Source organism: Hirundo rustica, chromosome 9 (assembly GCF_015227805.2).
Source record: "Hirundo rustica isolate bHirRus1 chromosome 9, bHirRus1.pri.v3, whole genome shotgun sequence".
Lineage (NCBI taxonomy): Eukaryota > Metazoa > Chordata > Aves > Passeriformes > Hirundinidae > Hirundo > Hirundo rustica.
The window spans coordinates 22,008,126-22,152,304 of NC_053458.1; the positions used below are offsets into that span (position 1 = coordinate 22,008,126).

General features: G+C 40.3%; 2 protein-coding genes and 1 long non-coding RNA gene across 4 annotated transcripts; 1 reads left to right on the plus strand and 2 right to left on the minus strand.

The window, feature by feature from the left end:
- Positions 1–8,211: 8,211 nt before the first annotated feature.
- On the minus strand, positions 8,212–68,123 carry PTPRC (protein tyrosine phosphatase receptor type C). 2 transcript variants are annotated; one of them, XM_040073512.2, is made up of 28 exons: positions 68,006–68,123; positions 33,533–33,559; positions 30,695–30,727; positions 30,250–30,477; positions 29,583–29,711; positions 28,609–28,761; positions 27,846–27,980; positions 26,541–26,699; positions 24,290–24,486; positions 22,498–22,558; positions 21,721–21,829; positions 20,581–20,612; positions 19,272–19,387; positions 18,646–18,736; positions 18,473–18,549; positions 18,213–18,249; positions 17,691–17,788; positions 16,683–16,808; positions 15,121–15,278; positions 14,521–14,656; positions 13,838–13,987; positions 13,333–13,423; positions 12,894–13,027; positions 11,995–12,129; positions 11,549–11,671; positions 10,957–11,135; positions 10,147–10,282; positions 8,212–9,444 (listed from the first exon to the last, which is right to left on the minus strand). In XM_040073512.2, exons 1-28 carry the CDS (start codon positions 68,070–68,072, stop codon positions 9,172–9,174), a joined length of 3,390 nt encoding a protein of 1,129 aa, XP_039929446.1. In that variant the 5' UTR covers positions 68,073–68,123; the 3' UTR covers positions 8,212–9,171. The 2 variants fall into 2 exon arrangements, with proteins under 2 accessions (XP_039929446.1, XP_039929447.1); XM_040073513.2 differs by lacking the exon at positions 68,006–68,123 and adding an exon at positions 36,552–36,680.
- A 24,263-nt stretch (positions 68,124–92,386) lies between these two features.
- ATP6V1G3 (ATPase H+ transporting V1 subunit G3) lies at positions 92,387–105,074 on the plus strand. The gene is made up of 3 exons (XM_040073123.2): positions 92,387–92,632; positions 99,917–100,017; positions 103,270–105,074. The coding sequence occupies exons 1-3, from the start codon at positions 92,551–92,553 to the stop codon at positions 103,441–103,443; spliced, it is 357 nt and encodes a 118-aa protein (XP_039929057.1). The 5' UTR covers positions 92,387–92,550; the 3' UTR covers positions 103,444–105,074.
- Positions 98,253–119,460, minus strand: LOC120756589 (uncharacterized). The gene is made up of 3 exons (XR_005702172.2): positions 119,324–119,460; positions 118,777–119,027; positions 98,253–98,502 (listed from the first exon to the last, which is right to left on the minus strand). It is a non-coding gene; the product is annotated as an uncharacterized LOC120756589 (long non-coding RNA).
- Positions 119,461–144,179: the final 24,719 nt, after the last annotated feature.

Sequence of the window (144,179 nt, forward strand, 5' to 3'; positions counted from 1 at the left end):
TGCACAGCAAAATCGTTGGAAATGATCCCACTAATTTCAGTTGATATAGGACAGAGTCCTGGCTCAGAAGAATGCTGTGATCATATTGACATCACTGGACACTTCTAAGCAATATTGCAAAAGCAGTTTGCCCGTGGAACTGGTTTCCCCATGCTCACAATGTGCTTTATGAAGAAAAAACCCACACTGAGAAAACATAGAGAAGGCTATAACTCAGGGAATTGCTTACACATTATCTGGTTGGGCCAAAAATTTTGTTTTTCAAGAGAATCTAAAATGCATTGGGTTTAAAAAGCTCTCACTTATGTAACAGTTGCCAAAGGGCAGCCTATTCATTAACCAAGACATAAAAGTAAAAAGGCTGCTCCAAGGCCTTGAGGCAGCTAAGTTTCTTGAGCTGTGCTTCATAACAGCTGCCCTCCAAAGTCTGGTTAACGTCATCTAAAATGCTCTTTAACAGAGGACTAGGATGACACACTTACTGTCACAGCATCCCCTCTTTGGACAGAAAGAAATGTCTTCTGTTTCCAGAGCTCTCCTTTCCAGTGCTGAACTCTGACATACTGGGTTTGAACTTTACCTCAAAGTATTCACAGCAGGAAAATTTGCTCTTTTCTTCTTTAATATAACCTTCTGCTCTCCTTAGTCCTTGATAAACAATGGATGCTCAGATATTTATTGTAGCATGTACGGCTGGCCCTGCACAGTTCAGTCCTCTATGAAGAGGCTGCTTTGGTCTTTTGAGGATCAGGGGCAGCCTTACAGAGTATTTATGTTTCTGTTTTACAGGACAGCAAGTAGGGAACCAGCTTGAGTTTCTTCCCATCAGATGATTTTAATAATTTGCCATAGAAATAATTAGTGCATGCTGCAGTTTTTCCCTTAGATGCTGCTATAAAATTATATAATTGGCTAAAAAAGGAGAAGTCTTTCTCTCTAAAATCTGGTGTGTCTTTTTCCAGTCTAGAGGACCAGCAGAATAGCTGGACACCTGCATTTATTTCTTGCATACAGCCTGCTACCCTGCCACGGAGGCATATCCTGTTCTTGTTCCAGAGCTGGGTTACCCAGGCTACCTTCTAACTGCCCTTTGCATGTGATCTCAGCTTGTGAACCACTTCAGAGGAGCCATCAGCACACAGTTGTAGCTGTTCAGAGCAGTTACCATCACATGGTCACTCCGTTGTGTTTGTGATGTCTCTCAGCCAAGAGTGTCAGGTTGCAGGGGAAAACACTGGCTGGGATGTCTACTGTAGATCAAGGTCTTGCCAAGGAAATCTGAATAAACCTTATAAAAATATTCTCTCCTTCCTATTTATCTTAGATTTCTGAAGTTATAACTACTTAATTTATCAAACTTGATTTATTTAAGTATTTACCTTGGATGCTGTAATTGTTGATGGTTTTGAGCAAAGAAATAACCGATTCATAATGACAGTTGCATGCAAAAACCTGCAGCACCAGGAATTAAGCTAAACAAACTCCTGATTTATTTATATTTTTAGCTACTAGCAAAAGCTTAAATAGAGTGCTAGATGCAATTTTTTAAAAAATACAACACAGAAAAGAACTAAAACAAAACAAAAAGAATCCATAAACATACAGAAGACCATACCCACCTGCTCCATCCAAACACTCTGGAGGAGAAAAGAGTGGTTGACCTGGCTGCTAATGGCATTGAGCTGATAATGGCATTCAGCTGATGCCTCCTGAGCATTTTTTTGTGTGTGAGGCCCCTCAGTTCAAGCTGCCTTTCTCCTTCTCCCACAGTGCCTCCTGCCAGGAGCTCCCTGCCATGCAGCTGGCACCGCTGCTGCTCTGCTTCAGCTTAAGGAAGCTGCTCACTAGGAGGAGGTGCCTACAGCAAGGCTGGGGAATGTATGCACCAAAGATGACTTTTACAAGTACAAACAACCTTATAAATGGGTCCTGATGTCCTCAAAACCAATCTACGTTCACAGTGCTCAGCTGCTGAGAAGCAACTTGATTTTCAGAGCTATTGCCATGACAGCAGAACAGACTTTTCCGGTATGAACAGGGCTGAGGCCACGATTTCACACATGTTGTCAGTTCATAGTTGTGCCTCTCAGCTCTGTATTAGACAGGAACAGTGGCCGAGGCTTCCAGGCCTTTAAAACTCAAAACAGATTAAGACCAAAATTTACTGTAGCCCAAACTTAACCACCTGCTTGTTAGTGTAGGCTGTCATGTGTTGTGATGTTGTCTGGGTACATACATTTGTTGGGACAAGGAACCTTTTCCTCCCTCTTTGGGCCTAATAAGGAAAAAGAGAGAAGTAACTGGTATCCCAACTCTCTCACTCGTTAAAACCAAAAAAGAGGGAAACAGCTGTCTCACAAAATAGCAGCATTTATAAAGCACATTATATAGTTTTGTGCTTCAACAAAAGACCATAAAATGAGATAAGGCGCTTTTTAATGCATTTCTGTGAAGCAGTGTACAGTTCATGACTTCAGAAATACTGAATTAGGAATTCAAAATTAGCAAGCCTGAAGCTGTAGCTCTCACAAAACCCCACCAAGAAAGCTGTTCCTGCATGATGGAAATGTAGAGAATAAGGTGTCTACTTTGTGGCTATTTCTTTCCCATCTTGTCTAAGATGAACTTACAGAATAAAACCTCAGGTGACCAGATGACAGAGGCAGAAGATGCAGATGTAGCTCTGAATGGAAATGGGCCTTGAATGAAAATATCCACAAGCATCATATCTGTAAGCCAATAAATTCAGCCGAGTTGTTTCTTTCTCACCTCTACCTGCACAGATAATCCCAAACTAATACTTTTTCTCAATAAAATTTGGAGTTTTAGTCCAACTATTCAGTTGGTACCTGTGGCATTGATTTTACAGGAATCAGTAGTTTTTCTGTAATGTACACATACAAGACCTAAAATATCAGCGCTTTGTATAGCAGGGCCCATGGAATGGTGCCCTGGGACACAAGCGAGGCTGTCACTGCCACAGCCCTGCTCCGCTCCCCCTGCTTGTGCACAGCGAGGCTGTGTCCGTGCGGGACCATCCCTCCCCTGCTCTGCCCTCCAGCTGGGCTCTGCTCCCCTGGCAGGGCAGACAGCTCCGGCTGCTTCCCGGCACCCAGGAGGGGGAAAGGGCCAGGGAGCGTGGGCACAGCGCTGGGCTGGGAGATGGAAACAGAAGGCTGTTGAGGAAAACAGATAGCTCCTTCAAGTCACTGAAATGCCAGAGCTTCCAAATCAAAAGAAAACCTAAGAAGCTGATAAAATTACTCAGGTAGGAAGAGATCACAATTCAGTAACCGAGCAAAAGCTACAGAAGGAAGAGCCAGAGACTTCAACAAATTGGACTGTGAAGATGAGAGCGGAGCTGTCTGCGAGGAGGCTGTGAGCCTCGTCTGCCCTGCACTGCACAGAAAGAGTCTTTCCACTGTGAGTGGAGCAGAACAAGGTGTTATTTTATAGTGGAAATGCCTTGCTCTCTTTGAAAGAAGACATAACTCTTTATGGAATAATTTACTAATGCCATTTAAGAAATTGAATTCCTGTTCTGTGAGAATTTTATTTATGCTAAATCAATATATGAAGTCAGAATGTCATTTTATTGCTGAATAGAAATTATATTAAGAAAGCAGTCTAGAAAAAGGAAACACTTAACGATACTTTAGTCTTGAAGTGGTTTCGGTGACATATTGATATATTAAAAATAATATATTGAAGTATTTCAGAAAAGAGCAGGAGTAAAAGGAACTATAGTGCCAAATACAGAACAAGATATTGTTATTCTCAAAATGACATTAACATTACTAAAATAGGATTAAAATTATTAATTATTCTTTACTTCAAAAAAAAAAAAAATTCAAAATTGAAATTTCTTACCAAATGTCTGCATTTGGCAAGAACACCGTCTTCCAGCGGTAACTTTCTACTGTCATTTTTTTACCATTTTTCTCTGCAGTTGAAGAACATGCACACTGACTTCTATTCCAGCATCAGGAGAGCTGACAAATACATATTTGGTAGCCTCTGACACCAACGCTGATTTAGACTGTGACAACAGGAGCGCTCTGTAGCCACGCAGTCTCCTGCACCTCACCTGTAATTTACTTTTTGCAAATTCATCTCTGAAAATCACTGTTATAAAGACCACCAGCTTCACTGCCCCACAAAAAAAGTTAGTACAGGATGACCATATCATCCCTGTTTGTTTCTCCAATTTTCCTTCCTCTAAGCCAAGCAGCTGCCAAATCAGCAGCTCATGGTTTGCTGGCTGGGAGTGGAATCGCTCACTTGAGGCAGTGAGCGATGCATGCGCACACACGCACGGACACGCTCCGCGTCTGAACCGGAGCTCGGTCCTGGGGAGACACAACCTCTGCAGTGCTGCATAAAAAAATGCCATCTTCATTACCTCAAATGGCTCGGTGTTACTGAAATGGAGCGAGCTGGATGCACTGCGGGAGGCTCGGAAGCGAGCAAAAGGCCTGAAGAGTTTCAGCACAGCCTGCAGGGAAGCTCTGAAAATACACAAGGGCCTCCCCAAGGACTCTGTGGAGCACTGACATGTGCAAGCTCTGACTCCCAGCTGACTGCCAGGCAAGGTCAGGCTATCGGGAGGGTTCATCTCCAAAAGCAAAAATTCGATTCTGAATGCTGAAACTGATCCAAAATAAACTTCCTTTTATTTTTCCCTCTGTGTGTCAGACAGTCACACTTAGCACTGCTTGCCGTGGCACTACACAGATGTGGGATTGAAGAGACACCCAGCTGTAAATAGATCTATGCCCATTCCTCTGAAAAATATTTACTACCTTAATTTTGGAAAGTTTAGTAACATTATGCATTCCTAATGCTGGCGATTCTGAGTCTGAGGACATAACTATTTAAAGCTGTATTTTACCATGAATTGCATTAAGTATCCTTTCTAAATATTTTTTTATCATTAGAAAGGAGATCTTTGAGCATCAACTTGCACAGTACTTACGTAGTCATATTCCTGTCTTTTGCTTTGAAAAGACAGATTGACTTAGGCTTTTGTATAAAACTATTCCCTGTTGCTGTGCCTTTCAAATAATTGAATTATATTTACCAGAAGACTTGAGGTTTTTCTGAAGCCAAGCTGATGTATATAGAAACGTTCTGTATTCTCTAACTGAAACTTCCTTTTCTTCTGTTGTAGTTCTCCCTAGTCCAAAACCAGCACGTTGGTCCTTGGCAAACAGTTGTTTTACCTATGGAAAAATAGCTGTGGTACAGCTGTGTAGAGCCCTCAGGGAATTTCTGTTTTTCTTTTAGAGGCAATCTGTAGAATGTAGCACGTCAAAAAAACCCTGGGCATTTACAAAAGCAAGATGCCTTGTCAAAGAGATAAGCACTGGTGCCGGACAGGAATGTTAAATAAAAGATACAACTTCCTGCTTAATGAAACACCTGTCTGGAGCCACCTTTGCCATCTCACACAAACAAACAGCTCACAATGGTAGAATTTTTCTCCCCTTTGTAACTCTTAGCTTCAGCACTTTCTGCGGCTCAGACCCACTAGCCCGAGCAGTTTGTGCCTCTCCTACCAGACTGCACCCAGCTTTCCTGGCCTGCAGCAAAGGCCAGAGCTCAGCGCCTGCCTGGCTCCCCCAGCAGCCCCCCTGCACAGGTGTCCTCGGGGTAACAGCAGCAGAGGGCTGGGACAGGTGGGGACCCTCCAGGCCTGTCCACACCCTCAGCTCCTGTGTGTGGCCACCAGCTCTCCCCAGCCCAACTGCTGAGAGCAAGGGGCAGGATGCCCTCCCCTTCCCAGCGGGAGAGAGCCCAGTGCCACTGGAGCATGTGCTCTGGCAGCACCAGCAGGCTCTGAAGCGGAGAGGGTGAGTTCATGGACGCTGTTTGCACATGTCTGGGGGAAAGGAGCAGGCACAAACATTCCTGCAGGAGCACAATCCAGCACTGGTAGCTGGGGTGTGGGAGAGCAGCAGGGCTTCTGCCATCTCCCAGAACCCCGACCCCCAGGGCTCTGTGTGCTGGCCCCGTTTTGTGTTGCATTGTAATGCACAGACTCTGAAAAGGTTTTAATGTAACAGCCTTGTTCATTACAGAGCACGAGAAACAGAAAAAAAGGAAACAAAAGCAAACACAGTCCACTCCTCACTGCGGTTACCTGAGAAGAATCTTGTGTAGACTCTGGGGTCTTTTCTCTCCCCCATCTTCCCACACGGGATTCCGCTAACACAGCAGTGTAATTTTTTACGAACCCACCTTTATTTCAGCATCTACCCAGAACACTGTGGGAGAAATCAAATCACTCTGGTCACATAAGCACTTGATTACCTTAATTATTTGTTGCTCTAAGTCCTCTCTCAGCTTAGTTGTTGCTTAGTAGTTTTCATCCTGGATTCAGATTCTAAACCACTCTCCAAGAGTGGTTTGATCAGCTGGAGGCAGTGGTTACCACATTTTCGTTGTACTTGTGTGGTTTTGTTGTACTTGATGAGATAAACATTTTTCATCTTACTTTGAGACTGTTTCTCAACTCTCAGGCTGTGCAAACCAGTGTGCTACACCATTGTTCTTTCCCTGACAGAGCCAAAGCAGCTCCTAGCAAAGCTTTCTAGCTTGGGCTTCATGTCTCACCTGTAAAATATTTCACCATGAGATTAATCCCACAAGTGAATAAACCAAATTACTATGGAGCACCTAGCATAAGGACCACCTTCTACAAGCTCTGTGTCACCACCTCATGGACGTCTGAAAAACAAAGGACAACAGAAAGGGCAAGAAAGCATCCCTGGCACACACATGGGAGAGTTCCTGGAAGCAATCAGAACTCCTAAACTGTGTTAAAACAGGCTCCTTCAATCATTGTACTGGGATTTAATGAGGTTTAATTCTACAATATGTTCTTTCATTTGAAAATAATTAAAAGCCATGAGCTCAGTTTTCCTCCTTGTGACTACAAGGAACTTTACTGCAAAAGTGGTTCACAGTAGGCACATGAGGGCAGTTTCAGTGTAAAGTTCCATTTCTCTAATAATGAAGACATGCATGAAGGAAAATTTAACAGAGCTAAGGACTTCTCTTTCAAAATAGATGCACAAATCAAGAATTAAGTTGGCATTCTTCTCTTTTAAAAATACCAGCTAAAGAACATTGAAATTATTCTAGAAAGTAATTAAACAAATCAAAATCACACAAGATTTTTACAGCCTAGGTGCTACAGGAGCTTAAAAACCCTAGGAATCAAGGAATTGAAGTACATGATTGCCCTCAGATTTAAAACAAGAAAAGTTTGGTGTAATTTTTGATTTGGGAAACACTTTGAGTTATTTCTAAAAGTGTGACTAGACTCTGTCTCCACAGCCTTACATTAGAGAGCAGCACTCACCTCTTTGTTTTGCTACCTGAAAGAGAGCCTTTAGAGTTGGTAAATCTTACTCAAAGGAAAATAAATTATTTGTTCTCTGACATGCAACGAACACCAGTGAACTAATCTGCATCCGAGGGTCTTTATACTTTTGATCTTTAAGGCGTGCTAAATTTGCAATTTTGTTTTTAGTTCCTCTAAAACTAGCCAACAGATTTTGGGCCTACAACATCTTTTAGATTATCTTCCCCTGTAGTGCCTAGAGCTTTCCCTCCACACGTGACCCCTTCAGCTTTGTTAGTTATCACCTAACACAGCTCCTTGCTGAAAAGGAAGTTCAGCTGACAGCCAAAGGGAATCCCCCCGCCCTGTGTCTGCTCGCTGCCACTTTCTGAAGCAAGACTGCCAGCAAGCACTTGTCTGAGCTGATAATTGTGAATGATATATTTGATCTGGGCTAACAGCACAATTAAATTAGGGTTTTAACCAAGTGTGACTGTACATGTTGTTTAGACAGCTCTCTAAGTGTTTTCAATTATGTTTTGTAATGAGAAATTAGGAATAAGCAGTGATAAACGTGGAGCACTGAATCTGTTGTGCGACTGTTCCTTTGACTGCTTCAAGCAAAATAAAATGAAGCTTCTTTCCTCTGTTCTGAGAGAGTCATGACACTTACCTGGGTACACATACAGTTTGAGAAGAATTAAATGATGTGTTTTCCGGAATACTGACATTTGTAAATTTTATCCATGTATAGGACAGCACAAGTTTTTCTACATTAAGAGTAAATGATCCATTTTCATAGTACTAGAGAACAAAATAATTTTCATCTTGTCAACTAATAATTACCTCTTTTATTTATGTTATTTATGTTTTATTAATATTCTGAAAACAGTAGGCTAAAATCCAGCAAGAAATAGTAAAAATATCAAAATTGTAGCATACAAAATATCATTATGAAAAAAATATCCTGTACCAATTAAAATCTACAAGATTTGAGGAAAATTATGAAAGTATTTTCCACTTCTGAAAAGAGGTTGGAGGCATTCATGGAAGTAGTCCTTTAAATAAAAGTAAGCATAAGAAATAGGTGTGCAAGCACTCAGTATTTTAAGCTGAGAGTAAAGAGGATGTGTTTTCCAGAACTGTTACAATTATTCAAATGCCAATCTCCAAATTCCTATAGGAGTACCAGATTAATATATGTGGAGCAATAAGGACACCTTGAGGACACTTAGAAAAATGCAAAAATTTCTATTCTGCATTGATATGGGAGGATTTACATACCCTTTGTAAGTCTGAATTCCTTGGAATTGCCACATGATGTAATTTTTAAGCTCTTAAACTGTTTGGCAAAGTCCCACAAGTTCCAAGAATATTATTAATGCTCTCAATTAGTCCTGAAATACTAGAATATCTGCTTATCAATAGGTTCACTTACTTGCTAGTAGTTTTGAGGAGAGACCTGTTCTTGCCACTCAATAATCTTGTTCTGAGTTGCTTTTTTCCTTTTTATAGAAATAAAAAGAAATGCTTCACACTGCTCAGCATAGTATTACACTGTACATGGTTTTAAAAGGAAAAGTATAAAAATAGTGCAGGTTTCTGAAGAAGTATTAAATGCAAATCTACACAAAAATTAAAATTACACAGTTCTTTGTCACTTTCTACAAGTTTCAAGTATTCCTTTAAATCTGTACCTTTCAAAAACTGAAATAATTAAACATTTTCAAAAAAAAAAAAAAGTGGGAAGAGGAAGAAATCTTATACCTCTCATTTTGCTTAAGATATTTGCATTCAAAAAAGCACTTTTTTTAAATCTAGCTTTAAGTTAGAACTGCAGTTGTGGGGCCATTTGTAGAGCTTTCTGTTCCCTTAGTGGTATCTGCAGCCTTAGAATCATCACATATTTCAGGTGGCTCAATTTCCTCTGGCCGTGGTGGGCCAAGATCAGCTGTGATCAAATCAGTTTCCTGATCTGATTTTCCTATTTCACTGCAAAATTCAACTTTATCTTCCTGCTGGCTGTTCTTCTTTATTTGTCCATTCTGTGCAGGGTAGGTACTGGCAATGGTCTCATAGAGAAATTGGTATTGTTCCTTAAAAATAAAGAGAAGTTAGTGTTAATGGAATGCTCAGGGTCCAACAATTAATCCATTCTTTCTTTGTTCTCTTACCATATGAAGCAGCTTGCATAGCTTTTGGCGTATTGTTGCTCCTATGGTTTATTCTGACTTCATGTGTACATAACATTTCTGAAACTGTCTGCATCAGACATTCCAAGTTATCACTCAGTGCCCTTTTTGTTCATTAAGTACCAAAAATATGGTTTTTAGAGTACCTAAGTTCTTAACATGAGTCTGGAAAGTCATGTCGTGACCCGCCCATACCGATGACACCCAGGTCTGGTTTGCTGGTAACTGCACAGTGCATGCCACAGTTCCTCTGGAGCGACTGAAACAAAACAGTCAGTGGCTGCCAGCCTGCAAATGGAGTTCATCTCCCAGCTGCAGAAGGGACCCTGCATGTATGTCATGAACCAACTGCAGGAGCAGCAATCCACGCAATTTGTAATTTTATACTATACACCCTTGGCCAAAGGCAGTAGTGAATCGCAGCTCTGGACATCTCACACTCCTTCATTCCTATCAGCAAGGGCCAATGCTCAAACGGTAGTGAGTGTGAATGCTCTGATTAGAATCAGTCCTCCCTATACAGAAATTATGCCCAAGGTTATGGGGATATAGTGACTATGACAAGTTATCTCATTTATTTTCTGTTAATTCTTAAGATTTACTTACAAAGGTGGAGACCATTCCCAGCCTGGTGCGACGAAGAGATTTTACCACTTGGAAAACATCTATTACTTCTTCTATTTCTGCACTTTCCAAAAGGGTCATTAAAGCACAAAATACACCAGTGTGCTGTGATCCATCACTAGAAGATGATGCAAAAGGTACATGTATATTTACAAAGTAAAATCAGAAGTCTTCTGACTAAATGTTTCTGACTAGTATTTTAAAGTCTTTATACTGAATTATATTTCCAAAACATTTGTTACTGGACTGAAATTGTCACAATTAAGTATACGTGTAGGATTTGCACAGGGCATAGTTTATCTAGAGACTCCCTGGACCTGAAGTACCATTTAGGGAGAAAAAGGGAAATTCAAAATTTCAGACTTCAACTACTGTTAGCAGGATTATCTTCTGGTTTACATGGCACGCAAGGCTATTCCTGGAAATGGTCCTAGAAAAGTGCACTTGCATCCTGGAATGAGAGATGATCCTAAAAACTCTACTGAATGTTCACTAGTGCATCCTGCAAGTGCACTCTGACCTAGCATTTCCCCACAAAATAGATGCACCAGCCAAGAGCAGCTGCTCATAGCACCTGCTCTGTGCCCACACTTGCCCAAGAGAAGGGTGCTTGCTTTTCATCACTACAATCAAAAAGGCCAAGGTGAGCAATTCAAGGAATCTTAAAGGGAGAGCTGAATCTCCAGACACATGGAAGGGCCTGTGAGAAAAGGCAGGCATCCCAAAATTATGGTTACTGTGTATACCCGGAACTTCGAGCTAGGTGAATGTGTGTGCTGAATTCAGACCCACCAGCAGTGGACAAGGAGAGGGACACTGCGGGTTCTCCTGCTGTCCTCAGTGACTGGTCTGGCTGGAAGCTTTTGTTTAATGTTGAGAATCATGCTGACTAAATCTTTGGGGGTTTCTGGAACATCACAGCCACTCCACTTATGGTACTGATACTGAAACACCTTCTGAGTTTCTTTTGTCTGGAAAACAGCAGTGGAGATGTGGTTAATGTTCAGGATAAAACACAGATTCACACAATAACTCTACCGCTGCTGATTTACAAATTATATCCCTGAGGAACTGCAAGGTAATAGTTCTACCTCGTGAATATGAGGTAGGTAGACATCCACGCTTTTTTCAAAGTACAAAAGACAGCTGATCTCCTGAGACTCCCCCCCTACCAACTCACTAAATAGGAAACTTGAGATAATTTATAGTATTTCTCGTGATTGACTGCTGGTCTGGAAGAGAAAAATATTTCCATTTCTTACAGCAGGAGGTAACTGCAGTGGGAACTGTTTCTCGTCTTTCTTGAGGCTAAGTTTATAAATTTGGCTTTAAATTTAAAATCTCCTTGAAAACTACCTTTTGGAATTTGCAAAGAAACTTTTACCTTCAGATGTGTAACATCAAATGCACGTATGGTATAGCTAGGACCAGAGCTGACTTCTGCCATTTGAACTTCTATGCCATCATACGTTTGCTTTCCTTCTCCCCAGTACTGTGCACAGAGTTCCTAAAATGAATAAAAGTACAAGTCAGTGATTACCACTCAAATCTCCTTTTATTTTACCTTCCACATGCACTTAGAGACTGTACTGACTTCAAAGTAGGAGAGGAGTTCCGTATTTTAAAATATAACATCCTACACTTTTCCCTCAAAAATTCATTAGAAAGTAAATTAAGTATGTAAATGATAGAGCAAAATATATTGTAAATGCAAATTCCTCATCCTATGGAAAACAGTTAAGTGGAGCAAGGGAATGAGAGAGTGCAGTGCACTGTTTTGTTTGCATGTAGACGATATTCAATGTGTTAGTGTGCAGAAAGTGCCCCCACCTGATCTCCCTCCTTCAGCTCCGTCAGCATAACGATGACTTTGACTTTTCTTTGGAACACCATTTGCCAGAAGTCAGAGATAGTTTCCTGCAGCGGTCCCTGTGTTGCAATCATGGCTTTTGGACCCCAGTAACCCTATAAAAGAATTTTTTTTTTCTTCAATTAATTTGAAATATGATTGTCAAACCATAGAACTCATCATTTAAGGGAAACCCTGTGAAATAAATCAATTAATCCATTTCTTTATAGGGAAAACATGCCTATCACAGGAGGCATGTGTCTTAAGGAATTCTACTACCCAAATGACATTAATCTCAATCCTCCTAAGAAGAATATCACTTCAGACTGACAACAAGATATATTGAGGCTGCAGTGGGTGAGACCTCATCCTGCCATTTTGTGAAGAGCATATTTTTAAGGGGTAAAACATTCAGTTTTACACAGCCATTTAATTTTATCACTAAGAAATTGTGTTTATACCACAAAAAGTCCGTGGACCAGTCCATTCTAAGCTTCCTAAAAATAAAGATAGATTTACCCCAAATAGGTATCCTAACTATGCAGCATTTCAAAGGATTCAGACAAATGGAACTTAGCTAGTAATTCCATTAAAATCAGATACTTCATTCACGACCAATAACTGTTCTTCTTCTTTGGATATATAATGATACCAAAAAAATTGCTGGCTCCAATCCAAGGCAGATGCTCACTAAAGGAAATACATGTTATCATGAAGCCAGTCTGAAGGCTAATGGTTTTAAACATAGATGGATTTACCAATCAGCCATCAGATCTTTCTCCCTTATTCACAATTCTTTTATATAGCGATGCCAACAAGAGAGTGAGAATTTTAGCTAAAAGCTTGTGAAATGCCTATTGTGGATCCTCTAAACACATACAGTTATGAAGGAAGCATTGATGTATTTGCTGGATTCCTCAGAGTCGCTGTCTTCATCTGAGGACTCATCTGAATCATGCTCACCCTCCTTACTGCAATCTTCTTCGTGCCTGATGGGCACTCGGTTAAAGTCATCTGTGTGAGACAAAGTGTCAGCGTCACAGCACATGGCCCCCTGGGTAGGGCATTTGTGGAGGGGAGGGAATAGAAAAGGGCACTCCTTTCACAACAGACTGCAGAACCAAGGCCACCTTGTTTAAAATAAACACGTTGGTAAAAACTCATCTCTTCTTTTTTAATCACTATAAGAAGTTTAGAATTTTACAGTTGAGAACACTAATCAAATATTACTCTGTAAGGTTTTTCTGATTTTTTCTAATAGAAGAAAACAGATAAAATAAGGCAAGGTGGGATAAAATAAGGCCATGGGAAATACTTACAAGGAATTATGTTGGCATTCCTATTTTTGCTTTTATTTTCCTCCCGATTCGCAGAGTTCTGTGTCCGCCACCCCTTATAGGAAGGTAATCGCTGAAGAAAGATGTTTGATACAATGTTTGATTAAAATGGTTCTTGAGATCATTGTCTCCTCAGGACTCTCACACCCAGACTTCATCTTGCAGTGCCTCACTCCTTACTTTACTTCTTTAAACTACCATTTAAAAACGCCTGCTATACCACGTGCAATGGCACAGGAAATCATGTACACAGACACAAATAATCATTCTGTGAGTGCCATCTTTCTTAAAAATATTAACACAAAAGCAGAAATAAACTTCATTAGTATACAGCTTTTTTAAATGAACGTAAAGAAACTTTCTGTGCTAGAGAAATAAAATAGCACGTAAATGATTACCTGTGGTATCTCTAGCTCATGACTATTCTGCAAGGTGTTTTTTAACATAAGTGGGAAGTAAGGGCAACTGGAATGCAAAGCTTATTTACCTGGAACTCTGCCTCCAGCAGAGAAGGCTCACTTGGGTGATCTTTTCTTTCCAGATTGTTAAGGGAGGAATGCAGTTCTGAGAGACTGACCTCTGTTTCTCCATACTGATTGTACTCGACCAGAGCTTGATGAATAAGGATGTACTGTGACTGGTGTTTCCCATTTGAAGAGTTTAAACATGAAGTTATTAAAGAGTACAAAAAAAAAAAAAATATATATATATAACTTTAAAAATCATTATAAAAAGCTACTACTCCTGTTATAATATCATTAGTATTACATTAAAGAGATATTAAATACAAATGTTAAAACTGTAAAATGCTGACATAAGTTAAAAACATGCAATGCATCAGTCCATAAGTTTTGTTGTACTCAACTCATTAAAATTACACTTAGGGAGATGCATTTTAGAATTTTTAAAGTCAAGTTTGACTCTGCAAGCTCAGTTTTGCATTTATGAGTTATATGCCAAAAAGCTGTTCTCCTTGGCTTCCTCTTCTAAAGCCTGAACTTAAAATTTGAAGTTTCTAAAACTGAAAAAATGTTGTAAGTTTTTTTCTCTCTTACTACTTTTCAGAGCTATATTTTTGATGAACAGCTTCCACTGAACTGGGCAATGCACTTGTGAGAAATCCTGAAGCCCTAGTACAGGAGAGTTGTGGCAGGAGTTTCAGGGAGATACCTCGACTTGGACCATGAGGCATCGCTGCCGGCGCAGTTTCACAATGTAGCCATAAACATCCACTCTGCCTTCCGTGTCCAGCCCCTCCAACATGGCGTCGATCCCTATGTACGTCCCAGTGCGCCCAACGCCGGCACTGCCGTGCACAAAGGGATTTGGTTATCCACAGCCAACGGCACCTCCCACTCCCTCTCTGAGGAGAGCAGGCCTCGAAACTGATAAAGTGTAACAACAGCATCCAAAGAAACTGAAAACACTTCTTGCTGTAAATTAATTAGCAATGCAAACAATAATGAGTTTGCATTTTCAGTATATTTTAGTGAAAGCAGGGCAAACATGGCCAAATATGCTGCTTATAGCCAGAGCAGCCCAACATTGATCTGGCTGTTTTTCAAAAGTCTGTGTATCATCAGGTTTTGTCAATACGATTTTCCTTTATATCCTTCAGAAAACAGACCTTGTGTATCTTTTGCTGCTTAATTTTCAAGTGTTCAAGTCACAAAATCTGGGATCAGACAAACACTTTTGCCCGTCACATTTCTGAATAGCTTTGTTTCAGTCATTTAACATTATCAAATTTTCTAAAGAATATATATTTACCTGCAGTGAACCACGATCGGACCACTAAAAAAGTTGCTGAGAGCGTTAACTCTGCGTCGGAGTTTGAGAAGGAGATGTGGATCCTCAGGGACTCCATGGTCTGGCCAGCTGGTGAACTGGATATGAGTGACATCTCTTCCAGCTGTCCTTTCTCTTCCCTAGAAAAAGTGAAGTGTGGTTTTTAATATATATTAATCTATATATACGTTAGTATATGTACACAGACGTATACATAAGTCTAAGTGGAGTCTTGAGTGGACTTTGGTATGTTGCTTCTAGACTAAAAAAGAGGACATAAATTTTGATAACCATAATTATAAAATCAAATGAGAAAAACCCCTCAACGACATTCTTTTAGTGGCCAAGATTTATATGTCTGCATAAGCATTTTTCCACTAATTAACCGCAAAATTTTACTCATAGTTGAATTATCCAATCACAGAAGAGTTATTCATACAGCTATTCGCCATTGTTTCAGTAATTATACATCGCTATTCTACCAGAACTCCAGAAGTCTCCACTTTCTTGCCATGGACCACTCTTCAATTCCACAACCAATATCCATTTTATCTTTATTGATATGATGTCAGCTGAACAAAAAGCAGACAGTTCTTAAAATATCAGCCCTCAACCTGCTGCAATCGCTCATTTCTAATGTCAGATTCCTCGACTGACAGAGCAATGTCTTTGTAGATAGTTAATTCTTAACATCCTGATCTGGTCACTGACCACACGAAGTTACAACTTTCTTTTAATCAGATCACTTCCTGAGTAAATTTGAATGCAATATGAGACAGCAGAATAGGAATTTCCAGCTGTAATCACAAATCAAGATGGGCAGATTCTGTCGCTTTGCTGAAGATTTGCCAGCAGATTTACGCTTTGAGTCTGAATGCTTTTAGCTTTTATTTAGGCTCCATTTATCATCATTGAAATATTTTTGCATAGGGTCAGAGCTGAGCATTTAGCTTTCGATGGCAATTTTTTTTCTCAATTACACTTAGGGCAACTAATGTGACTTCAGATGTGTAAAAGAAAGCAATTAACCAGCCCTAATGACCTTACAAATATTTAAATGGTGATTTTAAAACAGTTATATTTCTAAACACACTGAGATTACCAGAATTTGTAATTGTCCCACTGTACAATTATCAGAAGGGTAGATAATGGTTATCTATGAGTCACACTGATTTTAGGGGCAGTGGGTTATGCTGATATACTCACAAAGCAGCAAGTTTTTTGTGTTAAAGAACAAACTAAATATATAAGGAAACCACAATGTATATATTAATTTTTTACCATTTAGCAGCATAGTAACTGTTTAATCTTAAATGTAAGTTCCAGACGATTAGGGAAAAATACCTTTTGAAGTTTGAAGTATATATCAAAGTCATATTTCTTGCAAGGAATTACACCTACATCTAAGTTTTCCCTTAAGCTATGTGATGCTTAGGAAAGACAACAGAGCATCTTCCACTGAGAAATGACTCCTCTCTCTTTAAATACAGACTCCAAATAGACACTCCAGTTCCAGTCAGTCTCACACTTTTGAATCCACTTACATTTGTGATGTGCAGTTTCTGAATGATGTAGTCTGGACACGTTTTACTTTCATAGATCTTCACAATGATGTCCCCGTACGTTGCAGTTCCGTTCTCCATTGATGGCCAGTACTGGGCACATTTGTTCTGCGAAGGGATGAAGTTAAGTAAGGAGCCCAACAGTGACGTGGCAGAGAACTGAGAGCTAGAAAAAAGCCTAATTTAAAGTAGATGGCAACTCAGTAAAGCTTTTCCAACTTTTCAATTGCAAATATCCAACAACTCAGGTCTCTGACCTGAAATTTATGGCCATGGAATTTAACTTCAGATGTATAGTGGGAAAAAAAAATCCTGTACAGTATTTGAAACAACCAAGAGTGACTGCTGCTGTTGCCTGGCGGCTGGAGAAATGTTTGCAGCTACTTCCATGCCTTCTTTTTCAGTCTTCAATGAGGGTTGCTGCTCCTGCCTGCCTATAATATCAGTTTGGGTGTGCTGTAAATCTGCAGGCTGCCAACATCTTTAACTGCAGCTAAAACAGCAGTTCTTCGTCTTCCTGCTGTACCTGAGTAAGGAACAAAAGCAGGCCAGACGCATCCAACCCTCCACTTAGGTAAAGGCAACAGAGGAAAAATATTCTTTCTAGGATCTGCTGAGGATATTGCCAGGATATCAGAACAGACAGGAGAAAAATAGAAACCATACCTTTTCTGACAGGTGTATGAGCTAAAGTTCTATCTTGAGCCTTTTTCTGGATTAATTAGCTGTAATTTGGAAGCTCACCCTCTTCTACTTATTGCTGTGACTCAAGTGATATTTTCTGATAAGACTGGTAATTCATAAGGCAACACTATTTTGGCATGCTTTCCAACACGGGTTTTGCCACAATAAGAGAACAGCAACGAATGAAAAAAAAATACTTAAGAAGAATATGTAATTCAGCACAGCACAGCAATCCACTCAGTTTTCAGGAAAAAAAAAAAAAAAAGGATGGAAATATAGAAGGAGGGAAGGACAGATATTTCTCACCCTCTTTCCTTCCTCACAGCGAGTCACCATGACAATAATCGTTGCCTTCTGTTCCCAGATCATTCTCCAGAAATCATCTGTGGTTTCATCTTTGGGGCCTAGAAGGAGAAAATTTAAGGGACTTTTCCAGAATGCAACCACATGATAAAACACTTGCCTGCTTGATGTGCTTAGCCATGCAATCTGAAGAGCTAACCAGAAATCATGCAAGTAACAGCACAACACTTGATTTCATTATGGCTGCTGCCATTAGGCTACAGCATTTTAAAACTCCCACCTGTATTCTTAGTGCAGATTCTTGAAATCTGAAAACTTTTGTTGTAAAATTATACAGCATGAGAAATCTGCCTAATTTATTAATTGTTACAAAATTCCCTAAGCAAAAACTCATTGACAACTTTGTCATATTAAATATCAAAATGTCAGACTTTAATTTTTCCTTTAAGCTTGCTAATAGGATTTTACTACTCTAATAAAAATGGGTGAAAAAAGAAAGCATCTGCTTTTAAGATTATAAATTACCTTGTGCAGCAATGTATTTTCTCGGTTCTTTGAAGCCCTGTAAAAATTACATTGTTATAAACTTTTAGAAAGAAAGCATGAACAATTGAAAAGATTTGCAACTTTAAAAATAAATTCAATATGAAACAATTCAATAATATCAAGTACATTACAAAGGTGAAAGCAACCACAGTGGAAATCCTCCAAGGTGTTGATGCTTTAAATGCACAGACTAGAGGATTCTTCCATAGTGTCTAAGACTTTAAGTAAAAGTCACTCACATCAATGTAACTTGCATTGATATAGTCTGATCCTGGATCTCCTGGCATCTCTGAGAGCTCAACACGGTTATGGTCATCTGTTTAAATAATTTAAACCAAAATAATTATATTATCTCAAGGCAGTGAGAAATCAAGCATTTGTAAAACATGTCAAAATTACTACAAATACTCACATGGAAGAATATCAATGTAACGGTTTTTGTTTTGATTATGGCTCTTTTTGGCCTCCTTTATAGAAAATTTACTGAAAACTCTAGGAATACTCTGTAAAATACAAAATTTTATTTTATTAGTTAGGCCTAGATTTAAAATAGCTTTTACTTATAGTCAAATAAATATGGAACTAAAGTGGCATTACTGAATCTGGAAAGTAACATTATACTACATATTACTTCATATATTTCTTATATCTAAAGTAAAGAAAAAATTATTCTTCTTCTTAATATAGTTAGTATATATCTGCACAATTACATGTTATTTATATCCCCATGGCTATATAGTAAGACAAAGTTTAAAAATATTAATAAAAGGTACTTTAGGATGAGAGGTATTTAGACTGCATAGTTTATAGTTTCACTGAAGAACACTTTCAGGAAAAAGAAGCATTTTCATCTTACAACGGGAAGAGATTGGTAGGAAAATTAACTGAGGACTATTTGACCTCAGGTGAGAATTAATCCAATTTTCTGGATTATTTATTTATTTCTAACTAGTACATATACTTCAAACATGCTCCCGGATGGAATTCTTCCAACCACCTGGATAAAAACCTGTGGTATATTTTGAGTAAAGGACAAACCTGAAATTCTTCCAAAAAGAGCCTTCCTTCATCTGCAATCTTCCTCTTGTATGTGTCCAGCAGTAGCTCTGAGGGTATTGGCTCTATGTTGAGAAGTTGCTTGTCATCATCTTTAACTGTATAAATAAGTCAAATGTTTATTGGTACTGATGTTGCAAATGTGCATTACAGTTCAGTAAATGTGATTCTAAAACTGCCAGATAAATTAACAAAAGAACTAAACTCTCGCTTTTAACTTAGTGTATTTATTTTTATAACGCTGATGTTGCCCGAGCCAGCTGTGAGCTGTGGGAACGAGAGAACTTTTCCAGCTCTGCTGCCTGATGGAGACACATCTGCAGGAGGCCACATGCAGGGACACCACATTAATACTTCTGCACAGCGTGGTGACTCATTTTGAGGGCACAGCAACTGCCTCAACACCCACAACAGTTACACAGCCCTGTCTTCTGCTTCAGTTCTGGTCAGTGATTGTCAGTGATTAAAATATAAAATATAGTTAGTATCACCTAACTTTCCACATTTTCTCCAATTTGCAATAATCTGCAATATCATCTTGAATGATAAAATAACAACTGAACAAGTTTTAACACCTCTTACTAGGCATATATTAAATTTTCATTTACATGAAAAGTTGTATTTCTTAATAACTGTGTATCTAAGCAAATGGATTTCAGTTTTAACACCGACCTACTTCCCATTTAATGAAGTTAGTTTCTACATATTTTAGTGTTCTAAATAATTTTTTTGTTGAAGCTTTCTGTCTTTCTTCACTGGCTTCGAAATCTTAGGCACAAGGGTACACAAAATTTTCAGTCTTTGGGATTTGAAAGCCTTCAAAATTTTTCAGTCAAAAAAACCACTGGCAAATATTCAGTCTCTTGTTTTGGAAAAAGGTGGACAGAAAAGGGAAAATTAGTTTTAGGCTGAATTTTATTCTGGACTTATTCTCAGTGTTAAACATATCACTAACATTGGGACAACTATAACTGTTTTTTTAATTGAGTTATAAATAAGAACTTTTCAAACACTAATGAACTTTCAGTTCATTGAAGCATAAATACTTCTATGTATTTGCTGAAATATTTTTGCCCTCCAAATAAGGTGTTATTAGGTGTTATTATGTTGATATCTGTAATCTGTGCATGCAATCTAGAATGCAAATAACCCAAAGCTAGTAGTCAAGATCCAAGACTGATTTTGCTTTCGCTTGCTAAATAGAAATAAAATTGCTAAATATATAAAGATAAATTATATAAAGATAAATATATAACGATAAATAAATTGCTAAATATATAAAGATACTCACCTGCAACGAGGTTCACGCCTTCAGAAGAATTGCTGTAAGAATCAGAAGCACCTGTAAATGCTTTGACTAGTAAAATATATACAACAGTAAGTTAAATAAACTCAGTTTTGTATGAGAACACCAGCAGCCTGCATTACAGGCAGTCTGTGAGAGTGCTACCCCTGGGATTATGCAGAGGCGATTGGGATCCTCCTCCTTCTGCCCCGAGGCAGAGAAACAAGGTGGCCACATCAAAAAGCTGTAGTGCCTGCCTGATTTTGCCCATCTCACCTACAACAAATGTGAATTTAATTTCTTCACCGGAGTGACCACTCACACCATCTTCTCTTCTCTTGCTAGTGACAGAAAACTAACACAAACATAAAATATAAGAAGTTTAAATGCTAAGTAGCCAAGAACAAGCCGGGCTCTCTGGAGCTGTACAAGCAAAAATTAGTTTGGCTTCCCTAAACAAAAAAGTTTGTGTCTGAGCAAGAGCAGCTCCCTGTCCCCCTAAGGGGAAGAGCAGGGAAGGGAAAGGGGCTGGAAGAGTCACGGAGCTCTGCTGTTGCCAGAGGGCTGAGAGGTTGCCGAGGAAATTGCCCCAGCTCCTGTGTCTGCTGCAGCCAGTGGCCCCGCAGGAGAGCGGCAGTCAGCCTGCCTCTGCAGGGCTGCGGCACGGGCATCAGGGAGGGCAATGCCATCCTTCATCGCCATCCTCGGTCCTACAGAGACATTACTGTAATAAGGAACACCTCCCTGAGATACTGTCAAGGGTGAACAACCATTTACAAGGGTTCCAAGAAAGTGTGGATTATTTTCATTACTTTTGATTTTAATCACGAAGGAAATGTTTTCCAGGTATTTATGATCAACCACCCCCCAAACTAGGGACAGGTCATTTTGTTCTGGGCCTTGAACAACGGCAGAGCAGAAAGATTTTAAATCAATTTCATTATATTTGTTTTGTTAAACAAACACACAAAAAAAATTAGTTTCTTTTCAAATGATTTAGAGGTAAAAGGATATCTTTTCCCAGTATTAATGAAACATCAAACTTGTGACATTTTGCCACTCCCCACTCTGAAATCTTGTAGAAAAACCAAAAGCCACCCCCACCCCGCCATTTATGTAAGAGAGGGAAACAAACATAAAGCTTACCTAAGCTTTTTTTTGTGAAGATCATAGATTTTGTACAGAACCAGTAGTAAAGCAATTACAGTCACAATGATCAAGAATGCCAGGAATATAATCAAGGCTCTAGAATTATCTACCAACAGAAAAAGAATACATTTATTATTTTAAAATTATTTTTAAAAAAGAAACATTTATACTCCCTGGAACCAGGGCTCATCAATTTTTGGTTTGGGGTCTGTTTTGAGAAAAAAAACTAAACAGGTTTGAGTTTGCTATGCCAAAGTAGAGGAGGAAATTTTATGTTTTCATTAAATAAACTTTCTCTTAAATTCTCCATGTCCACCTGTCAAAATGCTACAAATCAATGGTTCAGCATTACTGTGCCTGTCTCCTGCTCTCTGTGACCTGCACAGTGCAGCTCTCAGTTGCTCCTGATCTGGGAATTGGGAACCTCTGCCAAGTCACAGATGTTTAGCTCCTGAAATGCAGGATCTGAAGACAGGAAAATAACCCTAAAGTGAAAAATGTCAGTTGGAGAAATTAATTTCTAGTTGCATTTGAATGTTTCCTGAAGAAAGCACAGCTGTGTAATAATTCTGAGTCATGATTAATGAACTTGTAATGTAACATGATCTGTTACATTAATACTGAATGGATGTATTTTTCAAATGCAGATCAAATTTTAACTATAAAACAGGAAGTTTGGATTTTTAATTAGAAGCAATTTAACTGACTTCGCAATTTACATTATTTATATTATGCTAAAATCTAAAGGTAAAGATGCTGTACATATTTACTTACATCTGGTTTTTATACTCTCCACTACTGCTGGTCCATCATGTACTCCATTAAACACGAAGATCTGCATGCAGTGGGTGACAGGAATAGAAATGCTCAGATATGACAAGTAAAAATTTCTGCACACAATTCTTAGAAAACAAAGCACCATGAATTTTTGAAATTCATCCATCCATTTACATCATTGACAGCAGTGTCTGCTGTCAATTTCTGTATTGACATTTATAGTGCAGCTCAGGTTTCTACCCAAGTTACAGCAAGATCTGGATTCAAAAATATGGAGATGACAGGAAAAAGATTTTAGAAAAATAGGAAATGCACTTTACAAAATAAAAACCAAATGCATCTAAAGTAAAATCAATTTTATCCTTCATTAAGACTCTCAAATCTGAAAAATAACCATGCAATATATAAAAACCTCATTTGCTGCAATAGTAAATACTACTTCACTGAATTTGATGGTTTTAGTACGAATTTATGTATGGGTAAGTAATTCAGAGAAGTTTAATTAAATAAGGTGTTTTCTTGCATCATTAACTTTTGGGTACTTTAAATGGTGTTAAAACACTAATTTTGTTTTGATGTGTTTATGTTTTGCCATATATTTAATATTTATTCAATCTTTTAAATTTCAATAGAACTTCCTACCAGATCTAAAAAACAGCTTGCACTCATTTCACACTGGGTTTTTTTTCCTCTTGAGTCTTCCAGAACTTGACCAGAGTCCTTTCATTACCAGCTAAGACCATAAGGCTTTCTCTGGGTTTTGTGTAAGAATTAAGCAAAATAAGTGCAAAGCAGGAGCCAGGATTTAGAGGTGCAGAAGCAAATTCCTTCTGTATGGAAAACTGCTCCCTGAAAGTGGTGGATAAAAACCTTAAATGGCAAAGAGGACCTTTGCTACTGGGACAATGCAAGGATCTTTTGCTCCTACAGGACCCCATGTTTGTTTTCCAAACATAAAGCTCTCTGAGCAGAGTCTGTTGGGAAAGTACTGACAAAATATTGAAATTAAATTGAGACGACTCAAGTTCTCTGATATTGCACTTCTGCACATAAAAACAGAGAAGGAGGAAAAGATTGTGGGGAATAAGCAAAATTGCTTCCTAAAAGTAGTAAAACTCCATCACTCTTACAGGTTACTTTCTTGCCTAAACTTTACTGAGAGGAGCTATCAGGATATAAGAAATATTCCTACTGGCCATATTAAGGGAATCACACAAGACCATTGGTTTTGCAGGCAACCCCAAAAGGGTGAAATGCCTGACAGAAGAGAAAACTGCAGGAAGCCTTCAGGAAAGTTTAGTGTGTTAACAGAGGATGATGCATTTTGTGTAGACACAAGGACTGGCTTGTGAGAGCCTGATGTAAGGGCATGCAAAAAGGATCTCAACTGCTTTACACTAATTAGACCCTGAAAAACCAAACATCTTCATTCATTAAATGGAATATGTTTTAAAAACTAAAATATTAGTCATACTCAAGAAATTATTTTAATCTTATAGAAACCCCAAACTTCTCTCTGAGCCAAGTACAAATAGTCTATTCTGCTTGCATTTTTCTTGCTGCTAGAACCTATATGGAATAGCACACCAGGGATTGCTTGACAGGCTAGGCACATATGGATTTCAGTTCCAAAATAATAATTACTTTTTTACACCTGAGACCTAGACATTATAAATTGACTCCTCTGCCACCATATTTGCCTTTTTTTTCCCTAAAATTAAGCATAATATGCTTAAACAATGAAAATGAAGCAGTATTTTATATATTTTAATAAGATAAGCACACTTACTTTGAAGGTATAGTTTGTCAAGTAGAAGAGATTTTCTCTTTTAAATTCACATTTGTCTTTGCTTTCAGTTTTTCCATCATTCTCCCAAATCAACTTAAATTCTGCATGTGGTCCAAACTCTTTTTGCTTTCTGCACGTAATCTGGACAGCATTATCAGCTATTAATGTTTTTTTAACCTCAGTCACTTTTTGTGGTACTGTAGACAAGAAAAAGGGTTACTTGCTCTATTCTCATCATTTCAAACCCAACATTTCAAGCTGCGTGTACTCATGTCTGTTTCCTGTCTTCTCTCAATAACTTCATATATTTTCTTCCTGAAAAATTTCAGTCCCAATTTAACAAGACAAGTAAAATCAATTTTGACTTAATCACAGGCTTATCTAAGTTGGAAAAGATGTGAAGTGGAACTGAAAAGGCTCTACTGACAGTCTGACTACAAATACCGCATGATGGCAAATCTCTCTTACATCTGACATCACTTTCTCATTTGAGGAACACAGAGCAACAGTCAAGACAGGAGAAAAAAGAGTTCTCCATGTGAATATTCATTTCAAAACCATTGTAAATTAACTTTTCTACCAGGAGTCACTAGTATATTATAATATTTGGAGCAGTGTCCTTACACTTAAGTCTGGCCTAAAGCCACAAAAAGTTTTTAATGATACAGAACCTGTTAAGTCTAATCTGTGGTTTCAAACTCTAGTTTTGTATGTTGCAGCAAATGTTGCAGGTTTCAGACTGAGGGGCACAGCCACAAGACCTTTCACTGAGAGCTGATAAAACCTTTCAGAAAGTAAATGGAGCAGCCTGTGTAAGGCAGCCTCATTTCAGTAGCCACATTTCAGCAGAACACCACCATGGAAATTTTCTGCAAAATCATGTCAACTTGCAAAACAGCATATTGAAAAAAAATTAAAAAAAAAAAAAAACCAGCAGCTGCTTTTTTCATCATATGAAGAGCTAAGACCTGTAAGGAGATCAAATATCCCATGTGAGGAGTGGTGGGACATTTTGCTTGGCTGACTGTGAGATTACATCATAGTCGATCATTTTTATCCACAGGGCAGATCAGTTAGATTCCCATTCCGCATGCTGCTGAAAGGGCTGTTACAAGGAGAAAGTGCACATTTCTGGAGGCAATGTGTTTGTTGAAGATGAAAACATCTTTTATAAAATGTAGGGGTTTTCCTACTTCCCAGGACTTGTGTTCTACTGACACATTCTTCAGTTCAAGAAGCCATAAAACTCTTCCACTTCCTGCTTGACTCATTACCAACTGCTGTGACAGTTGGAGAAGGTCTAATTAATTCATGATGCAATTCATTATTTTCTCAAAAAATAAGGGAAATGGGGTTGTTTGCACATCTATAAACTTATACTGTAGACTTTAATCTTCACCTGAGTTATAAAAATGAGTGGAACCCAGAAAGTGGGGGCTTCAAAAGATAATATGCTCAAACTAGATTTTCGTAGGGAAAACAGCCATGATCATTTTAGGACTGCCTAAAAATTAAAGCCCTATTTAAACTTGTATTACAGTTAAGTCCCAGATCAACTTGTTGATATTTATCAGTAAATTAATCTATCAGCTCTTTTATTTTTTGTGGGGCTCCAGGTGACAATTCTGATCCCTGGATACCTCAAACTATACATTTCAAAGGATAGCCCCAAAAAAGATGCACAGACCTTTCTGTCAGCAGAAGAATCGGCACACATTTTTTCATCTTTAACCTTGCTGTAAACCTAATATTGGAAGCTGTGTACAGGCACATCCAAACTGACATCCATTACAGATGGACAGTGTTGGTGTAGCCTGGGTCTGCTTCCAGCGAACACGTAACTGCACAACAGAAGGTACAGGCTGCACCGCTTTGTAGCTTTCATGCCACAAAGAAAAAACCAAACTTTTTAATTCTCTTTTTGTTTAATTCAATTTTTTTCTTTATATTGGGACATAATGCTTCCTAAAAACTTCACAAGAATTTCAAATTACTGAAATCTTCTTAAGTTATATATATATATATATATGAAAAATACTAATACAAAGCGCAAAATTAAAAAAATAGATCAACATTAAGTAATTTTAAAAGGGATGCTAATGATATGAATGTCAGTACAATTATTTGATTGTTAATCGGTTTCTTGGCTAGTATTAATACCACGTAGAAAATATAATTAACTACACTAGGAAAGTACAAATTCTTTATGTTAGTATCAGCCTAGATCATAACAGTTAGCAAACAGATTTACCTCCTTCTTTTGTTTGAAATTTATAGCTTTTACTTCCACCTTCAATTGTCTTATTATGCTTGCTGATGGTATATGGAGTCACATCTATAGAAACTGTGGAATAAGGTTCAAAACCCTCGAAGGTATATGGACTTCTGTTGCTTTTTGTGTCATAAACACCTGAAAAATGAAATCAACAAAATTAATGAAATTTATGTTAGGAGCACAGGAACTCTTACACTTTATCAGAGCTACCTGAAACCACTGTCATGTGTATTTCTATTTTAATTACCTTAATCTGGTTGCTTTGCTTACTAACGCTAAGTGAAGGCTCAGGAAGGGCAGGAAATACATAAATACAGAGAGTATTTACATATAAAGAGTCCATTCAGCCTGGGAAGCAGAAAGTAGGAAGGCGTCACTGCGCACTGAGCACATCTGTCCTGCTGTGACACCAGAGATGCTGTGAAAGTCCTGCTTTCAGGAGTGGCAAACAGCAGAAGGAAGGAATTGCACGAGAAGCAACATGAGCAAAGCTACTGCCCACCCTGCAGCTGGGCTTTGGCGGCCTGGGGAGCTGGGGAGCCACGGCCTTTCCATTCTTCCTTCTGCCTGCTTGCCATGTGAGCTCCCTGCACCCACACAATCCTGCCTCCGTCTCCTACACTGGCCAAGCCAAACCAGCCACAGAAAGTGGCTCATGGGGCTGCCACCCTTTTGGGTTGTGGTCAAATTTGGGGCATGGAGAATGGGAGAGATTATTTGTATCAGAGGAGCACAGGAGCAGGACAGCCACTGGTTCCAGTGGCAACCCAGGTTTACATAACCTGCAGTATGTGAACAGAAAGGCTGAATTAAGTACTAGCTTAAACCTGATACATATTAATTATTATCAGGCTCCTCATATTATAAACCTCATTTTCCAGTTCTTGTTTTGAAGAGAAGCTTGCATCAGGAGAACACGATCCCAGTACAATGGATACAAATTTATTCATTTAAATGTAAGGTGGCCTAGACCAGCATATCTGAAAGGAGTGGCCATTTAGCAGAAGACAATCCCCTGGCTATACCTATCTAAACGTGCTTATGTCTAACTGCCATATGTTTATGCCAACTGAAGGGTGACAGGGTCATGTCCTGACATGGTAAACAGAATAATCTCAACTGAAAGTTCAACTGGAACAACCTTAAAGGAAGAGAATTTTAACATTTGTCAAAAAAAAAATTGCAGTGTGAAGAGATTCCAGTAGGATTTCACAGGGCATTATGCTTGGTGCTCTGTAATTATGTACATGCAATGAATTATTTAACTGTGAATACACTTACTTTTGCCTTCCACAGAGAATTTCATGAAGTAGCCACATATGGGACCCTTTGAATTCTGCTCAGGTTCTGTCCATGTAATTGTTACACTTGTGGTACTTATATCTGTCTCTTGAAGGGTTTGTGGTGCTTCTGGAACTTTTGTAAAAGAAAAATATCAATAATTAGCAAAAAAAGGAGGAATAAAAGTATTCCTCCTTTTTCCTACTTCGATTAATTAGATTAAATTTCATCTGACACTAAAGAAAGATACCAACAACATGTAATATTTTTTGTACTCTATTTCAAGAAAGTATACATTAGTATAAACTGAGCATATATAAAAGCATCATATTACAGTAATTCCATACATTTAATTAATTCAGGACAAGGTGAAAACAGCAACATTACATTTTACTAAAACTGTTCAGTGTCTTCAAATCAAGAATTTAAGACTTGTTTTAGACTAGGTCTGCTCTTTCTTTGTGTGTGCATCTTCATTCAAAATTCCATATAGTTGACCATGTTCTCAGTCTCCAAAACAATAACAGCAAATAATCACAGTCTCTGATTGAAGGAAATAAAGGCAAGACTGAGAGGGTGACAGCAATCAAAGAACAACCACAAGGGCAGGAGACCAAGAAAGAGGAGTTGAAGGAGAAGCTGAGTTTGGCAGAGAATGCTGCTCAAAGTGTATCCTTAACCCAGGAAACCCAGAAACTGGGTTTCATAGTAGGGGTTCCCAAAAATATGTGGAATCTAAAGCAAAAGTAAGCATTACACTTACCACCACAGTCTGTATCTATGGTGAAGGTTTGGTTGGCAACATTTCTTTCATTAAAATATGTGGATCCAGTGCAGTGGTACTCAAGGTTTGGTGATAAATCTCCCAGCACTACACAAATTGAATTTTCATATCCAAATTGTGCAGACTGTGAATCTGTCGACATAAGAAGAGCTTTATCAATATTTTTCACAACTCCAAAAATATGTGGCACCATTTTAACAGAGATTTTCTCTACCATATCTATTCAATATAATTAGTAATAAACTATCATAATACTCCAAACAGAAAAATGTACAACCTGATCCAATGACTAGATTTTAGGTTCTTACATACTAACTTAGTTTGCATAGATCTTTACTTTTCATCAGTAAAGGCCATGATTTGACTTTCTAAGGAAACAGCTTCCTACAAAAATCAGAACACGTCATGGGGAGTATGGCAGAATCCTGGAATGGCTTCCTAGCTCTTCAGCTCCCTGAAGCAGGAAATCTCAGCCCCAGACATCCATCACCCATTCTTCTGGGACACACGAGGCCATTCAGCACCCGTATCTGCCCTGTCACACTAGGTGCCACGTCCTCAGGCTGGCTGGCTCCGAGAGCAGAGAGCCTGGCCTCGCACTATGCAGGAGCCTGCGTGGCCAGCGGCCAAGGCAGCCTGAGGGGCCAGCTCACAGCACACCCACAGACTGCAGCATTTCCAAACTGCTCAGCTCCCCACCAGAAAAACAAACAGGACCTCAAAATCTGCAGCATTTGTGCAACTCACGAAGCTGGTAAACTCAGCCAAAGAGGTCTCTGGGTTTGAACTTTCCCAGATCGGCACTGTGTGGAGATGGTAGTCATCCACCTGGCGATCCCAGGAATCCTGAGCTACCCTTCCCTCAGACTGGCACAATTCATTTAAATCTGCCAGTCTCTCACCAGCTAACAACATCAACAATGCTTTTAAAGATAAATAAATAAATAACCCACTTTTAGAATAGTTTTGAGGGGATATCCCATTGCAGGTAACAGTCATACTAGCACAGGCAAGTGAGCTACTCCAACATAACGTGGCAGATGTGTCGGTTGTGTCCTTGACTTCAAGAGGACTTTCCTTGACTGGAAAGGAAGAATATTACACATCATTGTGACACTGGCTATATTGAGGAGTCTTTAAATAACAGTTCATTTGTTTTTTGACTTGTTCTCAATATAAAGATACAATCATATAGAATAATATACAAAGAATTTAATAAGAAATGTGAAACAAAAAATTGAAAAAGTTTTCATGAGATAAAGACACACAGATATTCAAATAATAAATTAAAGTTTTAATCCAAATATTCAGCGTAAACTCCAGCTTTGAAGTGGTGGCTGGTCTTGTTATTGTTTACCACACTGCATATGGCCAGTAAGTTTTCTTTTTCTTTAGAATGGAAAAGCTATGGTTTGTTTACATTATTCTTTAAGAAAATACTGAGAAGTTTTAATGTACAACTTTAAAATAGCTTGCAAACCATGGACAAAATATGAAGACTTTCTGTCTGATTCTCTGAAAAGTGACAAGAATAGACAAAGAATCCTACAGAAGCTGAATTACTGCATGTAAAAAGTAAAAAAAAGAAAAAAGAAACTACTAAAACCCTTTTACACCTACCAGCTGGAACAGGAAAATAAGAAGAAGTACCATCTGAACACCTGCCATTTTTAACTTCAACAGTGTATATCTGGCATTTTGGAAGCTCTACTGAACGGTTGCTGGAACTCACAGTGATCTTTGTGCCACCCCCCAAAATAAAATATTCTCTGTCTTTTGTGGGTATTTTCAGTAAAACTTCCGCCATTTCAGACTTGTTCTCACAATCTTTTATCTCATCAATAATACCTAAAAGAAAAGACAACGGAGGTGAACAGACCAGAATCATTAAATAACTTTAATCTGACTTTTCCAGAACTGGAAGACATTTTATAAAATAACCCAAGATTCTAATTGATCAGTTTTACTTTTTTACTGCTTTATCAGCTGTACCAATTTTCTGTATTTGAGTTTACAATTTGGTCACATTTCAAGAATGAAGGAGATTAAGGGGTTTGGTTCTTACCACAATTTGCTTCAGGTATCACTGTGGTAGTTTCTATAAGAAAAGAAAACAATATGAAGGTCTGTCTTTAACAAGTTGGGTATTTTTTCCACAGAAAATTGGAGAAGGGTGACCAGCACTGCCCCAGACTCTTGGTTCAATATATTCAATACAAATAAATATATTTAGCACTCCTCTCTCATTAGAAAGAGGAAAGAAAACACCAGCTACACATAACTCCGTTCTTTAACTAGTTATTTTAGGGATCATGCGCCTCTCACAATTTTCCAATGACATCAATGAACTAGAAATCAAACTGGTTATTAGTAACATATCTGAGTACAAAGTTACACACAAATATTACAAAAGCACACATTCTCATAGCAGTATAAATAAACTACAGCAGTTTTCCAGGATTTATATGCTGTGGAATGGGTAACTGAGCAGCATAAAATGTCACCAAAGAAACAAAATTTACTTGCTTTTTGCACTGCCATTCTAGCTTTTGGAAAGAGATTTATACAACAGTACAGATCGTTTAATGACTACTTTTACACTGGGATACCCATAACAAATTTCTGATGGTATTTTCTGTACAGAAGCTTGAGCGAAGAACTTATCCTGAAAACAGTTACTTAATATATCCCAAGGTAAAGGTGTCACTAAAACACACTGATATCTAATTTTTTTCATAGAATGTAGGCCCTAGATTTGCCTGCCACCAGGCTGGGAGTCACCTGACTGGACAGTGGCCCTAAGGGACCACTGGAGAGTTACCAAGATTGTTAGGGGCGGAACACCCACAAGTAAAAGCTAAGATCAGTTTGTCAAAGAGCAGACAGCAGCCTACAGCTCCACAAAGGACAGTTCAAATAGATGGAAGGTGTCCAGCTCCTGGATGTACTTTGCACAAGCACATACATATATTTTACTGACCTGAGTAATTCCTTACAGCCCAATGGCAACTAAAATCACTGTAAGTGCTTGGACTACTAGATCCCAAGAAAGTATTACTGCTGTATGAAACCAAAGGGAAGACACCAGAAGACAGAGAGTCACACAGATCTTGGATGTATTCACACCTTTTTGCTGCTTGGACAGATTTCTGTGATAACAAGAGGAGTACTGACACAATAATTGACAGATTTACCCTCCTACTATGTGCCAATGTGTGGAAATAATTTCGATTTTGCACTTGCTTGACCGGTAACAAATCTGGTATCTTTAATATTATTCATAAAACAGTAAGGTTCCTAAAAACACTCAAGTTTAATGCAGTTGTATGCCTAATTTGTATGCTTAGGTTTGATATATTCTACATGAATTGCCTGATTCAAACCCATTTTCTGTGCCTGATGTATCAGAACTGTGGTAACTGTGTGCAAGTTTGTCACCTATTGTGTGAGTGGAGCTGAGAGTGGGGATGATCCCAGTGCTTGCTGGCATGCTGTCTGAAGAGGTGTTGTGCAAGGATGTTGAATTGTAATCATCTGTAAGAAAATAAACAACATATCAGCATTAAAAAGTGAAATTCATTTTTTCACATGGCTCTATTGTCAGAAATGTCTTACACTACAGAACTTCTCTGGTTTTGTGGGTTTTGTTTTTTTTTTTCTTAGGGGACTTTTGTAATTTAGAGAAGACTGCTGAAAGAAAAATCATGCTAATGTAGAAAATAAACAAAGAAATGAGTATTCAAATAGGAGACAAATTTTTAGGAGTATACCACTCACAAATCAATTTTGTGATGTACAATTACAATTTTTTTGGTCATTTAGTCATAATTCCAGATGAAGTCAAAATAAAAATAATGTTACAATTTGTGAACTGGGAAAAACCAGAACATTTTGCTATATTCTTACAGTAAAGCACAATTACGAATAATGCTTGTGCCGTTTCACAAACAACTCTAAGTACTGCTCGTTTGCCAGGTCACGTATCCTGCTCACTATATTTTTTACAATATCTCATTATTTATCTCCCTCTTCATAAGCCACTGACAGGTTCCTATATTCTCCTTTAGGCTCATTCCTATTGCTCTTGCTTTGGGGACAGCCTTGTTGGCAGCAGCTGGCATTTTGATGCTACTGTGGCGACTGCGGGACCTGGCCCTCCTATACCAGATCCCGCACGTAATCCCGGCAGCGCCGCTGTGCCCAAGACACCTCTTCAGTTCGCTGAACACGAGCTGAAAAAGGCTACCCTGGTGCTGAATGACTTCGTTTTCCCCTAGAGTTTTGAGGGCAGAGCGTGGCTTCTAAAGGAGGATGGCGAACCTTCTGCAGCGTTCCCGGAGGCAGAGGGAGTGCGTGCAGTGAGGGCAGCAGCGGTGCTGGTGCGTGCTGGGCTGCTCTGTGCCGTGCCAGGGCTGGGCTCGGTGTGCGTGGAGAAGTGCGTGCTGTTTGCAAGGGGGGTACCTGCGGTGAGAGGGACAGCAGGGTCGGTAATGCTTCATCAACGTGCGCCACGAGCCGCAGAGCGGGCCACAACGCCAGGGATGGAGCACTCTCATACTGACACGCTGGGAGATTTCAACGAAGCAAAGGCACAGCAAACATTTAAAGTGCAGGGGATCAACAGGTGTCAGATAAAAAAGCAGTGAGTATATTCTTTTTTGGTTATGATTGTGCCTTTCATACTAAATGCGGTGTTTTAAAATATACCTAAATACATTACTCAAACCCAGACTTGTCTGATATTCCTGCCTATTAAGACAGCATATTTCTTTTTGTTGGGTGAATGAAAAAGCATTATACACTCTGTGAGGTCACTGTGTGTGAGAAAAATAAAGAAAAAATTGTCAGGAGGGAAAAAAAAAAAAAAAATGAATGCAGTTCTGCCATGTAAATTGTTTCTTACCAGGTGTGGTCATTGTTGTCTCCTGCCCTGAAAAAGAGAAAGAAAGAAAAAGTGTAACTTAAACTTTCAAGGAATTTGCCAAAAATATTAAAAGACACATTCCTTCCTCCCAAAGACCAGGTGAGCTTTCCCCAGGAAATTACACATTTTTAAGTTACATTTAGTAGACATAGCCACAACCAGACCCCAAAATATCAAGTATACAGTCAAAAATCACAGAATCACAGAATAGTCTGGGTTAGAGAGGATCTGAAAGATCATCTAGTTCAAACACCCCCGCATGGGCAGGGATGCCACCCAATATATCAGGCTGCTCAGGGCCCCATCCAATAAAATTCCATCCACCTGTTTGGCTCTTCCTTCCTCCTTCTTTTGCACTTTTTCTACTAGATCTTTACCACCACGTTTGTTTCTTGGAATATATTTATCTTTTTATGCCATGTGTTTTTCAGACAGTACTTCCCTCTTTATAATCTCTCTGTTACCTCAGCTTCCCTACATGGCACATCACAACTGCTTTACTCTTTTGAAAATAAAAAATAAACTCCTTCAATCCTCAAAGCAAAAAGCCAGGTTTATGTGAGAAACTGCAATACTTGTGAGGGATACATAAGTATCCTGCTCACGGGTCAGCCTCAAACCCAGCTCCCTCATCTCTGACGCAAAAGATCAACAGAAGCAGATATCCTGGGACTCCAGAAATTTTATTGACCTGACAAGCAACAGCACATGTGTTGGCTGTTCAGCGGCCACCATGGATTCTGCACCCCATATGGACAGTTCAGAAGGCTGACAACAGCCATTAAAAACATACAACCAGTGATGGCAATTCACCTGCAGGGAGTGAGAATTTCTTGGTGCTTGGAACTGTCATGGTGTGTCTAAGCCATGATATGAATTTGAATGTACACAAAAGCTAAAGTCTTGCAAATACTTTTCTAGTGAGCAACTGAATTTGTTGTGGACTGTACATTATGTAAGATCTCTTACTACAAATTACAGTTTGGAAGAAGACAGTAGCCTGATACCTTAAAGAAAAAGTATCAACAGAAGTCAAATGAAGTTTGGCTAAAAACAGCAATGCAGCATTTATTTCTTACAGAAATGGGGAAGGCTGTTGCCTAAAATCTGGTCCATGAGATGAGGATATGGATCTATGAGGTTCAGCTGAAATCACACAAAACTGTCAAAATAACATGGCTCTTAACTGTAAGAATATAATCTCTAAAATGTAGCAGACTGACAACAGATTGAATAACATGGGTGTAGAAACCACTATATTAACAGGTTAATTCATGTAGATCTATATATCTTCATTGAAACACAGACCATGCATTCTTTTCAAAGCTATAGAACCTTAGCACATGAAGCTTCCTAACCTAAGAGAAGTTACAGATAAACAAAAATATAGGTGATCTTTTGAACTATCAATGAACCTTCAGCATCTGAAACGTCCTGTATGCAATCTTTACAAAAAATGCACGATCTATAACTGTATGCATTAAACTGCCAAGGAACGCTGTAAAAGCTAACATTCATATCCATTCATATTTGCCATAAGCAATAAATTTTCAGTGCATTTTCATGGTTTTCAATTCAGTGTTTGAAAGCTGGAAGGTAGTCATTCTAAATTCCATAATGTGATTTTTTCATTTTTTCAAATGTCTTATTAGCTGAAGAATCAATTATTCCCCCTCCTTTCCCAAATCTTACTTCGGTTTAGCACATAAAAAATACCTCAAACCAAATATTAACTTCCCATGAGCATCGACACAGATTAACTTTCACTTAGAAACTTTTCCAAGAACAAAATAAAAGAAGTTGCAGAAAAAATCCATAAATTAAACTCTGCTCAGATTAGTGAAACGTTCAGAAATACTTTTCAAGCTATTTACTGATCTTTGATGCAGACACAATAGAGACAAAAATACATACATCGAGATTGTCCCTTCCAAATAGAGTGAGATAATAAGAGATAAGGGGGATCATAATCTTGTCACTGTTGTGTTTCTGGTTGCCTCATTCACTTCCTTAAGATTCCTGTGAAAATAATTTTCCCCACACTCCCCTTTGTAAAGTTAGGAATAATGCTGGTAGCTTAGAGTTTATTGCTCACTCTCAGTGAGAGATGCTGAACACTACACATAATCATACAACTCCAGGTTAGAAGAGACCTCAAGAGATCACCTGGTCCACTGCCTTGCTCAGAGCTGTGTCTTAAAACATTATGGTAAATAATAGTCCGAGATTGCCCTTCCCCCCCCCCCAAAAAAAAAAACCTAAGAACTGTCATTTTAGCAGAACTTCATGGCAGTTTTATGCCCTTCTAGGGTCTCCTGCGACTCTATTCCCTGGTATGCTTTATTATAGCAATGGAATAGGATGCAGCTGAAAAGAATTCAATAGGTGGCACCAGAACACTAAAAAATCCTCTCAAAAAGAAAAGCAAATACATTTCCCCATGAAACCTATTTGAGAGATACTGAGTAAAATGAAGGAAAATCAGGAAGTATCTCAACACACCAGACTCTGTTACTCTGAGATTAATAGGTATATTGCTACTATTAATTTATTTTCCACAAAATGTCCCAGCACTAACAAATGTCTGAGCTAACCTGAGGCTAACCAAGTTAACCTCCAAGACAAAACTGTCTGCTCATGATTATATTCTAAAACATAACTCTAGAAACTTGAAAGCTGAAATCCAAAAATATCTTTAAAATGTAAGGAGGATGTCCAATCCCCCAAATGCATGCTGTGCAGTATGAAGGCTTGATGATTGCCCAACTAAGCAATTTGGTCTGAGTTTAAATGAAAACTACCCCAAAATTTTTCTCAAACCTTAAACTGGATCCATCCATAAGACATTCTTGAGATGATATGTGTAGGATAACAAGGATAAGATCAAATAACCCAAGTGGAAGAATTAGAGCATAGAAAAAGTTCCTTCTATTGCAGTAAGTTAAGTTTCTCTCTCCCTTCTCTTGATTTGGCTACCAGTTGGTTCCTGCTGACTTACCCAAAAGATTTCAAACTCCTCAGAAATGTTTGAGTTGATATGGCCTTAATCACATGCCCTGGAAAACGATATAACCAGCAGCTCATCTCACGGGCAGATGGGAGCCTGGCTAATTGCTTTCATTCTCTTTCCTACCAGTTGGCAGACGGAATGCAGCTGCTGCTTCAAAGAAAGGTTTGAGATGGAATGACAGGCTGCCAACAAAATACACCTGAAACAAATGAGTTGACCACTCTTCCTCCTGAAAGCCCAAAGATGTACTGGCCCTGTGAGCGAAACATGGGAGTACTGTGTTATGAAGTACTTTCAATGTTCAACAAGAACAAATGAAAAAATTGTGAAAGAATCCAGACCACCAAAAAAAAAAAGCCAGCCTCTCAAACCCCTAGGACAGCAGGCTGTCTGGGTCACATGTGGAGGTACAGGAGCTGCTGCATTGCCTCTGCAGTACTGACTCTGCACTCACTGTGCAGAGTGGTTGCACCTGTGTAAGAAGTGCAGTTGTATATGGAGACAGCTTTTTGCTGTTCTAGGAAAATGTTTTCACTTGACAGGACCAAACAACTCAACGGAAGACAACCGGGATGTATAATATGTTAAAAGATAAAAATGTGTTTCAAGGAAGTCTAGGGTGTGATCTTCTCGAGCAGCAGGAAGTGACAGCACACATTTCCTGTGTGCATGTGCTATTAATAACACAAACTACAGCTGATAAGATGGAGATCCTGTTGAATCAGCATTAAGAGCCTAAAAATGTTATCATATTTATAGGGGCAGAAATGCATTAGCTGATGACAAGGAACATGCCTTTTAATTCCATTCTGCTGCTTAATTTGCACAGTGAGTAAAATGGAGCTGGTTTTGTATTTCCTGCTGGACTGGCCAGGAGGCTACGCCTGCACGGCGGCAGCCCAGGCTGTCTGCTCTGAGCGCAGGATTGCAGCAGGACTGCACTCCTCCATACTCACAGCACGGAGCAATGTGGGAAGGAGGATGCCTCTTCCGCTAATAGTGCATTTGGTGTTTTATCTAGCGTGGTACCACACCAGCTGGCTCTTCACATCCAGCTGTACTCCTCGTGTCTTTGCCAGAGCTGGAGGGGGCAGAGGAAGTAATCCTTCCTCTCAGCCTCGTGTCTGTAAAACAGTTGGCGGCCAGGTTTTGCTGCCAGGAAAAATGCTTAGTGATTCTGCAGAGCTGCTGCCCTTTTCCCAGGATCTCTCCAGCCTTTAGTATATTGGACAGACCCCAGCAACCCCCACCAGACAGCATTTTACACCAAGCAACTAACGTAGGTCCAGATCCTGCTTTCCCTCTTTTCACAGCTGAACGGCACTGCTTCAGCAGGGTCAGGGCTCTTCACATCTGCACAGAAAGCAACAGGATGTGGTCTACTACTTCAGATGGAGTAAAGCTCTTTGAGGGGGTCTCCTAGCAAACAGCACAGACATTGCAGCTCCCCTGCAAGCCAACATTAAATTGCAAAAAAAAAGAGAACGGTTCCTGGTGGGAGGTGAAGGGTGAGTAAGGCAAGGAGCCTTACAAAATGCTGCCAGCCACCTTTTGATTTATTTTTAAACTTCAAGTGGGATAGGATGTAATTCACACCTACTTTAAGGCTCCCTTGTGCTGCCAGAACCAGCTAAAGAGACCTTAAAGTAAATGAGCATCAAGACCAGAGATGGTACTGTTACTTTTGCTGAAAACACAAAACAAAGGAATCCATTGCTACTTTATAAACAAATGTGGGCATACTAAGAATAGCCCAGCAAACACTTAAAAATCTGAGTAATTCTATACCACAAAGGACCCCTCAAATTTTATAGGTGGGGGTCACATGTGCTTAAGTGCTTTCATAATCAGAGATTACAGGGTTACACTTTATTCTTTATCACTAACTCTGGGGCAGAAAAAACTTAAGAAAGTTTCCAGTTTCTGGACAAACTGCTGCTTTTTGAAAATCGAATAAAAGAATGCCATAGAGAGTTCATATTAAAAATATGTGAATTTTTTCATTCTCTGAGTTAAAAAGTAAACTACTCATTTGAGTTTACAGTACAGAATTTTCTCAGGTGACAGAGACATTTCTGAGGATCCTAAAATGAAAACCTACTCTTGTGGTCATTGAAGATGAAGCCATCAAATCACTTCTAAGTTATTCATTGTCTAATTGATAAAAGTCCTATAGCCCTATAGCAATCATAGGAATTAGGAATAAATAAACATTATAATTTCTTTTCCACAGGCAATATTTACAATAGTTATATTCACCAGAAATTAGGGATAAAATGTTGAAACTGTAAATTTTAATTTAACAGAAATTCTAAAATGTTCTGATTGAGAAATGCCAATTGTTTGCTTTTGACATCTGGATTTAGTATCGATACCGACTTTTCAGAACAATAATTAAAATAGTTTCCATCTGATTTCTCAATATATTTCTTTTTGTACAAATTCATTAATAATTGCCTCCCATAGGAAATCCTTCACACAGTGCATCACTGCCAAGAGTTTGATCCTGGCACTCTTTCCTGCACCGTTAACCTTTGGTTAAAGCATTATCTGAGAGCCAAAGGCTTTTTTGTTCCCAAGCACCTGCCAGTGCTGAGACCTGACTTGCAGTGGGGAAGGCGTGGCCTTCCTGCAGAGCACAGCTCAGGAATGAGTGCTCGGGTAACTACGGCTAACGTGACAGGATGTGGTGTTCGCTTTCAGTGAAAATTAAAGCTTGTTCTAGATCCCTCTCCTTGCTGTCCGCCTCCCAAAGCTGGAGTTATCCCTATCCTCCTCAAGTTCAGCATCAACTATGAGCATTGATCACCTACAGAGAAGGCAAAAAATTCAAATTAGCCAGCAATCAAGTATAAGGGAAGCAACCAGAAGAAAGGGATGGAATTAAGAATTTATAACTGACAGATACAAAGAGAAACACAATGTTACAATATATGTTGAATATTTCTGACCAGTTTAATTCTTCCAGAAGAAAATAAAAACACAGAGCAAAGGAGAAATTCCCCTGAAGAAACATTGATTTAATGGAAGTAATACTTGTTACCAGTGTTATGTAGAATTTCTCAAAACCACAATCCTGAAGCAGAACAAAAACCAGGAGCAGCAAATCAAATGCTTTTTGCCAACACAGTTCCTGCAAACCTAAAATAAATACCCAGGAATATTGTGTGTTAGCAGTCAGAAGGAGGGGATTTCTATCAATCGTACCATACTTTAAATGACATTTTCAGTCTTCATGGGATGGTTTTGCAGTAACCTGCTTGTACAGCTACAGCTAACGATGCCTTTGCTGCTCTGTGGTTTCTCTCATGCTGTTTACTTCTGCCTTTCTTCTTCAGAGCCCTGCTCAAAAGGAAGAGGGTGCAGCATACTGTGGTTTTGAGCTTAAGTGCTTCCAAATGCAAACGGAGTTACCATAGCACCCACATGCCCAAGCAATCAGACTTATCTTAGTGCTAAACCACTTCTCTAGTGCACTCATAAAATGTCCCTGTTAAACTCCTTTTCATCACATTTGCATTTGTAATTATTTTCAGTCGTACAGGTTCATTAATATGATACAGTGAGGGGTGGCAATCTTTGGGATGAAGTCCAGACTGCTTTGCAGGGAGTCCTTGCCACCATGTGAACTGTCTGCAAGAGAGGAGAATATCAAACCCTGATGTAACAGATCCTTCAGCTGTGAAATGCTGAGTATTCTCCACAGTCATTAAGAAACACCTATCCATGAGGAATGAAAGACTGATTGGCTGTGATATTGGTTTGGCAATTTTGTGCTACATGCAAAAAAAAAAAATCTGTGTTAATATTTGCTTTGCCCTTTATGTATTTCTGCACAAAAAGTCTTGAGCCAGATTCATGTTGTTCCAGTGCTGCTCCCCAGGGCCAGTCCCTCCAACTTCAGTCATGACATTTCCAGCCCTTCTGTACCTTCCTTGATCTTCCTTTCCCACATCTACCTTGAAGAGAACCACTTGCTCCATATTGCTCTGCTCAATGGCACTGACAGGATGGTTCTGGATTTGCTGAATGGATATTGTTTATGTCAAGCAGAAGGAAGAAAGAACTTACACCTATTATATCATCCTCTCAATTCCTGCTCCTGGGGTTTTTGCAATTGCCGACTCTGCTGGTCACAGGGAGCTGAGGAGAACAGCAGAAGGCAGCTCAGTTCTCAAGAGTTTTGATCAGAAAAAGGCTACAGCTGAGAACTGATGAACTGACTGTTGGTGAGAGGGTGAGGCAGGGGCAAACTTCTTCACTTCAGGCCTTTCATTGGACCATGGCTTATTTAAATACCTGACTCGCTTCTCTGCTTCTAAGAGACAGATATCTTTGTGTTCCTTCAAGATTAAAGCATTATCAGATTTTGTAGATCTTCCTGACTGCATATAACTTTTTATGTAATTTTGCCAGCAATAGAAAATGGGTCCTTTGCTCTAAAAGCCAAAATCAGCTTGGAAATGCTTCACTAAACTGTCTTTAATTAGCTCAAGCTTCAAAACATAAACAGTTTAGTACCATATGAAGAGTAGGGAAGGCTGCAAGTAAATGATGTTTAAGGTCTAGTCCAACCCAAGTCTTTCTGTGAATCTGTGATTCTAAGATCAGCATTTTAGCCACTGATAACATAAAGCCTGTTGAAATCAGAAATATCTTGTTTCCCAGAGTTCTATTAGCATGGAACCCTTGGATCAATAGCTCTGTACTTACTGGGAGCATTATGTCAGTGAGGACTCTAATCAGTGATTTTCAAAAAGATTCAGCCAGTGATATTCAAAAAGAACATTTCTTTCAATAAATCACATCTGCCTATGAGTTATTCCTTTTCATAATAATATTTTTCTTTAGGCTATGTTAAACACCCTACCAACCCATTTGTTGGATTGCTATGCACTGAAGATTTTTTACTGAGAAAAGATATATAAATGTACCACAGGAGTGCCATGGCTTCACCTTGGCCAAGGGCTGAGGGCAGGGCAAGCGGACTCAAGCCAGCAGGATCAGAGTGTGACAAATGAAAGAGCAGCAGCCCACCACAGAGCAACACTGAATAACTGCTGCAAAGGTGTTGCAGCACTGACAGCACTTGAGTGGCGTGCTCGTCAGCAGCAGCAGGGGGGACAGAAAGAATCCAGAGCCCCCAAAGCTGCAGTCACGGAGTACCTCCGGCCTAGTGACACAGATGAATGTACAGCTGTAACTGCACCATTCCCAGAGTTTTTCCCTTCACCAAGGTAATTCAATGCTGCTGCAAAAATCACACTTTTCAGACAGTGCTGTGAAAAGCACGTTTCTGATACTTCAGAAATGCCCGTGGTTCAAATTCATTGGAGTCAGAGTGAAGATCTGAGTGAGGATCAGCCTTTATCTACTCACAAAATTAAACACTACATTTTAATTGAATTATTTGACGATTGTACAGTTCAGGTCTAAAGAAAACTAGCTGCTTTATTCCACAGCAGAGAATGCAACAGGCATTGCCAGTACCTCCAGTCAATGCTGGGTTTTATTGTGCCCAGTTACTCTGCCTGAACAGCCTCAGCCTTTGAAAGACTCACAAATCAGAATAAAGACGTGGCACAAAAATTTCCTTTTCCAGTGATCTGTCATTTGTATTTCTGTGACTTCTTGCTCCAAGCTTAACAGGACCCTCAGCAGTCCGCGTGCTGCATGAGCTGAAGTCCCAGCCTCACATCTCCAAGCAGCAATGCTCTAAACTATCCTGCTAGTCTCAGTCATCTCCTATGACCCAGATTTCTTCCAGCATGAAGAGAAGATCCTAACCAGCAGTGGCTGACAGACAACTAGCTTCTCTTTCTTGAAAGGATAGAGAGTACAGAGGGAAAAAAAATCATGCAGCTCAGCGGAGAACCGTTCCCATACCAACTCTGCCTGCTGGGGAGCTTCCTCACCCTCCCGGGGCTGCCAGATGCAGCCAGCAAACTCTCCTTGTTTCAAGGGACAGTGATTTTACTAGGCTATCTTCACTTTTTCTTTTTCCTCCAGACAGTCAGGCCAAATTTACTGAATATCCTTCATCAAATACGCTACTGAATAACATTTATACTGCTCATAAAATACTCTGACAGCCACTATTCACTGACCAACAGCTAAATCACCTGCATAATTGTTAGGGGGCAATTTAAAACACAGTAATCTATTCACACAAAATGTTGATAGGAAGCACCACGTGAGGGTCAGATTCTACCAGCAAAAATAATTTGAAAAGTAAATAATTCCATGATGCACATAATTTTCTTCCAGAAAACTGCCTGTTAAAATTTATCATTCATTTTTATAATTTTCCTGGAGGTGTTTAAGAAAAGGCTGGATATGGTACTTAATTCCATGGTCCAGTGGACAAGGTGGTGTTTGTTACATCATAGGTTGGACTCGATGATCTCAAAGGTCTTGTCCAGCCTAGTTAATTCTGCAATTCTGTGAAAAGCAGAACTTACACTATTTAAATTTATCAAAATGTCCCATATTTGATGTGTGACCTGAAATCCATCTTGTCTTCAGCTAGAAGGAGGAAAATTGGAACCGTGACCAAGTCCTACCCAGGAATTTCTTTTTACTCATTTAACTGCATGAGTGGTTGGAAGTACCCTTTATGTCCGTGCCTCTCTTAACATACCACACAAAGCGGAGATAGTGGCATATTGCAATTAGAAATTAATATAAAATTATGAAGTTCACAGACAAGGGATCTGAAAGCGCCATAAAAAATATGTTCACGTCCGTCTGATTGCATAAACAGGAACAGGCTGCAAAGAGAGAAACTCCTTGAACTCGAGCTCCCCAGAAAGCCATGCACACACTTTACAAAGCCTCTGACTATCTCAAAATCTGTATTGCAAAACCTGGGCTCTGTCCCTTCAGGGGAGCTGAGCAGCTGAGCAGGTCAGGAAGGGGCCCTTACTTCATGTCACGTCAGAAGCAATGATGAACGGATTTCAGAAGAGAGCAGAGCCCACACAACTCCTCTGGAATTCAATAAAAACGTTAAGTGAAAGTGATTTCCTTGATCCCCTCTCTTTCTTTGTTTTTCTCTTGAAATCAGATCAGTAATTTTAGTACCCAGCGCTGGGCCTTTCACTGCATTTTAAATGTGTTCTTTTTTTTTTCTTCTTTCTCAATTTGCTGTTTTCATTATAACAAACAGGAGATGTGAGATCCAACTTTAATGAACCGCCTGATAATCACAAGCAAAGAGAGGTAAAAACAGTTCACCAAATTTTGCTTAAAATCCTGTGCTGATCATCCTTTTCTAAAGGACTGTATGCTGAATGTTTCAGGAAATAAAAATAAGGGCTTAGAACGGAAGGACTCCACTCTGCTCACAGGGAATGTGGTGCCCCATATTCCAGCAAAAATCTAAAGCTCATGTTCCTCAGGATTTGAATAAGACTGATTTCAGTATCTCTTTAAATAATTCAAGGCAAAAAGAACATAAATAGTCTGGGCTCACATCCTTTGCCTGTGGCAAGCAATTTTCATTAGCATTTCAAGTTTCCTCTTTTTTATTATATTTTTTTTTATTTTCAAAGTATTAAATGAGTAGCCTGGGAAAGAAAAGAAAAATCAAAGATACTATATAAGGATGCGAGGACAAGAATTTATTTAGGAAAAGAATAGTATGGAACTTTCAATGTATAGGGACCCAGGGAAAGCCCTCAGGCCAAAGTTAATAGAACATCCAATTTCATGCTCCAAATAATTTTACACTATTTATATAGGCACAGCTATGCACAAGCCAGGAAATTCCACAGAACTGAAAATATTTCTTATGTCGAATAATAAGAAATGCGTAAATAGCAGCATTACACATCTCATGACAATAACAAGAACTCCCACTCGGAAGTGGGAGGTCAGAAACCCAATTTGATTTGTTACACAAGTATCAATTTGTATACATACATCCCCATAGATGGAGCAGTTTAGTGCGCACACTGTGATGACAGATGAAAAAGCCGAAGCAGAAAGACACAAGTATGTGCAAATGGCTAAGTCTATACTTTTATAGTATTGGGTTGAAATACTGGTGAATGTAGGGCCACATGAACTGGTAAAATTTACTGCTCTTTCATTTTTAATACAGAAATATATAAGGGGTTTCTTTCAGTTGTGTAGACTTGGGCACTTGAAGATATTATTCAGCACCTATTATTTTGCATTTCATATGTACGACCCACAAAACTGATAATACAAACAAGCTAAAAAAGACAAAACCTTCTGGTAGGTGTTCAAAGAAGAAATTTGTTATTTGTCATTTACTTCAGTAGGAATCAAGTATAGGTTGAAAAATCCTAGTTTGAAGAAAGATCATGTGAATCAAGACTTCTAGAGTCTGGCATGTAACAGATCTCTTAATAACCCTCCAGCAACACACACAAGCAGGAAGTGGGCACTGACAGTGCTTAATTCAGCACTCAGCTCTGCTGGCTCAGGAAAGCACATGAGCCCTCTCTGTACCTCCATCTGGTGCATGGAGACCAACTCAAGTGTGGGATCACCTGGACTTCCCATGGGATGCTCTGCACCAGAGTGTAAACTGAACTATGATCAAAGCCCTGTAAAATCTACAGCACTCACACCCAAACTCTTTGTCATTTTTTTCAGTTTTCATAATACTTGATGCTGAAACTGAAACTTTCCAGGCAGTTTAATTCATATTAAAATTATGAAAGACCATTTTTTATGGTGCCTAACATTAGCAAGGCAACTGAGAAAGACAGAGACTGCAGCATTTCAGGCGGGATTATTAAGAATATGTTCATGAGCAGAAACTTTGAAAAAATCTATAAAAACATAAAACTCTAGCTTCTGGATTTCCATTTTGCCACATAAGACACTTTTGTAGGAAATTCCACGGTCAAGGATGCATGATAGATGCTCTGCTCATCTGCTGCAAACCCCCCAAAATCTGCATTGTTAACACAATGTGATCTTTCTTTTCTTTTGGATGTAAAATATGTTCTTTATATACATTTTCATAACCAAGAAATTTAGGACAGACCAACATCATCTGCAGAGCCAACAGCATAAAGCAGTCTGAAATAGAGCAATGAAAGATATGTTAGGCTGTTTTTAAGGTTGACTGGGTCAAAAGAAAGCTTTACAAAGACCTTTAAACTTAAAAAAAAAATAAGGAACACAATGATCAGGGAATGGAACCCTGTGTATGTGATATAATGTCTTTCTGTTAGGGTATGAACAACCAGTCCTCCAGGGCCACAGCAGATGGTGTAAAAGAGAATTGAATTAAAGGCTGTCAATTCATTTTTGGCACATGTGTGGGGACAGACAGCTACCCAAAAGAGACAGGATTCTCTGATGAATGGAAATGGAACTTATTAAAAGAATTGTCCAATGAAAGCAAGAAATGGCACTGAGGTCCACAACATCTCCTGCACTGAGCTGAGATCCCCTCTGCTCAATCCCACACCATGAGTGACTGGGGAACTGGCAGTAGCAGAGGAGCTGGCTCTGGAGAGATGAGTGGCCGACGGCTCAGTAGGATCCCATGGCACTTGGTATCATGAGGAACTTCTAATTAGAACCATTGCAATCTATTTGACCACGGCATTGGTCTACATTACATGAGGAATGGCCTCTTGCCATAACACTGGCCCTCCAGCCAGGAGTGCAAGTGCTTTTACTTGTGCAAAGGTGCACAGTGCTAAAATGGCTCAACTGCCAAGCTTGTTTTGTCTTTCAGTTTTAAGTTACTGGCAGCTGCTAATGAAAGTCATCTTTGACCTCATCAAAGTTAATGAGCTTTTGGCACTACACTCCTGGATGCGGTTGTAAAAGTCCTGCTTCCGCCAGTCGTGTTACTGCTTGTTCAGGGGCCTCTCTGCCTGGCTTTGCTGTACCATGGATTCGTGTCCTTTTTGGCTATGAGTCATCACAGTCAGTCAGCCACATGGTCTAACTCTTTTCAGCTTAAATCACCTTCAGTTTAGATTTGAGTGGTTTAACCATGGGAGGGTTTTCATCATCTTGTTTCTACCTTCAGACCTTAGGGGACAAAGCTGACAGTCAATGTTGGTGTTTATGCATTAGTCAGGTCAAAGTTTTGCTTTGGCAGAGATATAGAGACATCACATAAAGCAGGTAAAAACTCACTGCAATCCACCACCTCAGCAGGAAGGGGCAGATGAATTATTTTAACACCTTAAAGTAATGAAAACCCTTGCTACATGTGCTTGGTCTGCAGTAGCAGGTTTGACAAAATGTCTGCCTCTGTTCCTTCCCAGGCTCTGCATTAATGCTGACACTCATGACGCGTGGCTGACACATGAACGGGCTCAGAGAGAGAGTTGGGGCAGGTGCTGCAGGGCTCCACTGCCTTCTGCATATCCACCCAACAACACTATTCTCTGTAGTGCAGCTTAAAATTGCAATGGCCATATGTGATTGGCTACCTTTCGCCCCTTTTTTTTTGCCTCCTGCCCTCCCTACCAGCCAGCATTTAGGAGCTCCTGATTCGATGCTCCTTCAGCAGCTGAAATGGTCCCACGGGGCTGGTCCCTACCTGCCTGGCTCCTCATTATCTTATCAATGTGCATCTGCTTATGACAAACTCCAGGAAACTGGCCCACAACTTTGATGATGTCTCCACAGCACAAACAGCCCCATGTGAAAGATGTGTTCAGTCTAACTCAGTAGACAGACTGACATGTTCTTGGACCAGAGTTTCACTAGGAACTAGAACTGCTTCAGACTTGCCACCTAGGTTGCAGTTTATGAAGCCTTGACAGTTTGCTATCTCTCTGACAACTTGATCAGAAATTCTGAAATTCAGAGGTGATAAGATCACAAGGATCAATCCAGTCTTCAACAGAGATAGTAGTTCAGATTTGCTTGCCCAGCAAGCCTGCGATGCACAGCCATGTCACTATGTTTATCTTCCTGGTCTTGACCAGTTTTTACTGGGATAATGCAGTTTGACTTCAGGTAAACTAAGAAGCCTAATTAAAATCTGTATTTCTTTTCAAATAACATACTGATTTCAGAAGAACTTCCAAAATAGACCCAGTCAGCCCCATTTAATAATTCATTGCTGAAGTTAAATTAAAGTTGCTATCATTATAGAGCAATAAAATAAGAATGCCTACGTCCCTAGTGAATAACTTCATCTGAAACATGTATGTATTTCAAAAATAAAACGCAGTTGAATTTTTCAATAATTTTAAGCTGAATATTCAACATCTTTGGTACAAGAGTAAGAACAGACACAGGAACTGGCAGCAAATTATGATTACAGATGTACAAGAAGAGCTGCATTAGCTGCCAGTTCTGTGAATTTACTCCTGTTCACCTGCAAACCTAATATGGCAGAAAAGCAGCCAGAGCTGGTTTTGCTCCTCCCCTGCCACCACCAGGAAGAGTTGCACAAGCAGAGAGTTAAGTTCACAAGGCACACTTTCAACTGTGCGCAGCATAAGGCAAATCAAGCAAAACTTTTTAAAGTCTTTGTTGTTTTTTAACAGTGTTTGGAGCTAATGGACTTCTTTCAATTTCCTGGTAAATGGCTGCCTGCAAAAACTAAATGGTGTGACAGGATGTGGGTGCCTGAATTTTATCTCCATTTAGCAGAGCACCTGTCTGTACTTTGCAAAGCAGCTCTCAGCTTGCATTGCCAGCAAGCACCTTCCCAATCCCAGGCAAGGCTGCCTGTGAACCCACAAAAGAGTAAAGCTCCTCACCGAGGTCAGGGGAATGGTGGCGATGTACAGAAGTATTAACACTTCAGCCTACATTGTCTGAAGACACTGAATTCTGCAAAACTAAAGAACCAGAAAGTGTAGTTGCCCTAATGACTCATTTTTAGCGTGCTTTTTTAGCTACAAGGCACTACATAGGCAGCCACCACAACGACACAAACTTCATGGTACACTATTACACCAAATGTCTAAGAAAAAAGACTGTAATTTACCTTCTGTGAGCATTGCACAGAATATCCAGAGACTGTCCTAAGCTAGGATGATCCAAGTTCCCCAGTACAAACATTCAAAGTACTTTTTTCTTTTATCCTTCTGCTATTACTATTTTAAATATTTTTTTAACTACTGAAGCTTCATTTATCTATCTGAAGTCCAAAGAGTAACCATTAAAATTATGATCCCCTGGCTATCTCTATCACAGCAGCTGATGCTCAGCAGCTGTTTTGTTATTGTTTGTTTGTTGTTTGTTTGTTTGTATTTTGTTTTGTTTTAATTGGAATTTCATATTCATAAGTCCTTCAAGAAATGGGTGAATTCCACAACATTCAGCTCTGAAACTTACTTCCTAAAGACAACATCCACAAGCTTTTTTTTCATAAGCTTTTCCTTTCCTAAAAGAAAATCTAGCATTAAAAAAAAAAAAAAAAAAAAAAAGAAAAAAAAAAGAAAGAAGAAGAAGAAGAAGAAAGGCAACAGGTTCCATTTCTGCTCTTCCCCAGAGCTCCCAGAATTAAACACCTTATACTGTTAAACTGTTGGGCCCCCTTCCCACACCACTAACAGACTGTAGCCAACCCTGCTTTCTACTGTTGCCTTACACTTTCCAGCACTGAACAGGAATCTCTCTGGGGCTGACTGCATGAAAACTTTGTAAAAAATCACTTTAGTCTTCTGTTTTATTGCTTCTAGTACTTTTTAGCAATCTAGCAGACCCATTGAGCTATTCACAGCTTTTCTCATACATTGGAATAATTTGTTAATTAATTATTGTTTATGTGATTTCATTAATTAATTTCTTCATTTTGGTAATAGTTACTTTGAATTTTACCTACAGTAGTAGGTATTATCTTTAGTTAGCATCACTTTAGATGGTTTTTCATCTTCAGAAAACCACTAGTACTTACACAAACACTCATAATCCAGCTTTTTTTTTTCTCTGGCTTTACTGCTCCCTCTTCCATTTAGGCTGAGGCACACACTTGCACAGTGTGTTGTCATAATTTCCTTACAGGTTCTAGGATTTCAGTTTATATTTGCACACTTTCTTTCCCATACATTCTAAAATGCTTTCTCCTAGAGCTAACTTTTAAACTCTTGTCCCAGAGAAGACTACAGCTCATATTCTACAGAAATAGCACTGGTGATTTCAAAGGAGATGTAACTTTTACCATTTAAATTACACCCAGAAGACAGCATATATACTTGCAATACATTGCATTTATGTAACATAATTACATCTCTCACTTTCTAATACTAAGTGTGCATATATGTCCAAATACTACACATAATACAGAAGCTCCTCATGGTATATCTCTGCCACTGTGCAAGGAGTCCTTTGGTTACTGGCATGCGGGGAGCTTGATAAAATGGAGTGAATTAACTGTGTTTCTTTGTGTGCCCAGTTTCCAGTCTAACTTAATGCTATTTGCAGTGATATTCTACAAATGTGTGCCTTGTCCTCACAAAGAAAAATGCAAACTCAATCAGTGTGCACTCCCAAGCACTGGGAATGGAGGATTTTTCAGATCATTAAAACAAATCACTGCATCTCCACATTGTTAGCTGTGCTTTTTTAAAGTAGAATATATTCTCTGTGAAAAAGCATCGATTAAAACATGACATTAAACAAAGTCATGGGGTTTTTCAGGTAAAAAGTGGAGACTTACAACAGCAAGAGCAAATCAATCACTGGAAAAATTACACACTGCCTAACAGTATGATGAAAGGGTCCAAATGGCCTCAAGTTCCATCCTTTATGCATCAGTAGAAACGGATGGATATTACTATACCAACAAACCTGAAAATGCTTCCAAGATTGCAGGTCCAGATCAAGCACCTGACACCAAAGGGGAAGCACTTCCATCTGCCACACTGGCTCTACATGGAGAAAGCCTATATCTGCAGGAGACACGGAAGCAGCAGCGTGTGTCAGGGTGACTTCCTGGACAGCCAGAGCGCTGACAGCCAGGCAAGGATGTTTACACCTGGGAGCGTCACACCATATTTTTCTTCTACCTTATAATTTGTATGCATTTTTAAATTTCACAGTTTGCATTATTAAGCTTTTCAAAAAGATCCTTATTAATAGTTTATCCAATTTAAATTTAAAAAAACCCAACAAATAATTCTGTCTGTGTAACAAAATTACAAATATTAAAAAACAGCAAAAATCAGTTGATTTCAATAAAGTTGCCCTGACAGACAGATCATAAATGCCAGTGGAAATAAATACAGAAAATTCATTCTGTTTAATAATTAATCTGCTGACAGCACAAAGGTAGTGCAATTGGGTGTGTCCTTGAAATGCCTCTGGCCTTTGTAAGCAGGAAAGTGGTCAGAATTTGTTTTGCAGAAGATGAACAGCCCCTGCATCTCCAGAGAATCCTTTGAATCTCCCAGATCTGGAAAATCCACCCGCTGTGATGTTTAAACCTCATTTTTGTTTCTGTAGCATGCAGACAACTCCTATCCGGATTGAGAAACCAAGGAATCTTTTTGACTTCCTCGGTTTTCCTCATAACAAGGCTTCACCTATGAAGAAGGCACAAGCTGGGACGGTGCTTGCCAACTTGATCATTACATTAATAAATCCATCAAAAACAATATTACAAAGACTCACCAGTAAAATTGCAAGCACTGGACACTGAAACAAGATTAAATCTAATTATTTTGAGCAAAGACTCATCAAAGAGCTGAAATTCAGAAAGAATTCTGGATATTAAAACAATATCAGGAATATGAAAAGCAAGTGTACTATAAAGATAATGAGTAGAGATACCAAGCTAGGATGTATTTGCAATCGAACTGGTTTCTTCTCCAGCAACTGCATTGTGAAGCATCTGGATGGAATCTGTGGTCAAGAAACATCTAACATTTCAAAAACTCAGCATCACACCCTGTAAGCCATTGCCAGGATTATTATGAGTGAAATCTCCTGTCTCTTTATGACAAGAAGTCATAGGGATTTGGGCTTGAGCTTGTTTTTGAGCTAAAAGCTTTGAAGCACTTTTTGTTCTGAAATGTGGCATCACAATGAATTTTGTGACAGATCATTTCCCTAATGATCACATTTCCTGTAGTGAGACTTTTCATCTTCCTCTGTGACTTTACCAACACTACAGCCACACACACTCTGCAACACCCTCCACCTCCAGTGAAAAGGCTCTAATAGTCCCATGGATTGAAAGAAGACTCAAAGAAATGTCTCACTCTTACTAAAGCCCTGGGTCAGGACTCTGCATCACCAGCAGAGCTGATCTGTATTGATTTGGGGGTTGGATTTATTTTACAAGAAAGGTAGATGGCAACTTCTATAACAATGTGCCTCACTAAGACCTATCATCATCCTGATCATGTTAATTCTCATTTGCATTTGCCTCCTGCAATGCCACAATAACTCCAGATCAGAAAATAAATGAAGCTGTTAAAATACTGAGCCCTACTATAAAATTACTGGGACATTACTGTTATTTCTCTGCTCTTGATTTACTCTTCCTCATGTTCATTAAAAAATGCCACCCTCTGATCTGTCCCAACTGCCCAAGCGACCCTTTTATTTGTGCTCAATTTGATGCCTCTGACTGGAATTAGGCAGAAATTTTCTGTTGAAGATGACAGCAATCCTCTGCCAGGAAGAACAATTAATGCCCTCAAGTCCTCCTGCAGCAGTCTTTGCTGAATATCAGATTACGTTCTAGCGTCCACCCTTACCTGGATGACAAGTACTTTATGCAGAAGGTTAACCCAGGATTGCTACAACTGGCTGAGGTGATGTACAGGCCTCCTATCATGCTGCTGATTGATCAACAGGGTTCATTAAATTAATGGTTCGTTTCATACATTAATCAGTGTCATACTCTTGGCTTGGGTAGTTACATATGGCTTTTTGCTTCAGATTGCTGCAAAGTATGTGACTTCCTTTATGAAATTGCAGTCACAAACAATCACCTTCAATGTTTGGATTAAAAAATGCTCTTTCTTTTGTCTCCATTTCTGATCCTCTTTTTTTTTTTTTTTTTGGCTTCTTACTCAGCAAAATGTCCAGAGTATTTCTTTTTGTTCAGCAGCTTTTCAATTGACCTTTTGGAAGTCAGATATCAGAATGTTTCCAATTAATGGAAATAATAACTTTTACTTGCTAAAGTGTTCTGAGCTCTGTGGAACAGTAAGATGTTTAGGAAGATGCACTGAGGTCCATTTATGAAGTAGAAATATTTTAAATCAGCTCTATGAGGTGAGAATTTACTATGATGAACAGGTGTCCCAAGGCTCTTTTCTTTTGCATTTCCTTTAATAAATAATGTTTACCAGCACTTACTGAAATAAATATGTGATCTGATTTCTGCAAATACATACTTTTCCCTCTAATGACAGAAATGTTTTGCAAGGTAATATTGTCATTGAAAATGGTTTATGGGTCTTTTAAGGAAATCACATTTCTTTGTCTCAGCTAAAAGATGAAAATGACCGTCACTAACATTATGTTTCACTCAAAACCACTCAGCTGTGTGTGAAATCATCAAGATTCAGGTACATTCCTGAAAGCAGAATCTATTCTAAGGCCTTTGGAAGAATCATTGTGTTTCTACTTGCATACAGAAATCCACACACTGTAAGAACTGGCAGCCCGTTCATGGTTTTTGAACCCATAGAATGGTATCTGTGGGGTGGCCAAGAGATCAAGCCTTGCATGTCTGGCCTGAGAAATTATGTTGTTTAAATTCTTGATAAGGAATTCCCAGGAATTTGACCAAATTTAAACAAGAGAATAACTCTGCTTTCTTAATGGCACAGATTTAAATAAACTGAAACCTTATTAACACTGATTTTAAAGACAAGCGATGTTGTCTTAGGCAAAATTCTCACAAACATACTTCAGAATCTTCTCCAGGTAAGAATCTTCTGAAGAGACACTATAATCCTTTCTCTGAGCAGAATTCCTCCCCTCACACCTCTAAGAATTGTCTACACTTTTTCTTAGACTGGAAGAATGAGAATGTTCTGCCTACACTTCCTGGAAACTGTGCCCAGACCTGTGTGTCTGCTTTTATCAAAATATCCATCAAAGGTCAGGTAATTTTCCATACTCATCTAGAGATAAAGATGCTACCTATTTTGATGAATCAGTTCAAGAGTGTTAGTGCACTTCCCTCAAAAGGGATCAGATATAATCACTAAGAAAATGAAGTGCATTGTTTCCATGACTGCTTCCAAGCATTCTCAGAATCACAATCGTAGCAGATTCCACAGCCTCTTCCACTGTGGCCCTCCAATCAGCTCTTCTCTGGCTTTGGAGCTGGTGGCAGGGGACAAGAGGCTGAGCAGGACATCAGTCAGGAAGAGCTAACTAGACTTCTGTACTAGTTCTGGCAGCTATAAGAAAGCATGAGCACAGGACACTGAGCACTAGTTTTAAAAAAGAAAAATTCCAAAAAAGAGAGAAGAGCAGAAAAAAAATGCTACCCCTGAAGAAATGCTGGAGATAAGCCAGTAAGTTTTCATCCACTTTAGACTAATGCCAAGAGGTGATTGTGCCTGCATTACTAATTGACTTCTTTCATGAGAAAAAAACTCCCTGATTTACTGGGAAAGAAAACTATGCCATTTGTTTTAGCATCAGGGCTGCAGTTGATACTACAAATTATCAGTAAGTCAGCACATCCATTGTAAGCCATCACAAATGTTGCAATTTCCAAAACAGATAAAGGATTTAGGAGCCTAAGTGACCCTCAAAATATGCACTAAAAAAACCCAAAACCAACCAACCAACCAACCAAACAAAAAAACACAAACAAACAAAAAAACCACAACCCAACAAAAAAGTCTGCCATTTTCCCCAGCAAAGAATACAAAGACACTTGATTGAAATCAGTTTGTGCTGCAGGGATCCTAACATAACCCAAAGAAACCAAAATATTTTCTTTTACTATTAAATTCTTATCTTGGTATTCTAGCAGTAACAAAATTGCCTTGACATCTTAGAAAGACCTGAAATAGTCAACAAATGAGTTTCTTTTTTCTTTCTTCACACTTTTCTTATACCTGGGCAAAAATTTTAAATACTTCTATACAATATTTTGCACTTATGTTCCTTACCAACATCCACTGTCCAAGTCTTGGAGCTGATTAGTGATATAAAATAAAGCCTACAGCTCAAAACAGATATAGTGCAGTGGTTTTTCAAAAGGATCTTTCTCCTACTTCCATTGCAATTCTATGCTCCATTAAATGGGAATTACTGCCCTTTGTCCAAACTGAAACTTAACATATTCTGAAAACTGTAGTTCCACATTTCCTGAAGAAATACAGATCTAGTGAAGACTGTTAAAAATATTCTCTATATTAATGTAATTTACTTTTAACATGGCAACTACTTTTAGATGTTTCACTGCTTTTTACAAGAATCAGGAGTATCTCATAAAGGAACACTAAAAGTCTTTCGCCAGGGCTTTGCAAATAAATAACATCAACAAATGCAATGTTAATTTTGACAGTACTAATTGAAAACAATATAAAAATAATGATAACACCAACAAAATACAAGTCATATTCATGGTCATAAAGACACCAGAAAGAACTGTCATCCTCAGAAATAAGTAGGAAAGACAGCTGCCAGTGGAATGTCCTCGGTCAAGTGGTACAGGGATGTGGTAGCTTTGGCACTAAGTTTCTGCAAGGAGATGAATATTTAACTAGATATTACTATGCATTTTAATAAAAACTAAACAAACAAATAAATCCACATCAACACACAAAAAACCCTCAGAATTTCATTATTGGTTTTCAAGTCTATTCCAAACATTGAAATAGCAGCTCCAAAATAACTTTCTTTACTTCATTTACAACTTTGGCAGAACTTCAGCAAGAATTTCAGCCTGGAAAGTCACAGATACACACATGACTTTTGCAGTATATACAACACAGAATGACTTTTTATAATAAAATCATGCACACTGTTCATACAAGCTGTTCCAAAAATCATTGTCCAGGGAGCAAAGACAATTACTCAAGAGCTGGCAAATATCCATTTACATTGCCAGTGCAAAGCCCCAATCCTATTCCTTTCCTAACACTGCTGAACATCCACAGAGATGTTTCATTCTGCGATCACAGACTGCTCTTTTGGCCAACTTAGAACATGGCCCCAGAGCTCATGGTGAATTATGATGATTAAACCTTTCACCTGCAGAGCTGATTCTGTGCTTGAGCCATGGAGTTAGGGAGGCAATGAACAATGAAAACATAGAGATCTCACAGCTAAGTAGCAAAATGGTGGTTTAGGTAACAGGATTAATTAATATTCCAGCTCTCATCGCAGAATTCTTGTACGATGTTACAAAATGTATTCACACTAAATTTTACCTGCAGCAATCATTAATAATTGGTCTGGATTTAACAGGTTCTTAATTATACCAGTCTGATTGACAGAAGTGCTGACCTTTCAAAACTGCAAATTAATCTGAGACAAGCACCCCAGTCCTTAAAGCACCCCTAACTTCAGTTAATTTTTCTGATTATCTGATCTTCTCTTTGGGGCATTTTATCATCACTAGTATGAAAACCTGTATGTGTGTAGCACTTAGTTAGAGAAGATGAGCAAGAGCTTCAAAAAACTTAAAAAGAAGCAAGTATTTTTAGTTGTAGAATGTTTTCAGTAGCAATTCTGTGAATATGGCCTGAACTGTACATTGAGCAACACAGATGTAAAACACCAAAAAGATTTTCATTGTCTTCACAGAAAAGAGAATCCAGTAGAGGAAAAACCACTTTCTGAAGTTCTGAAGAACTTCTTTCAGTGAAGATGTTGATTGCATCCACCACCAGTGCAAAGACCTGGTATCAGCCAGAAGTCAGCTTTATCACTTTATCATTGCGGTGCTCTTCAAAGACTATCTTAGAGATCTAAAGCAATTTTATAAAGTGTGTAGGGTTACTGTACCTGCTTCTTTCCCCCTACGGTTACTCATTATCTTAAGGAAAGGCTGTCATAGCAGACAGAGCTCAGATTTCACAGAAAGATGATATTAATAAACTGTTATTACACACATATTACACAATACAACTCTATTCAAGACTCTGCTTACAGCTGTATCTTATGTTCAACAACTGCATTTGCAAACAGAGCCATTCCAAATGCTTAACATTTCAGAACAAAGCTTATCACTCAAACTTGCAGCCATCTAGAACCCAAAAGTCTTTATGACCCTGAAATCCAACACCACAAATTTAAAACAATCAATTCCACAAAAACCAACCAAAAAAACCCCAAGCCAAAACCACCCAACCCTCTGTAGTGTTCAATAGATATTTTAAAAAATATTCTATACTGTATTACAGATCCAGGTCACACTTGAATTAATTGCAGGCAATCAATCTCCAGATCTTGTATGTACAGAATTCACCATCTGATCATCAGGAAACATGATTTTTTCTTTTCAGTCTAAATAAATCAGGTCAATTACATGTCAAAATTACTTTATTATTGTTATTACTATTTATGAGCACTGAGCTATGAAGGTGCTGAAAGCAACCTAAAGTGTTTTTGAACTGAAGAGAACAGAATGTGGAACCTTCTTCCACATCCAGATGGTGCTCATGTTAGCTCATCTCCTGCAGCTAGAGGAACAGCTACAAGAACTGAGAATCAGGAGGGTGGGATTACATGTTCTCCCATACAAGAGAGTGAATGTGCGTGTGTGTTTGTAACACATCATCTACACATTCTGTTGTTTATTTACTGCATTTCACTCACTGGTGGGAGAATGCAATATGTTAATGAAAAGATTAAACAGCTGGAGAAAATAATCATTGCAAATAAATATAGTGCCTTTGTATGTGACCTGATTTTTTACTGTTTCCACATAGCAAGAGAGGAGCTTTGGAACACATTAAGTTTTTACCCACAGTGGTTTTATCATTAAGTGTTATCTTCCAGGAATACTTGCACCAGTTGTTGTCATGTATAAAAATTATAAGAGCACAATGTGATGATATGTGCAATACATGGACCTGTGTTTATGGTACAGTTTATACTGAATCCTGGGAATAATTTATTGCATGCTGCTTTGAATGAGGTGTTGTCCCTTTCTCAGAAAAGGAAATAAATGGCACAGGGGATTATGCAAGTGCTCTGGCTGGCCACGTTTGCTGCTATCACTTCTTCCATTATCAGTCTTTCCTCTCACCTCTGTAGCATTCCCTTTTAAGAAATATCCATGCTGTCCAGAAACAGATCAGAAATCTTTTAAGGACAAGACCATACTTCATCCTACATTTGTCCAGCACCTGGCCCAGAGAGAATGCTTGACTACAACTATAGAAAATAGCTCTCCTATAAACACAGAAGACAGTCACAACCACACAGAGGAGCAGCTCCTTCCTGACTTCCCAACTAGCTCTTTCTTTCCTTTCCAAGTATTCACAACTTCAGAAAAAACTTTCAGAAAATATTAACTTGAAGCCACATTGTTTCAGTGACCAACATGAAGGTCCTCTGAAAATCTGGTAATTTTCTTCTATGTAAAAACAGTTCCCAAGTGTTTCAGAGCTTACAGTCAAAGTTAGGGATATCTCTTCCAAGCAGCTTTCTCATGGCAGCTAACAGAAAATCAGATCTTGGAGTCTGAAGACTCCCGGTAGGTTTAAAGAAAAAAAAAAAGGGAAAAAAAAAATCAGAGAGATAAAAGCTTTTTCAGACTTTCCACTGACGTCACCACTGGGGTGAGACTCAGGTGAGCAGAAATTCTATTGTGAAGAGAAACAGAGAGCATCAGCCGCAGTGAGAGCAGCTGAAAATGGCATTTCTGGCATGCATTCTGTTATGAAAATGTCTTCCTTGCTTGGTGAAAGTGTGGTTTTCAGAAGCAATGGTTTGCAAGCATCCCTTTGCATCCTTCCCCTGCCATTTAAGGCACCCTCCTGCAATGACCACACATTCGATGAGATCCACATTGTAAATGGCTTTCTTTCCAATATTAACACAAAAACTTCAACCAGCTACTGCACTAAACATTTGTCTATTTATTCAGGGCAGTGCAAAACTGCTTCTTAGCAGGCCATTGAGCCCAGCATTAATTACAGCAGGAACACAAATGCAGCTGATGCATTTTTATTAACTTTTGGAATAACTGATCCACATATCTTGGCATTTTTCTCCTGCACTGTTCTATGATTTCTATCTAATTTAATGCATCCTGTGTTGATTCAAATGACATTTGTATGTGAGTGCCATAACTACATGCCTCTATAAATAATATCTTACTACATATTAAAACTTAACTATTTTATCACTTCAAAATCTTCACGGCCAAACTGACCAGTCTGCGGAAAAGTAAAAAATGGTGAATTTGGCAGGCCAAACAACACAGGATTTTATGAAAGATTCATGTCTGAGTATTATAAAGCCTTGATCTGTTACTGTCAAGGTTGAATAACTCTTTATAGATTTCACATTCACTTCCTTTAGCTGCCTCCCTTGTATTCAGCACCATCCCACTGTAAACCTTCTAAACTCAGAAGAAGCTGACACTGGGTTAAGCTGTTATTATTCATACATTTTTTCTAAGAGAAAGAGTCTTGGATGTCTCTCAGAAACATTTATTTCTAAGTCATTTCATTACCAGACAAAGACAGAAAAATCAGAAATGCTATTACTGCCACATCTTTCCCTCAAACCTCAACCACAGTTCTTACCTCAGACTAGCACACCAGACTGCAGGTGTGTGGAGGATGTAGAAAGATCTTTCACTTCTGTTGAGGCAGCACAGTTGAGCACAGAAGCATTAATGAAGCTGCAAATGAAGTCAAGCTTTTTTCTGTACTTGTTAGGCAGTCTGGGGTATCCCAAATATTACCCTTCCACTCACACACATTGCACAGTCATGCACATTCCCAGACTGTATTTTGAGAGGAGGGACCTTGTGTACTGCATACAAGAGACTTAGGGCAATAATCTCTTACTGTCATCAGGGACCAAGTAAAATAAATTCCACATAATTTTAAAAATATACATTTCATCATTTAAAGTCTTCCAACAAAGTGTGATATGAACAAAGAAATCCTCCAGATACTCTATCCAAAGCTCATTAAAATGGTAAGATTTCTCTAAGGTGTATACATATATGATTTTGCATTCATTTTAGACATCAAAGGTCTGTCTGAAGAGGTTAATCAAACTGCTGCAGTAGCGGCACTGGTCATCTTTCCTCTGATTATGTGAGTGTACAATTTTACATTATATGCTGAGGAAGTCAGCTTGGCCTGCACTTCTCTAGAAGTGTTGTTTAGGTTTACAACTGCTACCACTGAGACTCCTAAAACACCTAATTTACTAGACAGGTTTCCTATTGTATTTACCCTTAACTGTGGAGGATTCTTTATAACATGAAACCTTTTGCAGCTGTGATCTGTTTAGCACACCTCAGCTCATCCACAGACACAGGAAGTAAAAGGCTGGTGGTCCTGTTTTGGTGTCTCAAGAATTCATTGGCCAGCTTCAGATATTTCACCCATATTTCACCTAATAATGGGTGAAATAGAGAATATAGTTGATGTGATCATGTTTTACAGAATTTCAGATTTGCTGAGGTTAAGCACGGTATGGATTATTCTTATGCAGCACAAAAATATCAGGTCCCCATTAACAATACCTGTGCTTTAGGACTGAGAAAAAGGTTAAAATTTATGCACAAGTCATTTGCTCCCTACTTTTGCTTTCTTTGCTCAGATATACTACCCAAAATACTCTAATGCACAGCCAGTTTCACAACATTTACTGGTGGTAGTTTACATGTTGCAAGACACAGGTATACCTATAAATATTTAAGGAATTAGGACTCTACATTTTTCCACAAGATGTTACTATCTTCAACTTGACAGATGATGAAACTGAGGTCTGGAGAAATGAAAGCACCACTTCACACCAGGAGTTTCTGAGACAGCCGAGACTGCAGCTGACTTCTGTCTCTTAGATCTTATTCTAGAAGCCTGACTCTGCTTTGCCATTTATCTTACCCTATTTTTCCCCTATATAAATCTTAACTTACAAGCCTCCAGAAACAGTTCAGGGTTTAATACTATCTAAAATATTCAATTCACAGTTTTGCAGTGTACATGATTACCTGGAAAGGCAACACTAGCCCTGTATTTTTGTAACATCTCAGCTGAGGTTCTGTATTATATACACCTGAGTGTAAAAATCTTTCAACTCATATAGGACATAAGCTTCAGTTAACGAACTACTGTTTCCTTATATATTTTACAAAGAGCTTCATTGTATGGCTTCATTTTTCTATTAGACAGCTATTTTGATTATTTCTCTTACTGTCAGGAAAAGAATCTATTTCAAAAGGCAATTAAAAAAATTCCTCCATGGAGTCCACATTTTTGAAACAACAAAAAAAGTCATTCATGCCCTACAAAAGATACCTCTACAGCTCTTTGCAAGGCAGTGGGATTATGAATGAAGAACAGACAGATTGTAAGAGAAGTCTTTGAAACTAAAGAATAGAAACCTAAGCAAGCAGGCCAGCCGAGAAGGCACTGACACAGAGGGAATAACTGCAAGAACAGTATGGCAAAGTAGTGGTATAAAAGAAAAGAAGTGGATCCTGTTAGCTATACAACACTATGGATAATATAAGCTAGCACTGAAGTGCTCACAGCTAGTTTCTAAAATCCTGGCATTGAAGGCCCCAAACTGCTTTACTTGAAAGGGAAAAAAGCCTGGAAATAGATAAAATGCTAAAAGAGTTACTGAAACACCAGTGAAAAAGACCTGTTTGCAAGTGCCTGGATAGCCTGGAAATACATCAGGACATGCAGGCTAAAAGAACAGTCAAGTTGCAGGGAAATAAACAACTTTCATAACTGTATCTGTTATTTTAATCTTGTATTTATGGGAGGAAGTTTTGCCACTCTTTAAAACTTCTCATCTTTTTTTTTTTTTTTTTTTTTCACAGAAGTGCTCCAGGGCCTCAGCTGAGCTTTGAAGAGAGTCAGCTACTTGCTCCAAAATATATTGGACGCACTTCATAAATTTGTCTGAAAGAAAAAAACATGCTTGATTTCTGATTAAATATGATTTAAGATCTATCAGTGTGAACGATGGGTATTGCAGGATGATGCAGAAAGCAGCAGAGCTCGGGGACACTGCTGTCTCACAGGCAGAGCTGGCAGTTGCAGTGCCAGCAGCCAGCTCGGCGAGTCCATCTGCACTGAGCAGGCACTAACACCTGGCCCAGCCCTGCCTAACCACCGCACTCCTGTAACACACATGCTCTGCTGGGGCTCAGAGGAACTCACAGCCACAGAGCTGAACTCCTGCTAGCAAGCCTTGCCCAGCACTTCACACCTTCCTGCAGCACCTCTCATTCCTCTGCTGTCTCGGGTTCCATCTCCGCAGCCACCCCCGTGCTGTGCTCTCCCCGCTTTGGTTCTTATCCTGGGACTGACAGCAGAGGAGGATCAGCCTCCCAAAGAAGGGGGAACGACTCAGGGTAAGTCTGCCCTGCACAGCGGGATGCAGAGACACTTCACAGACACTTGAGCTAACCACACCAGGTAGTTGATCAAGCACAAAAAGTCAAGCCATGACAGCAGTGTGGGCAAATCTCTTCTGCCTTCCTGGTGGACCAGATTTATGCTTATGAACATTAACTCTTAAAGGAGATGGAGAGTGCAAACAGAGAACAGACATTTCCATGGCTTGCAGTTCTTTCCCAGCCCCCAGCAGGACACAGTAAAGACCACAATGCAGCTGCAGAGCAAAGGAAAACAGAATATATACAATGTATTCCCGTCTTCAGTGTGGAGACTGCTGCTTGTTTAATGCATACACGTGCTACGGGACTAGTAGGTGGTTCTGAAGATAGGTCATGGGAGTCAGAAAAACAAAGCTTGATTCCTGACACTCACATTTTGAAGAGTCACTTCATCCTGTTTCCTCCCCCCACTTCTTCTGCCTTATTTCATTATATGTTTAGTGTTTTTAACATGCTTGCTGTTGATTTGTTCTTCAGAATCGTAATATATAAATATAAGTTCACCACATTAAAACTAAATTAAATGGTTCCAAATACCAAGCCACAAAGAGCTGGACCTTCTTTAGAACTGGTCTTTGCATGGTAGTTCTTTTGGCTTTAGGTCTACACTGGTAAAATAGTATATCAGTATTCTTAGTATATTCACTCACTGATGTGAGTGAATAAAAATGACGAGAACGTGTCTTTTCCCTACTATATAAGAAAGACCCATTACTCCAGAACCAATGTCTCTTGTGCTGTCTGCATCAACAGTTATACCTATAGCACATCAACAACCCAGGCATCTGCTTGTTATGTTTGAACAGGTCTAGGTGAATGAGTTAAAATAAAAAATAATAAAAAAAAAAATCACATATTTAGTCCAAATCTGTATCTAATTTCAGTCCAGAATCCAAGTTGTTCAGCCAGAGTGCTGCTGAGCTCCAACCAATTTGTGTCCTGCTCCTAACTTAGGTATGACACCATAATGAAACTAAACTGCTTCCAGTTTAGCAGTTGCTTGCGTCTGGCCAGCCTAGGGAGTGAGCAGAACTGCCAGCCACCTGTGTGCACACCAACTCCCTGTCTCAGTCCACTGGGAATAAAGTACTGGGGTGGTGCACAATGCATAGAGCAGGCAATTTGTTGTAAATGATTAAGAGGTCCCTGAGTGCGGGACTCTGGGGTATGCATTTGAGAAACCCTCACATGCACCACTATAACAAAAAAACAACAACAACAACAACAACAGTCTTAAACAGAACCTGTAGTGGGGCATCTGTAAGAGGATAACATCAGTGGTGATGCTCTTCACTTCATTCTACCTTAAAGCACATTCTCCTGCCAGAAAAAAATCCCCTTATACTTTATCCTACACATAAACCAATGTTACTAAGTTCCACTGCTTAAAAAATTAGGTTGGCCAGACTCTTTCCAAGCGTATAGACTGACCTGTGAAAAAGATTTTAATGGAAAATCAGAGCCATAGGGTAAGCTATCTGAAAAGAAAATGTAACACTTTCAGCTGGAAACTTGCACAGCTGTTGGGTATAGAGACTGCATGACCAGAATTTCATGTGTGTGCTGGTTTTGGCTGGGGTAGAGTTAATTTTCTTCACATTATCTATCATGGGGCAATTTGGATTTGTGATGAAAAATGGGGTTAATAATCCAGAGATGTTTTCGTTACTGCTGAGAAGTGCTTACGCAGTCAAGGCTTTTCCTGCTTCTCAAACCACCCCACTAAGGGAAGAGAATGTGGGTGCACAACAAGCTGGGAGGGGACACAGTTGGGACAGGTGACCCAATCGCCCAAAGAGATATTCCATATGGCATCATGCTCAGTATAGGGAGCTGAAGGAAGGTGGAAATGGGGACATTCAGAATGATGGCATTTTTGTTCCCAAGTAACCATTACATGTGATGGAGTCCTGCTTTCCTGGGGATGGCTGAATACCTGCCTGCCCAAGGGAAGCAGTGAATTAATTCCTTGTTTTTCTTTAACTATTAAACTGTCTTCATCTCAACCCATGATTTTTCTCACTTTTACCCTTCCGATTCTCTTCCCAGTCCCACCGGGAGGCAGTGAGCGTGCAGCTGTGTGGGGCTGAGTTACCAGCTGGGGTTAAACCACAGCAGCCCTCTTTGGTGCCCAATGTAGGGCTCAAAAGGGGTTGAGATTAACAACAGCTTTGATTGGAATGTGTTAGATGGAATTTATAGCTTTTGCTGTTTGGCTGCTTTGGGCAGACTCCTGTGCTTGCCCTGCGCTTGATGCCTTACAGTATATTAGTGCTGTGCTCCTCTGTGGCTGCTTTTTGCTTTCCCTGCTGCTGATCCCCTCACTCTGCTGCGCTTGGGGACATTTTGAGGACAGCAATGGTGACGCACAGGGACTGGCAGATGGTCGGGGCAGCGCTGCTGCTCCTGTGCTGCTGTTCTGGACACGCTGCAGCTCCAGGCTGGACTTGAGCCGCAGGGCCTGTGACCTGTGGCTGAGTCCATGGGGGACAGGTACATCTGGAAGTGCTCCTGGCCATGGAAAAGTCCCCCCCAGAGCAGGTACATCTGGCAGTGCCTGTGGCCATGGCTGTGTCAGTGCCACAGCAGGTCGCACCTGAAGGTGTCGGGGCCCAAGGACAGGTCTGTGCTGCAGGAGGACTTTGAATCATCAGTGGCTGTTCACAAGGCCGTGCTGGAGCACCTGAAATCCGTGTGTGGCTGTGGATCAAGCCACAGCAGAGCAGGAACACCCTGCAGGGACTGCAGCCAGGGGCAAGGCCGTGCTGGGCGGGTTGGCTTTCTGAGGGGACAGTGGCTGTGGGTGAGGCCGTGCTGGAGCAGGTCTGCTCCTGAGGGCACTGAGGCCCATGGCCAGGGCTGTGCTGGAACAGCTGCCCCTCAGAGCCACTGTGGGGTGGATAAATGCATGCAGCAGCGTGTCCCTAAAGAGACTGGCTCATAGACAAAGCTCCACTTGGAGCACGTACAACCCTAAGGGACTGCAGTCTATGGGTAAATCCAAGCTGAAATAAGGGAGAGTGGAGGAGTTCATTGCAATGTAAAACCCGATAGGGAGTGGGTAAGAGATTGTAATAGAAATACCTTTAAATTATTAAATTATAACCCATGATTTGAGTTGCATTTTATAGGAATTACTATAACAAGAACCACCCAAACCTATGGAGGAGAAGCCTTACAAGAAACAGAGCAAGTGCATCAGGAACCCCAACAGAGCTGACTTCGGTGCTCAACAGCCACAAAACAAACCACCTCTCCTGTCCTGAGTACCACCACAACATGAAGTCAAAGTAATGGACTAAATGGACCCAATGGACATGTGCTGGACATCTTATGAACACTTTGCAGTGGTTGATAGACTAAGGGAATAATATCTGTGTATAATACCAAAGGACGGGAAGTCAGGTGGTGGTTAATGTTGTATTGGGCAGTGTAGGACATAAATGGTATGGGATAAAGAAGAAATCCCTCTATTATAAACAAAGTTTCCAGCACAGACCCAAAACATAGTCCCATACTAGCAGCTATGTCCAAAAGGAACACTATCCTAGACAGAACCAGTGCCTGCTGAAGCTTGATATTTTAACTTCGGAAAAAAAAAAGTCACACCCAAAACTATCAAGCAATTATTTCATTTCTTGAAATAAAGGAAGTGGCTCAGAAGCGGGTGAAGGCTTTTGAAAGCTGTCAAATTGCTAACACTTTTGTGGAGGAGGGGGAGAACTTGAAATAATGATCTAATGGAAATAGTGCTTGTTCTGCAAGCATTTCTTTTTCCTAAAGTGAAGCAAAGGTGCTTTTCTGACTTTTTTGGCTTGGGTTAGGGGTTTTTAGGGGAAGGCTTTGGGGCATTGCTCAGTTTTTTGGGATGTTTTATTACCACCACACATCTCTTTCTTATCAGAAAAATTAGCTGGATACATGCTATCCAAGCTATATATGCTTTTTATTCGAGGGATTTACACAGTGAAAAGGCTTTTGTGTAAGCTCTAACCCCTATTTTGTTTGGTTTAATGTAGTTTGATGCTCTTAAAAGTGGCTTGGTGATTACAGGAAATAAGTAGCGTTCATTTTATAGAATGTCTGAGCTTGCGGAGGAAGTAAGACAACCTTAAAATTTCTCCTCCTAAGTTTTCAAGATCACTAGGTACAATAGGCTGTTGGAAAATAATTTTAGGAATAACACAAGACGTCCCAATGCCCTCCTAACACTTACAAAAAAGTGCCTGAAAAGTGATTGCCATAAAACCAAAGCCTACGCCATCCTTTCGAAATGCTGCTCCTCCATTAACAAACTCCTCCCCAGGAGACTGCCCAGTGTCCCTTGGCCACAAGGCAGAGCAATCTGCACATAAACATGAAGTACAATGGTTCTGTCAGCATGAGAGAAGAAGCAATCTCTGTGCCAAACTTTTTTTACATCACAAAAACAAGGTCCATGATGTTGTGCATTTGATAATACAGCATGAGATTTAATTGATTTAAGTGTAGTAGAGAGGAGTTAAAACGTTTCCTTGAGGCTCTTCAGTTTAGTAAATATAGAGAGGAACTGGCTCAAGTCAGACTACTATGTGCGAACAAAGAAAAATAACTATTACTTGAAATAAAATGCTACTACCCATTTATCTCTCTTCCAGCCCTCTCTGTCAGCTAATATGTTGACTGACTGTAGAGGTGGCTGGGAGAGCAGAGAGTAACCTGCCTTTTCTGGAGAAAAGGTAGCAGTGGGAAGCCTCGGAAGGACTTATAAAGTGGAAAGTAGGACAGCAGATAAAAAAGGACAGGAAAAGCAAGAGATTTTGTTCTTTTCCACTACAGTGCAGCATTCACTTGTTTTCTTATAATCTCCAGCATCTATCAACCAGATTTATGCAAGGCTCTCTCTGTTCAGAGGCTTTGAGGGACAAGAGAGCCAATGCTTGAAGCCAAGGCTTCAAATGCTCTTCTTAGCTGGTTATCAACTAAAGGCAGATCGTTTTGTTGCTTACATCAGTATGAACCTGGAGTTACTATAGTGACATAAGGGTAGAAGCACAAATAAATGAAATGTAAATGAAAAGAGATTTCAGCCCTGCGTATAACTCGCTGCCATTTCAGAAAAAATATTTCAAGCCATTTTGTGTCTGCCATCAACTATCCCAAATTACATTACTAGCTAAACTGATGGAAGATATGTATACATAAAATGTTGCATTTTCTTCTGAAGAAAGTATTTTCTTGAACATGGATACTTTTGACTTAATATTAAGTATTACTTCAAGACTAATTGCTTAACATCTAACATGTTTTGCAAGATGGTCTTCTTGGGGTCTATCTTTCTCTCAAAAAGTCAAGCAAAAAATTCAACTGCAAATTACCTGTGGGGTAATTAAATATCCCAAAGATTATTTAAGGAGCAGTTTTCACAAAATAAATAAATAAAACCTCTTTTACAAAATAAGTAATTTACCAATAATAGAGATTAATTTACAGGTTTCAGAATTTGTTACTAACCCTCTGCCGTAAAAAAAAATCAAAACTTGAGGAACTTGAGAATGTAAGCAGATTCTGTCACCAGGGAGTGGCTAACATCGATGGGAAGATTTTTTCTTGAAGGATTTAAACACAGAAAACCAGTACTATATCATGTGATGAAGCTGAAAAACTACATGGAATGGGTTCACATACGAGACCTAAATGTATTCTTTTTCAAATTCAGCTATGAATGTGGTTGCTTTTTTAAACGGTTTGTATAACTCTCACATGGGACCACACAGGAGACATTTTAGCCTAATACATGATGCATCAATCTTCCTGACCTAGGTTCTTACACCATTGCATGCAATTGTATTCTAATTTCTGAACCAAGATGGTATTTCTCCACTTTGCAAAACTTTTCATTGGTTTTACATCTACAGAGGATATTGAGGGATCAAAAGGAGACAAAGAAATATCAGTTACGACCTACCTTTGAGAAAAGCATCCTGTCCCAGAAAAGCAACACCAAATGCTAAGAGTTTAAGCCACAAAAACATGGTTATTTCTGGAAATCAGGTGTATCCTTATGAAACAGCATGTGTCTCTCTCTGGAAAGCAAAATAAATGTTATCTGTCTGCAAAAGAATTTCTTCACAGAATTTGAACGCAGCAGGAGACTAACTAGGCACATACATTGCACTGCTGCTTATCTGTGAAGGAGCTGCTTCCTCTGTTACCCTAACCAACCACTTGCCAACTCGCAACGCACTGTAGTGATGTCAGAGACTATTACTTCTTCAAAAAAACTTCTTTCAGTTTCCAGGAAGTCAAAGGGGTTTTTCTTAGGTTCCTGCAGTAATACTTAGCTTCCTTAATTCAACTAAAGTAGATTATTTTCAGCTATTTCTTCCTTTGTCCTTAGGAGCTACAGAAGACTTCATTTCTCATAGGACTGGATTTTAGCAAAGTCATTTTTTTCCCTTCATGTGCACCTTTCTGCACATATTCACTGATTCCTATAAGTGTTATATATGTTTCTTGAGATTTCTGCTGAGAGAAAGAGAAACCCTAACCATGAGTCACCAAAACACTTGTTCTGACAACAAGGCCTTCATAAAAATGCATCCTCAGGTGAAGTAACTGATGATTAAATGAAAACCCTTTAAACATGGTGGTTAAATTAGATGATCTCTAGAGGTCCCTTCTAACCCTAACTATGTTGTGAGCCTGTGAGATATATTTCTGAATCTTCCTACAAGGATGTCTTTCTGCGTATGACAGTAATACACAAGAAATTGAGAGAGGCAGCCTAATTCTGTTTTCTGTAATGTTTGGAGTTGGAGAACTCAATACAATTCTTTACCATGATAGTGCAGGATTGTTGTCTCTTTCATGGACTTGATACAAGGTAGAGCAAAGACATTTCCCTCACTGCGCGCACTGAGGCAGTTCTCAACCACTTGGTAATAAACGCCCCTACAGGGAGGAGATATGTTTGATTGCTGCGATGATCTCTTATCAAAGATCTCCAAGGTTCTAAAAGAACCAGCAGGTTCTAAAGGTTCTAAAAGAAGGGAAGAAAATACTTTTGTGCTGCCTATTCATAAGTCCTTCAGAGACTTCCAAAGCATCACACAGGAAAAAGTTGCACAAATTCATATAATAATTCACAAATTATATGACTGAATCAAACTCCTCGTAAGATTAAACACATCTACAGTTTGATTCAAGTCTTACGACACAGGCCAAAATCTTAGCTTTCATTAAGCAATATGTCTCCATAATATAAGTGTATATTTACATTATAAATGTATTTATACATTATATATATAATTATATCATTATTGTAAATACACATTATATTTACAATATAGTTGTATATTTCAATAATTATATTGGAAATATGATGATTGTAAAAAAATTAGAGCAATATCCAATGATACTGCTCTAACACTCTAGAGACTGCAATTTTGATATAAAATAACTTCATCATCCTGGAGTTGTCACAAATTAAATTTGGACTATAGCCACGCATTGCCTGCAGCACTGACATCTTAGTCCCTTTTATCCTAGACAAAAGCAGGACACCAGCATGGCTGGCATGTGCCATCTGATGAGTAGAGTGCATGTCATCCTGTTAAGAATCTCTCATAAAGGTTCTCCAAAAGAACCAGGTTCCATTCGCACCTGACCTTCCCTAGTAGTTTTACACAATCTCCACTCAACTCCTCAAGCTGCAACCCCAAGACAAATTCCTGCAGAGTGGATCTTTTCTGGCTGTGTGATATTTACAGAGCTTCCACAGCAATGAATTATTACCCTATCTATTATTTAGTGAGAACATCACACACTCAAGTGATCCCACCATTCTAGGTATACTGATAACCATAAACCATCAGCTGTTAAAATTAATGACCGAAGTTACAAATTTACATAAGAAGGACACAGAACTGTTGGAGCAAGTCCAGAGGATGATCACAAAGTTGATAAGAGGATTGGAGCAACTTTCCTATGAAAACAGGCTGGGAAAGTTGGGGCTGTTCAGCCCGGAGAAAGTTGTGTGGAGACCTCATCTGAAGGGGCCTAGAGGGAAGACAAAGGACTCTTCATCAAGAACTGTAGTGACAAAACAAGAATTAACGAGTACAGGTTGAAAGAAGGGAAATTTAGGTTAGAGGTTGCAGATGTCCCGACACTGGCAGTGTTCAAGGCCAGGCTGGATAAGGCCCTGGACAGCCTGGTCTAGTGGGAGAGGTCCCTGCCCACTAAAGGGGGGTTGGGGCTGAATGATCCTCAAGGGCCCTTCCAACCCTTAACATTCCATGATTCTGTGAGAACTCGTGAAGCCTTTTTCCAAACATAAACTGCAGTCTCTTTTCTCAGGGTTAAACCCAAAACTTTCTTTTGAGGGAATGGGAGAATTAATTTATTCTACTTGCACATTAAACAACTGACTGTTAAAATAAATCCTTTCTCAGGACAAAGCCTGAATTTTTAATTACTTCCAAAAATCCACCCAAGCAGTTTAAGATGCAAATCTTTCCTTGCTTGATTCACTTATCTTGAAATACGTCAGATTCGTTAAATTATCATCAATATCTCTATTCTGTGCTATTAAAAACCAGCTCAAATTGCAATTGTATCACAACTGCAATAAAAGTTTAAAAATGTAAGTGCCCAATAATCAATTTTTCTTTCAGTTTGCATCTGAAGACTTTGAAAAAGTTCACTAATCCATTGTCTCCTTCCTCATATCAAAAATTTAAAGAAAAGAACACTTGAAATATAGAGAAAAGAAAGGGAATTCAACAAAGAAAGTATTAAAGCACTATGTCCTTGCTCCAGATGAGTTTCAAATATTATGATTGTTATGAAATAATAAAATAGGTCAATTCTGTACTAAAGTGACTTATGACATGTTTGTCATACAATAGTAGTTCTGCCATTTGAAAATGGCAGAAATTTCTATGCTGAAGCTACCATATACTTACAAATAAATTAACCACTCCAGTCTAAATCTAAAAAAAAAAAAAAAAAAAAAAAAAAAAAAAACAAAACACCAACACGCAAACAACAAATGAAAAAAAAAATAAGCCGCATTTCAGAACTAGCTAATATTTCACAGGCATACATGCAGACTATATTCAGCTTCAACACCTAAAACACACCACAACTGACTGTGACTGACAGTCACAAAAAAAAAATTGCTCTTACTGAGACACTGAAATGAAAACATACTACTGGATTCCATATATTCAGATACTTTATTCTTACAATAGATTTCTGAAACAGATGATCTAAGGAAAGACACAAATCAATTTATTCTATGGAAAGATGCAGCGAAAGTTCCCACTGGTTTTGACTTGCATTGATTACACCTGATTCAGATGTCCCACAAGGGAGTGATAATTGATGACTAAGGAGATGATGACAAAGGTATCATCAATGCTCATTCCAAATTCTATTCCACTTCTGAGCCGGTCCTAGGAATATTCACTCATCCCCCTGAGTAACCTTGGAGGAGGAGTCTGGTTCTCTCACTGCTAAAAAGACCTTGGAGCCAGGAGCTCTGATCCTCAAAACATTCCACACACCCATCTCTGTGCACAGCCTCTCATAAAACATCAGACAAAACTGCTGTAGGTGCTCAGTGATTGATGTTAGTGCAAAAGCTCTGCCCAGATCCCAAACAGTCTCAGAACTTGCTGAGAGACATCAAGGTCTCTCAGCCTCCACATTCCCTGCCAACTTGCTTTCTATCAGGAGGTGTTTCTGTAACTGTTTTTTAAGTTGTGCAGCTCAGAGGCATCGGATTACAGGGTATGACAGTGAGAGAAAGGGAGCAAGCACAAATGTATACCCCAGTATAAGCTAATGCAGCTAAAAAATACCTTACTATTCTTTGGGGAGAAGCCAAGAAGCTGCTTCCTGTTCCAGTGAAGGTCAGAGCAGAGAACCATAAAACTCACCACTATTTACCCTAAAGAAGGGAGAGCATGAACTCTTCAACCATGTGGCATTATTTTGAGATTCCCCTTTTCTACTCCAACAGTGTTCTCCAAACCATTCCCTGTATGTGCCTGGTATTACTGAGCCAGGAGGAAATAGACTGGAAAGATTAAAGGAAGGCAAGGGTAGCAGTAATCAGGGTATAAACAGCATTCCATGCAGCCACAAGCCAAATAAATCTGTGTCTCAGGCTGGATTGTCACAGGTTGCTCCCAAAGATTGGCCCACCCTGTATCTGCCATCAGATATCAACAGTCACACTTCCTCTGCACTCTGACACCAACAGGGCCTGTGCCACCCAAACATGATCGTTCCTGGTGCTCACTATGTTTATTGCCTTAGGAATCAGGACCGAAGGATGCCAGTGAAACCCCACTCCCTGTCCTCTCTTAATGTGATTTCATGCTGCTCAGTTTCACCCTGTGTTCATTTCCCTAAGAGTTTAGCCAGATAACACCACAGAATTCACCTTCCTTACAGAACACAACTTCCAAGATTGTCAAACTCATTATGGCTTCACTTTGGCATTCAGCACCAAGAATTTTAACTGGGATGTATTTGGTTTTTTGAGGGTTTAATGGCATGGAGGGTGAGGGTTAATTCAGGCAATGGTGTTCTTCCCTGGTACCTAAGCCTAATGTTGTTTTGTGTTAGTGTGTTTACAAAATGTACTATGAATTAGTTTTCTCCAAGAAATGTATTCTCAAGAACTCTAATACTAACCCAATCCTTTTGTTCAGAAACCTTGAAAGAATAAATTACAAATTAAACTAACTAAGTAACTAATAAATTCTCTACATACTCCATACATCATTTGGAATAAAGTGCAGGCTTCATTTTGCATAATTTCCCTTGTGTTGAAGTCATCTCATGTGACTCAGCTCAGTTACAGTGATGCTCAGCACACTGCATATCAGAATTAAGCAGTTCCACAGAAACTGAAGTCACACGCTTTTGCAAACACTAAGTGACAGAAGATAAATTTATCCCAAGGGCAACTCTGTTTAAATCAAGGGGTTACCTGCATTATGCATTTTATCCAGTAAAATTAATTTGACAGTTTTACTGTGAAAACATTGTTCATGCTAGAGAATATATCTTAACAGTCTTAATATTTCACTGAACATTTGCTAAGAAATCTATTTTTTACATACTTTTTCAGGCTTGTTTTCAATTGCCAAGAACTATTTCCTGAAGAAAGAAAACATTTCTACTTAATGTGTCATATTGGATCAAGTTATTTTAAGGTCAAGAGTAAACAATAGTGCTCTTTGTGCAAGCATACTGCTCTGTTGCTATCAACCCTGAGGCAATGATGATTTGACATCTTCACTTCATATGCTGCCTGCATGATCTGTGCTGTACCTGCTCAGGACAGAGAACACATTCTGGTATCCCTGAGGCGCTCTTCACAATCTGGCCCAAAATGAGCAATAAGCCTACGGGAAGCTCTTGTAAGTGCCAGGCACCTACTTCTTGCTTTAACGGAAAATCAATCCAGAATTACAGTGGGCTCAGTTATTGTGAAATGAACATTCTAGAATAGCTCCTTTTAACATGCCCACCTAGAATTTGCTACTCTTAAACAGCGCCAGCATACCCATAAGCCCTGAGATTTGTTAGATTTGTGCTGAATATCTGCTCCACCTCCCGGTTTTGAATGAGTGCTGGATGCTGAGAATGCTCAGGATTTAGCTTTGTATAAGGTGTTCAAATATTGCACAGCAAATGAGATCATTTTACATTATAAAACATCAAATAAACATTTTTTACCCATAGTGTCTTTTCTTTGTATCCTTCAATCATTCATGTTGAAAGGGGGAATGAAAAAGAGGGATGACAACTAATTGAATATTTGCTCCTCCTGGACTACTTCTTGAACACTCACTCAGAAGAGCTCTTCAACAGTGGCAGATTTTTCCCCTTAGTCAGATTCTGTGTTTTTCCCCCCAGTTTCATTTCCTAGTACCAACTTCTTGGGCTCTATAGGCACTCATATGACTGTCTCAAGAAATGAAGAACCACATTTTAAGGGTCAGTGAGCTGAATGCCAGGCAGAGCACTGTTCTCTGAAGAACCAGGCTGAAACTGAGGAATACCATCCCAGCTGGAGGTACCAAACAAGCTCCCTCTGTGCAGGGTCTCCTCTATCACCTTCACCAAATCCACCCTGCCTTCAGCTAAACTGCTTACTTACTTGCTGATGGCTTGGTACTGGCTAATCTATACCTGCTGGTTACTTTTCCCAAATCATATGCAGAATTATACTCTATTACATAACACTCTGCAGTAAATGCTGTCTTACCTGCACCATAAAGTCACAGCTGTGCCATGCTGGAAGAAGGCCTGACAGAACACGAGTCAAAGCAATAGCAGCACCTGCCAACACAAAAGAGCCCATACAGAAAAAGAAGAAAATGCTTACAAACAGTTTTTTCCAAAGTCTTTACATTCTGGTTTCATTGCAGATCATTGGGCATTCCGTTATCTCTTGAACATGGCTTCCTGTGTGCTCTGTTTATTCTGAAGCTAATAGCCAGGACCAGGGTCAGGGTAGGCTACTGAACCCATATTTCAGGCTATCTTCCTACAATATGCTACTTCTGAGCTAACTCTAGTCTCTGTTGTAAATGAGCAGAGCAGCTTGCCTTCTGTGAGTTCTCTGTCCCCCTTCTGTTTTTCCCAAGCAGGTATCTTCTGTATTCTTTGCTCCTACCACTGTATCCTGCTTCCACCCAGACTGCTCCTCACCTGGGGTGCCAGATTTATTGTCATACCCTATTAGCTGTGGTCTACAGGTTGTCTTGTTGTACTATCTGTCAGATGAAAATGCTTATAACCAAGAGAATATACTTGTGTGCATTTTTCCAATAAAACACAGGATTACTCTATAGCAAATGTTTTCCTAAGATCCCAGCTATGATTATGTTTTGGATGGACATGCAGTTATTATGTATAGAAGCACAAAATGCCTTTGAGCAAGGTATTTATAAGCATAAACCACAAATCTTTACCTAGAAGGCTGGTCTGCTTACAGTGATGCTGTCGGTCATCTTCTGATAGCCCGTCTCCTGTCCTTTTTCACATTGTGACATGATTTTTCTCTCTGGGGCTGTCCAGAAGGGTTAGAGAGATGTCTCCAAAGATAATCATGTGGAAGGCATTACATCTTCCTCAGTGGCTTGTCAAGAAACTACTGCTGTAAGTCTAAAAGAGTCTGGAAGATTTCTATAATCTAAACTTGCAATAGTCATCTTTGAATTTGAAACAGTTAGGAAACCAAACTGATCCCAATGATTTATTTATCTTGTACATCAGGGTCTGTATCTCTCTCCCTCAGTTTCCATGCCTATAAGCCATTCAGTTTATTTGTTTCACACACACTACAAGGCATCTTAAAATGTGACAAGTTCACAGTGCCAATGATCTGAAAAAAACCAGTCTGTCTAAAGATGCACTGGATGTCTTGTTACTCCGACACTAAAAAAAACAACAGGATATTTGGCAAAGGCAGTAAATTCTAAACTTTAAAGAAAAAGAGTTATGCAAAAGTCATTCATGTAACTGCAAATATTTTTTCATCACTTCTCATAAATGGGCATAACTAGAGTCAACTAACAGAGGTGCAAAAATATTGGATATATACTTTTAAAGTAACAATCATGTAAACAGTAAATCCATGCAAGACAAATTCTGGCAGAGCCAAGCAAATATCTCAGTGATTTATGACAGGTAAGAGAAACGACAGAATTGGGAAGTCAAACATTGAAACAAAGAGATCTGTTTTGTTATTTGGGCTTTATAACTAATTTCTATTTTACTATAGGACATTCCATAATAAACATTCAAAGATATTTAGCACAAATTGGTTATTTTAACTGGGTCTCAAAACTCAAGAAACATATTGCTGAGGCCTTATAAACACATACAATCTGTGCATACAGTGCAATGGAAGAGGCAAAAATAACTAAGAAAGGATGGTTGAAGGGGAGGAGAGAGAAAGCTGGTAATCCCCTGCTGTGGTATTCCCCAAACACCTGGAATTCTCAGAGTGTGTAAACCACCGAATCACAAGAGAAGCAAAACGGTATCAGATTCATTCATTTCAAGGGAAAAAAACCCCTCTTCCACATTTCTCATACAGGACCCTAAGAAACACCACAATTTCACAACTATTTTATAATACATGCTCATGTGTACACTGCCATAAATCTAGTCTCTGTCAAAAAAAAAGAGGTAAAAAATGTAGTATCACTATTGCTTCTTAAGCTTTATTCTAAAAAGTGATTAAATGTTAGCAATATAAATTATTAGCAAGAGTAACTCATTTTACCCATACCAAGCTCAGGCTGATATACTAATTTGGTAATGTGCTCTTACTCCCCTAATCAGCATAAAATATTTGCACATCCTCTTTCTGCCTTACAGCAACTGTTACTTCCTACACTTCGTACATTAGGAAATATCACAGAAGATGAAACATCACGCAACAATTATTTAGCAAGAGTCTCTGTTTGTTTTTGTCTTCTTCTCATAAGAAGATCCTCTTTAGAGTTGATGAGATTCTGAGTTAAAATATAGAGGCTTATTTAAAATTGATTTTGATGCAAACCAAAATTAAAGTGCCGGTTCCTTGCACAAAGACAGTCTGTCAAGCCTGTAATCTGGTAAACAAAAATTAAGGCTTTTCCTTCAGACAAAGCTATGCTGAGCAATCTGAACATCATTTTAGTTTGATATCCCAGCTTAATTTTCAGTTTACTGAGGTTCAGAAAGTTACTCCACACTGATCATGGAGACACATTCTGGAGAGGTGAATTTTCTGAGACTTTACCTGCCCCGCCCCCCGCCCCCCACCATCAGCACACTATCATTTTAGGTGGATACCAACCACCAAGGAAAAATACAGATTCACAAATAAGTTTGTCTAAAAAAAGCAAAGAACCCATTCATTTTCCTTTCCTTCTTCTACCGTAAACATGAACAATTTCAAGACAGATGATAGCAAACAAAACAAGACCTGCCTGCCCTCCACTGTCCCTGATCAAAGAATCCTTGGTGCTATTCCTTGCTCTCAGAACTTTCCTTGCTCCAAATTTCCCACATCAACCTGAAAAAAATCCCGAACTGTCTCACTGCTCTTCACAGACAGTTCACCCTCTTGAATCATGAATCTCTAAGGTCAGACTTACACCCCATTCTAGCTGGAAATACCTTTCACATACTGCTACAAGTTTTGGGCACCAAAATACCATTCCTGAGGAAAACAAGCTCCGTGCATATTTTCGCATGAGGAACACAAGCAGGGTGAGAAAAGAGAAGTTCAAAGACAAGGTGGGAAGAACTTTTCTCTGTTGCTTTCACAATGGCTTCTGCTCTACTCCAAGAGGTAACAGGAAGTAGAAAAAGCAGTTTTGAGAAAGCCTGGGTTTTATACATGTCCTAGCTCATATTAGAATGTTGAGCAGGCTGAAAATGTACATATTCTTTGTACAACCATATAACAGTGGGATCTCTCTGAAAACCAGGCATCTACACTTATTTACCTATTTTAAATAGTTTTATGCTTTTGTTAACGTTCAGATTAAGTAAGGGGCAAAATAGTTTGTTTTTCATGATCCACAACAGTTAAATTATGTGAAACCAGTTTTATAAATTATCTACCAATCATCCAAATCTCCTACAACTGTTTATTGAACACGTAAGAGCTCAAAAGGAAAAACAAAACCCCAAAGTTCTGTCAAATAGATTATTTCTCTTGAATCCCAGAAAATACCCACTTAAACTACTGATACCACTTTTTATGCTGTATTTGCAAAAAATGTATGTAGTGGAAGAAAGTTTTGTTTAACTGCAACATTGGATATATTTGATACCTTTACTGTCGTGATAGATCATCAGCAGTGTTTTTGAGGACTGTAAGATTAAAATTGTTAGACCAAATAAAGCTATAAAAAAATTAAAAATCAATAAAAATTTCTGACTGCTGCTTCTTGCTCTTGCCTCAGTTTGGTCCATAAATTGATGCTGCTCTAAGCTTTCCAAGCTGGTTTCACTTCCTGTGTGATAATTACTAAGGCCCAGAAACGGTGCAGAGCTGCAAAGTTCATAATTGAGGACCTGAATACAACCTTCTTTTCTACATAAGTGAAATTCCGGCTACATCAATGAAGCCACAATTTCATTTATGTTGTCTCAGGTAGCCCTTTGCAGACGAACTTTCTGGAGATCAGCTAAGGCATTTTGATGCAGCTCACTGAGGGTCCCTGAAGTAAGGAATATTCTGGGAGCTGAACAGTGTTGATATCCTGGCCCTCAATCCCCAACCTCAGTTTAACATACTGAAACACCTGAGGTGAGTCCATGTCCTCTTACCTTTGGACTGTTTGGATGAAAGTATTGATGCTTTGCAGACAATCTACCTGATATCTCAGCTTCCATTCTGTACATCAGAGGTACCAAGCTCCTTTTCAACAATCTGGCTGCCACAGTGCTAGTGCTTTCACAATGAAAGCAGAAAAGTACAGAGACAGATAAACACCATCCATATTCTCATTAAAGATTTGACAAAACCTTTTGAGTCAGATGCCTCAGGTTTTTCTCAATTGATAAGCTGCTTTCTTAGCTCTTGTCATGATACATTGGGTGATTTGAAGCTTGCACTGAACTAAAGCACACATGACACTGACTCCCAGGTGCTGCAGGACCTAAAAACCCTGCTCTGGGGTGGAGAAGAGGTTGCAGAAGTGTGCAGACACTTGAAATTCTGTCCAGTCCAAGTGCTGAGAGCACATCTCTCTCGCTCTCCCTGGCCCCTGGCTGCTCTTTCAGCTTGTCAATACCTCCCTTTTGACATGATAGGACTTGAGCACATTGTATGGAGCAAAATTATCCACTTCACAGCCGTCCCAATAACACTTTTGGGCAGTAGCTTTGATAGGATGCATTTTCTGTCTCAGTGTGTCTTGGCTTGTACTTTAACCACATACGTTAATTTACCTACGGTATACACAGTTACCAGCATCTCTTCCTCCCCTTACCTGCTGAAGTGTGAGGTTCAGATTTCCATGTTTAAAAAGATATAGCTCTATGGCCATTTCTGCAGGATTATTTGGAATAATTTGAACACTTTCATCACTGGATGATGTACACTGTTAGCGCAGAGATTTATGTTGTGCTTCTCCTAAGCTGGGGACAAGAACAGACAGAGGCTTTCTTTTTTCCCCAGCTGTCCCTTGCCATACAAGTCCTCAGGGGAAGGCACCCTTTGGGAGCCAGCTCCGTTTGCTCAAGCAACTCAATTGGGAGTGGGAGGGAAGGAGAGGAGAGGGAAGAGGAAAGCAGAGGAGAAAGCAGATCATGGAGCAAGAAGTGGTGGTCACTGAGAGCTCTGCATATGCAAGTAGGATGCTGGTAAAAATCTCAGCAGAGAAAGCACAGACATCAGTACAATGCAATGTGCTTTTACTACATCCAGCTCCACCTAGAGGTCAGGTTGCTGTGCCCTATCCTCGGCTCCACAGGCATTTGTGAAGTCCCAAGAAGTGTTCCAAAAGGGCAATGATCCACAGGATTCTCAGTGTATCTATAGGTACATATAGGAACACGTACATGAGTATGTAAGATGGATGAAGTTGCAGAACAGTTGTCATTTTTCGATGGATGGGTTATCAGGCAAAGAGGATCCTTTAAATGCTTTGTGTTCCACACTGCACAAAAACCTTTGAGCAGATTCTTGTTTAAAGCAGCTCGTACTGCCCAGCTCAGCAAGGGTAATGCTCAAATTTGCTGCTAAAATTAATGCCAGTAGCATTTAAATAGTCACTTCCTGGATGCTTTTAGCTCTAAGAACCAGAGCAAATACATATCTAGCAAGAGACATGGTAACTTAGATTTATAACTTGACCTTGAATTATGGGAAAGTATTTTATAACATTCCAGATTTATGATTTTATTTCCTGGAGACCCTGACTGTAAAAATGAGGCTAGACTTAAAGACGAAAGTTCACTTCTGCTTTCCGTAACAAGGTGTCCTTGAGTTGTGTAATCTCATAACATAACCCAGACAATCTTTCAAGAAATCTACGTGCTTCCTTAACTGTCACATAGTTAGAGGCTTTAAAACCAAGATGAGGTATGGACTTCCTTACATCCACAGATGCAGAGACACCAAGCAAAAGTCCAGCTTTTATTATGCCAATTTCTTGAGAGTATAATATTCTTTTTCTCCATATCCAAATTTTACAAGTACCTTTTCTCTTTCCTGATTTGTAGCCTACACAACCTTTGCATTATGAAATTTCAGAATTTTCAAACTTGTATCAAGAAAAATATCCATTCTTAGCTACAATAAAAATTCAGAGGTAAATGCTTTAAAGTCTTATAGCCTCACTTCTTCAGTGATGTGTAAACAGACCACTTGTCCTGCAATCATTAAAATTTTCCAGAACAGGAAAATTTCACTACAGAAAACTCAAATATAATTGTTATTCACTTGACAGCTTCAACTGATAACAACACACATGCTTATACTTAATTATTTCTTCTGTTTAGGAGTCAAGACCAAAACATACCTATAAGTTGCTGCATTATTTTCTGTTACAGAGTTTTTCACCTCTCACTCATCTTACAAAAATATAGGGAATGGGAGCACAAAACAAAGAAGCAGAGAAAGCAGCTTCAAATATTGGAAGTTTACTTTACAGTTACTTCCCCTTTCTTGGTGTTCAGGAGTAACTATAAAAAAAGCTCAGATTTTATTTTATTCTTTTCTTCAAAGAGTTGCTGGGAATAGAATTCAAATTATCAGAGGTTCCCTTTCTTAGTTAGGGCCACTGACCGACCCTAAGAAAAATGTATTGAGGCATTACATGCATTTGTTTGAAATACTTGATATTGAAATTCAAACAGTTCTTCAAGCAGAATTCCTAACAAGAAGGATTTGTGACAGGGAGTCTGTAAGATTTACTTTGAAGAAAGAAAATGTGTGTTTAAGAGACCCTCGAACCTTCAAAAGAACACCTTCTTCAAAAGGCCCCACCTCACAGCTATAAGGGATTTTCAGAAGTTAATGTATTTACATAAAGTGGAAAGACTTGCAAACTGTACAAGGCAATTACTGGAAACAGTGGTGTAGTATTGAACAAAATGGTCCCGATTTTCCTTGGTTTTTTTTTCAAAGAAATCCATTATGTCTTTCATCTACACTAAAACTAGAGACCAAATCTTGTAGTTCTTACTAAAAAAAAAGCAATTTTACAGACCACCTGCTGGTCCTAGGTGCAAAGAAATGGAATACTCCAGTGAGGTGAAGGACAGCAAGAAAAGGAACTTGAAAATGCAGTCCATATGAAAGGAAAATTGTAATTAAAATGCACCAAATAAACACTAAAGCCCTATTACCATGTATTTGAGCAGCTTTTTCTGACATTTATATCACTATACCTATGTCTATTCCGATACATATATATGCTTGTATATTCATGCACCATTCCACACAGAGCTATCCAGATTAAAAGCCTGTGCCATCCTTTATTTTATTTAGAATACATTGAAACCAACACACTCTTTGCTATCATCAGCTAAGACTTCCCTGAGATAGGACTCCATGGTGTCTTATTGTTGCAAGTTTCAAATTGGCTTTGTGAACTTATTAAAATTATATTTCAGGAAGAGAGGGGTAGAACAGCTACAAGACACACACGAGCAGCCGGTCTAGCTAGGTAGTTCAAATAGATGCTTTTAGGTTTTTTTGTCGTTTTTTGTTGTTTTGTTTGTTTGTTTTTATTTTTTTCCCTTTCTAGTTTATGAACAACTTTTGCCTTCTGAATCCCACCTTTATGCTTCTGCTTATCTCTGGAATCATCCTGAAGATGTTTCAGAGAGAGGGGTAGAGACTTGAAAATTATTTTTGCAACAGAGTAGGACTGGTAGAGCTTTTCATCAACACTGCTGTAGACATGATGCATGTGCACGTGCACACACCAACCACCACACATCCACTGAAGATTCCTCCCTGACCCGTAACTGCCAGTATCAACTGGAAAAAAAAAAAAATCCATGCTGTAGCACATGGTAGAATAAGTGTCTGGTATTTTTGTATGGGAGCTCTCTTTCTTCATCAAAGAAATCTCTTCCCACTAAACGCTGCAGTATCATTCAGCCTATACACAGTAATATATTTTAATCTGGCAACGCTTGCCCATGTGGTAAGAACACCCAACAAGTAAGATAAGACTACACAATATCTGAATTCATTTCCATTCACCTCCTTTAGTAAGAGAAATCCTATATTTAAATTTAAAAAATTATTCATTTTTGAAACGATCTTAGATAATTCAAATGCATTACTGACCATCAATCAGTTCCCAATAAATTAATCACTCTGGCTGAACGCTTGAGATTGTTTAAAATCATGTTGGTTATTTGAAGGGGAAAATATAATTTTTGTTTTTCTACACATTCACTCCTTCAGAATGTCTCCACTGATCAGTGTGAAGCAACTTTCTGAACCTCAGTAAACTGAAAATTAAGCTGGGATATCAAACTAAAATGAGGTTGATTGCTTAGTATATCTTTGTCAGAAGGAAAAGCTTTAACTTTTGTATGCCCAGCATACAAAAGCTATGAAAGAATTAAGTTCTGTAGCTGCAAAAACTACACAGCTTACCAGGAAGACTAAAGACAGAAGTGTCTCCTAATGATTCTCAGCATAACTAATGAGACAGCTCTGAAATTCTAGGACTCCAAAGTGACATTGCTTCTTGTAGACACTTGGATGGTGAATTCCGTAATTTTAAAAGCAAGGCAAAGGCTTCCATCTATGCCACTCTGCAGCGATCCTGTTTCCCATTTGAATGGGAATTTGAAACACTTCTGCTGTGAAATACTCTTTTAATATGAGGGTTTGCTCCAAACACAGAGCCTACTCCCACCTCACCTACTACTAAAACTCTGAACTTTCAGAGCCTGTGTAATTGCTGCAGTAAATGCAATGAAATCTTCAAGCCATTTCCCAATACTTAGACTTTCCTCTGCTGGGCTTTTAATGCCTGCTGCTGTACGGTTGCTGTGCAGAGGCATGACCGAAAGCTGTGAGCCTGAAAACGTTTAACTGAGCTCTTGGTGATTCCAGGGGAATAAATACAGCCTCTAAGGCCTCTCCATTTTCCCACATGGATATTAGTGCAAGCTAGAGTACACTAACTCTAGCAGTTACAGCCTAGGTGTATGCAGCAGTTTTTCCTCTTTACATGCCTTGAACAAACCTTAGAAATGAAACTTCACTTTTTCCCCACTGCTATCTGCACCTGTTACACAACCTGAGAGACATCATGGAGCGCAAGAAAGGACTGGGTCATCTCTGTATCCTCTCTAGGCCAGGACACAGACAGGCTGTCCTCAGTGAGGTAGTGTCCCTGTCATATCATAGCACTCATGGCTCTCGACCCTGGGGGCTGAGGATGCCTCTTTGCTGCTTTCTTGGGGTCAACCAAACTGCTGGTAGATGTGGAATGAAAACATTTTCATTCTCAAGTAGGAGTCAATGTGCTCAAATCATGTTCCTGCAGAGAACTCTGGGGGTTTCCCTTGAAAAATTATTTTTTAGGTCAGTTTTCTAAAACAAACAGATTCTTTGACAAGGTAGGCTGCAAAGCTGATATGAAGATTCATAAGCCAAATAACAGGATAACACACACCTAACCACAGGCATAAGCACATTGTCACAAACCCCTTTGATTTATTGGTAACAACCTTATCAGATATTGTCTGAGGAAGGGGAAAGTTCCCATAGCCAAGTCATCCCTTTATATATTTAACCTGCAAGCTTCAAAACAGCAAAATTTTATACAGAGGAAGTCAGAGTTACTGTAAAGAGTCAGGTTTCTGAACTTCTTACCGTCAGCTCCCCTCCCACCCTTTAATTCACACACCTATTGACACAGGTTTCTATGTCGTAGAGCCTTGTTATTTCTTCAGTATCATCAATACTTATATTAGCAGGTGTTTCACATATGGCAGAACTGCAAAAACAAATGTGAGAGAACAGAAGAAAACACTGATATCAAAGGTATTACTATGAGAAGAGGTATTTTATACTTGGAAATTTCAAGGAAATGCTAGTGCTTTACCTGTAATGCTTCAGAGCAGCCCTCAGGGTAACAGAACACATTCCTCTTGGGGTTTTTTTCTGGAGAACATGGGACATAATATGCACATTACGAAAAATATTTCTATCAGTTGCTATTGCAGTCAGTTTGCACAACATCCACAACACTTGACACTGTAGCACAACATTTATTTGACATTTGCAGGTGAGTGCCTGCTCCCACACCTCACAGAAGCTTCCAAGGAGAAAGCCTTGTCTTTTCCTCACCATGTCTATCCCTCTTCCTCCCATGTGGGATTCATAAAAAACACGGCTGTAGGAGCCAGCAAAAGGGCTGGCAGTGCTACACCTGCAGCTGGGGCAGAAGCCTGCCTGGAGGTCAGACTCAGCATGAGGCCCTGGGCAGCAGCACTGAGGGAGCTGCTGGCATGGGCAAAATGCAGGAATGGCTGCTCGTACTATCACAGCTCATTTCATAAAAGCAGATTTTTTTTTTCTGAGGGCAAAGAGGAGTCAAGTGGCCAGAAAGAGGCAGAAAAAGAGTAATTTCTGAGACTCTCAGTACTTTGCATACAGTGTTCACCCCTACTTCGAAAGGGGAGAGAAGTGAAATGAACAGATGAACTGCTGTAATGTTGTGGATCCAGGCTCACATATCTACAAGCATCTCTGCTATTAAGAAGAGGATCTCAGGTGGCTTGGAAGGGAAAGATCCAGTAGGGCACACTGACAGAATAAAAGCTATTACTCCTTAGCCCTTTACTAAAGAATTTCAATGGATTTAATTTAATTTCAAGAGTGTTTTGAGAGCCAAGACAGTGTAGCCTTTTATCACGGGTTACCATACCCATAAGCGTGAAGCTTCTTTTTTTAATGTATCTTTTGAGGTTTTTCAAAGCAATGATTTTTTTTTCTTTTGAGAGACTTCTACTACAGCCTATGCCATGCTCTGCGAGAAAGGTTTAATCCATGCTGTTTCTGCTATTACCCATAGTGTCAAAAAAGAGCAACGCAAATATTCACAATATCCTCAGACAGAAAGAGAGAATACCTTTGTGCTTCCATTGTAGCCTAATACCATTTTTTTCAAAAAAAAAAAAAAAAAAAAGAAAAAGAAAAAAAAAAAAAGAAAAAAGAAAAAAGGAAAAAATTATATCTTTCCAGGTATTTATTTCATCTGCTTAGAATCATCAAACTGATAATAATTTGCCTTTATTTTTGATTCCAGCATCTCCTATCAGACCACATATTTGTTAGAGCAAACTTTTCATATTAACTTTAACTGCATGTAAATGAACTTCCATTTCATATATATATATACATATACACATATAAAAGACATTCTCCTCATTCTTGCTATGACTTCAGAATACCATAGATAGCAGTGAAGCTCCCTTTTAAATGCTGTGTGATAGCAAAAATACTGTGGCTCTCTGCAGGGCCAGAAAATATTCCCTGGGATAGACAAGGATCTTCCAAAATGTTCTGTAAAATCTTTTGCTCCTCTTTGTTCTCCCAGACAAAGTTTGACCCCTAGAACTTTTGTGCCGTAACCACAGAAACACAGAGCCACCACCCCACACAGGAGCTGGGAGGGAGACCCACAGGGAGCTCTCCCACGGTGGCTCATGTTCCACAGTTCACCATTACAAGCGTAATTGTCAGAAATCCAACTCTGCAGTCTATTACACTTCCAGGACAATGATACCGACCACTTCTGACCTATCTTTGGATCGCCACTCCTGTTATTCCCCATCCCACGCCAAGGAGAATTTCAAACGAGGCCGGGGCTAAAGCACGTTTTGAAGCCGCATTTCACCCTTCCTCCAGGGAGGTGTTCTGGGGGTCCAACTTCCCTGCGGCGGCTCCGGCCAGCTCCACCTCCCAGCCCAGCCCAGCCCAGCCCAGCCCAGCCCAGCCCAGCCCAGCCCAGCCCAGCCCGTCCCCAGCGCCCGCGGCCAGGCCCGTAAGGCCGCTGCGGTTGCCTTCCCTCCCTCCTCCGCAGCAGGCGGCCCCCGGCTGGGGCTGTGCGGGATGAAGCGGGCCCCGCGGGCCGGGGGAAGCGCTTGAAAGAAAAGCAAAATTAATTGTGAATTCTGGCCTTCTTTTCAAGCCCGTGAGAGGGATAAATGCTCTACATTAAAATATACAGAGATCCTCACCAGCAGAATTACCTTCTGCAGAGGAAAACCCAAGACCCTACAAGCTACAAGAAAACGGCAAAAAAAAAAATAAAAAAAAATAAAAATAAAAAGGGGAAAAGTGTTTACACTGGACAATAAAAATCCTTCCCCATCTAAAATGAGGAACTGCCTGAGACACAAGACTCACTACTCTCACAGCCACATGACAAGCAAGAAGAAAAAACGAACAGAAATACCAGAGACGTGATGTAAAGTGGTGGATGGGCTAAAATTAGTTAATGTTCTGATTTCTTTTATGAAGGGAGGCTAAGTTCTATTTTTATTTTTTTAATTACATCAAAAATCCTAGAGGTCACTGGAAAGCGGTGGAATGGAGATTTTTAAATCTCAATGCACACATGTACTAACATAAATACACGTACATGTTAGTGTTTAGGAACACTAATTAAAAGTTGATTTTACAAAGTAAGGAGAAAAACACCCCATTCACCTTCAGAATTGTATCGGAATAACATCAGGAAAATGTACAGACTACCTCAGCTAAAACAACTTCTACTCCAGTCTTAAAGGAAAGGTTGCCAATATTTCTAACTTTTTCCACCCCATCTTTTCTCTCTTAGTTTTCCAAATGAATCTTTCCTTCTTCCTATTAAAGTATTAATATTTTCACTACAGGAAAGGAAATTCTTATTCCCTTTTCTCACTTTCAGTTTAAGCCAGTGTTGCTCAGAACTGGAATGAAATACAATGCAATGACTGAGTAGAAAATTAAGACTTTGTTAGAAGTCAGAAAACTGATTAAACAACATTAAGCTCTACACAAAGCAGCAGCACTTAAGTACAATGCAGAGGACCCCAGGTTCAGCTCAGTAGGCTGCAACGTTGAACTATTTTCTTTGTGGCATCATTTTTGATCTTGTTAAGTCTAACTTGAGACGGAGCTGCAATTTTCTGATATAGTACACTCAGTTTTCTTCAAGTGAATGTTGAGCCGTGACACGGATGTGAGTTGTTGATTAGCCTGCACAGTTCAAAATATATTCCCTCGGCACCCCACTTCCCCTCCCTGCCTGCCTGGGTGCACAAATACACTGAAGAAGCTACAAACTTCCTTTGGGAAAGGCCGCAATGTGAAGAATCATAGAGAGGATGTAATAAGAGAGGAGGTACTATCATGGTGCAGAAGAATGGGAAAGAAGACAGCAAATAGAGGCATGGGGAAAAGAAAAAAAAAAAAAAAAAAAAAAAAAAAAAAAAAAAAAAAAAAAAAGAACTCTTTGAAATGAAGCTGTGTGCTGGGGCTGGCTGCAATGGAGTTAATTGCATCATCGCAACCTGCACCTTGCCAGCTTGCAACTAAAATTGTGTGGATAGCACAGCAGTGTTTGAGGTGTTGCAGAACAGGGCTTGCAGGGTGTCAAGGCTTTCTCTGCTCCTCAGCTCTGTCCCCCACAGGGCTGGCAGGAGGCTGGGAGTGGGCACAGCCAGGACAGCACCACGGGCTGACCAAAGGGGTGCTGCATGTCACGTAGTGCCAGGCTCAGCCACTGAACTGGGGCTTTGGCCTTCCCACAGTACCCCAGTTTGGAGGCTGATTAGGCACTGGTCTGCTTGTGGGCAGTGAGAAGTGATTTCTTTTGCATCAGTTTGTGTCCCCCTACACTTTCCCCTCATTTTAAAACTATTTTTATACTTTAAACCACAAGTTTTCTCATGTTGCTCTTCTGATTCTCTCTCCTGTGCCACCGTGGGGGAGTATGTGATCTGCTGAGTGGGGATTTGCTGGCTCAGGTGATCACACCATACACTGAGAATAGGAAATAACCACAACCATAATGACAGTCAAATTTTAAATTAACCTGGAAGTTAGAGACACAGAAACTATGGCGCTTTTTAGCTGTTTTTTCTTTTGCACTTTTTAAAAATATTTACTCTACCTGAATTATCACATGGGTAGTGAGATTTAAAAAAAATTAAACAAAAAGACATTTTTTAAATTCTTAATTTTTCTCCTGGATGTTAAAGAGATCTTTAAGAAAAAGTAATTAAATATACAGCTCACACTGGCTTTTCTCTGAATGTGAAACCCCCTATAGTTGCAAACAAAATTACTTTCATTAAGACACAGGCCAAATCTAGGGAAAAATATGAGCTGGTTTAAAGTAGGTGTTCAATATAGGGTCATCAGAATGCTATGCCAGCTGAAGCTGGGGCTGTGTTGCAGACTTGGCCAGCAGTCAATAAGCTCACCCAGACTGTGGCAGCAAGCTGCCTCTAGCAAAATTTTAATATTTATTCATCTTTGTATACCTTTTTGCTTCCATATTTTTCAGGCCAATGGGTGAAATTCAGGCTGTTGAGGTCAACTATGGTGATGTCAACAGAGTGAGTGAAACTGTCAGTGTCAGAAAATGCTGCAGCAAGAACCTTAGCTTGCAGACATAATTGCAACTTCAGTACAAAGTTCGTAACTTTTTCTTCTAATATAAGCAAACAGGGTTTATGAATTCAGAGAGAAAAGGCCAGGATTTTCAGATATGTGTGATGGTTTTCACTGTATACTTAGCAATATGTGTACAAAGACCTTTTGCTACTGACGCTAACAGGAGCCCACCACTCTTTCTCAGCATGACAGATCCTGCTGCATTTGAAGGTGCTCCATTTTCATGAGGAACAGTCCCCACCGTGCTGCAGGAAGCCATGCAGGTGTGCACCCTGCTTTTCCTCGCTCAGGCCTTTCTAGAGCAACAAAACAAAAGGCACATAGACCCATAAAAGCACCCGAGGCAGCTGCCCTGCCTGACACACTGCTCATCTCAAGGCTTTATCAGTGAATCAATGTCACAGCTTTGAAGCTGTAGCTTGAACAGAGTGTGCACTTAGCAGTCACAGCGGCTCATTTGGAAAGAATTCTGCTCCTAATTATAAAAAAAATGAGATTTAAAGAGTGTGTACCTTGGGAAAGACAGCCACAGAGACAATGCATGGGAGACCTTCAAGTTAAACATGTTTCAGTGGAAACTCTGCCTGCTGCCCTCCTACATACAGGAGAGTCTGTGCTCACTTAAACCACAATAAAATGATGCCACAGCACTACCTTTACTGCTCAGTAGTAGGTGGATTGAGAAGGTGGCAAACTCATGCTAGATAAGGCTCAATCTCAGTTCAAGCAGATTTTTTCCAAATAAAATAATCTGAATTACCTGGGGTGAATTCAGCCACTGGCCCTGGCCTTCCCACTGCAGAGATAAAATAGCAGCTGCACAGCCTGCATCTAAACTCGAAATGCTTGATTTAGAGCGTTTCTGCTGTTCAAGCTGTGGGTGAGCAGGGAGAGCTCAGCAGGGTCTCTCATCCCTTGTAACACTCTTCAAGAGCTCTTGTTCAACAGCTTTGCTTTGAAGGAGTAAGAACACCAGAACTGAGCCCATTTTTCCCTTTCTGTCAGTGGGGATAACTAGAAAAGGCTAAGGAAATTCTGGAGGCCAAGACAGATTCACAAAATGCTGAGAAGAAAAAGAAGATTTTTAAAAAAAACCAAAATCCCTTTTCTCTGCCCTCTTGCACTTTGGCAACATCTCTCCTGCCCCCATCACCAGTCACCACATCAGCTTCTCTTTTCTAATTAAATGAGTCTGGAGCTGACCTGGAAAGCAAGCCAGCAACAACGACACAGAGAAGTTTCTTACTTGTTTGTGTGATGAAGTAGGAGCCTGTTTGGCCAGTCAGTGGTTTAACTTACCTTATTTTAATGAATTATCCATAAGGTGGGATACATAGAGGTGCCATGTCAGCATAGTCTGAGGTCATCACCAACATCATCAGACAAGCTGTGAAATTAGTTCTAAGTGGCAGTACTTTGTGTGGAGTCTAACAAAATGTGTATAAACACCAGCCAAAATAAATTATCATCTTCTCCCCTGCAGATGTGCACTAGTACCTGCCTGATGCCACGAGGGCCAGCATGGCATGCCACCCCACTGTGTGGAAACCAGCCACAAGAAAAATTATAAACTGAGACTTTTTTAAAATTCAGAAAAATATGAAAAGTGCGAAGTGTGACGTGGGCAGCTCAAATGATCTGCATAAGGAATATATTAACAATGGAAGAGCTTCATAATCTCTTGAAGATTAGACCTTTTTTCCCATAAAAATTCATCATACAGAACCATTTTCTGTGAAATATTAATTAATACATTGTAAATATCAAAATTCAGATCATTAGTGAGGCCCAAATAACATAATTATAGTATTGAGAACTGCTCTGAAAATTCAAAGGGTCTCACCCATAATGCTTTTAGCCAAGTCCAGAAACTGAAACAGTTTAGTTTGCCAGCAGTTTTGTAACATTTCTCACAGCAGTGAGATATGCTTGATAAGACCCTTTGCCTGGAATATACTTCTGATGTCTGAGACAAGCCTGACATTTCCACTTCCTATTTAATTTTTATGTAACTTCTGCTTTAAAGTTCTGAGCCCAAGTCTCCTGCCCCAAGTAAACCAGATCTCTTCATTTTTGACTTTCATTTTCCACTTCTGCTTTTCTTTGCCAGTAATATCACTAGTAGCTGAGTCCCAGTGGCAAATGGCTTCCTAGCCCTACCGTTTCTACATTTTTCTGCAGAATTGATCATCATTTCTTCTGTGTCTGAATAACAAACTTCAAGGCTATGCATTAAAATCTTCTAAAAACAGTGCGATCTCTGCTGTCCTGCAGTTAGAGTGAACCTCTGGTTTCAGTGCTGGAGATGAGCAAGCATCTCACACGGCTTCTGGATAAAGAAATAAACTCAGTGATTGATACACTGTTAGAATGGGAGAGCTTGAGTAAAATTTATCTTTGCAACTTCACAGAACAGAAAACAAAACAAATTCCTTTTCTGGGTGTCAGCGCTACTGTCGTTCAGGGCACTGCCAAAGACAGTATTAGGGCAAGAAGCTTCACCTTCCATTTTCTCTCAAAGCTAGAACTATTTGGCAGGGAAAAAAAAGACTTCATAGCAGTAGTACACATTTCCTCATCAGGATCAGGTAACAGCCGAGCACAGCAAGGAAGGAGCATGACACAGCTGCCCTGGGAAGCCCCAGAAAACAAAGGGCCCTAGCATAAGAACCATTAACAGAGAGTACCAAATTATTTTTATAAAAATATATTCTATTTATAATATATGCAGAAACCCTATCACGTGGATAAATATATAACTATGTATATAAAATTGCATCACAAAAAAAAAACATATCAGGAGGTGATCTCCACTCCTGGCAGAGCTCTATCAAGAACCTGTAATAAATATATTTTACTCATATTGTGAGGTACTTTTTCACAAAACAAATCTATTTTAATTATGCAACATGACATGTCCCTCTCCTATGCAATGGCTGAAGTACCTGTAACAAGTGGGATTTTTTTTGTTTTTTAATGACTATTCAGAATATGAACATGCTGCTTATTCACGCAGTAGCTCACAAACCACGCTTTCCTTCTGTAGGGAACGGGCTGTGCATTTACAGCCATGCTCAGGCATTCATTTGACTGTTGTGTGCATTATGACTTGAAAGTAAAGCCTAGCCCACCATTCATACCTTCCAAAAGTCTAGATCTTAGAGCTAATCCCACAGTTTCTCACTCCATGTCATCTCCACTCACCTCCATCATGGCAGATTACAAGGCAGGATACCTCAATCACTACATGCTTTTTTTAAACTTTAGTCCCCAATGAATTAATTCCTATTGAAAATTTTACAAAGTGAAAATCTCAATAAGTAAGCGTTAAGAAGTAACATTAAATAGAAACCTACAAGCAGTTCTTAGTGGTCAACCAAAATTAATTGTTGACTGAGACTGATCCTTCACTTTGAAAGGAAGTTTTATTAAAAGGAAATGCCAAAAAAATATTTCTCCCCTCAGTTCCTTGACAAATTACCTGCATTCTTCTTCAGAAATAAGAGCCTAAAAAAGAAAAAAAAATCCCCATTAAAATAGAAGCCATTTCAGTGTTCTTTTTCCCCACAATGTGTTAACCAGACACTTCAAGTTCTCTGTGACCCTGAGGAGAGGAGGACATTCCTTTCAGCCTCACTGCTGTTTTTCTGATTGCACTCCCAGGCCTGTGCACCCAGCAGCAATCCAGGCACAGCCAGCTGGGTTGGTACAATCTGGAAGCTTGTTGCAATAACACACAGAACAAAAAACACAAGGAAGAGCCTGGCAGCTGTATAAAACTCCCTCTGAGCTCCAGTCTCCACAGAAGTTCACCAGCTCCAGCAATCAGCATGACCAGCCAGTCTCAGGGAATCCAGCAGCTTTTGCAGGCAGAAAAACGTGCCAAGGACAAACTGGAGGAAGCCAAAAAAAGTAAGTAGCTGGCCTGCTTTTACTGTACTTCTCAAGTGCAAGCCCTTCTAAATTACAGCAGCTCACAGAAAAAGATTATTTCATCTGTGTACATGCACTAGTGCAGTGCCTTGACTGCAGCCAGGCATTTACTCAAACCTGAACATTCAGAGTTTGCTTAAAATCCTGTGTGCTTGTGTGTATGTGTACTCGTGCCTTATTACATTAAAAAATATTTTCTTTGTTATATTCATCCTGTCAGCTGTATTTGTTCTTCTTTTATCTCAATGCCATTACTGACTTGGTATTTAAATTAAAATCCTACATGCCTTTGGCTGCCAGCTCTGGAGGACCAGGACTCCAAACTCTTCATTTTTCTTCATAGGTCTTGCTAAAATTTTTCAGTGTTTCTCTTTACTTGAAAAATCCAGTAACTTGTCTCCTAATTGAAGCTGGGCTTCAAAAAATTATATTAAAACTAAGGGGAGACTTAAGCACGCTGACACGCTGACAGTAATCAAAGCCACAGTAAAACCATGAGCACTCTCAGTACCATAACAGATCATTCACAGAAGTTTTATTACATGGTACAAGTAATTATTCTCCTGAGTGCAGGTACAACCACATGAGTCATTGATTTGCACTAGAACTGAAACATTAATACTGTTTTCTGGAGAGGTCTTGTTTTAGAAACCAGCAGCAGAATGCAAAGAAAATGCATGACAATGATGACATGTGGAGCAAGAGCCTGATTAAAGGAATATACTTTGGTTTCCAGGGAGGAACGGAAGCTAAACAGAATAATTTGTGTAGTTTCCATATCCCTTCTACATATGAATCAGCATTGTTGTGTGTTCAATATTTTTTAGTGTGATGTTTCAATTTTTACAGCGGCACACAAAAATAAGTCAAAAGGCAAGTCCCCTCCCTAAGCATCCAGCCACTGCCTGCGCCCTGCAGACACAATAGAGATTAAAACAAATCCTCCCACCTTCATAAAACAGAACTCTTTCAGGCAGAAACCTGAAAGCAAGGGACAGTTAAGTAGTGTCTTGATCTCTTAAACAGCCAAACTAGGAGCTCTGGGAGGGATGTTTTTTCCCTTCTCATGTAGGGCAGAGGAAATACACCACTCCCTCAAATCAAGAGAGCACATGACCTGGAAAGGCACAGCCCCAGTGGAGGGAGAAGGAGTTTGGCCTGAACACAGAGTGCAGAATCAGGCCTTAAACTATCATAGCTTGAAGTGGATTGCCCTTTACTTTTGGGTTTGGGGGTTTTTTTTGTTGCTGTAATTTCATTTGTGTTTGTTTTTCAAACCAGGAAAGTCACTTTAGCTTTTTTCTATAACAGTCAGTTTAAAAGGAAGCTTCATAAATTAAGGAACTCTAAAAATGAAAATAATCATTATAACATAAAAGTGATGACCAAATATGAATGACTTGCAGAATCCAGACACAGTTATGGATGTGTTTACTCTACTCTGCAAAAGACACGCTCCCTTGTCATCATCGCAGCCTTACTTGGAGTGCTTGTGATAAGAATAGGATTTCTTACAGATAAAGTATCTTCAGACCCCTCTGAGTCAGAAACTTGAATTAAACCACTACCAGCGTTTGCTTCAACACTAACACACTAGTAGAGTCATTAACCAGCTATAGAAAAACAGCTATTAAGAATTTTGCTACCAGAAGAATTATTTAGAGTAAAAATATATCATCACTATGGCTTTCTTTTCTATTACTTTTAAGACCACAATTTTCTTGCATTTATAAAAATTATTAAGGAAAATTAAAAGTTGAATACTCAAATTTAAACATAAGAAAACAGCCCAGTGAGTGACCATGAGAGAGGAACAGGCTGTCCAGAGGCTGGGAAATCTCCATTCTCAGAGATTGATATTGCCCCAATCAAGCTGCTCTTGCTTCCATCAGGGAGTGTATCTTAGAGACTCCCTCCAGTTCAGTGCGATCCTATGAAAACCTCAAGAATTTCTAAAATTAGCAGATCAAGGGCAAACAGTTTAAATAAATCCACCGTGGATTTTGTGCTAAACCAAGCATTATAGGCAATCTACCAGCATAATTATACCTAGACAACTATTACATTCAACACTGCAAGATGTTTGCAGTGAAGCTACAAAACAAAATTTAAAATTTCCATGTTGTCCCTAATTTAAGTATTTTTCATAGCACTGTCACTACACCGCCTTAGAGAACTATGCCAACATAACTTAAATACTGTGAGACAAGGGCAAAAGGGGTTCTTTTAGAGGCAAATCCGGCTGTTCAAAACTGGGATTACTTCAGCAGTCTCTTCCCCGCGTTGATTGTGCAACTAGATCAAAACAAAAGACCGCAGAGTTTGTCTCTGAGCATAAAAGCTAAACTAAAAGGAAACAGACGAAATGCAACAGGTCCGCGCAGTGCAACTGGCTGAGCTGCGCACACACAGCTGGGTGGGACAAGGAAGGACGCGCCGCTCCACCCCAGGGCGGGCGGCTCAGATGCACCCGGCACCGGCTGGGATCGGCAGCCGCTGCTCACTGCGGGCCCGGGCTGCCAGGGAAAGCACGGAACCCTCCCAGCCGTGCCACGGCCGCCCCAGCCCTGCCACCTCCTGTGCCGCCTCCTGTGCCACCTCCTGTGCCGCCTCCTGTGCCACCCCAAGCAGGCGTTGCACGACGCCGCTTCACCCGTGGCTCGGGCTGCTGCGCTGACGCCGGGACAGCAGCGGGCAGCTTGCTCACTGGACACAGCGGGAAAGGCATTTGCACGGAAATGTGACTGGCAAAACCACCCTGGTGCAGTGCCTTCAGTGTGTACAGCTGATAGCCACAGAACCGATCAAAACGTGGAGTGAGCACACATAATATTGTATATAAACAGCTGATGGGCCTAGGTTTTGCTGACGTATGTGCAGTTGTTGGTAATGCAAAACCCACTTGAAATAACTGACAAAAATAGCAAATAAAATTATATTGATACCCAAAAAACAAAGTAAAAATATAGTGCTAAAGCTCCTCTGTACATGCTTTTTCTTACTTCTTGCTCAATACCCTTTTTCCTGGCATGATATCATTAGCTGATATCATTTATACCTGAAAAATTATTAATATTTTAAATAATTTATTAAATTAACACATACAAGGCTGAAATTATTAAATTGACTAAACACAAGCCAAACCAGTCTGCAATCCTTTGGCCTTTTGAACACGGTGCTGCTTTATCTATGTTTTTTACTTTAAGCACAGTTTGGATCCCAGAAATAACTGAGCATTGTCAGTGCCAAGACACTAATTCCTGAAAATCCTTTTGGGTAAAACAAGGGAAACAAATGTGCCGTGAACACTGGACTGTTCTCCTATAGATTTTTTTTTATATCTTCCCTTGAATTACTCATGCCTAATAAAAACAAAACTCAGATGAAAGATTATAGAAAATCAGATTTAAACCAAATGTTAATCAAAATAAGATATTGTAAACAGAATTATATCCATGGCATTCTCTTGGAAAATATCCAAGACATATTTTATCTACTGAGAAAGCTATACATAATGCTCAGCTGCCTCTATTTTATTTTATTAAAAGTACAAAATGTTTTCTCAGAATGCTCATCCCCACATAAGTTAGCAAAGACAACTGAAACAGTTCTATTTTAAGAAAATATGATTAATTTTTGGCAACTTCTTCAAATGACTTGATTTCTATGCAGAAATTCAGCTAGAAGACTAGATGATGTGTTTGAAAACAAAACTCCAATTTTAGCATTGCAGTTTTTGGAAAGCAAGATAACTCAATGTTTGAACAATTTAGAATGCAACACTTTTGCCTCTTACTGTCTTTCTTGCAAGATCTAAAAACTCCAACAACCTAAAGGACACCAGTTCTTGTGGATCTAATCAGAGCAAGGTGTTTCATTAACATCACAGGAATACCTAGAAAGAAGAATTCAGCCTTTCTCCACAGGAAAATCCTATACCGTGCTGACTGGTTACAGCAAGGTTTTTAAAACTTGAACAATTTAATACAATGCCTAAAAATTTCTCGGCTGTGGGCAAGGAAACCAGGCATAGCAGAGCTCCTTTGCTGTTCCCCATCTTCAAGGATGGAAGGAGGAACAGAAGACCAGCAGCAATCCTGGCCCCCACAGCTTGACCTTTGTGGCAAAAATCTCTTCAAACTTGTGGCTTTCTGTATCTCACCTCCATGAATGTGAGGAAATGTCATAGGGCCATGGTGGTTTGCCTAGCCTCCTGCACTTCTTGCCCTCTTTTTGCATGATATTGGCTGAATTGCAATGCTCTGCCACCCCTGTAAGGGTGGGTAAGGGCTGATTCCAGTTTGGCTGTGCTCTGCAGAGAACGCGACCCAGCAGATCAGTAAGGCTTTGAACAGGCAGTCCTGTATCGCACAGCCACGGGAGCCGACAAGTGGTTAACAACAGACCGATTAATTAATTTGGGTTTGTCTCTGGTGGAACAGCAGGTTAAGCTCTACTTTCTGCTTAACTTAATCAGGTGCAGCATATGCACCATCACATATGTTGGCAGTTGCCGATTCTGTCCACAACGTTGTTGAACTAGCAGTAATTTACTCACAGCTTTTCCACTTAATTAAATAGGAAGCAGCCGGTTCCTGCTGTGCCAATCCTAAAGGCATCATGGCAAAATGAAATGGCTGCCACCCTACAGTGACACCCTATGTATTGTGCTTACTCCAGAGCACTGCAAAGAGCTGACACGTATATAGATACTCTTTGGTTCACTGTCTGCATTGTCAGAGGCAACTGAACTGTTGTTTTATAGTTAATCTCTTTCCATTTTGTGCATTTTAAATGGATATATTTATCTATCTGGTGGCCAAATATGCAACATATTTACTACAGATGGCCCCCCAGATGGAATTTGAAATTAAAATCCCACTGATTTTGAAATAATTTAATTTGCTATAGAGATCCAGTTCCTCAGCTGGTGAAATTGGCAAAGCTTCATCGTAGTCACTTCCCCCGACTGCCAGCTCCAGAGAATCACCCTCCGGCTCCACTCCTACAGAGTGGAAACCCTACAAAAGGCTGATCAGCTCCAAATTTGGAGAGGAGAATAAGGGAAACTTCAAAATACAGACCTAAACCTGGTTCCAAATTTTGTTGTCCAGACTTATGTCAGGCTCTTACACAGATCTGTCAGTTCACTCATCCTGGTCCCAACACTTCATACAGTGAGTGGCAGAAGGTGGGGGAAATCAGTCTTTCTCAAGCAAATAGAAACTCTGGAAAAATACCCACTAGGTTTTAAACAGCTTTTCTCCCCTTTATACATACAGTGGCTCAATGGGAGAAGGACTCTGAGAAATATCCTTTCCCTCAGAAGAGAGCCCTGCACTGATGGACTGGGAGCCCATAAAGCTGTCTAGTGTCTCAGTAGGCTGCTCCCTCCTGTAAAAATACATGCCACCCCCAAGGTTCCACAAGAAGCACACCCACAAAAGCCAGTTCAGGAATCAAGACTTAAAAGGTAATTCGCATTTCATGCCTCTCTCTGCTTCTACTCACCCATCTGCAGATTATTATTTTGGAAGGAGCCATCAACTGGAGAAGTAATTTCCTGCTGAATCGGGTATTCTACCCAGGCTTTTGCTGAATCCTAGATGTGTTGGAACAGTCTTCCTCCTAAGCTTCAGCTTCCTTGTTATGCCACGCTCAGTGGAAGCAAGTTGCTACATGACACATCTGATAAAACTTCCGAAGCCCAGCTCAGGTGTAACCAGGCCAGTGTAACAGCTTGGAGAGCTATCAGCAATATTTATGCTTATCTTGCTAGCCAAGATAGAGAATGTTTCCTAGGATTTCGGGAAAAGGTATCTTTTGTCTTCTGTGCTTGAATTAAAAACCTAAAAAAAAAAAAAAAAAAAAATTGCTTCTTATTGCTCAGTGGTGTTAAATAGGTTGTTACAGGAAGTAAATAAATCAATGTGCCACATGAGATCAAGATGGCTCCTTCAGTTGCCTAGGCTGCCACTCTCTCATTCTTGTGATATCCTAATTTAAGCAATTAATCAGCTTTTCAGCCACTGAAGATATTTCTCCTGGTAAGAAAAGGGAGCAAGCTTATTCCCTCACCCCTAAAATTCTAGCTGTACAACAGGAGGAGACCCCAAAACTCAGTATCAGCTCAGGTGTCCTAAGTATAACATATCAACATTCCATGCAAGAGGCTTACAGTTAAAAATTTGCTTTTTCCTCTCAAGGTAGTATAGCAGAAACCTGAAGAGATTCATGCAACTTTATCAACTTTATATATGACAGAGAAGCCCATAGGGGTTTTATGACATGCTCGTCAGCTTGTTCATGTAAAAATTTAAACATTATATTTCCATCAAGCCATTTGCTCTTATTCTTTACGTGACAACCCTACGAGATCCAGGAAGTACCACATGCTAGTCCTGCAATGACTTACGTGTTCTTGATTTGACAAGCCCACACTGTTTTACCTAAAACAAAGTAACTATTCACAGTAAACAAAATTAGGTATGTAAGCAAGACTGGTGAGGAGGAAGGTTCTAGTTTCCACTACACACTAAAATGTCCCACTACAGATCACCTGCTTGTTTAAAATTAAAAGAAAAAAAAATATTCCTTTCGTGATTTCTGTGCACTGGCAAAGAATATCATTGACCTCCTTCTCTTAATCACTCACCTCTGCATTTAACCAAGGTTAGTAGGAAAGGATGGAGGACAAAAGGACAAAGCCTGAAAGTTACAACTCAGTTTGGTAGTGGTTAAGACATCTTGCATGATTTTGGATATCTGCCAGCTCTAAGCAGAATCCAGTTGGTGTGGGATGAAGGCATTCTGGCAACCAATCAATACAGGAAATCTTACAGAATAACGTCTTTTCCCATCCGTGACAACTAAAATCTGTTATCTGGCTGCGACTATTGCTGATGAAGAAAAGATAGATATTTATTAAATCACCAAGCTGTGATTAGGAAAAAAATGCATTTGTGTTGAGGGAAGGCATCTACTTGCAAAAGACTTCTGTTGTCAGCAAACCCTTGATGTGTGCTTCTGCACAGGAAGTTGGTCTCAGAAGAGAGACTAGCATGACTGGCTAGCGGTCAAAAAGTATTCTAAGTAAATCACCTCATCTCTTCTGACCATTCTTGTGCAAATAAATCTGACGGACAAGACTTCCAGCAAATTCAGTGTTCTACTATGCAAGCTAAAATATCTCTGATTGGGAGAGATTCATCTTTGGGGATACAGGGACAGTATGAAACAAATGCTTCTTTCTTCTCCCTCTAGGAAAGGGTAAAAGGCTGAAGCAGGCCAAGGAAGAAGCCACAGCCGAGATAGACCACTACAGACTACAGAGGGAGAAGGAATTTAGAAACAAGGAAACAAACGTAAGTAAGAAACCTGCAAATGTGCTTTTGTCATACTAAACTGCTCAGTGGTAAACCAAATGGCTTCCAAGAGTATTACATGTAGACTCCTGCAAACCAGTGTGGTCATACTGATTAAACACAGGGGTGTCGTCTAGAGTGTCTCTATACTTCATTTGGACTTTTTCACAGGCTTTAAATGCATTTGTAGAAGAAATTGTGGACATTCACCATTGAAATGGTCCAGATTCCTTATTCGCTTCATGCTTATGCTCTGAAGACATATGTCCCTTAAGAAAAAATACTTTTGGGTCCTTTTTCTATAACCACAGACAGACCTAGTTCCTGTCCTGAAACTAGAAGATGCAGTAAGGTGGATGTGTCAGTAAAAGCAAAAGTTTAAAATGTTTCTTTCCATTTCTGTTCCACTTCAGCTGTCTCTTTTCATTACATATAAGACCGCATCCTTTATCAACTGAAACCACCAAAACTTTGGAGTTTTTCACTGTTTCTACAGTAAAAGTGTTGACTTGATATTTTCATATCTGAATAAAGCCGTTTTATACATTTATAGCATCTTGAAATTTGTTCTAGTATTTCCATGAAATTCACAAACCATTCTCTTTTTACCAGGTGACCTTCCTCCTACATTTTTGGTCTTGTTTTTCCCCTAGCTTGTATCGTGCAAAGGCAAGGAAAGTACTTGTGCAAAAATGGAAACAAAACAAAAACAAAACAAAAACAAACAAACCAAACAAAAAAACCCCAACAAACCAAAGAGGTCAAACAAAATCTGTTTTACAAACCTGTTGTTTCAGTCACACTTCACATAAAACATTTTCCAGGAATCACAAGCCTCAGAAACATCTGTACACACATAGTCTCTGTCATACTCTGCCCACCCCCAGTCACAGTGTCACACACGCAAGCCAGGTGGAAATGTCTCAAATGTACAATTTCAGTTGTTTACTGACACCAACATGAAGTAAAAACACCTCCAAAATTTGTTCATGTTTTCAGTCCAGCCAGATTTCTTGGTCTAGGTCTTGACAGCAGAAGAGCAAAGATACTGCTTTGTTGTGAACTCAATTTTTTCATCACAACCAAATTAAAGCTGCAGGAAAAGGCCACTATTTGTTGACTGAATGTTTCACACAAGCAGGACAGAGCACACATTGCTCCTCGAGTGATAGCATGTTGTACAAGATCGTTGCAGTCCTCCTCCACATTCCCTGACCCCATTATGTCTAACATTCATCTACCCAGACAAATGCCATCATTATTAGCCTGTGTCTGGGAGGCATTTGGGAGCTCCACCAAAGCCAGTGCAGAGGGTTCAGTTTATTTTCTTAGATATTTAGACACAAGTATTTTTAATTCCCTGCCACTGTCTCCTTTAATGCCATTCTTCCTCTTACTTTGTGTCACCTGTATCCAAACAGGAGGAAATTTTCTCATACTATGACATGCTTCTTATCCATTAAGAATTAATAACAGCAACTGGAAAATAATGAATGAGGTTAGAATGACAATATGCAACACCTTTCTTCAAAGCATGCAAAATTTTTTGCCTGGATCTCAAGCCAATTTTTCTAGAGCTCACAGGGTTTTCACTCAGTGTCTGAGGTCACCTGACTCTGGAGATGTGCAACCTAGTTCTGAATTTTGTGGCTTCTGAGCCAATGTAATATTTTAGCAGCTTTGAAATGACACTAGCGTAAAACCTGTATGGGAAAAATAAGGGACAGACCTTCAAGGTCAGCAGAAATCATAAACTAAGCAGAGTACTGCCTGCATTCTGCAAGAAAAAGGTCCTCAAATTCATAAGCAGAAAAAGAGAGGGGGAAAACATATAGAAGAGTAAGAATTTACTATTTCAAATCACAATATTAGCATGAGCTGAGAAAGCAGGTCTGCATAGGCTGTTCTTAAAATTATAATACTTTTCTTGAGGCTTTTCAAAAGTATTTAGTAGCTGGATAACATGCAACCATCTGGGATCTCTAGAAAGTTACTTTCCCCAGTGGAAAAATTCAGTTCCATAAATCTGGTCTAAGCAGTACAACCTTTTCCACATGCAATCCTTGCAACTTGTCTAAAAGTTAAAATAAAATGTCAGCTAAAAATAATTATAGAAAACTCTAATCTTTTCCCAATACTTATTATTATTATGTCTACAACCTAAATTTCTTCCAAACTGAAAAATGGTTTACATCTGGATTATGGACAAATGCCTTACTACATTGCCAGGTACCGATAAATGGAACAGGGAAGGTGGCTTACACAAAAGATGCTTTTCCTTCTTTTAAGGACTAACTTGGGCTGAAACCACACAGAAAATAGAGTTAATGACCCCTCCCTTGTTTCTGGTCATGCTCTAGGCACCCCACTAATATATCCCAGGTTAGCTCCACCTGTGATAGATTGGTTAGTCCACCCCAGAGAACAGTGGCAGGAACAAGAACAATATTTTACTTATTCCTTTCTTATTTCTGCCAGCATGCAGAATATGCAGAAATGTCTTCTTCTCTCCACATGGAATTCTTTAGCAGGAAACCAATTTTTCCGCTGGTATCTGAAGGACTTTTCCATAAGGGAAGAATTCAAGGGATGTTGGGGAAGTGGGGGAGGAGGGAGCAAAGTCACAGATTTGGAACATGTGCATCTGTTTATAACATAACCTTGCTAAAATGTTCAGTGAGTCTAGAGTCAATTAAATTCTAAGCGAATGTCCTGATATTAACTGTGCCAGAAGATGTCTGGTATTTTGCCAGATAAGAAAATGTAACATTAAAAGCCCTTGTCTGAGGCCTGTTGAGGGTTATACATCACTAACTGCTGAAGACATTTCAAGTACTCTGAAACTGTAATTATGCATTTTCAGGAAGGCTTTTCCATGTTTGGTCCTTAGCTGCACTCACAGGCATTCTCAGTGAGGCCAAACGAAGGCACACAGTGATAGAACTTAGCTGACTAGTCATTAAATAGAAAACAAATTAAAATGAGCCATATAAAAGACAAAACATACACAATGTTTTTCCCATAGCGAGCTGGGAAACTTTCATTACATAGGGAGATTCCCATTGCTAATGAGCATACGAGAGTTCTCTTTAATCCTGCTTTTATGCACACAGTTGAACCCAGATCAAACCCTCACTGTTCAGAAGCACTGTGATGTGTTTTTGTTACGCTTGTGCTACATGAATAAGAAAAGTACAATAAACATGGTCATATATAACCTCTCATCTTGCTCAGACGTCTTCTGCTTTTCAGGTAATGGGCTCCCAAGGTAACCTCTCTGCCAAAATAGAAGAGCAAACAACAGAAGCCATCCGAAACCTGACGAGCAGCTACCACAGGAACATGGAGAGCATGATGAAAAAGCTCTTGAGCACAATATGTGACATCAGCCCTGAAATTCACCCAAACTTCAGACCTGCAGTTTAAGATACATTGATGTGTTGTGTTTGTAAAAAGTAGCCTTCTTTCTTGATAAGCATAAATACTTCCTCATGTATTGTTTCTGTATGTGTGAGAAAAAAAGAGCACTGAAGCCAAAAGCACACAATTCCATACAGGCTTTTGATGTGACAGGAATTATACAGGGTTTCACAAGCATTTGTTGGAATATTGTTTCCCGTAGCTAAGCCCCTGTCATTTAGACAGGGGCAAGTCAACAACAGCAGAATAAATGATTATTTGACACCAGCAGGTTTTCAGTGGGAGTCTTTGTTCCTTTTGTCTTATAAAATGTTCTGTACTTGGATGTTATGTTGCATAAAGTCTGTTTATCCCAATCTTTACTGTACTTCAAGTCACATGAAATAGAATATCCCAAAAAACTAAAATGGAACATTACTGTTTTCCTAGTGACACATGGAGTGGTTAGGTTATGGACCATACAGGAACATTTCATTTGGGTCAAAAATAGGTCAAAACATTTTCAATTTTTCTATGCTAGTTTAAAGCAAAATACAGTTTACTTGTAAAAAATTATGCTTAAAAGCCATACTTAAAGTATTTTCCTAATATTTGACTACATCACAAACTTTATACAGCTTTCTTAACTATAAAAAATGAGAATAGACATAATCATTGTTTATAAAATTGCTATGGTGCAAGGGGCAGGCTAGCACATCTATTTTCTATACAGTTACCCTGAAAGCACAGGAACCCAAAGGCTCAAACTCCACACCAGTTATGCTAAATGGTACCTGAATCCACAGGTTTTCACCAGAAATTGCATCAGCTACAGCTCATTTCTGTTACCCTAAGTGACCTCGGGTAATACTTCCCTCTGCAATAGCACACATTTCCCTTGGAATAAATTCTACCAAAGTAGGAAAATACAACGTGATCTGTGCTCTCAAGGTGAAGCCCATTCAGTCTGATGGGAGGCACTGATGAAGTGGGGATCTGACACACACCTGTACTGTGAGCTCCTTTAATGCCTTGAATCCAGTACAAAATTACACCAAATTAGAAGAGAAGCTTGAGAAATTGCAATGACGAGCAAACAATAGCCATGATATTCAGTACACACAGACACAGACAAACCATTTCAATTTCACAGCTAGTCAGAGGCAATCTCCTGTTCCAGCAAGGTTTACACAGTTGACGTGCTGTCATGTGTAAAATGACCATAAAGTTGTAGTCAACCTGATGTCAGCAAACATTACTCCTCCGCCTGGATACTAGATAATCTCCAAGCCCTAATTGTTACAGTCTCCTGTGCTCGATTATATTCTCTGGGGACCCAAGGATGCCGAGGAATGGGAAAGAAACTAGAAATCCTATTGACACCAGCTGAAAGGCTCATTTATTTAGGAGCACATTGAATCAATGTGTGGTAGGCTTTGATTTACCGAGGGGATGAAGGACACCAGTCCCAGCTTATGTGCAGGACCCACTGCAGGCGCCTTTCTGCACCACAGCTTGGGGCAGTCAGGGCTGTCACAGCCCAGGAGCACATGCGTCCAGTTTGGGTCATGGCTGCAGTCCCACTGCAGTGCTCAGCTGTGAAACACAGATCTTTAAGCCTAAACCAAGTCACCAAAGTACACACTAACACCTTACAGGGTCTCACTGCAGTGCTCAGGACTGCTTTGCTTTCCCTCTGGGCTATCTCGGCACCCTTGCCTCCAGCTATCACTTCTAAAAGTACAGAAATGTTGCAGGTTCAGCTGCAGAATTAAAGCAATGGGGCTTCCATTGCCAGCTGCATGGGATAAAACACCCCCCACCTTCCCCCCATCATAAGAGCAGAATTGACATTGCCTGGTGGGAAGCAAAATCAAGCAGCAGCTTCTTAGGAGGCAGCAACCCAAGTTACATGAAATAAAGGGTTTTCTTCCTTTTTACCCTGCTTCCTTTTATGACAAACCCTCTCTCCCTCATTCTTGCCAAAATCTGTCTTCTCTCACCAACTGCTTCTCTTGCAAAGCTTTCAAGGCTGTCTGTACCCTTCTGGTCCTAATGGCCACGCACACATCTCTTATTTAAATATCCTCTGCCCCACAGTCACAGCCATGTATCCTTGTTATCACCTCCATACCTGAGCTACACACTGAGTATTAGGTTATGAAACTTTTTTGAACATGATTATGTTCTTGAACTCTGGCTAGTCTGTGGCTACTGCTCATGGAAAAGGAATGAATTTGATAAGATTAGATCTTTGGTCTCAAGATATAAATCTGAGAGCTTTTAGCACTCTGAGCATTTACCCTGTTTTACATTCAGTCCTACTTCTAGACATTAAAAAATTGGTCATACCATCACTTTTAGATGTACAGAGGTAAGGGTCAAATTAGACTTCATATAATTTGGCAAGATTATATTAAATAAAGAGTGCAAATTGCCAGCTGCAGCAATGGAATATTGGGGTGCCAAGAAAGCACATGCTGAGTTTATACGTACACAAAATACCTTGTATGTGACAGTCACATACTCATGATAATAGCAAATAATTGTTCCATGCAAAAGGAAAAAAAAAAAAAAAAAAAAAAAAAAAGAAAAAAAAAAAAGAAGGATGATTAATTTCAATTTTTTAAAATCCATTTAAAAAGAAAAAAAGTAAAAACAGTTACTCTGAATTAGCAGTCACCTACCAGGGATGATTACAAATGCCCTTTCATTTCTTGGGGATATTCCCAGACCCATGGGAGCCCGCAGTCCTCACAGTGCCCTGATACTTCATCACCTAATATGCACCAAGGCAGCTGCCAAATAAAATCTCACATGTCAAATTACAAAGAGATTTTAAGAAATAGAAAGCCACATATAGATAGCACTCATATAAATCTTTCTCTTTTGTTTCATAATTGCCATTGAAATCAACTGCAAAACTCCCACAGTGTGACATATTAGGACTGAAACAACAAACTTGAGTTTCCTAGATTGGCCCAATTCTTCACTGGCTTACAAGAAAAGGGTTAATAAGGCTCTTTCTGTCTGGAAATGAAGACCTGTATTAATCAATAAATTCTATATCCGCTGATTAAGGTATCTCAAATTACAACTAGTGGAAAAGGTCATACCAGTGGAAAGTATAAGAACTGTTTTATACAACTCATGACATGGATTGGGCTGAATTTCTCTGGCTGTTCTCTCTCCCTAAAAATTCTCCTTTGAATTATAATATGTGAGGATGTAGTGTTGTGGTTCCCATTCATGGGTGATGAGGGAAGATCTCTAAAGTCATGCCAGTAGGACAGAATATCTTTCAAGTCTAAGTAAAGTAAAATGAAACAGACGTGAAGAATTAATACTATGCTCTCTGTTGAAGCTGTCTAGTGACTTTCCCATTAATTTCTGAAGCATTTGGAAGCTGAGGTTTGGGAAATCAGAACCAGATGTTAATCCATTACATGGATTATGATATTAACTGAAATTTTTCCATATTAAAATATACTTGGAAATTCATACAATCTGTAAAACATAAGTTGTTCTTGTAAATCATCATATGTAGGGTATAAGTGTGTGTGTGTATTAATTTTTAACAGAACAAAATATTTCAGTCACTGACTTAAAAGGTTTTGTAGCTCCAGGGCTGTGAGGATGCTTCCCTGTAAGTTGGGACAGAATGCTCTGCTGTTACAGAGCTCAGGAGCCACCACAAGGCAGGTGACAACAGACTGCCATGACATACAGCCACAGGAGATGTGAACCTGCAGATCCATACCTTCACACACAGCCTTGCCCAGAAGCATCCTTAACTGCAGACAGTTAAGGGAAAAAAGTGGGAAAGGCGTCTATGTGTAAGGATATATTGAGCATCCCTGCAGCAGGGGACAGTGTCAAACTTTGGGGACAAATTTGGGAGGGTGAGATATCAAACTGAGTCTGGGACTGAAATATAAAGACATTGTTAGGCTATTAAAGCTATACTTTGCATCATTTGCAATGGCACTGGCTGCTAGTTATACTGACAGGCAGGTAATACTGCCATCAATTAAAGATGAGTACAGTAACAGTAACAGTTCTTACAAAAGAAAGAACAAACCTTGCCCCTGTGGTCCCATCAATACATTCTGTTCAACTGGAACTTCTCTTAACTGGATGCATCTTTCAACTATGGATTTGGTTTTTTCTCAAATCACCTTCATAATCACCTTCAAATCACCTTCATAATCACTTTCTCCATACTCTGGGGCAAAGAACAAGGCCCTGACTGTCCAACAACTCAGTGCGGAGCCAGGTGCTATTGAAAATAAACATAAGGGGAGGAAAGGATATCAGGCAATATTGGGGGTGACAGCAACAATTCCAGGTCTTTTCTGTTCCAGAAGGCCCCCACGGCCACGTGTTGATTAAGTAGGAAACTTGAGCATTAGGTATAAGGTTACATTCTGCTTCATGTATACAATACATATTCTTCAAAATAATTTCCTCCAGCTCCTCATTGAAATAGAGGGAATGTCTGTTCCACAATACACGAGCACCATATATTCCTGTCAGCTTCACTGTGGCCTGTTCTTCACAGATTTGATTATTCCACATTTTACAGTACCGTAAGGCACTTCATACTCTGAGTCTTCCCCAAGGAACATTAAGGCTTGTTAGAAGTACATGACCCAACCAGTATTACTACAAAACACTTGGAAAATGTTACATTGGAGTACTATTAATACACTATATTGCATTTGCACTACATGACTGCATGTGGAAAATCTGATGACTTGCAACCTTATTAACTTACTGAGATTCCTCACTGGTTTTATGAAAGATATGCCACAACTGAACTACCTGACCCTGGGTGATTCCTGGAAGTTCCTCTGGTCCCAGATCTGATTTATTTCCAGGGACATCAGACTTCAATATTATGCTATTTGGAGCTGTGCTCCAAAAAACAAGCTTTCCACAAAATATGCCAGAGAAATTACCTCAAAACTTGTTATTAAATAGACCATGCTTTAAGAAACACAGTATTTATAATTCACCTGTAACAAACCAAAGAGCATAAATGTTAATACAAGACATCATCAGCATCAATATAACGTAGTTCGTATAACCATCTCTACGTATTTCACTTAAATATTTAACAATCCTGTGGCACTGATTTATTGTAGAAAAGAGACAGATAAAAACAGATATATAACATAAATGTAATCTAACCATATACGTGTCTGTGGCAAATAAATCTAGCATTTTGTGTCAGTCTTGTTTCCATGCAGAGTTACTCAAAGGAAATGAGCAATCCCATTGCTGGCAGCAGGATGATTCATACCTGTGTTTTAAATGGAATAAAGTGGAGGCAGCTCCGAGTGCAGAAGTGAGATGTAGCAGCAAAGACAGACTGCCAGGGCATTTGGGTGCTCAGAATTGTTCCTGCCATGAGTTCTGATCCACATCTCTTCTCCAAGGGTGGCTGCCCTGCACCTCACACCAACATTGCTGTTCTATCAGCCCATGACCACACAGCCTTGACTTTCCAAAAAGCTGGCTCCCCAAGCATCAGGAGGATATGTTTTACCTCTTACTCGTAGTTTCCCAGCTGTTAGCAGCAGAAAAAAGTGTTTAATAAATGAAATAATTGTGTCTTATAACAGATTAACACTTCTTAACAACGTAACTGCTAAGATGAGTTTCAAGGAAAAAAAACAAGTATTGTTTCCTATTAACACTTAACTGCTCTGTCTGTATGTGCTATGGGTAATGTTTCTTATGGCACAGGCTGCCAAACCCATTCAGAATATTTTCCCTAATGCCTTTTCCATTCAGCTCTGGAGTAAGCAAATTAGCATTCAGCACCTTTCTCTTCTTTTTAAACTGTTTTTCGTCCACATCCTCTGGAGTCACCCACAAAAGTGACATTAAGACAATAATTTACTCCAAGGTGAAGAGTCTGGAGAATCCTCATCCATCCCCGTAAGTACACCTATTTTACAATTCCTACTAATTTCTACAATTTTGACTGATACATTTATATATATGAGCAAATATATATGTCCCATGAGGCTCCCTTTGTATTCAAAAAGTTAAAGTAATTTTCATTATTCATTCACTTTCCCTTTTGGAACATAATTATTTACCTACCTTGGAAAAGTAAACAAAAACTACTTTTCCACTTTTTTTGTGTCAAATTCAAGCCTCAGTAATTCATCAGTTTCCACTTAATCACTGCCTAAAAGTGCCAATATTCACCCTAAAGGATTTTAGGCCTGGAAATGTTCCTTCCAAACTTTTGTTTATGTAGAACTATTGTGAGAAAACCACCGAAGACTTGACTGTCAGCTGCTGGGAATCACTGGAAGTCAGATGATACCAACAGGGTAGCAATCAACACAGTTTTGTGAAAATATGTGAGCTCTGCATCTGTCTCTGGTGCTTTCTGTGCTGCTCTGTTCCACAGTGTCCCAGCACGTCTGCTGCTCTGCTGATGCTATTGCTCCTGTCTGAAACAAATTCAGTAAGAAAAACACCTTGTGATGGAAGGGGTTGCCAGCCTAACAAGGCCCAAGAAAGATGAGTGCATGGTCACAGTTTGTGCCAGGTCTGTGTGCAGGCACTCTGCTGCCCAAAATAGCCCACTGTCAATGACACAGGCTGCAGGGTACATCGGAGAACCAAAGGGAATTTCAAAGGAGTGCCTCTCAGGAAAACTGGTACTTTCTGAGAGAACTTTCCACAAAGTTTTTCAATCAGCTCAACCTTAAAATTGTGCTGCTCTATTATTTTCCATGAGAATAGCTTTTATAAAGAGAACTCGGTCTGAAACACACTGCAATACCCTCTGGACCAAGTCTGCTTGAACAGAACAAATGGATACAGCCATATTCCGTGAAACATGAAAATTTGTCACAGCTTTGATCTGCACAGAAATTCAGTAATTCCACAGTAAAGCATGGTGTTTAGAAATGATTCACTTGTTTGAGATGTGACTCGTTCAAGCACTAAGACCAATATTTATACTCTTTGGTAGTTAAGAAAGATGTCATATTCAGAAGAAAATATGTTCTACACAGAAGCATGTGGACTTGTCAGCAAACACTGAACATCGTCATGTATACTAATATGTTATTAATTACTTTGTGAATAGTAAAATCAAGTCCCTGTTGTACTTCAGAGTGAAAAGATCTTTCCTCTCCTTGAAACAGAGAGCAAACTTGTATCTGACACACTAACATGGATGCCAGCATTCCTCAAAATCTTGTGCAGCTTTTAAATTAAACTCGAGATTCATTCTCTATTACCACGTGGAAAAGGTAGGATTAAACATGTACTCGTTAAGACAGCGTGCGATTAAAATTCAAAGCATTAACAAAAATGGCACTATGCAGTTTACAGTTGACTTGCAGACATAAAGTTTAATGAGCTTCTTTGTTTTCTCACCCCTCTGCAACTGGTTCCAATTCTTTTAACTATTCCTTTGCCTTGCAAATTCAGGTCCACGTGAGGTGAAGATCAGTGTGACGGTGTGTGTAACCTATCGCGCGTGTCTGAGTCTGTGTTTCAGTGCCCTGCTTCCCCTCAGCTGCTCGCGTGAGACTGGAGCACGCAGAGCACCAACAGCAGCCGAGGGCAGGAGTCAGCCCAGAAACTGGCACTGCAGCGCTTACAAATGTTTGTGGAGAAAAGAACATCAGTGGTACATACACAGGCATTTGCTGACCTTATAGGCTGCTGCTGGTGTTCAGACTTCAGTGTGTCTGTGGAAGAGCTGGGAATTGAAAGAGCAATCTTAACACGAACCTGTAAACGAGAGGAAGCACACTGCAGCAGCACGGGTTTACAGGAGGTACAGTTCTTGACTTAAAGCCTCAGGCTACTGCCCTAAGGAAATTGCTAGATGTGCAATATCCAGCTCCTATGCACTGTGGGGGCTGTCACCAACCACTGGGGTACCCTATATTTTTTGCGCATTTGTTCTAATACAGATGAGACAGAGAAGGCTTATTTACAAAAAATCATGCTGCTGACATGACTGAAAAACTTGAAGTCATCTCTCCACAATTCTAGATATGGATTTCATCTGCCTTTCACAGGATCTCTGCTCAAATTAAGCACATCCACCTCACCAAGTGAGTGCAGGTATGCTCTAGTAATGATTTGCTGGTTTGTCTCTTTCTCACAGCCACTAGTGTCATTATGAAGAGTGAAAAAACCCATTAACATGAGGACCCACAAAACTTTCCTGGCTTCTCTGTCATCAGGCCAACATTTTCTCTCACACAAAATGCAACCTGCTTTTCTTTATGTCTGTTGTGTACCCTAATTTATTCCCACCATAACCACTTAATTTCCTCTTAACTTATGCATCCAGCTTCCAATATCTTCTAATTACTTCTTCAAATAATTATCTTCATGCTTTCTCCTTCTCCAACAGGAATTCATCATAGATACATGTCACGTTGCTTCATTTTCCTTCTCTACACTCCTAGTAATCCTACCAAAAGAGCATGGCAACCCTAAATCTTTTTTACAAGGCTACTACCCAAGAGCATCTCAATTTCTTTGTTTTCTGACTTCCCTATTCATCTGTTGCCACGTTGTGCTACAAGCTGCTGAAGACAGGAACCATCCACCCTTCCAACCTCAGTTTCAAGTCCCATCCACGCTGCAGTCCCTGATCCATGACTGTGGTAGCCAGGAGATATCAAACAAATTACTATCAAATTGTTACTATTAAACAACAGAGTTTGTATAGGGTTTGATACAAGAGAATGACTGAGGAACATTTTAAACTGAGAAGCCATAGGTAATTCTAACTCGTCCCTCTTACACTCAGTAGAAAGCAAAAAATATTCCTTGTGTTTATATCTGGGGTGGGATTAAAAAGGCCCATTATTAAAAAAATCCCATTTGCAGTGTTTTTACTGAAAGATTTTAATTTAACAGGTCTGACCCAGATTAAAAATAATGATCCTCCAAATTCCAAACATTCCTCATGTAAATACTGGCTGTCCATTTATAGCATAATTCAAGCCAGCTTTTAACTTGTAGCTGGCTCACCACCACCTGCCATTAACAGCTTGTTCAAAGTTGAACCTAATTGTACAAAGAGAGGAGGAAACCATCAAAGTTATTTCTTAGCCAATCCATCATCTTTTATGCCCATCTCTAAGCGTGCCAGTGCACTGCTGGTAGGCAGACTAATCTCTCAGGTATATAAAGGGAAGGGACCACTGCTTTACCATTACTGCTGGCTAATCCTATTAAAATAACAATACGTATACAATAATTAGATGCCAGAAATAATGGCTGCTGCTCTAGTTCTACCCTGTCCTTTTTTAATTTGACTCTGTATTTCAAGAGAAAGTGATCCAGTGGCCTCTAGTTCTGACCTTTATCAAGTATTCCCGAAATCTGCAGCTCAGCTTTTCTAATCTTACCTTGACTTCTCTTTAGTGACCCCCTATTCCCTGCTACAGACTTCCCAATTACGTCAATATTCACAGTATTCCCTAAAGCACCGTTACATGGAACACTATTATCTCTTACCTATTTTATCTATTAACCTTAGGAACACTGGCAAGCTATTATGAGTGATCACTGTGCCTACAGAAAAAGGACAGAAAAGGAGGTGTGCTTTAAAAGCAAGCGTGGAAAACGTTTGCCATTTTGAATACATTTTGTGTTTTCTTCTACAGGGAAAAAAAACCAGATATTTCAGAAGGCAAAAGTATCTCAATTAAGACTCTCAGCTCTTCTGCATTTGGTGAAATGTTTATATTTTTTTAAAGGCCTTTCCCCTTGATTCCCACATGTTTTCTATTGCTCACTCTTCTTAAGAGAGCCTGTCAAAAGACAACAGCCACCTGGGGATGGAGGTGTCCTGGATCTCTAACTCTAGCTCTATAGCCTGTTTTCCAGGTTGACTGCCAGATTCTTAGGTTGGTGATGCTGCGCATCTGCCTGGGGATGGGAAATAAACTCCTGAAGAGCAGGCTGCTTCAGGAGAAGTAGATCGTTTGGGAGAGAAGGAGCAGTCAGCTTAGAAAAGACAGTAATAGCATGAGACAGCTGGAGAAGAGATCTACAAGAGCAAAGCTCATCCCTGTTCATGTAGCACCAGTAGAACCGGAAAATTATTTATTTGCTTCCCAGTCAAGATGTTTGGGGCCTTTGGAAATCTGAAATTTAGAAATTATGTATATAAAGACAGCCAAGATCAATTTTTCCCCACTCACTGGTGGTTTGTTTTTTTGGGGTTTTTAAGTTGCAGATTTGCCCACGTGATCATATTGTGTAATAAAGTTGATTCCAGATAAAAGGGGAAACAAATTGTCCGCTTCACAAAAAAAAAAAAAAAAAAAAAAAAAAAAAAAAAAAAAAAAAAAAAAAAATCAGAGAGTACCTTTTGATCTGCTGGGTTTTGATACTGCGAAAAGAAAAGGAAAAGAAAAAGGGGAAAGGGGAAAGACCTTATAATTTTCCCTTTTTCCAAAAAGCTCAAAATGTTTTTGAAAGCTGTTTTTCAATCTGAGGGGGAGAGCAGGGGCAGAAGTATACAAATGCTCCAAGTACAGGGGCAAGGAGAAATCCTTCAGCCTCCACTGTACTTTTGGAATGACATTTTGGAGGTACTGGTCTTATTCCAGCTCCTGCAGAGATAGGAACATATTCCAGAGTAGTAAAGGCAGTTTAGAGGTGTTGAGCTTTTCTGGTGAGGAAAAAAAAAAATCCACATATTTTGTGCTTTCCATGTTGAAAAATGTTATTTAATCACATTTCGATTCTATTTTGAAATGCAGTGCAGAATGCTATCCTCGATCAGGACTCGGTGCTAATTCCATCTCTAATCAGCAGATGGCACCATGAACTCGTCAAACAGGATGGAGACCAAAAAGAAGTATTAATCTATTCCCCAAAAAGGGGAAAAGAAAAAAAGGGGAAAAAAAAAAAAATACACCCAACTTGACATACGGAAATCAGGAATTAAATTCACAGGGTGTAACTTTCCCCTGACGCCACCCCTCCAAAAATAAAACGGGCTGTGGAGCACACTGTGACACCCTGATGCACAAAGAACAGCCACACCTATAATGTCCCCAGCCTTGCCCTGTCACTGACCTACATCGTCTCATGCTTGACCGTGAGACTGGAAAAAAAACCCACCACACCCAAAGCTGAAACGATTTAAACAAACAAACAAATAAAATCCCAACTTTCCCTCTTAACCTCCTCTTGCTCGGAATAGCACCTCTGGAGGGGAGGGCCTCCCCTGGGCTGGAAGGACCCAGGAGCAGCACAGCAGGGAGCTCAGAGAAGCTGCAGGCAGAGTTGCAGGTGCAGAGGTTGAGCCGCTGCAGCACGGGTACAGAGTCACAGAGGCTCAGAGGCCACAGGCTGAGAGCAGGCAAGTGCACAAGAGTTTGCAAGACTTTTTCTTCCACTCAACCAGCAAAATTTCTACTTGGAATTCAAAGGCTGGTAGAGGCAGCAACCCCATGTCCCTCACCAGCGCCCTGCATCCCTGAAGGAGCACAGAATGAGCCCAGAGCTCCAGCAGAGCAGGAAGCAAGCTCAGCTCAAAGGAGCACTTGGGTGTGTCTGGGTGCCTGCCCTTCTCCTGACCCAGCCGTGCTCATCCCAACCCCTGGGTAGGATAACTCTCCTGGCACCCACCTGGCACCTCTTCATGCCGGCCGGGCTCCCACGGGGCTTTGCTGTGGGCACGGCGTGCCATGGGAAGGTGATTCCATGGCTCAGGCGCCAAGGGATGTGCAAGATGTGTCCACCCCCAGCAAAAATCTGCTGCCTTAAATATGGACTTCCCTGTGCTCTTACATATGAACAGTGAGTGTGAAAATCCTGCCTGTCCATCTGTTCCTTAAAGGTTTCCTTCTTTTGCTGCATGTTAGAATTTCTCCCCAAATCTTCTTCAGTGGCACAAATCACATCAGTGACATTTATAGGTTAGGTAAATGGTGTGCTACTGACATCATCTAAGCACAGTAACAGGCACAGTTAGGTTGTCTGTGGATAGCTTTAATGCTATGGACTTCAAGCTCCATTTACCCTGTTCTCAATGAGCAATAATTAAAACGTGAAGGAACAGAATTATTGCTCTGAGAAGCAATAGCCCTACCATGCAAAACCCAGAAATTTTCCCAGCAGAAGAGAGCATTCAATCAACAGTTTCAACCATGGCACAGAAGTGAAAACTCTGATGTTTAAAATTTAGAGAGGAAAGCAGCACAACCGTAAAAAGATGAGCTTACCTTGCATTGCATGGAGTCATCTTGTCTCAGGCCCAAGGAGCAGATGCTGTAAATTTTTTCAGACTCTGCACATCTGATTGTTGCAAAGTGATTTTTCTTCCTGGCCATTCCTTACTATTTTCCCAGCCTGCCTAGCAGGCACAACTCAGGAATTATCAATACCTCAGCAGTGACACAATTGATTAAATATGAGCAATACCAGCTTGGGTTTTGCATTCAGTCAGAGCTCTGTAATGGCAGCACAAGGGGCCTCGCTTGTTGAGCAAGAAGGGCTTTATGTCACTTGTCCCTAGAGCAAGGCACAAGTGATCTTGACGGAGAAGGCAGCGAACATACTGTCAGAAGCCATATTCGCAGGGAAAAGGCAGAACAATGGAGATTAAATGACAGGGCAGAAGCAAGGAATTAAATCATCCCCAGGCTCAGATATTCCAGGCTTCCCCATGACACCTGCAAGAGGCACAGGGGAAGACCTGGAGCAAATCCCTGTGGAAGTCCTGCCGTCTGTGCCAACACTGATGGAAAACCTGCCAAATCGCTTGTGACTCTTCTAAAAATCATGGGCCATACAAACTCATGTCCAGCTGCACACTCACTTTTTTCAGCCAGTTTCCAGTCTGAAAACTGGACTGGAAAACAACAGTAGAATCCAACTCTTTTTAACTCTTTCTTTCTGCAAAAAGCATAACTCCTTGTCGTGGTTTAACACAGTTTGGTTTTTAGTTGGGGAGGGAGCTGTGCAAGGGGTTCCCTGTTAGGACCTTGGCAGCTTCCTTTGGACCTAACAAAGCCAATTAGCCGGCTAGTTTGAATACTGACAGCCTGTTAAACCACTTAAAAAGAGCTGAAAACGCCTCTGTGGAAAACACATTTAGACATGAACAAAGGCCGGGAAAAGCCCTCTTGTTTCCGGCCTTTGAACAGGTAACGGGGCGCTGGCCGGGCAGGGGCCAGGCCAGGCTGCGGCACCGGCCCCTTCCCGGGAAGCCCGCTGGCACCGATCCCGGTGCGGCCGAGCCCCTTCCGGGGGAGCCCACAGGTTCTTTTTTAATGGCAGCGCCGCCAGGGACCATCCCACTACTGGGAGGAACCATGTGGCCGGGACCTGTGCCGGGAGCGGCCCGGCGGCCGGCACTGCAGGCGGCGCCGAGGCCGGGCGCGGCCATGTCATGTGGCCGGGGCTGCTCGGCCGAAGCTGGTGCGGCCGCGGCTGTCTTGGCACGGCTCGTAATGAATTTTGTTTACTGAGCCGCTTTTAGCCAGCCATGCCGCGGACAGAAGGACAAAAGCAGCGGCAGCAGCTTTTCTTTTCGTCTCCCCGCACGAAGAGGAGGCGCGGGTGGCACCGGCAGCCAGTGCGACTCGCACGGTGCCGCAGAGACCACATGAACAACAGAGGCCTGGTGAGCGATTTCCCCAATGCAGAGCCTGGGTGAGATCAACCTTTCAGCGCTGCAGAACTGCATAAAAACTGTTTTAATTGATCAAGCTTGAGAGCAAATGAACCTACGAAAAATCAGGAAAAAGGAAAGGGTGAAGGCACGTAAAGAAAACAGCATGGAACACTGAGTTCAGTGAAGGAGGAGTCAAATTCTAGATGGGAGGAGATTGAGGAGGTACCCTAGTTTTGGGCTGAAATTTTCTTTTAAGGCTATGGTGAAGATACAATTGACATATCAGACTTTGGTTTTTTCTCTGTAACTCAATGGAATACATTGGAGGGATGTAGCGTTCTAACCACAGCCATGAACAGAGGTACCAGTACGGAAGCAAGCAGATGTTGAAGTGACTGTGACTCAATGAGAAGTTTGAACAGAGAGAAATGAGAGAGATGAGAAACTTTGCTCCAGGAATAGAAGAATAAAACCTCTGTTTCCCAGAGATCGATTAAGAGAACTTTTGCTTTTATGTTGGAACAGCTCATCCTCAAAATAGGACCCCATAAGTTGACATGACCCATGAAAGCAGCTGTGGGAAAGCTGCAGGGCATGAGAGGGACTTTCATAGTGTGAACAGATTTTCCTTTCCTGGGCGGTTGATACACTGTGACATTGAAGCGATGAGACAACTGTTTCACATGGAGAAGTCTCCATGGCATGGCAAGAGAGACTCCTCTCCCGAAGAGAACTGAAGAAAGACTATTCTAGAGGTGATAAACTGACTGAAAGTCACAGGTTTTGTCTACGTTGTCAGTGGGAAAGTAAAGAGGAGGTGGGGGGAGGAGAAGTGTTCTGAAGGTTTATTCCAATTGCTTGTTTTTTGTTGTGGTTTTTTTGGGGGTTTTGTTTGTTTGTTTGTTTTTTGTTGTTGTTGTTTTAATTCTGTTAATAAAGTTCTCTTTATACCCTTTAAAGTTTGAGCCTGCTTTGCTCTTCTCCTAATCCTTATATCACAGCAGAAAATGAGTAAATAATTCTAGTGGGTGTGTTGGCATTTGGCCAGCACTAAACCCACTACACTCCTGCCTGCCCTCCTGCTGTACTAGTGTAGCTCACTTCCAAGTGGTGAAAAGAAAGGAAAAAAAATTGCTTGCTATAAATCAAAGGAGAATTGTGTAGGCCACTTACACACTTCTAACTTGATAATAACTCCATTCTTCCAAAGGACAGGAGGCACCCTGAACCCTCACCTGCCCTTTCAACAGTGCACCCAAACCACCATGGCAGAGCCCTCTGCACATGAGCATCTTTTTCTGCAGATGCTTCGTCATTTACATGGACCCACGAAAGACATTTTGGCAGGGAAGAGAGTAATGAGAGATTATGGATTGTCACCTGAGAGACACAACCACAGTTCCAGGCCTAGTGCCAGGGAAAAGCTAAGTTTTCCACAGACAGGGAAAGAACTGTGAGGAAAAAGGAAAAACTAGAGGTCTGCTCTGTCTGTAGCAGCCTAATAGCTACCATATCCTCCCAGACCAGAGGGAAGACACCTTTGCTTCAGACATGAAGACAAACCACTGGTCTAAGATGGAAAACTTAACCCTTGATACTGCCTTTCCCAGATTTGTGCTGGGAATGGCACAATGACTGGGCAACATTTCTAAGTCTTGGTAAATAAGTTCAAGATCCAATTACAGCAACTTACTGCTTCCTTAAGTTGAATAAAGAGCACTTACTTCTGTGGAGCAATGGTTCAGGCTGGCTGTAGGTTTGTGAAGTTCCTTGCTCCTTTTGATTCAGTAATACATGGGGACGATGGGCACCACTTGCTTTACAGCTCTGAATGCCTCGTCTGCTGGTGTGCTGCCGCTACCTCGCTGCCTCTTCAGACCATCCCTCAGGCTGGTACAAAACTCAGGGATCTTGTGATCTGCTGAAACCTTGCAGTGGTAATCTTGAATTTTTACATAGCTTTTCCATCTCTTGCCTGTAAAATGGAAGTGACAATAGTAATTACTTAACAGTAGAAAACTAACTGTATTTGTAGGCAGTCTGTCTGTGCCATTTTCTAAAGAGCTTCAGGTATGAATCCATTCAGGTATGAATTCATCCTCCTGTTCATCATTATTTACTTACTTTCAAGACATCAGGGCAGGAAAGGCCATGGACAACTGGCATAGTCTGTTACCAATGTTCCATTGCCAAACCTCTGAGTTTGCAAGGGGGTTCCTCTGATGTTTTCCAAGGTTAAGGGCTGTGCCCATGTAGAAGAAAGACACTTACGTTTTACATTATATCAAGGATTGTGGGGTCATTGATGAGCCTTCTAAACCTCAGCAGTACCCAAAAAAACCCCATCTCCAATTGGTGCCAAAGGGTCTGTAGGCCATGCTCAACATCTTCACTATAACAGCATCCGGTGCCTGCTTTAAAACAGAAGAGAAAAACTAAACAGGAGCCACCAGCTGCAACTGCTGCTCTACTCAAAGAAACAACAGGGAGCTGATGTTACACAACTCAATTGCAAGGGGAAAGTGACCAGCAGCAATATTAAATAATTTATTTAGTTCATTCACATTTACTTCATTCACTATCAATATGGGACTGTTTCCCCTTATGCTCTTCTCCTCACCAAAACAGGTTTCTATGCAATTTGCACCCAGCTTCAAGTTGGATACAATCATTTTAAAACTAGCTGCTTAAAAGGAGAAAACTAAACTTTTTGGCATGGCTTTGGAAAATTGACATCACTTGCGTCACTAGTAGGATATCACTGGGGATTTTGTTTACCCAGAAATGCTGTGTTTAGGCTAGTGACTGAAACACATCTTCGAGACCTCCGGAGCACGTGTCCCTCTGCAAGCTGCTGCTTCCCGTGGGGGCTGGCAACCCCTGCTGCCACCACCACACCTCAGCAGAGAGGGACGTGCCTTTAGCACCGCTCCATGGCTTTAACTGCTGATATCGTCAGCTTTCCTGTACCTGCAGCTGCTTGTTGTTTAGACAGCTTCTATAATATTAGAGAGCCGCAATGACTGGTCTCGAGCCTGAAGCAGTATTTTCACTCATAAGCACTGCTGCTCAGCCCTTGGAAGTGGAGCTAAGTAATTCTGGGAGGATTTTATCTGACAAATGTAAACATCCCATGCGTGAATTTTCATTAATATTTCACATGAAGAAAACAAGACTGAATCACTCAGATTGCACTGCAATTTAGCCACTGTCTCTGGTGATAAGCAACCACACCAAACCCACAACTCTCTTCAGTTCCCTCAGTTTAAAATTATCGAGGCTATTTCTTTGTGAACAGCTTTTTGCTTGCTGGGCCTTCTCTCAAGAGCTTACTTACATATTTTGATTTATAACTAAAGTCTGATATTTTATTTTTTTTTAAAGTTCTCTGTCTGCATTCTGTGTTCCAAAACACACAGTCCTTCCAAGGCCCTTTTCAACCCGCGCTCCCTTCACCTCTGCAGCTGTGCTTGCTTAACTGCACCTCCTCTTGCAGGACTGCACAAGGCACAGGAGGAAAGTCACCTGGCAGCAGAGACATCCACAGAAGATGATGGAAACAAATCCCACCAGCCTCAGAAGGCTTCATATCTACCTGCTAGTTACACAACAATCCTCCAAAGGTACCCAGGCCGTGGAACAGCCAGAGGGTTGAAATATAGTCACAAAACCACAGGAGCTCTCCCTCAGATTAGTACCAGAGTCTAGTGAATTCAACCTGAGAGGCATGGACACCTTCAAACTGTGCAACCAGAGCTGTGGACAGCCTGCCAAAATTCTGCATTTCATTGCAAAGAAGCATCTAACTCCTCGAATGGAACATTAAGCTAATGTCAGCATTAACCCAGAAATGCATAGCTGTAAAACAGCAATTTGAACTGATTTCAGAAGCAAGCTGAAAGTATCTTACTAACAAAATGCACTTTATGACCTAGTCCACACCTAGTTTTAGACACCTCAGAGACCCTTAATGATTTGGGGCTTTTTTTCTTTGTGGGGGTTGTTTTCTGGATTTGGTAATATTTCATTTACAGGAAGGTTGAAGACTGTATGCCAATATATGCACTTGCACCATATTTCTTTAAATATGTTCCAGGAAATGCCATACTGATGAACTGCTCTGTAATGTAATCCTTCAGACTGGAGCAATTCATAAGATCCCAAGAACAAAAAAGCTTTTTCAGCAGGTAGAGTTAATCAGGAAGTGAGTACATGCCATATTAGTATCCCCTCAGGGTTTCCAGTCCTTAACCAGAGCATGGCCAGTTTGTTGTTTTGCTGGGAAAGCTGTCACAGGACAGACAGGCTCATTAGAGTTCCATTTCCACGTTCTCAAGAGTTCAGAGCAGAAGCTTTGCCATGTCTGCTCTGAGATCCTTATTGGTTGTAAACCAGAACAGACTTGAAGAAAAATTCTCAGCCCTACAGTCCAAAAAGTTCACAGTGTAAGAAACAATTCACACCAAGGATAAACTGTGAAATGCATTCCTTAAAGTGTTTTATTATCATTTTTTTCTTTGAGCCTGGTGCTGGAGATAGATATGTCTTTGACATAAAGCCCTTTGTCCCCCAACCAGTGTAAGAGCTCCAGGGACAAAACTGCAAATTGGTTTCCAAATCTATTTTAGGAATGGCTTAATCAGAAGAGGAAATGTGATATTCAAATCAAACGGCTAATTTTTTTCAGTAATCGAGGTGATGGGGCAAGATCTGCTCCAACAGCACAGAACAACAAAATGCAAATACTCTAGCACTGAGCAGCTTTGCATGGGCCAGAATAAGCTGAAGTCACACATTTCTACCAGCTGACTTTGGTAGGGAACAAGGCTGTAGGGGAGCTCCTAGGGCACAGAAGCCCAGAGGGCTGGGCTGGTGGCCCTCCCCCAGCACAGCACAGCAGTCAATGGTGAGCTGCATTCTGGCTGCAGCTGCAACCCCCAGCACATCACCATAAACTCCAGCTGCCCATCAGCCTCCAGCAATCGTCCACCAGGGAACACTTATTCCATCACATGAACACCCCAAAACGCAGTTTGAGGGGCACAGCAGCTCTAAATATTGCACCTTCCTTCTCCCTGCTGGAGCAGACTCCATTTGAAGAGGATGGCGAATTCCATCAGGCCGGCACATCGGGCAATAACCACGCCAGCACTGAGGCACGCAGCTCTCTGGAGCCCGGCAGGATGTGACACAGGCACCTGGGCAGCAGTGCTGCACACGGCAGCTGAGGGGGCCTGCACACACCTTCGGTCCAGCTCACCTCAAACACCACTGTTTCCAAAAACCCCACCAATAAGAGAATACAAATATACATGTAACTAAACTCAGGTTTGTTTGCGATTAGCAGAGAAAGGTTTCTTAGTGTCCATATTAACCTATTTTTGAACTGGTACAGTTACTTAGTGTTCACTTGCAAAAGCAGAAGACAGAAGACTTTTACGGGTTTTTACCAGAGAGGTAAACCTAATGTTATCAGGTGACTGCATAACACAAAGGCCCCAAAGAGAATGGAGCAATGCCTCTTTACAGGAGCAAAGGATCCAGCCTCCAGCATCCTCTGTGCATTCAAATTAAATGGACACGCTTCAACCTTTCATCTGGTGTAAAAAGTACTGGAAAATCACTGTTGGTGCAAAACCAGCTGACCCTTTGTACTGGATTGTCCTATAGAGCACATTGTGTGCATTTGTTTGGCCCAATTCCCTGAACAAGGCACTCAAACCTACACCACACCAGTGGTGTGAAATAGAGCCATGTGCTGCTTTAGGGATGTCTGCATAAACCACTGCTCAAAAACCAACTGTCAGTGTCATTGGCACTGGGGGCAAGTCAGTACTCTGAGATGTGGCCACTTCTGGGAAATGCATATGACTCTGCTTGTCCAAGGGTCTGTCAATATAGGGGAGATGTACTGAGGCAATTATCCTGCCTCTAAGAGGGCACTAACCTGCTACAGTCACACTGATGCAACTCCTAGTACTGAAGTACTTATCTGCAGTTCAGATTAAATTGCTTTGAATGCAATATAATTATTACACTGACAGAATCATAACAGCAAATATCCCTTTGCAGACAAGTTCTAAGGAGCGAAAGGCTTTTCTGTCCTGGAAAAGATTAGGCAGATACAAATAATGAATCATCAGATTTTTTCTTGCTCCTATTATCTGTCTCTACTAACAGCCTAGGTGTCAGGAAGCTTGAGCTAATGGACTGGGCATGGGTTTAGGACAAGTGTCTCATCTCTGGTTTTCACATGCTGGGTGACAGCAGGTAAGTCACCTGTTCTTTTTGCCTTTGGGTTTGTTAGCAGCACCAGTATTTTTCTGGTAAGTCAGCAGAGGCAAAATGCCAATTTAATAGTCACTGTCTGATTTTCCTATTTCAAATGTTTTTCTTTTTAACACTGATTAAAATAAACAAGATATCTATTGCTCCAGCAATCCACATTACCACACTGCTCACAGAAATATGGCTCCTCTCCTCAATGGACCTGATGCTGACAGCTGGAAATGGCTTGCAAATTCAGAAACTGAGCTCAAAACTCAGGTCCCTTGTGGGAATCTAACCAATGTAATTCTCTGGAGACAGACAAGGAAGAGCAAAACCACATTTGATACAATACTGTTTCCTTCAAGCCACAGAGGAAGAAGTTCTTTGTTTCAACATAGCATTTTACCTGCAGTGCTGCAGAGATGCGTATGGTGGCCTGCAGTGAAGCATGTGCCATCAGAGATCTCCAAAAATAGATCTTTCTACATTAGCTCACCCTGATAGATGACTGGCACATGCAGTAGGTCACAATCTGATTGAAATTACCTTAAAGTCTATTTGCTGATAGGTCAGTGTTGGTCTGATCTCAAAAACCACACCTCACCACAACCCAAGAGCTGTGCCACTGTTCCAGACCATGGTAGGCTGCAGAGACAGCAGCACTGGCTCACAGAAGCCCGTGTGCCTCTGGAGACCCTGATACAGCATCTCTCATTCCTTTGCCTGCCATGGCTCCCTATTCCCATATGGTCTTCATGGGCACCAACCTATGCCCTAACTAGGAGGCTTTCAAAATTAGGGGATAGATAATGTCATGTATTTGAGGGCTGGATGCCAGGACCATCAAAATTACTTCAGCCTTTCTTTAGGGTATCTAAGTCTAAGCATTCTTTTCTGAGACTGATTTTCTTTGCTTGTTTAACTAACAGGTGGGAGCTAATCTTCCTTCTGATTTTCAGGTGCCTGCCAGCACACAGGGATGTGGGCACAGCTGCCGGAGGCTCCAGCAGGTGCCCAGTCACCGTGAGAAGCAGCAAAGCTCCACAGCCCCCTGCAGAATTCCTGACATCACCACTGGAGGAACCATGCCATGGTGCAAAATGACCAGTCAGGAGCTCGGCTGCTCTGCGCCCTTCACTTTGGGTCTGGACCCTGTACAAAGCCCTGTGCTGAACACACACTGCACCCTGCCCACGTTTCACAGGGATTCTGCCATGGAAGGAGGGTTTCAGAGGCAAAGAGTCATGAGAAGTGTCTAAGCAGGTAACAGCCTGACGTAAATGAGAGGAAGACAGTACCCCCTTCAGGCCCAAGTGCAAATCAGTGAAAAAAGACAGTGCTCCCAAGGCAACAGCCTGAGACCATTCAGATTAAAAGCCAGTGATGTGCCATTATACTCCTGAGAACACCTTGGGATGTGAATTTTTGCCCTAGTATTTTTGAATAGCGAAGTGTAAATCATGTGAAAAGGCATATGTGTCCTTCTCCACCCCTGGCACAGGCCACAGTTAGCAGCTAAAAGAGATGATGTGTCCTGTGAAATGCCTGTGAGAAAAAAAAACATGGAGAATGTGCCAGCACATGAACATGAAAATATCAACTTTTTTGTTCCCTCATAACATGGAAAATGTGCATCCATACTGTTTTTCACACAGCAGCTAAAATGAAAAACACTAGGGACATCTCACACAGGAAGTTTTTGATAAATAAAAGCAAAGGTGGGGATGCATAAAGGTAGCATTTGCATGCCAGCCATTGAACAGTTTCACATACTGAAATGTCTCCATGAAGTCCTGCACTCGCCGAGATTTGAAGTCAGTTTCATCAATTGAGAATAGATGAGGTCTTCCACTCAAGAGAAAAGAATTTAATTCATCAGTGGTGATAACACCTGGGAACCTGCATTATCATATCTTTGCTTCTTTTGCTTCAAAAGTATCCTGAAATACTTTAGTATCTCTCTCAAATATTCACAGCTTAACCAAGTATAACTGTCATATGCTGCAAATACTTCACAAAATCAAATGACCAGTTCATGATCTTGCAGGTACTAAAAAGTTCACACCCTTACCTGACAAACAGAAAAAATTCGATTTCATCCATATGGACCACACTTTCAGCCACGTGATGTGATTCTTGGGGTTGCCTTCGGCAGGGCCAGGAGCTGGACTTTGATGTTCCACTTAGATCCCTTCCAACTCAGGATATTCTATGATTCTATTAGCAGAATGACACATTTTAAAATCGGTATTCCCAAAGCATCTAAATGTATGACTCATGTGATGTTGCACTGTACAGCTTCATACTTTTGAATGAGGTTGTTCCTATTCGCTAAACTAAAGAAACATACAAGTCTTTGAAGGCATGGGGGAAACTTTGAGATATTAAACTGTACAACAGTAAGAGAAACAGACATCACACAAGCAAAGAGATGACAAAGATCAGCGTGACATGGCTACCTCACTTTTGGGGTGCCTTTAAGACGAGTATTAGATATTCAGGAGATGCTGAGTATTTACCTTCAGAGAAAAATCAAGCCCATCTGAAGGTGCCAGACAATCAGCCTGCCCTTGACAAGAGACATTCTGCCTCACCTCAGCAAGCCTCTAAAAACCCTGTAAAGACTGGGACGGAAGGTGCCTTACTCTAGGACACGTGGATATCACAGCACTGGGAGTCAAATATCTGGAAAAGTCATCAACTACAATGGAAACACTAATTTCCTTCAGGGTTTTTTCTGTGGCTTGTTTTCAATTTGGTGCTTCCTTCATTTTTAATCTCTGGCCTGGAAGCCCAGCACTGAGTAGGGAGCAGTGTGGGTCATCCCAGGCAGCATCTCGAGCTCCAGTGCCCCAAGCAGCTGCTCCAGGCACGAAGAGAAGCTGGAGATGAAGGGCATTGTGCGCTTTTTAGCCGTAGGTTGTCAGTGAAGTTGCTACGCCTGACACTTTTTTGGTCTGGGCACTCGTTTCTAGGAAACACTTTGGTAAACAACTTTGAAGTCAAAATGAAAAATTACAGCCTGAGTGCTTTTTTTGCTTTTATCCACCGTACCTTCATGACTGTACTTGTCCATTTAAATGGCAAAGCAGTGCTGAATGCAAACAGCCTCCTTCTGCAGGCTGTCTCCACAGTTCAATTACCAGTGCTTTAACGCTGCTAATTAGCATTCCTCAGAGCTAGATCTCTTTGAGTGACAGGTAACCATGGAGAGTCACAATCCTGTAGGTGATCAGCAAGAGTCTGACTTTTCTTTTTAATTAAAAATTAGAAATGCCTTAAACAAAAATAATAATTCACTGATTTATGCTATTATCCCAGGGTTGCCAAGCTGGTGAGAATAACATTAGTGTAGTGAAAATGAAACAATTTTTAAATGAATAGACCAGGGCGATAGAAAGGAGAGCAGGTTTATTATCTGTAACAAGAGAATGTACTCATAATGATGGTACAAAATAGTAGACACTTCTCCGGAGAGTTGGCATGGAGACCAAAAATAGGACATTTTCCTGAATGTGGGATGGGATTGCCCCAATTTATTTTAGATTTTAACAAGACATATAGATAAAGCTTAGGACTGTTGCACAAATAGAAATTTCATAGGGATATCGTTTCAGTAAAATTTAACCATGAGTTATATTGAGAGATAATATTGCATCTGGTCCAAGTGGGAGCCAGGACTGGAAATAGAATCAGCCAGATAATCAATTAGTGAAAATTGTTTTCAACGTAACTATGCCATCTCCCATCAGCTAATGATCTAGGTCTCCCTCCAGAAATGGACTCCAGCAGCAAAAAATTCATAGACATATTTTTAAAAATGGCAGTGGGTCTAAGTCAGCAGTGTTGACCCAACCAAATGTGGATATTATTCATCAACAAATAATAAGGAACAATTTTAAGCTGAACTTGCCAAAGATAGGAGGACGTATATATGAATATTTGTAATTATGAAATATTTCCCAAGACCAGTAATGGCAACTCAGCAAACTCATTAATTGTAGATTCTAATGAAAATAACTGCATATAAGATAATAATGGGAAACATGATCGAGCAAAAATTATTCTAGTAACCAACAATCAGAATGCAAAATTCCAGCCATTGTTCATAGACAAAATCACGGCTGTTAATTGTGAAACATCTATTCAACAAGGGATTTTTAAACCTTGCCCATATAATTTCTTTCCTATATGCAAAAATATCTAAAAACCTTCAAACCCCAAAATCAATACGGTTTGTTTTCATATGGAGACATTTACATCTTTAATCTAAATGAGAGTAAGATTTGACCTTATACAGGAAGGAAAAAACTAAAGGTAATTACATCCATATCAAAATTTCTGTCAGATTGCCTAGTACTACTTCAATGTAAAATTGAAAGTTAACCAAAAAGTTAATTTCTACAAGTCCTGGGAGGAACACTTTCCTAAAAACACAAGTAAAAATACCCAGATAGCTTTCCAATTTACCAAGTATAAATGTATAAGAGGGACTAGCAAAATAAATACCCCATTTGCAGCCCATTTATTTAAAGTTTTAAGCTTACAAATGGGTAACAAAGTATCTATCTTTGCCTGTCAAGATATGCAAACAGCCAGGGTTAATTGCTGTTTTACTGAAGTTTATAATACGGTCCAAGAAAGAAAGAAAGAAAGGGGGAGGGGGAAAAAAAAATAAAAAAAATAAAATAAAAGAAAGATGAGACATCTCTGAGTCTAATATTATCTTCCTTTTTGTATTTACAAAAATAGCAGTCACTGACAGATTTTTTAACGCCACTGAATGCTCTGAACTTTTTCCATTTGGAGCAGAAATTTTACAAGCAAACAAATCAGAGATCTGGCTTTGTGCTGCTAAGGGACCCGAGCATTTCCCAGCCTGCGAGCTCTTATCCAGAGAGATCTCAGCACAGCCATAGCACCAGGCTGGCTCAGCCTCAGCCAACCCTGGTGACTCCCAGGAAATTCAGTTTGACTCCTTACTCGTTATCCACACTCTCAGGCACACATCTCCAAATTTTTAGATCTTGCAATCTTCTTCTTACTCTCATATTTCAAGGAAATATTAAATCCATTTTTATGATACGGCTATTTTGCTCTAAATTCAGTCTGCTTGTGGATCCGTGTAGAAGGGTTCATTCAAGTACTGCAAACTTCAGTCACCAGCATGGACAGAAAATTCTTAATAAAGGACAATTAATTAGTAGAAAATAAGTCTCAGAATAAAGGCAGCTTGCTTTGAAGACCAGGTCTATCAGCTTCTTTTGAAAGCTGTTCTGCTTTTCTTAATCTCTACTGCAGTGCAAGGGAAGCAGCAAGGGGAAAGATGGTTTATGCAGGAATGGGGTACGAAAATAAAACCAGCACTCTCTCTTGCCACAACTGCTCCTGTCCTTGCTCTTGGAAAGAAACTCTTTTTTTATCTTCTAAACTATCACTTACTTAAAGAGAAAGTAGATTTGAGCAACTACAAAAATCACTAATATTTCTGTCAGCAAATTCCTGATTTAAAGAGGTAACAGAAATATCCATCATCTGAAATGCTGAAGAATTTTTTTAAAAATAAATGTTTGGTTCAGATTTTAATTAAAATCATTGAAAATGAAACTTTCTATAATATTACTGTGCTGTTTAACAATTTATATCCTTCTCGCTTCACTTGCCTAAATAATCACAAATAATCCTGTCAAGTTTAGGGTTTCAAAGATTAATTATCCTACCCAAAGAGGATTAATTTCTTTCCCTTCATGTTGGTAAAGCTATCAACACGCTTATATCGTACTAACAGGCTATAATCTGCTCTCTGCAGCATCAGAAATTCTGAAATACAAAACAAGCTCTCTGCTAGCTCTCAGCTGAGGGATGAAGTTCACTGGCAAGGGGAGCTGATAAATTCCCCCCAGAATGCTCTCAGATTTTCTCAGCAACCTCTCTCAATATTACAGCCGCCATGCCTTGCCCTGCCAAGCTGGAAGGACTGCCAGCTGGAATATCTTGGTTTCTTTTCCAAAATCTTTGGCAAAATCTCCATCGCTCTCATCTCTCCCGAAAAAAATCAATGCAAGCAATCCAATTACCTTCACCAAGACTTAAATGTGCTCCTGTTACCAATTCTGTGATTGATTCTGATGGATATTTCGGTATTAGTAAATATTTATAAAACTTCAGAATTCTATATAAGCTATTATTTCTCCTCTTCCTTGACAGAAACCCTCTGGCGATGAAAACTGGCTGGCATTTTTCTGAAACCACACTCTGCTTCTCTTCTTTCAACTTCGGCTTCACACATCTTAGAAACAAAAACAGCCTCAATCCAGTCCAGTCTTCCCATTAATTTACATGTAGGTAGGCATCAAAGGGCAATATCAACAATATTTTCAAATTTTTTTCTTTAAAGGGTCTGTAATTCTTCACCAGCTTTTGACTGTGGAGATAGCTCCCAAAAGCAGGAGTCTTCACAGGTGGTGTTTTAACACAGCATCTCTGTCCCTGCTGTGATAACCTCAACTTACTTTCATGATTTCTTCACGCTTTGAAATGTTTACAATTTGATACAACCCATTTTCTCAATAACATTGTTGAGCATACTAAGAATCTGCTGTTTAGGAGTCCCTCTGGATGAGAGAACAATTACACAGCTGAAAAGACTTCCTTCAAGATAAGAAGCAAAACCTACAGAAAACATTCAAGTATTAAAGTGAAAGATTGCTCTCCTGAAGAACAGAACGTAGCTCTAACACACAACGTAAGCTGTGCTTCTTGCTGCGGAGCCCAGGCTGGGTGGGGCTCTGCCCCCTGCCCGGGGCTCAGGCTTGCCCTGGGGGTGCTCAAGCTGGACCCTGCCACAAGCCCTGAGCCGTCCCTGCAGGCTGAGCCACAAAGCAGGGCTGTCACCTTCTCCTAATTGCACCCTATGCTGTATTTCCATCAGCCTCAGGAGAGCCCTCAGCTGTGTTCTGCTGCCTGCACTCAGAAGCAGGCACCCTGCCCGTGGTCAACAAGGAATTCACCCTGCTCCTTACTCCAGCACAACCTAAGAGGTCAAAAATTGAGTGTGGCAGTCCCTATTATCTATTTTCCTGTTATACTTTGTGTTAGGGCCATTTTTGAGTTATTTTATATAGATGGCAAACTGCGACTGGACTATGGATCTACTCTCGGTCTTCCTTGTGAAAGTACATGTAGGAATGGCGTTTGCACATGGCTAAATTTTGGTTAAATATGGATGGCACAAGAAAAGAGAAGGGGTAAGCCAGACATTCAAGAAAATAACTTTTGCATCTCTGTTTTTAAAGAGGCTGCTGGAAAAGCTGCTGGCAGCTGCAGAAGCCTTGCCTAGTTTGGCTATCCCTTTCAGACTTGGTGTCAAAATGGAAAGTTTCAGTGCTGTCCAACGGAGATGCTGCATTTTGACTTTCCCAGGAATGGGATAGAAAGTGGAAACTAATGAAAGCCTACACCAGTTTTTCCTCTGGCAGCAAAGAGGCTGAAACACATATGAAAACCTAGAAAGAAAAAAAGTAGGATGCATCTTCTGATTCCAAACAAGAGGAATTAAATGCAAAGAAAGAAAACATTATCAAAAGACCGCATATTGAGTTTAAAATGTACATATTCAGATAGCTGTGCACATGTTAGAAGAATTTCAAATGCATAGGGGATAAATTTAAGTTTCAGCAGCATTAAAAAGCTGTTTGCTACTTATTTCGGCAGGCCATAAGTGATTTTTATATTCAGCAGAATAAGACAGAATGTATTTCCTTTAGGTACAGCAAACTAAGTATCTTGCAAGGAAAGGTTGCATTGTTTTGTTCAAACTAAAGAGAAATAGCTGATGAGTGAATAAGAGCATGATCTAAAGCCTATTGAAATCAATGGAAAGATTCTCATCGACTTCTCCAGGCTTTGGATCCAGCCTCAAAAGAGCAGCTATTTCTCTCTGATACAGCAAGGAATCAATTCCCTCTCCCAGCGGTACTCTAAATAATTCAATATTTTGTCTCAGATCATTTCCTAAGAAAAATGATGAGGATGTTGTTTAAGTGGGCGATACCCTGAAGTGACAGAGTTTACAATGCATTCAGCCGTGTAAAACCTGCTCTGTGCGGCGCGGCTGCACAAAGGCACTCGGACGCTGAGAATCCCTCCCCGCCCGCCGGCCGAGGGACAGCACGGTGCTGCCTCTCCTCCCGCTGGCCAGGAGAGACGGAGGGATTTTGCTAAATCGCCAGGAATGCCCACACCGTGACAATTCCTTAAAGAAGCAGCATCATTTTGTCTTTGCAGTAAAATCATGGTCTCTGCACAATTTCTTTCGATGTGCAGAGAAGGGCAAAAATTGCGATGCTGATCATGTTGTTATTTACCAACAAAATAGATGCTCTCACCATTCTCCAATGCTTTTGCTTTATAGAGCAAAACACTATATGGAAATGATATCTTCCTTCTCAGCTCTTTTGTGCCACATGAAAAATTAATCAGTACAAAGCAAACCAGCATTAGATTGAGGAACTCTGCCCCAAACCTCAGCAAAACCGTACTAATTTTTTCTCTCCTGCCATAATCTGGTGGCTTGCATAGTAATCCTTTTCATCTGTAAACTGGAGAAGCCTGCTACAAGTTGCTTACGGGAGATCAGAGGTGAGGCACAGGATCCATGCTGTCTCCTGGACACAGAGGCTGAGAGGAGCACAGCCCAGCTCCCAGCTACGCTTCCTTTGAGCCAGCAGCAGAGCAGTGCTGGGATGGATTCTCCCCATTTGCACAGAAGGACAGCAATTTGCAATACACAGTTTTAAGGCAGGGAGGGATAATCCCACTTCTCCACTCCCACCTGGCAGCTACCTAGAAACAGCTGACAAATGGGCAGGATGAAATTGATACTGAGCTGTAACTGGGGTGATGATCCCCCTTCTGTAGTAGTTACACCTGCAGGGAACTCACCAGCAGCACCTGTGATGACTGCAGACGTGGCAGCTCTGGCACATCCCTCTCTTCATTCCCCAGACAAAGTACATCCACGCTCTCATCATCATTTGTGGAGAAATACTCATCAGCACCTGTCCAAGCATGCTCCTGTTTCCCTCCCAGCCTCCTTGCTGCCTGCACACAGCTGTGCTCACAACTCCTGCTCACAGTGCATTTCAGGTGCTTACAGCACTGGGAGCTTCCTCAGGTGCACTGTGGTGCCAGCCCCAAAAGCTTGTCCTGACTCCTATGCAAAGCCCGGAAATCCTTACCCACAGAGAGAAATTTGCTGCCGAGGGCAGCTTCCCCTGCCAGCTCTTCCATAAGAGCAGGAGAAGGGACAGGCACTTCCCCTCCTCGGGGCTGCTCCGTTCCGATGGGTTTCGGAGATCAGCTGGGTATTTGTGCCAAAGCCCATCCCACTGCTCAGCCGGGCCAGTTGGCTGCTGCTCACCACTGGCACAGCTGGGACAGCCACAGGGCATGGCTGACTGCCCAAAACACTCGAGAAATTGTCCTCACAGCTGCTACAAAATACACCTGCTCTCCTCTCACACACCAGGAAGCGTCTGGTCTTGGCAAGGCCAGAGAAGGGGATCCTCAGCATTTTTCCTCCACCATTTGCCTAACACTGCCACACATACAACCTGGCTAGCCACCCACCCCCAAAGCACTTCTGCACTGGTTTTAAAAGATCATATTTGCTAAATTGAGCTGCTGCCCAGAAGAAGACACTCAGTGTATTTCTGACACATCCTTCAATTTCATCAGAAAGTGCCCTTTTGATTTCTCAGGCACTGGGACATTTAAAAATTATGAATTCCGAAGACATGATAATAATCAGATAGTGAAAAACAAATAGCATCCAGACTTTCTAGTCAGAGGAAAAAAAAAGTCTGTAGATAGATGAATGTATTCCAGCAAATTTGATTGTTGCTTTTATATTATTGTCATCAAATCTCATACTTTTCTGGAAGAGTCTTTAAAATAACACAGGAATGAGCCCTTAGTTCTATATCTTTTTGTTTAAATGGTATTCCCAAACCTTTCAACTCAGATTCCTCCTCCCAAATCGATTTTTTCATTAAACAATTTGCTACAATACCAAGGGGGATTTGGCAAAATAACATATTTAGGAGTCACTGTACAAAAAATATGAACCATCTATTTGATTTGCTGTGTAAACCTACAAAGATGAGTTAATATCAACATCACCCGGCCATTTGAATTGCAGTAACAATGTGAGCAAACTCTAAGACTAAAAACAACAATTTGAATTCCTTGGTTTAATTCACAATTCAAATTGGGTTTTAAAGAGAGCATAAACAGCTTTTTGCAGGTTTGTTATGAGCAACAGACAAGAATAAATATTATAGTTAGAAGCTTTGTTTTAGTACAAACAATTTAAACTAGTTTATAAATGAAGCATTTCAGCTTCTTGCGTAGAAATTTAGGCACTACACACAGAAGACATGCTTTTCTTCCGCCCTTACCACATATGAGCACCAAACTGAGTCTTCACCGCTTTTCATTGTGCCTTAGACTCCACAGCTTGGCTGTCACACTGAAAAGACCACGGTCCACATCTGTGTGCATCACAACAGCCTCATCAATAAAGCCTACGTGTACCTCCACCCTGCACCTCCAACCATTTCATTTAAAGAACAGGATGAGACTGCCACAGTCCCATGAGTAAAGGAGAAAGGCAGCATGAGAATTTAGGAGTTATACATATCTATCCACAAAAAGAAATTAGCTGCTAAAACACCACTTCTTTTTCTAATGAGCAAATTTATACAGCAATGAATAAAATAAATTTGAGAGCTGCTACTTATTACAAGCAAATTAAAAATGCTCTGAGCGCGCAGAAAGCGAATTTATCAGGGAAGACACCACATCCAGTCTTCAAATGTTTTAACCCCTGACTGAGACAGAGGAGAAATGTTCAGCTTTTTCTTTAAGCAACCTTGGTCCATGTTATTAAACACTCCTCCCGCTGTTGATAAAAACCAGTGGCACAGGAGACCCCACACTGGCTGTCTTGCCTCTTTTCTAGCCCAAGCATGGCCCTGCCTTTGGGAGGCTCCCAGCCGGATCCCACACTGCCAGGAGCATGTGTATGCCCGCTCCGCTGCCAGACACACAAAACCTCATCGCAGCCCCTTTGATTCTGTACTTTCTGTCCCTGCCTAGATAACTTTTCAGAAGCTGACAGAGCCTTTACAATTTAATTGGTGTTGACACCTTTTGAAGCAATGCCTTGAGGCGCCGAGGGTCATTGTCTACTTTATCCTGCTTTTCCGCGGCTGCCTCCATTTGGCTACCTTGCAGCCTGTGGTGCTGTGGTGGCCCCTGCACTCTTCATTCATGTTTGTACTTGTACCGAGTCCCGTTACAAGGACCCTTGTTAAACGCCCAGCAGGCAGCACTGAATAGAGATTTTGACTATCTGGGATTGGAAGGCCTCTAGCAATAAGGGAGAAAGGCCTGTAAACACAAAAGTATCCCAGTAGCAGTGGGGCGTTAACGTAATCACGCATTTATGCCACAGGACCTCAGGACCAAGCTCCTTACTGTCGATTCACTGGCTATTAAGCCTTGGTAATTAGGTGGTTTTCCGTGACTTTTCTTTCATGGGATTCACCAAATATCATTTTCCATATGTCCCTTTTTCCCAGAGCAGCTATACACCCTCACACATTCAATAAGCCAGGCAGATGGTACCACGTACCAGGCTCTGGGCAGCCAAAGCCAATTCAGAACAAGAAAAAGGATTTGGCGTGGCATTCCTAAAGCTGCTCAGGAAGCCTGGATCCAAAAAATCATGGAGGTCACACAGCCTTGTGATGGCAAACACATCTCTCCAGGTTCAGCCTTGCAGTGCCTGTAACCAGTGAGAGATTTCGGGGCAGTCACATCGCCAAAGCAGCACAAGCACAGAAGGTGAACAGGACAGAGCACTTTGAGAACCATCTTTCACTTCATAAACATAATTTCTCTGATATTTTCCAGGTTTAAATAATTAAGTCTCTCAAATTTCCCACAGAAAATACAAAGGACTCCATTTGGACCTAAGTGCCAGTCATCTTGGGGCCACATCTCAGTAAAACTCAGCCTTGAACACTATTAAGACAATGAATGAATAAGACCATAACCAAATAAAACAGAAAATAACATTTTGGTTAAGTAAATATTTCAGTTAAGCAAGATATTAAAGCATGGCCAGAATGACCTCAGTGGCAATTTCCTGTTTCAAAAATTCCCTGCCCTCCCAAAAAAACAGTCTTGCTCATCAAACCCGATGGCTGAGCTTTGCATTTTCCAGCATTCTCTCTGCCACATTTCAGACTCTGCTTTTCCACAGTCACTCCGAACTCCAGCACTTCGCCTAGAGAGCTCTGACAAATGAGACCTGTAATTCCACTGTGGTGCTGCCAAATCCTCCCACATTCAGTATCATTTGGTCCTTTGCCATCTGGGGGATGTTTGTCCCTGTATCCACGATCCCATCAACCCCGTGCTTCTATTGTGGAAAAAAGCAATCAGAAGCAGGCCCCCGAGCACACCTGCATCCCATGGAAACTGGGATCTGTCTCCAGATCTTTGTTCCTTGTTACCTCTCTTGTTACCCTGCAGTCTTGCCTCCCAGCCTCTCATTCACAGTCATTCTCCTTTCCTCCATCCCCAGCCTGCTTGAAAGAAAGCTGCAGCTCTGGGCTCTGTATCTGAACCAGTGCCATTATGATACATTTCCATTTGCCCAGATAACCTGCAACCACAAGTTACCAAAATTCAGAACAAAAACTTTTCCGCACACAGACAAAGCTGCATTCAGCTGCGATAAACTTACTTTTCTCATGCTTTATGAAATCCTTGTACATCTTTCCGTGTGCTTCTCCAGCATGGCACGTGGGGCTTTATGGAAGTACAAAGTCCCACAAACAGGGCAGAAAACATCCTGTGTAGGCACAGTGGAAGAGAGGAGCAGTCTTGGAGAGGCCAGGTTGGCCTGGCTATGAACACACGATAGAGATGCACACAAACCACCTCCAGTGACAGGTGTGCTCATTCAATGAGCTGAATGTAAATAATGCCAAGAACAGCTTCCAACTCAACACACTTCAGGCAGCTCTGCCAGGAGGGGTTTCCTTTGTCTGACAGAGGCAAATGCCTGGTGCAAAGATGAGTGTTCCACCAACAGCTTGAGCAGTGACAGGCAGCTGAGAAAGTCACTGGATGAGAGTTGGTTACATCCACCTATGCATCTGCTTCCTTGAAGGCTAAAGTCAACCCAAAGGTCATCACAGCTGAGAGCACGTGTTGGGGCAGAACTTTGCCTTTCTGGTATTTTCATAATCTCCTACAGAGTCTGCAGGCAGGGATGCTGGCTAGGAAACAGAAAGTAAAGAAGCTGCCCTAGACTGGCTACTCTAGCTGAAGTTGTCACTTGCAATGACTAAACCAAAGACGTAACTCTTTCGTCATGGAGGCAAGGACTTTACAGAATCCATTGCAAGGTACAGGATATTATCTGTGTACAGAAACAGCCACATGTCTGGTCAGGTGAGAGGCTAACCTCCCTTGTCCTGTAAGCGACCTGTGTGCCCTTCTAAAAACCTTAAAAAACCTTAGTGAAGCTTGCTTTCCATTATTGTGCTCAGACTCTTTCCAAGTCCCACCACTAGATATATGCCCATTCCAGAATCATGATGCTCATTTAGAATACTTGGTATTTCCCTAATGATTAATTCAAAATAGCACAATGTACAGGAACTGTTCCCTGAGAAGTTTTCTATTGTATGCTTGTCTTGTTAACAAAGGGTTACAGAGAAAACATTAATTGTATTACTGAAACATCCAATATCCCTCTTTTGTTGCTTTTTTCTATGTTTGGTTTTGGTGATATTTTTCTAAATCTCCTGTATTTTCTCTGAGAGGGGAAGAGCATATTCTGTTCAAGGACTTTGACACACAGAAGCTCTGAGCCAAAGGAATCCCCATGTCCGCCCTTCCTCCAACACACTTTATGTGGTTGCTCTCTCCCACACCTTCCATGCCTCAACCACAGAGCAGGAATCCCTGTTCTTTTGAGAGCTAGCAAGGAGAGGTTATATTGAGGTACAGCCCACATCAGCAAGGCATAAAGGCTCCCCCAACATCTGCTACTCAGACTTGTATCCTTGGGGCTAAATAGTCACGCTGATTACAGTGAACTCCAAAATCTGCTCATTTTAGGGACAAAAGAACTAAAAAAGCCTAAATACATTTACAAGGGGACTTCGTTCTCCTTTGGGTTAGATTTATATCTGTCCTGGTTGTTGTCCAGGAGTTTACCTCTGATCTCCAGCACACTGAGGATGAAACTGTCCATCTGACTCTAGTTACCAAAAAAAGCAATACTGATCCTACCAGGCGTCAGAGGGGAGAATACAAATGAGAGAAGGAGCCACCCCAGCTGATTGGATACACTTCTAAATCCTTTCCTTTCTGCATCCCACATTTGCTCTTTATTAAAGCAAAAAATAATAATGCACTGTTTACTTAGTGCACAGGGTAGCTGTAAAATTTAATTAATCATTGTAGCTTAGCTTGCTGAGATTTTTCAATGAAAACCACTATAAAATGTAATGTTTCCCATAAAGAAAACCCCTCAAAATTGCCTGACTTCCTGCTTTGGTATTGTACCTTCTGGGACCAGAGACAGGACATTGCCGACAGTCCTGATTCAGCAAATTACTTGGAAGTAAGCATATAGCTAAGCCAGTGGACACCAAAGTGTGCACTGATATGGTTGACTTGGGATGACTTACATTGGTGCCCTGTAGACTGGCTGCTTTTGCATTTCCTGTCCCCCTCCAAGGGAGTCTGAATTACTAACGAATCTTTCCTTTCTCACTTACAAATTTCCAAACACAGAGTCAAAACATGAGCCCCTGTTTAATAGTACCTTACTTCATGAATATCCCATAGGTCTGGATGAATAGGTACTGCACAGTAAGTTATTTTGAACAACAACTACATTTAGGATTACTGACCTAGGAAAAGCAAGATTTCCCACCCCAGCCCCGTCCCTCCCCAGAACTTGCCTGGGATTTGCCCCAAAGTGTAACAGCAATGCACGTGGTGGTACAAAAGATCAATGCTCTATCTCAAGTGCTTCTTTTGTCTTCTGGGTAATTCAGTTTTATCACATGAATATATACTCTTATAAGCTGATAACCCCCCAGATCTCCCTTCTAAATCACATATGCTTAAAGACAACAAATATGCCCTTTTTTTTTTTTTTTCCCCTCCCTAATTTAGAGCCTTAAACAAAGATTACGACATAGGGATGGGCTGAGCACACAATGTTTTCTCCCCCTGCAGGTATTATTTTCCCCGTTCCAGTCTGAACAAAAACACCTCACGGGTTAATTTTTTCAGACACAAAGAAAGAAAAGAAGAGGGCCCTTAGTGATGTACAATAACATGTGCAGGTTTTCTTGGATCAATTGCCAGCATTGACACCGTATCCTTCAGCTAGCAGTCTGTGATGAATGGTACCCTGTAGCATCGGAGAGAGCAACAGCAGCCAGGCGGCGTGGGTGACTGCCTGCCCTCCTAACTGGCTGATGAATCGGGAAACTCAAGAGAGACTCCGAGTGTGGGAGCTGGAGTGGTAAATGTTTTCATCTTTCTCTTTTATGATCTTCCCTTCTGCGTTTATATAGGACATTTTAGAGATTGAGCTTTGTTACAAACTATTAGCCCAAGGCAGTGGGTTGGGGACGTGAGATTTCATGGAAAGACAGAGCACAAGAAAGTGTGAACAACTGGAACTACATGTGATATTAGTGGTTTGTTGTTGGAGGAATTTCTGTTTGGATTGTAGTTCAGACAGTTGCCTTGATGTAGTGGAATGAAAATCAGCACCCAATGTGCCTAGAGACAAACCACAGAACTGTCAAAATATACTTGCCTTTTTATCTTCCAGAATCTTGAATTCAAAATGAAAAGTCCCCATTCACCCACAACACAAAAAAACCACAGCTCAGCACTCACAGCACTGCACAGTACTAAAGGAAACACGAAAAAACAACTCCTCCCAAGAGCACCAACATGAGATACTGGTGTATCGGATTGCTCTGGCACACTAGAGAGCCTAATTTCAAGCAATCCCACCTCTGGTAATGGCCAAGAGCCAGGGAAGCACCCACTCACATTGACCAGATTTCAATTTGGAATTCCGTTTTTGTTCTGCATTTTCTTCCACACAGTAGAGAAGAATACGGTATTTGGTAAGTATATCATGACCCATATGTGAGCAAGGCTTTAACCTGAGCAGTTTGTTCATCTGTGCTGCAGATTCAGCTCAGCCTGGTGTAAACTCTCTATTCCCTGGGAGCCACGGATCCACACAGGCCAAGGGTATGGGCTGGTGCTTGCACACCACACTGAGCTGGAAGTAATGCCGTGTTTGTCAGGTACTTAAAACGCCCAGCTCCAGCAGAGCTTGTGCATGGAGGTTGTGCAATGGCTTCCCAGAAAACAACAAAAAAACCCCCACACAGGTGCTCATTTAAATAGCTGTAGGCCCTCTATGAGTGCCAGGAATTTCTCTGGCCTCTGAACTAACTACAGCTCTTAACTACCAAGATGAGAGAGTGGGCACAATGAAAACAATACCTTTCCTGGCACTGTGTGCTTGGGATGGCCACACAAGAGGCTCCTAGAGAACACATACACAAAAATCTACATGGAGAGTCCATAGAGAGAAAGGAATACCTGGGGACACCCCCGGAACATTTGAATTCTCCGATAGTATGGCAACCTCATTCAAATGTTTTAATTTAACTGAAAATAAGTAGTGACAATGCTACAAGATAAAATATTTCCTTGGATTTGCTACCACACATCAAGGTAGGAATCACCGTGGGACTGACCTCATTCCATGGGTACATTACAGAACAGTGTCAGATGGCTGGTAAATCTTACAGGAGCTCTAGAACTGATCAAAATTAAAAATATTGTCTACAGATTGTTCCCTTTTTGTCCCTCTAATTGTCAGAGGATTAGTTGTGAGACTTCATTCCTGCCAAATAAATGGTTCGTTTCCCTCTTGAGGCAAACCAAACTGCCTACTGGGAGAGCCCTGCAATGGAAATGGCTGAGGAACAGAATTCCCAGTTGTGAGGAAACAAGGGCTTCAACCAAAAGGAACAATTGTTTCCTTATTATGTTAATCAGTTTACAAAATATGAGACCATCCAAGAAAAGGGGAGTTCCCCTTGTTAAATATTTACCATTAAATCTCTGCAGGACTCCTACCATAAGTTAAAGACCAAGTGAAATCAAGTCTTTTATTTCCTGCCCCATGGTGTACATGATGCCTGCAGGACGGGACTAAAATTTTCACCCTGAAGGAAGCGCTGAGGATGGAGCTGTCCTCCCCTCTGAGGACATCTTTGATGGGTGTAGTTTCCTCTCCTCTTTTGCTCTCCTTTATTATTAAATTACTTCATAGGAAAACTTGAGATCTGTGTACTTTTAATGATGGGAAATTGAATGAAGCAAGGCCAAGCTGGATGAGGCTTTGAGCAACCTGGTCTAGTGGAAGGCGTCCCTGCCCATGGTGGAGGAACTGGAACTAGATGATCTTTAAGATCCCTTCCAGTACAAATCATTCCATGATTCTGTGAATGTTCACATTTAAATATAGTTTGATTTTCAAAAGCATAGGCTACAATTAATGAATTTACTAATGCAGCTTTATTTTCTAATAGAATTATTTTTGCAATGATTTTTAGCTTGGGGGTTTTTTTGTTTTGTTTTTGTGGGTTTGGGGTTTTGGTTTTTTTTTTTTTTTTTATATATATTTTTAGACCATATATTGTCTGCCCTTGCTTACAGGAGTGGGAAATTTTGAGTCAACTAAACAAAAGTAACTTCCAGGTCCTTCAAGCACATGAAATTGAACATGCATGTTCTACTGGGAAAAACAAACAAACAAACAAACAAAAGAAAAAAAATAAAAGAAAACCTAACTAAGCCACAAAACCACAAGGAAAACCACCATTTTCACACTTAGGTAGAGAATCGTTTGAAAAACTGTAATAGTAAACCCCCAGGCAACTGAACAATCCTCAGGGTTGTCAGCAACTTAAGAAACATTCAGTGATGGACACCTGAGTGAGACAATCAGAGATTATTTGAGTGCATGGTCAAAAAAATCATACAGGTGACTCTTCGAGTCCATGAGGATTAATGGCATACCTTTATATTCTACCTCAACAACAAAAAATAACAAGGAAAAGTCTTCCACACCCATCAGAACATTTTCCCATCGCCTTCCTAACACTCAAACAAAGAACCCATTGACCAATTCATCCAGCTGAGCAGCAACAAGGAGAAGGAATGAAGATATTGGTGAAGACAACAGAGGACAACTGCAATATCCAGTGGCTTGGCCTGACAAATTGCAGGTCAGGCTGCCTTCAACAAGTCAATATTCTGACTGGTGTGGGTCCCTCTAAGTAAAGGTCATGTTTTGTTTATCTCTACCGGAAGAAGTGTCTGTGGATGTCAACAGAAGAACCCAGCAAGAGTGAAAAATGTTTTGGTTACAGCTGCAAGTTGCTCCGGCAACGATGGGATATTTCAGGAATGTTTGCCCATAACAACGCCTAAACTTGTCAGGAATATATTGAAGTTTCTTATAGTTCAGGCACACCTCATATGTAAATAGTCTGTGTCACTTTTAATAGAAATACTAGAAAAACTTGTTCTCCAAAAAGGCCAAATAAGGTTGCCAGAATTACTTCAGACAGGAAAATCAAGCTTTCCTGTAATTCCAGTAGATGGTAAAATTCTGTGGCCTTTGGCCCTCAAAATCTGTTCCCTAAAGCAAGTCACAGTGCTGCAGCACTAAGGTGATGAAAGTAGCTGTCAATGGTTGAGTCCTGAAGTGTCCCAACACACAGAAGTTCTGGGAAGTTCTGAGTTCACAACATAACATGAGGTTAAGAATCTCTGCCAGACATGACCCATCTCCTCTAACCTGACTTTTGTCTGGTGGTGTCCCACCTACTGGTTCAGTCTGGCACCTGGGTGAAGTCCTTGTCTCCATTAACTAACAAGAAGGTGACACAAGGAGGGAAGAGGTGAAAACATCCTCATTGACCTTATGGATCTCTGTTTCTGTGATACAATTCCTGGAGAGATTAGGGTCAAAACACACCACTGAAAAAATAGAAATTTCCAGCCTTGCAAAGATTACCTTTTCACCTACAGCTCTCTAAAATTTCAGGCCAGAGGAGCCTGGTTCTGCCACTTGAATGGAGTGGACAGAAATTCATATTGAGCAAAGCTCTTATGTAGTACAACCAGTTGTCCTCCTGGCCTAGAGACCCAACACTATGCATATGGAAAATGCAATAATGGCACCATTAAATAGCCTCAAAGGCTCATTATTCGAAAGCAAAGATGAGGCACAGTGAAAAATGAGTATTCACTATACTTACTTTGACAACCAAAAGATATCAGACTTGGCCAGGTCAGTCCTGAATCTTTTTGAAGCACTTGGAGCTTAATTTTTTTCTGCTATATGTCAATAAGATGAAACTTACAGAGTTAACCTCTCCATTTGCATGGCAACGAAACACAGGAGAAGTCATACATTTATCAATATAGCTTAGAAAAGATGATATAATAGAGATATATTCAGCATTGAAAGTAAAACAGAAGGACTAAATAAAAGGACTCCACCTGCTTTTAATTTGAACCCACAACACAAGGGAGAAGTTAAAACTCAAATAGGTACATACGTTCCTTTGAAAAGCTAGATCTGTGCCTGAACAAAAGAAAGAGGCTTTTCACTTACCTCCTGTGGTATCAAAGAGCCCATTAAAAACCAATAAAATATTATGAAGCTTTTTCCCTTTGTGAAAAAGTTCAATTAATATCCTTCAGCAGATGATTATTGATTTTTATAAAGCAATTTACAGGCTTCTAAAGTCATGATTATTCAACCCTCTGGGGGCCAGAAAGGAAGAGTTTTCAGAAGTAGGATTCATATTCTCATTTCCACATCAGCACAGCCAGAATTTACAGACTTCTGGGGGTTTTTTGGGTTGTGGGTTTTTTTTTTTTGCCCCCAGGATATTTTTGTTGTTGTTGATGTTGCAGTGCTCTAGCACAGGATTAATCCTTTTATTCTCTCCTACATGAGACAGATTTCTTTCGTGGTCTGTTCTTGAAGTATATTGCCTGTCAGATATTTATCCACTGCTCACGGCTGGTGGGTTGGATGCTCAGCAGAGTAGACTTTGTGTCAGAAAATCAGCAGCTGCTCATATATCACAGTGGTCATTAGCAGAGGATCATTCTGGACCTTTGCCCACAGCACCTTGCTATGGCAAGAGAAAGGCTATAAAACCCTAGGCCCTGTCAGCTGTTGTCATTTAGGTGAGAATTTATCAGGTCTCAGAGTGCCCTCTGACTGGATTATTATGAATAATGAATGAAGCTTTATGCCACACTGAGGCATTAATAAGACTGGGATGACTGGGAGAAATTCAGTACAACATCATAGCAGTAACTTTCTGCGAGCGAGTACACAGCTGGTGGGCTCACTGGATTCAGCCTGTGTTAGACACTGCCCCTGAAATGAGGAGCTCATTTAATTATTGAGCAAGGAGCACAATGCTTTTGGTTTAGCCTATGGGTAGTATTACTGACCTGCTCACAGAAAGCTTGCAACAAAAGGCTTTCTACCCTCTAACCAAACTCATTTTCCGCTCTTAAGAATCTGGATCACTGAGCCCTCCCCAAAATAAAAGTGAATGTCAATTTTCATATTTACTATTAACCCAGCTTTTTTTTTTTTTTAAAAAAAAAGGATGTGTAAGAGCAA

What these genes read in the sequence shown, in the direction of transcription:
- PTPRC (XM_040073512.2), bottom strand. Translation starts at nt 68,072, where the DNA reads ATGTTTTTGTGGCTTAAACTCTTAGCATTTGGTGTTGCTTTTCTGGGA. An exon ending in ATTCTCTGTGGAAGGCAAAA is followed by an intron (nt 26,700 to 27,845) that starts GTAAGTGTATTC and finishes TTCATTTTTCAG; the next exon opens with GTGTTTATGACACAAAAAGC. An exon ending in TCAATGCTTCCTTCATAACT is followed by an intron (nt 12,130 to 12,893) that starts GTATGTGTTTAG and finishes ATTCTTTTATAG; the next exon opens with GGTTACTGGGGTCCAAAAGC.
- ATP6V1G3 (XM_040073123.2), top strand. Translation starts at nt 92,551, where the DNA reads ATGACCAGCCAGTCTCAGGGAATCCAGCAGCTTTTGCAGGCAGAAAAA. An exon ending in ACTGGAGGAAGCCAAAAAAA is followed by an intron (nt 92,633 to 99,916) that starts GTAAGTAGCTGG and finishes TTCTCCCTCTAG; the next exon opens with GAAAGGGTAAAAGGCTGAAG. An exon ending in TTAGAAACAAGGAAACAAAC is followed by an intron (nt 100,018 to 103,269) that starts GTAAGTAAGAAA and finishes TCTGCTTTTCAG; the next exon opens with GTAATGGGCTCCCAAGGTAA.